The sequence below is a fragment of the Lagopus muta genome, chromosome 2 (genome assembly GCF_023343835.1).
Source record: "Lagopus muta isolate bLagMut1 chromosome 2, bLagMut1 primary, whole genome shotgun sequence".
NCBI lineage: Eukaryota > Metazoa > Chordata > Aves > Galliformes > Phasianidae > Lagopus > Lagopus muta.
Window position 1 is genome coordinate 69,557,046 of NC_064434.1, and position 124,113 is coordinate 69,681,158.

The window sequence follows — 124,113 nt, forward strand, 5'->3', positions numbered from 1 at the left end:
CTTCAGCTTTCTGTCCATTTTATGATGCAAAAAGCTAGGACTATAGGCCACTGAAAAGGAGTCTTGGATGACCTACAGTAAGTATGCATTTCTGTAAGAAATCCTAATTCCATCTGAGTTAATACCAGCATCCCCGATGACTTCAAGAGAGCCAAGAATGCTTCTTTGCCTAAATTCTTGTGCTGAAGAACAGGAGATCATAGCACTCACCATGTTTTCTGAAGTAGATTTAGATGTGTTAGAAAATTAGATTGTTATATAAAAATTAATGATTTAATTATCAGTATGTTTTCCATCACACTATTTTGTTTGCTTCTCTTGATTGCCTCAAGGCACAGAGCAGATGTTTTCACTGAGCTGTTCTCAATGACTTCTAAATTACTTAATCATTGCAAAATGGTAGCAGTGGCAGCCTTTCTTGTAACATTTAATCTCATCATTCCTCATACGCTTAAAAAAGACCACTTTGAGGCTAAATATACACGTCATTGGAAAGACCACCTCCAGTTACCTCATATAAACAGCAAGAGAGAGATGGATAGGTGAGGAAAGAACATGAAGAAAAAAAAAAACAGAAAGACTGAAAAAGCTAAACAGAGAAAGAAAAGAAAGAAAGAAAGCTTATTTATGCACTTGAAAACCATTATAGCTTGGATTTTCTTCAACTACTGATGGCTCGAAACTCAAATATTAATTTAGCTTTATTCTTGAGTCTGGTTTGCCTTAGAAATAATTGGGCAGTCTTTTTAATGAAGAAAGGAAAAAACATTCCTCAAATGACTCTGACTATGAAATGTTACTGAAAACTTCTCATTCTGCTAAACAGAAAACCTATTAAAATTAAAAAAAAAAAAAAAGAAAAAAAAAAAAAGACAAGTCATTAATCAGTAACAGCTGTTCCCAGCACCTGTTATTTATTCCTGTCATTAACACGTCCTTTAGCATTTCTGACAAAAACGGGTATTTTCCTATCTGAACACACTGCGCTCTTTGGAGCATCCTCAGTACTTGATGACTACCTTTGATCTACAAGGTGCATTTGTGAATTACCTCACTATGGTAATGCAGCTTTTCTTTGTCATTTACAGGCTCTTTTTTTATTCTGGCAATGCTAGAGTTCCACCTTCATCTCCTAGCTCTGCCTCTGACTCTCTGATGGACCCTATCTGTGACAAATAGGGCTACTTCCTTGCAAGTATACAGGTGCCAAAAGATTCTCAACCACCACAACTTCCCTATGCCTAATTCTTACTGAGGCAAATGGAAATTCAAAAGGCTTACAAGCTGGAATTTGCATGCTACAGATGTTAAATGTTTTGGTGTTGGTTTTGTCTTTGAGCCTCCAGCTCACAGCAAGCCCTGCTGAGGTCCCCTGTGGAGCAGGCAAGGAGGTTCCTCACAACTCCCCTCTGGCTGTCTCCTGCCCCTTTCCTTCCCAGCACAGGAGGCTCCCAGACCTCTTCTGGGGTAGGAAAGGAAAGCAAAGCAAGGGAGTTCAGAGAACAACAAGCATTCTCCAGCAGCACTGTTCACTTTTGTCCTTTACCTGCAGGCTTCTGGTGCAGAAGCTTGGGGCAGGGGAGCCGCATTTTCAATGACCATACAAAACTCTCCTGTGCACAAGAAGAGCTTTGAAAATCCAGCCAGTATTTATCTTTTGATAAATACTAATATATTTCTGCACACAATTAAGCACATCAGCAGCAGGAAAAAAATGCAAGCACACTTGTAATATCTGTGATGTTTGTTACCTTTTTCCACCTCTCTCTTTTTGCTTAATTAAGATCAGCCAAATCTGTTCCATGCTTGTTTGTAGTTTAAACATTGAGATTTGCAGTGGTTTCCTACCATTAGATAGTATTTTTCTGCTGAAAGCCACTGCTTTCATTTATGACTGTTGAAGTTGCGGCAACATTTCTGTTAGTCTTGGGTTTTACGACGTTGTTCTAGTTAAATGCGTGCATGGGGTTGGAATTAGGAGAACTGTTTCTTTAATATAGATAGATAAAGAAAGCAGTGCATTGTATTTATCAAAAGGAAATGTCAGCAGAACTTTATAGTCTGGTAATTAGATAATGCAGATAAGTCTGCTGAGTTTGTGTGCTCACAACTGCCATTCCAGATAACACTTCCTGAAGAAAATTATAAGAACTTAAACAACATCACACGTTTTTCATGGTTCCTTTCTTGAAGCTGATATGGAAAGTAAAAAAGAAAATTAAAATACAAGCTACAACAAGCATGATGTGTTATCCTTCCACGTTTCTTTGTGTGTGTGTGTTCTGAACAGTCCAGCTTTGAGCAGGAGCACTGATTGTCTGTCTTTCCAAAGACACTCACAACTGCAGCAGTGGCAGCTGTGCCAGGCCGTCACCATTGTGGACAATGGAGAATTCCACAGCCCCTTTGATTCAGAGCAAGGTAAAACCAGGCTGAAGCAAAGGGCTTACAGTTTTCAGACAGGTGGCCTTTGTAAACACCCATGTTTGCATATATGGAAAACCTCATAAAGGAAAAACCCTTAGTATCTTGAAAAGGAAAATACACTAGCAATAGGCAAATTTTTTATGTTGCTCAGATCCAAGTACTGAAGGCCTCATTCTCCTCTGTGTAGTTTTTTATTTCAAATGCAGATTAAGTGTTTTGACTCTATGCCTCTTGAAAACTTTCTGGAGAGGTTATAAATGGTAAAGCACTAGCCTTGAACTCTAGGAACTTATTTCTCATAATGCTTTGTGTCTTAAGCAATCAGTTACTCCTGAGAATGCCTCTGTGTAGGCTACATTAAAAGTACTTTCTGACATATGGCCAAATCTTGCAATTTGCCTGTCTTTGACACAGCCTTCCTTGTGCCACTAGTGTGCTGCCTATGAGGGCCAGGAAATGGGGCAAGGGGCAGAACATAGCTTTAAAAAATTTCACGTACTAAAGCAAAATCAAAAGTAACATACGCAACTTGTTAATGAGGTAGAATTCCCAGATTGATTCTATTTTTGAAAAGAAAAGAAAGAAAGGAAGTTTTCAGCGAACTTTCTGTCTGCTGAGAAGCGCTTGCTTGTCATTTTCTTCCTTGCTTCATGAAGAAAGTGAAACCCAAAGGAGATTTTCAAGCGGATATTCCAGTTTGCCATTACTGGAAAGCAACTTTACCACTGAAAATGTCTTTTTTAGAAAATAATAACTTGAAAACCTTCTCTAGCAGGTGAAAATTCTGGTTCAAAAATGCTCACAAACTCTCCAGTGCTGGCACCCCAGTGATGCTGGGAGCTGGGTGGAAAAGTGGCTCCACAGTGTCTCCTGGCACCAAGAGCAGGCCAGAAGTTTCTCTTACTCTATCCTTTTCCATACAAAGTCCTTTCCCCTCACAAAGTTCGTGTTTCGTATTGTGAAAGAGAACAGGGGATGTCCCCTCCCAACCCTTTCTCCTGCTCAGCCCTCTGTGCTGAGAAATCACCCCAAAGAGGTGCACAGACTAACCAACACATTGCATCAGCCTGTGTAACTTCAGCCTTGTCCAAGCAGATTTAGACCTGCTGCTCTGTAGCAGCATAACTGTGCTTTGGAGAATATGGTGATTTTACCAGTCCAGTTTAGATAAATAAACAAGGGAAAGGAATTTCTTTGCCCTGATATACATGACCTCTATTTTGACATAGCTGCATCCACAGTGGCCATTCTGTTGGTGTAGTTTTATACCAGGAGGAAGACATCACAGTCATATATAGCCCATGCATAGAGCAGGCTTTTGTGCAAACAGTGCTACCCTGAGCAGCTGACATGAGTCTGCACTGTCCCTACAGCTACCCCACAGCTGAGGCACCGCATTCCCCCTCCGTGCACGGAGCAAGGATCCTTCAGCACAGCACTCAGTGACGCTCTGAGTACATCTTTGCTGGGAAATTAAACAGTTCCTGGTCCCTTCAGCACAGTTATCTGTGCTGTTTCATTGCTGCAGTCATTCCTGCCATGTTTGTTTTCCCCTGACTCACACGGCAGGTAACAGAGACTGCCAGGCCTTAGCAGCCAAGTGGAAGAAGAGCTCCATAGGAGGGAAGGGAGCAGAGAGGATCCCCATGAACCGAGGGTGATGGCCGTTTGAGCTCTGCTTTGCTTCCCACCTGAATGCTGCCTCAGGGGGCATCTATCTTAGCACATTGGCAGACCCTGTGCACTCAAAACACTGCAGCTGCATCCCCGGCAGGGCGTCTCTGTGCTGCCGGTATGGGGCTCGTGTCTCCTCCCTCAAATGATGGATGTTTCAGTTGTAATAGGGGTCTTTATTCCGTGCAAGCATCTCAAAGCACTGTACAAAAATAGCTCTCCATCTCACAGACAAGCAATCAGACTTACGGAGGTAGGAAATAGCTTTGCTCACCTCGGAGGGTATTTTGACATTCCCCCCCACCACAGTATCCTCTGAACTTCTTGCCCACACAACCAGAGGCCCCTACTTTCCTAAGGCCCTGCAAAGATTAAGTGACCCTGGTCCAAGGTTGCACAGGAAGTCTGGAGGGAGCACTGGAAATAGAAGGGGGCCCTTCTGAGTCCCTGGGCAGCGCCCTGACCACCAGACCATCCTTCCTCTCCCAAGGTCATGCTTCGTGTCTGCAGCAGAGCCAGGAATAGTACCCAAGTTTCCTGACGCCTAGGCCCTAATGCACAAAGTACAAATATCAGTTTAAAGAGATGCATAAACACATCTTGCAATTAAACCTAAGGCATTCTGAGCCCACCACTTGCTATATTTTGAAAGCTGTGTGTGCCTCACTTCAAAAATCCCCCTCTACAAATCTTGAGTGCCTGACAAATACTGTCCATGTCAATCTTGGTGAAAAACTTGCAGGATGCCACTACTCACCACCAAGATGCAGGTTTGCAGGTAGGACATAACCTGAGGGTGCCTCCTCCGGCTCCCATCCCAGGGATGAGCCTTGGGGTGGGACAGACGTGTGCTTTGCACTGTGTGAGTGTATGCTGCAGCCCTGGGATGTGCTGCGTCAGGAGGGGCACACTGCCACGTGTCCCGGAGCTTGTTGGAGCCTTTCCAATAATTTTAATGGGCGTTGGATCAGGCCCTGAATTCTCAGCTGTCCCAGCTAAACGGCCTCCCCACACCAGCTCTCCTCTCTTTTCAGACCAAGAAGGCAGGAGACTCTGCCAACAGGGGGGTTCCTGCTGCTTTTGGGCAGCCAGCTGGCCTTCTCCTCACACGCAGGGCCAAGCAGAAGTGAAGCCCACAGCCACCTGTATGGCTTCTGCATGCTGCCTAGGTCATCCTTTTTGTCCTCCAAAGGTAATGGGTGCTACGATGCAGAGTGAGGATCCATTGCTCCTCACTGCATGCCTCAGTTTACCAAGATCCTCAGTATACACACGCAGTTTCAGAGAACTTAGTGCAAGAAATAAATCCCGCATGAGGCAAAAGCCCCAGCCATGCTGGACAGGAGCTGGAGAAGCTATTAAGATTATCTGTGAAGCTATGGTTGCAGAAAGAGCTTCAGAAGGACAAAGCCCAATTCTTCCCTTTTCCCACAGTGTCTTTTCCTCACCAAACTCAGCATATCCAGTAACTAGCACATGGAAACAATCTCAGCTTTTTGAAGTTGTCTTATCTTTACACGAAGTTGATTACATGCTGATGCTGTGCCTCCTCACCAGAGCAAGGGGCTGCATGCTTCTCCAGACCTTTGCCTGGCAGTACACTGTATACTACTTGAGTTGGTGCTAGAAGCATAACATTATCACAGAGGCCCTCAGCCGTCAGTGATTTCTACCCATTGCTGCTTTTTATACAGAAGTAGCATTAAGAAGTCCCAGCCAAGACACTGGCGCTAGCTGTGAGAAATGCTGCACATCACAAGAGACAAGCCTGTCCCCAGAAGTCTTAGGAACAGGAAGTAACAAATGAAGTGTTTTTCTCAAGATTTGTCCAGTTTGTGAGTCTGCATTGCTTTGAGCACCCTATTGCCATACACACTGTCATGCCTGGGTCACTATGAGATTTATTGACTGATTATTTGGCAGGTGTTATGTCAGCCTTCTGCTTCTAAATACTGTTCACACCACCACAGAACATATCACAGTAACTTCATGTTGCTTTCCTCATGAAAACCTTACCTAAGAAGACACTTCGGGATAAATGAATAGGATATACTTTATTGGGTCACTGTTGGGGAACTGATCTTGTTTAAGGGTTGGCTCAGTGACAAGACCCTATAAATGGACAAGCCCCTGCAGTCAGTGCGTGTTTTCTACTGACCCCATATAGAAGTTCTAGTTGCTCTCACACTTTTGTACTCTAAAATAAGGTAGGTACATATATAATTTATAGATCACCAGTTGCCATAATTGCTTGATTGTATGTGCTATCGCATGCTTTTGCTTTGGGGATAGAATTCACCTCTGCTGAATAGAATGGAAACAGACTATTTTTGTCATCTCCCAGAAGCCACAGGGTGTAACCCACAGTAACTGGGGTGGAACCCACTTTAATGGATTAAAAAAAAACACTATTTTTCTAGGTTTTCCATTTTTTTTCCTGGGATGGAAGAACACTTTGCATGTTTCTGAATGATCTCTGCTAATTAACAGGCACACCATAAAGGAGAGTTCATTAGGGCAAACTAAATCGGGAAATGGCCTGAGCATTCAGCACCAAACCAGGGGATGGGATCACACGTTATCCCACTATTATGGCAGCAGGCACCACGGGCAGAGTTGAAGCCAAAGATACAACATACTCGAGGCAGATGTTGTAGTCAGGAGAGTTGTGGCCATTAGCCAACTCTGTGTCTTCCTATCCTGAAAAGGGAAGGGCCATCCACAGGCTGGAGTGGCTGGGGAAGCTCATGCCCTATGGGTGGGCACTAGGGATCAGAGCCAGTGGGCCTCAAATGTCCCTGGACTGCAAGCATTTGAAGTTGCAGGAAACACAAAGCTGAGTCAGGACAAGCCCCATGCCTGCATTGCAATGGTGTGGATTTTTATTGCTCCTCCTTGGGAAGTGATGCTGCATGTGTTTATATATATATATAGTCTAACATGACTGAGCAAACATTACTCAAGGTTTTTACAGATGTTTGCCTTTGGGTAAGAGAGAGCACAGCCATGGGTTTAATAGTTGAGAAAGTTAGGAGGGGAGAGGTCTACACACAGCGAGTTGTTCCCCACTCTTTGTGATGGACCTGAGTGCTATCCCATCCCTATCCATGAGTCCCCAGAAATGTGTCAGACCTCTTGTTGTAAGGTTTAGTCTGGTTCATCATCTGCTGTGGAATAAAAGCAGCACTCTGGTTATCATTAATAATATTTATTTTGGAAAAATATTTTAAAAATGAATTTCTTCATTAACAAAACGGTAAAAAAAAACTCAAATAACATTTGCACAATATTCCATAAATACATTTATATACAAAAAATATAGTCACATAGACCCGAAGTGCCTTTGTACATATTTACCAAAAAATTTAAATTATAAAAAAATGAACATCACAAAATACTCAAGCTTTACAATTATCATGAAAATATTTTTACAGATTCAAAAAAATAACACACTTTTTCTCACCTAGTAAAAACACATTTTAGTATCAAAAAAGACAATAAAGGCAGTGTTTCTGTCTCTAATTCAAGAAAAGACTGGCTCATAAGAATCCAAAATATACACTTCAGGCAGTGCATGCTTCTTATGTAGTAATTAAGTCCATTCATTTAAATATATATAGAAAAGCAACTGACCATAGTGCAATGATAAAATTCATAAAAGGCAGTGCAACAGTAATCCTTGAACACAGACCCTTGCCTGGTGTCCATCTTGTTTCTCTATTTTGCAGTCACTTTGCTAACTTCAGTAGAGAACCAGCTCAAGCCTGAATTTAGTTTCTCAGCAGCAGTCAGTGAAGGAATCTAGCTCTCATTCCTCTTTCAGCAGCATTCATTGGGGCACGTCTCCTTTGAAATTGTTCTGAACAAAAGCTTTGCCATATCACGTCTGTTTTACACCTGTTGAGAGAAAACACAAGCAGAGACCAGAAGAGGTTAATAAAAAGAAAGCAGAGGACTATGAGGATACAGAGAGTTGGAACTTCACCTCAGTGCCAAGCCAAAGCAGGCTCTGCAGGAAGCATATGAAAGAATGAGTCTGTAGGGTTAGTAGGCTACAACTGCACAGTAGTTATACCCATGCTGCAAAAAGGGGGTCCCTGTAACCCCCCACTGGAGCTTATCTTAATCTACAAGTTTTTTCAACATCTGCAGTGCCACAGACTGAAGGTGGCCATGTTTCAGTGAGTACAGATGACTGTAGCAGCAGGTAGAATGGTTTGGCTGTCCTGACCTGCTTTGTATGGGGATCACACACCAAGACTTGTCCGACTGCCAGGCGGGATACTAACCTCAGTTGCTATGATGCACTCATCTTTCTCTTCTGATATGACGTACACCGACTGGTACTTTGTGTCCTTTGAAGTGGAATATACTGAATCTGGCCGTTTTCTTTCAGAAGTGTCACTACTGAAGACAAAAACAAACAACACAGATCAGGTGGCTGTTACTTAACACTGCCTTTAAGTGACACACACACCTTTCAGAGTAAAGCCACCCCCTGCGCTCGAGTAAAACACAATACCTTTTTAGCTGTACTGCGCTTTTCTCTTCTGCCTCTGAATCATACGTTTCACACTTGGCTTCACATTTGCCATGCTCCTCTTTCACAGAGTCCTCATTCTTGAGTTCATGCACCAAATTGTAATCCACTGATGGGTATCTAACTTTGTAGCCATTTTTATCGGAGTTGTCGCTGTGAAAGTCCACTTTCTTATTGGTGTTTTTAATCTGAGTGGCACCGATGACGCTTATGGAGATGTCCTTCTCGCGCTGGCAGTTCGCCAGGTTGTTCATGGTCTCCGTTTCACTCCTGCAGGCCTCGGGCTGGTGGTGCCTCTTCTGCACCTTCAGCCTGACGCAGACAACGATGGCGGCGCAGCCCAGCAGCAGCATGAGGACCAGAATAATCCCGGCGCACACTGCGATCCAGGGGAACTGGTTGTTCTGGCCCTCTGTGTACTTCTCGGTGAAGTCGACGATGACCGGTCCCTGAGGCGGCTCGGGGAGCAAGAACTGACAGTTGAGGCCGCCATAGCCCCGAGCGCACTCGCACACGTAGCGGTTGCTTCTCTCATGGCAGGTGGCCCCGTTGTGGCAGGGGTTGTGCTCGCATCTGCTCACCGGCGTGCTGCAGTTCTTCCCGTTGTATCCCGGGGGGCAGGTGCAGGAGTAGTCGTTGACCCCATCCTGACAGGTCCCTCCATTGACACAGGGGAAGGAGGCGCAATCGTCCACGTTGTCGTCACAGTGCCTGCCAGTGAAGCCAGCCTGGCACTGGCATATGTAGGAGTTCCCCAGATCAACGCACTGGGCTCCTGCAAGATGTGAAGGGGACGAAGGTTGGGAGGTGTGTGCTCAGACCCTCCCCGCAATACACCCCAACTGCTGCTTTCAGGGCCGCTGTCACAACCCAGTGCTGAAAAAAGCTACTGTTTTGGGAGGCCAGCTCCATCTTTACCAGATCTGAGCTAAGACAAAAAGTACCTTTTTTTAAAGAAAGGTATTTCTTAATCAAATATATTTTTCATTCAGCATCCCATTCCCTTTTTGACATTTCATCTAGCTGGGACTATGAAGCTCGTTCAGATCAGGTTCGCACCATGATCTCACATTACAGAGTTACAGTGACAATGAATGAGGAGGGTTGCAATAAAGAAAGTTTTAAATACTTTAATCAAAACAGGAAGATTGCAATTGCTGGATTATAATTAATCATACTCAGTGTTTGTATGGCTTCAAAGAGTCGTTATAAATATAATCCTCCACGCCTATATGCATGAAGTTTCAGGCCAAGTTACACAGCTACAGTAATCCCTTAAGAAAACACTATCAGAAGTACTGACCCATACCACATCATTCGTTTTTAAGTACAGTTCCTCCACTGAGTCAACTACTGACATGACATGATCCAAGGTTTATCACTGGGCCTCATTATGAGCCCTAGACAAGAAGCCAAAGTGACTGGATGGTCTCCTTTTAGAATGTCACCATAGTATGTTTGGCCTTACCATTAGCACAAGGGCTGGAACTGCAGTAATCGATTTTCTTTTCACAGTTGAACCCAGAATAACCCAGTGGGCAGCGGCAGCTGTATCCACCATCAGGGTTGTCAGTGCATCGCCCTCCATTGAAGCATGGTCCATCAGCACAAGTCATTGCACTCAGCTCACAGTTTTTACCATAGAAGCCTGGGGGGCAGGTACAGGAATAGCTGTTCTCGAGATCCTGAGGGGGAAACATGATAAATGTCCAAAATATTTACCTGAAGTTGTTTTAAAATACAAAAGAGAACTTCAAAAACAAGCAACTCAAACTTACAGTGCAGCTTCCACCATTCTTGCAAGGGTTGGCATCACATTCGTTGATTTCAATCTCACAGCTGGAGCCTGTGTACCCAGGTCGGCAAGAACAAGTGTAGCTCCCCTGACCAGTGTTGGTGCATGTGGCACCATTCTTGCATGGCTTGTGGTGAGTGCAGTAGTTCAGGTCTGTGAAAGATTTAAAAAAAAAAAAAAAAAATTATAAAAGAGAGAAATCAGTCCAAATGCTTGCTCATTTGTAAGGCTAGCAGAGCATGCATGAGCTGGAAATAACTGCCCATTTTCTGCTTTTGGAGGAAGATGCTCAGGCAAAGCCCTAGAACTTACCCTGGTTGCAGAAAAGGCCGCCCCAGCCTTCCTGACAGTTGCACTGCCATGGCTGCTGACAAGTACCATGTAGGCAGCCGGGGTATCGGATGCATTCATCACAGTATCGCCCCTGCCAACCCACTCTGCACCTGGAAAAAAATAAGAAAAAAAAAAGTCAGCAACAGAGTCTTGTCAGATTTAGACTTCTCACATTTGGAAACCCTACTGCAAACTCTGCAAACGCACTGATGCCAGGTATCAAGTTTCCTAAAAGCCTTCAGTGATCCTTCATCTGAGAAAGTGACCGAATCCAACTGCAGCATCAGCTTTCATCAGCCCCAGCTACCTCTTGCACTTCCTCAGATAGAGCCGTGGTTGCAGGTAGTTAATTTGTTTACTCTAATAACAAACAGCCAAACCTTACGCATAGCGCCGTAAACTCATTAGGTTAATATTAATGGCACTGATGTTTGACTTGTAGATTAATAACTTGATCTGGCATCACCTGGATTGCTTGAATTACTATCTAAGATAAAGAAAGGCGTTTAAGCTGACCCTTGCAGGACCGCTGCTTCCAAGCTAAAGACAAAGAAAGGAGGAAGGAGGGAGCAGAAAACTTACTTGCATTCCCCAGGTTTGTCACAGAAGCCGTGCTGCTCATCACACCCAGGCAAGCAAATCGCTGTGAACAGAGGAAGGAGGGAAGGATTGAGCCTGAAGGCCCACCACCTCCCCCTGCAGAATACCCTCCCGAGAGCACCCTGTGGGTGGGGGGCCAGGCAGTTAATAGCAGCTGAGTTAATCTCTGGAGCCTGCAGGAGTATTGATCTCGCCTGGTAGCCGGGCACTTTACTTATCGCCAGGGATGAGCATTCTTCTTAATACAGTTGCACACAGACAAAAGAAGGCTCACAATTGCTGCCTTCCCCGCAGCCCCTCGCCCCCCTTCCCTTCCCAGCGAGGGTCAGAAGTCCTTTTTTCCAATTCTATGCACATAGCTCCACCTCTTAATATCCCCCGAAAGTGTGTGTGCAGATAAGAGTGGACAGCTGGTGTGCAGGGTGCCAGTGCAAGACAGCTGCTCTATTGTCTATTCTCTCCCAGCAGCTGCCCCGCTGCAACAATACCCCCGGCCCCGGAGCCAATGGGGCCGGTGCCGGCGGCCGGGCAGCCTATCCCTGCCCACGGCTAATCTATGGCACGCGCGTGATTTCGCTGCAAAAACTTTTTTTCTTATTCAAATAAATAAGTCTAAAGTTCTTCCTCCCTCCTCCCCCCCGCTCGGAACAGGGGCGGGCAGCTCCGGGCATGGTGAGGAGGTAAGCGGGCCAGCGGGAGGGAGCAGAGGGGAGGGAGAAAGGGACTTGTGCTCATTACTTTGCCTGGTTATGGAACTCATTAAGCAGGCACTGCAAAGTTTTAATTCAACAAAGCCAGCCGGAGACAATGGCATGCAAGGGGAAGGCGGGGAAGTGGGGAGTGAGTAGGGAGGGTAGGGGGGAGGGGAAAGAAAGAATCGGTGCTGATAATCAGATCGCCTCAAAGTTGGAAAGAATGGAGCCGAGGGCAAGGAGACGGGAAGCAGTCTGCCACTGGGAGCTCGGCTCGCTAACGGGAAGACATTCTTTTCGCATGCACACATAAACACAGCTCGGGAGCCGCGTCCTCCGCACAGAGATGGGCAGCGCCGGGCTGGGCGGCGGGCAGAGCGGTGGTGCGCAGGCATCCCGAGTGCTGACAGCACCGAAAGGGCTCGTTATCAAAGGGCTTCCTCTTCCCTCCCCTTCCCCCCGTCCCCCGGCACAGCCGGGACAAGCACTTTTGATCATGGGAAAGGTTCTAGTTCCTATTTAAAATGCTATCAAAGGAAACGAAAGCTCTTTTGCCTGCTGCTTATTGTGCAACATCGTAAGATGAACTGTTAAATGCATCTTAGCAGCCACGAGTAGTGTGAGCAGTTGGTCTGGGCCGGTGATAGCAGCTCAGCTGGGACCACAGTGCTTTATGGACTGTGACTGTTCTCTCCCTGCCTGCCTGGAGGGCTCACCCGGTGTCATCTGCCAGCACGCCTCAGTGTGTGCACACAGAATGCCACCACACACCACAGTGAGAGCTGAGTGTCCGTCTGTCTGTACTACACAGCTGTGTATCTACAGAGGGCTCCTCTTGTAAAACCAACAGTACCTTGCAATCATGACCGCCTGTCCCTCTGGGATGTGCTGACTGCCCCAGCTTTCCCTGCTGTACCAATACATTGCACTCCTCAACAAGTTCAAGCTTGGGCTCACTCAAAACTCGTGTCCCATGACCTACTCCTGCTGGTAACAGTGATCACAGCAACGCTACAGGAGAGTGATGGGGAAGAAGCTGAGTGTTTTGGTGGCTCCAGATGCACTCCCCCTGGCAGTGGCAGCGTGTGAGCATCCCAAAGAAGAAACATATAGTCTGAAGGCCACAGAGGACATCTTGGATATCCCACTGCTCTTGTCAGTGCAAAATGGGAAGACGTCAGGCCACAGCAATCCTACTTCTAGCCCTGCCATGGGGATGCTCCCAAAGCTGAGGTCTTTAGAATCATTTCAGATGGAATGGACCTTTAAAGGTTATCTAGTCTAACTCCCAGGTCCTCTCCTGGAGCCGCATACCCATGGATGTGATACATCCCCAAGCAACTGCTGAACATGTTACCATCAGCTTGGCAACTGAGTGAACGAGTGACGTTGGCACTGCCATTTTGTTAGCCTGAGATGTGGCTGCTTGAGTCAAGTTTCTGTGCTAATACTGAGCACTGCCTATACCCCACATGGATGAAACCTGCACCTAGCAACGTGCACACCTGCCTAGACCCCTCTCCATGGAACCTGAAGTTAGAGAAACCCCTCCCCCACCCCCCCCGAGAGCTCAGGGGACACAAAGGGGACACTCACGCTCAGTGCAGTACTGGCCCTTCCAGCCGGGGTTGCAGACTTTCTCGCCACGCTCTCCACAGGTGAAGTGACCAAAGGCATCGTCACGCGGCCGGCAGAAGACAGAGCAACCTTCCCCGTAGTAGTGCTCATCACACACAAAGCGATAGGAGTACTTGAGGTCGGTGCGGCCGCTGCTGTGCAGGTCCTGGGACCACTCCTCACCCACCGCCAGGTGCCTCTGCGTGGCCAGGCGGCTGATGAGGCGCTCGGGGTTTTCTGCATGAGAGCGGAGAGATGAAGGATGAGAGAGCCCCAAGAGGGCAGAGCACGGGGAGATGCTCAGCGGGAGGGAAGCACGGGGAGAAGGGAGCGCGAAGAGAAGGGGTCCGCGCTGGGCCCTGTACCTGTGGTGAGGTCGTCGGGTGAGTCGGTGTGCAGAGCCTCGATGATGAGCGAGAAGGTGCCCTGGGGAAAGAAGGAGCACAGACAGCCGTGAGGGCGGGCACGGCCGGAGGGGCAGCGCCGCGCCCGGAGCCCGGGATGGGCCCCCCGCCCCAACACTTACGGGCCAGGTGAAGCCGAAGGGGAAGCGGATGGGGTTGCTGAAGGCGGGGTCGGCGCCGCCCGCGCCGTCGGGGACGCTGAAGGAGTTGGCGCCGAGGACGGGGGTGATGGCGCTGCCGTAGGTGCAGGGAGGCTCGGGGGAGACGCTGGCCTGGTAGTGCTTCAGGCAGACGCGGAAGAAGGTCTTGCAGTCGCACTGCTGCAGCCCGGCGCCTCCGGGGCCGCCGCCCCGGCAGCAGTTGCGGTTGCTGAGCAGCCCCTTCTTGTTGACAAACTCCTGCAGCTTCAGCTCGAACACCCCGGAGCCGTCAACCTGCCGAGCACAGCGGCCGTCAGCCCGCGGAGCGGCCCCTGCGCGTCGGGCAGCAACCGGAGGCCCTCCCCGCTCCCTCCGGCCGGGCCCGTCGGGGGTCGGCGAGCGGCACTTACCTGGCATCGGCACAGCAGCGCCGAGAGGAGGGCGAGCGTCAGCAGGAAGCGGCTTCCCATGGCGGAGGGGCAGCGCTCGCGTTCCTGCCCCTGTGTCTTCGTGGGGGGAAAGGAAGAGTGTCTCTCGGGGAAGGAGAAAGAACGGAGGGGCCACAACCGCCCCGCAGAGCCGGAGGGGGTACTGTCCCGTCTCCTGCTTTCAGGAGGGTCTCTGACTGTTATCCCCCTACCGACACCTCTAGGTGCAGCCCGGCGGCGGCTGACAGCTCTTTCGGATGGCAAAAGGAAAAGAAAGAAAAAAGAGGAAAAAAAAAAAAAGTTTTAAGATTAATCTGCTAAACTCTTTTTCTTGCCCAATCCACGGTGCTCCTCCTTTTCTCCAGGAAGAAAATAATAACAATTTAAAAAAAAATTAAAAAAATTAAACAAAAGCAACTTAATTCCCAACGGAGGCAGAAAAGAGGCTTCCCAAGGAAGGTCACAAATCGGCGCTCTGGCAATCCCTCCGCAGGGGCAGCGCGGGGCGGCAGCGGCAGCGGCGATAATTCCCGGAGCGGTGCGGGGCGGCTCTGCGCGGCTCTGAGCGGCTGCGCTTGCCCTGCTCACGTCGGGGCTGGAAGGTGTCAAGCGGCAGCGGCGGCAGCGGGTCACGTTGGAGCCTTGATTCTTTTTTTTTTTTTTTTTTTTCTTTTTTGTTTTTCTTTTCTTTTTATTGTTTTTATGTTTTTAATTGCAAAAGAAGCTCCCGCTCGTTCGTTGTTGTGGGCTGACTTTTGTTTTGAGAGGAATCCCAGCCAACACAAATAAGCTCGTGTCTCAATAGCGGCGCACGGAGCGTGTCCGGGTGTGCTCCTGCGGGGGGGCAGGGGGTGCCCGCTCTGCGCCGCGGCCCCGCGGCTCTCTCCGAGGGTGAACGCGAAGGATCTGCCTCTCCGTGGGCGCCGGCCTCCCTTATATCCCGCCGGCCGCCCGCATGCCTAATGAGATGCAAATGAGCAGCCCCCCAATCTGGCTGGAGCTGTCACAAAGGAGCCACTTTTCCAAACCCTCCTCTCAATGGATCGCCAAATGGTCAGTGAGCTGTAAAATGTGCAACCCTCCTCCCCCTCCGCTCCGCGCTCACAAAACGTGCTCATTTACATTCCTACAAATTCGGGAACCGCAAGAATCCCCCTTCTGCTACGGGGAGAGGGCGGCACCCCCGCCGCACCGGGCAGCGGCCCCGGCACCTCCGCCGCCACCGCCCCGACAAGCGCCTCGGAGACCGCGGCCGCTGCCGGGGGGCTCCGCGGGGCCGGGGGCGGTGGGCGGCAGCGAGCCGCAGCGGGGGGAAGCCGATCCCTTTCCTTTCGCACCGCATTTCCCCCGACGTCGGCGAGATGGGCGGGAGCGGGGGGCGAACGGCGCGACCCCGAGTCGAGTTTGCCCATCTTCGTGCTCCGCTCGCAGCCCCCGTCCCGGCAGCGGAGAGGAGGCCCGCAGGGTCCCGGCGGTGCCTGCCGCCCCCCCCGGCCCCGGGAGCGCCGCCGGGAGCGGTGAACGGGGGCTGCGGGGGTTACGGCTCCCATCTCCACGAGCACCGCCGCCGGGAAGAGCTCCCCTCTCCGCCCCGGTCCTGCACCCCTCTATGATTATTATCATCATCGCCAGCAACCTCGGCCTCTCTCCCTCTCTCCCTCTCTCTCTCTCTCTCTTTCTCTCTTTTTTTTTTTTTTTTTTTTTTTTTTTTTCCTGCTTCAGCTTAGTAAAAAGTGAGTTTGGTGTGTGTCGTTCGCGTGGCTGTCATTAAGGCCGTTTGTTATTGTGTGAGGGCTGAATCAGTTAGCTCTTTGTGCTCTCAGCTGTATGGTAATGTAGACAGCACCTGCTCCCTGCACAATGCGAGGGAGAGAAAGAGCTCCCCTCGGCGCACGCTGCTGCCTCTACAACAATGTCCGCACATTTTTTAAAGAAATCCCTTCCAGCACTTCCCCGCTCCGTGGAGGAAAAAAAAAAGAAAAAAAAAAAAGACGACTTTACCCCAACCGTCACCTTATTATTTTTTTACATATCCGTCAGACACTGGAACTTTTGTTTTGGTAGTAAAAACATCGCGAGGAGTTCGGTGGCGAGGAGATAGAGGGGTAGGGACGATTTCCCTTCGAGCATCTCCCCAGTGACGGATGCGATCGGGGATAAAAGTTTGCGGGCGGCTCTGGCACGGGGTCTGCCGCTTTGTCGGGCCCTCTGCGAAACACCTTCGGCCTCGGGTTCATTAGGATGCAAGGTGTAACTGTCTCCCTAAATGTCATTTTAATTGTAACAGAGCATTTCAGCGCAGATTAAGCTGGTGTGCGAAAGGAGAGGATTTGGCTACAATAACCTCACTGTAGGTATGCCGTGCTCAAAGCCTTATTATGGCGACTTTATTGGGTGGGAACGTGCATTTGCATGGCGAAATGTGACTTTCATTGAAGCAGATGTCTTGATCACAAATTATGTTACAATGCGCTAGGAAAAAAAGAAAAAATCTTAAAGACTCCTTAAAGTAAAAGCATCGGGTAATACCAATTAAAAGAAAATCGCTAATGAGCCCATTCAGCCCCGTTCACTGCCTGCTCCTGGACCTCCGCTGCCCACGCGGCTGTGCAGCCTCGGGATCCAGGCGGGCACTGCCTTCTCTCCTGTAAACCCAGCTCCGCTCCAGCCAGCCACCTGCACGCAGGTACCCGAGGAGAAGGCTGTTTTCCTCCGTCCCGGTGCTCGCAGGCTGCTCTGTGCCGGAATGTTTGCGTTTCCCCGTGCCTGGCCCGAGGATGCGGCCGGGGGCGAGGCTGGGTTGTGCCCGGCGGCGGAGCGGAGAGGGCGGCTGCTGCGGCCCCAAGCGCACATTGCTTTTGCCACCTAGCGACAGTGCCGCTCCGCCAACTTGGCTGCGGCGTTATCCTCGGAAAGGGGAGGAAGAAAAAAACAACAACAACAACAAACAAAAAACAACAGCACATCCAGCATCCCTCTGTATCGGCTTTACCAACCGAGTGGGGTGGAGGGGTGGCAATGTCTGAGATCCGAGGGCGGATGGATCTGCCGAAGATCGCTAAGGATCTTTTAGCCTAGGAGAGGTATAGAAAGTTGGTCCGTGAGCATCCCCTTGCTTAAGAAAGTGGAAATAAAAAGTTCCACGCGCGAGGGCTTTCACCCAGCAAAGAAAAAAAAAAAATAGCCCCGTAAAACCGTGCCCCCGAATCGCGACCACCCCCCCGTCGGCACCGGGTATTTGTTAAACTGACGTGGCACAGATTTCTCGATTACCGCTGCTGAGCGTGACTGAAAGGCGCCGTGAGAGCCGGCAGGATCCTGCCCACGGCGCTCATTCTTCTCCGGCTTAATTTATGCCACGCGATTCTGTATTGGGGAAATCAAGCAGAAAGCTCCTTTTTCTGCTTTTTTCCCCCCTCTCCCTCTCTCTTTCAGATGCCGGGCTAACGGGGAGACTGTTTAACTTAAGTGTTTCTATAGGAGGCTGTTGTAGTTTAACTCCTGCCCACCAGTAGCTGAGGCGAACAAAGGAGGGACTCGAGGTCTAACTATTCATCCATTCTCTGCACTTTAATTTTCATTGATTTTGAAGACAAGGGGACTCCTTAGGGATTCTCGCTGAAGGGGGATGACACGCCTTTAGACGCGATCAGCCCCCCAGCCAGCCATCTGCTCCCAACCAAATGGCGCTTTTTCGCTCCCAACCGCGTGTCTCCGCACCCCGCTCCCCCGGGCCGCCCCCGCGGAGGTGCGCGCTCGCGGTGAGCAGCGCGGGGGCTGCGCGGTGACCCCCCCCCCCCCCGGCCGGGAACGGCTGGGTTGCCGCGTTCCCTCGTGGACCGTGCTCCTTTCGGCAAACTCGAGGATGGGAAAAGTCACTTCAAATCGGGGAGGGAGAGCTGAGGATGAAGGCCTCCCCCCGACCCTGCCTTCTTCCCGGGGCGGGGGGGCCGTGGGCATATGGCGAACGGTGCCTACGTGTGGAGCTATGTGTAGCCGAGTGTGCATAATATTTTAATTAGCCCCCCGGCCCCTACGGAGGCATGCGTGAGGCCGCAGCCCCGCGTCACCTGTCCCGGGCATCCCGGTCCTCCCCGGTGCCGGGTGCTGGCATCGCGCTGCCCCGGGTGGTGCTCGGCCGCCGCCGGACCCTGCGCACGGTGCCCCGGGGCCGCGCCTGCCGTGTGCGGGAGGGGATTACGGAGTTCTGCATGTAGGTTAGCCCAAAGTTGCAAAGGCATGTGCTGATTAGAATAAGAATGGGCAGTCGCGTGGCTCAGCTGGCACACAGCGAGGCCAGATGATAGATAAGCAGCTCCGGGCCTTCCCTCCCCCCCAACCCCCTTTTTCAAATCGCAAATCATCTGCTCCGGCCCTATCCTCGCCCCTCATTTCCATGACAATGGCCGTGTGTTTACCTGTGATCCCAGGACCGGCGGGGCATTCCTTTGTCTCCCGATGCGATTACCACAGCCAGCTGCTCTCCAACCCATCCCCGGGCAAATCCCGAAGTGGCCCCTATATGTGTTTTACCGATGGCACACGAGGAGAAAGTGAGCCCCCCCTTCTTCCCCCCCCCACCCCGTTCCCCTGCGCTCCGCGTTTGTTTGGGTTTTCTCCCTGGTTCGTCTCCGACGAGATTTCGCTCGTGGGAAACCGCGAGGGATAAAATTGGCCGCTCGTGTGTGTGTGCTTTTCCGAAACGGGACGGATCGGGGTGCACATCCTTTAGGGGTACACGGAGGGAAGCGGGAAGCAGCGCCTGCTGTGAGGCTCCGGGGACCTCATACAGGGCTCCCCGGCTCTTTCCTGTGCCTCAGGCCCTTGGGCTCCCTCCCTAGGAGAGATGCCTTCTCCAGGGTGCCCAGACTGCATGAAAGCCCACTTCCCAGCAACCCACCTATCTGCTGAAATCTCCTGCCTCACTTCTGCAGAAGGGATGTGGGGACAAATCACTGCATCTCCAGGGTCCACTTGGGTGCAGTTCAGTAAGCCTTCCTCCTTTTTAACCCCATGCTTGCTCCCCACCCCAGGATCCGGGAACTGTGTGAGGAGCACCCACGGTGCCTTCCAATTTGAGGAATAGCCAGGACAAACCTGCAGCCCCCATAGGGCTGGATCAGGCCTTCCCTGGTTCTGAGGCCATGGAATGGGAGGTATGAGCAGGATGACATCGTGCAGACAGGGAAACTTATAGTACTTCTCAGAAAAGTGCTCTGCACGTTGGCAATGAGGCTCCTCTCAGCAGCAGTTCTTAATGTATTCTCACCTAAGGAAACCCCCTCTTGTCTTTTCACTGGTTTTACTTATCATCATTATAAGCCAGAACCCCAAAGAGTGTCTGCAAAGTGCTCCCCCAGCCCTGCTCCCTGCCTGCAGCCCTGCTCCCTGCGTGCCACTGTACTGTACCATGTTTCATGCATGAAGGGTTTTTCTGTCCCCTGAGGCCCCCATCCCTCCCCCCCCCCCCCCCCCCGTTCAGTGCGCACATTGTGTGCTGGCTGCAGCGCAGAACCTGCTGCTAATAAACCTTGAGGGGGGTAGAGGTGGGAGGGGGGGGAGCAGAGGGGGCAACAGTTTGGTTGTATGTTTGCAGGGCTCTCTGAGCCACTTCCAATTTGTGTTGTTTTTATTTCTTCCTGCATCTCTGCGCGGGGGAGAGGGCTTTTGCAGAAGGTGATTATGAGGCAGAGGATGGGTACGGATGGGGCGGGCCGTCCTTTTGGAAATGCTCTCAGCTTTTCTCAGAGCATCTGCCCGGAGACGAACAGATGTGGGCACCTGCGGTGACAGGCCACATATGCTCCGTCCTATTCACAGGCATTCAGACACAGCCACAATGGCCAGGCTTTGTGCACGCCGAGCCACCAAATATATTAATCTGCGCTCCCCAGAGCACCGCTCTGGTTAATTTTTCCCTGGCAATAACATCAGATCTCAGCCTTCCTCGCTCCCCTCCTTCGCCTGAGAACATGTGGAGCTATGTCCCACCTGTTGGCTGCGGGCAGAAGTGGGCATGCAGTGGGGACACGGGGCTCCCTGCTCACCCCAAGCACAGCAAACCCACCCCCACCTCACACAGCCCGCTCCCCCATGGGGTCCCAGAGGTCACTTTGTTGGTCAAACTCTGCTATTTGTCCCCGCAAACACCGGTCAACGAGCGGCGCAGATGCAAAATGACATCAATCTCATATGCAAGGCTGGGACTCTTATTTTTTTAACCAAATCACTTCGCTGCCCGCCCTTGTCATCGCCCCCTCTCGGGTTTGTTTTGGGGCACAGTGTTTGGGGGACAGCAGGCCCGCGGACGAGTCCGAGACCCTCCCCATACCCCAGGCCGCCACTGTGATGCGAGCCGACCGCTGCAGCCGTCGGACGGCACCGCAGCCTCCCGACCCTCGGCTCCTCGGGCCCGGCCCGGCCGCTGCGCGCATGCGCGGCTCCGCCCTGGGAGAAGCGGAAGCGCCTGTTCGGGTCAGTGGTGGGGGCGCCGCGCAGTGCTGGTGGGGCGCTCGGGGGTGGAGGCGAGCGGGGTCCCGCTCCTGGCCGGCAGCACGGCCGCCCGCGGAAAGGACTCGCTGCGCGGCGGGCTCGCACCTCGACCGGGTTGCTCACTGTGCCCGGAGAGCGGCGAGGCCGCGGGGGGTGGCGGTGCGTGTGAGCGGGAAGTGGTGGGCTGTGTTCCTGGGACGGAGTGCTGCTGGCTGCCCTTTGAGATGGGACGCGGGGTTTCGTGGCCATAGCATGCGTGTCGTAGGTTGGGGGCTGGCAAAGGCCGTGGTGTAAGGATACTCAGAATCTTTGGGCCTATACAGCGCTTAGAGGGAAACTGGCTATTTTGGGTCATGGAGGACTTTTTTATTCCCCTCTAGTTCATGCACTTGGTAGCTTTGCAGCTAAAGTCAACTGAGACGTCTGTCTCACAAAAGTAACGAGCATCCAGCCTTCGTTGCACGAAATATGTTTTCCTCTGTTAAGAAACGTAAGCATTCCAACATAAAGTGTTTTAGTCCTACTTCTTCGTGGATTGGACTAGATGATCTCCAGAGGTCCCTTCCAATCCCAGTGATTCTATGATTCCTCCAGTTGTGCTAAGGAATCCCTGACAGAAGCACTCTGGGCAGAATGTTTGCCTTCCCTTTTCAGACACTGAATGAATTAAACGTGGCTCCTCCTTAACGTGGACGTTTCTGTTTAGTGGTGGAACAGGGTGGGTGGAAGAATATAAAATCCTCAATTTTTTAGTGACTTTTTCAGTAAACGTGTGTGGTCATGTTGAAATGGCAGTAGCGGCCGATATTCTTGCTTATATGGCTGGCTGTTAACTGCCTCTTAATTAAACTAGGTCATTAATGGTCATGGAGATTTTTCTGATAGTGATGATAATAATATCATAGATTTGCATGAGGTCTTAGGCAAGAATATCTTCAGATACAGGTGTTAGAAGGTGGGGAAAATGTCTCTTTCAGTTGCATATGGCATGGTATAGCTTGTAAGTTGTTTACTGCACTTCTTGCTCTAGCTGCATAGCTGCTGGGGACAGAGTCTGCACTGATTCATAAATTTTGCTTGGACATGATGCGTTACTGCAGAAGTAAGACCTGCTATGGCTTTTTACATCTCTGCAGTGAGTTTGAAAGGTGAAGATCTTCACACCCATTGCTAGGTCTCCATGGAAAGTGATAAAAAGAGATAACCTTCCAGGACTCAAATCATTCGTAATCAGAAGCGTATCTTTCCTGGAAAGCAAATGGCTGGAGTGTTAAGGGCACGCAGGTATCACTGCAAGGAAGTAGCATCTCAGAGAAAGCAGTGCCCTACCTTGCATACTTGTACAGCAATGTGTGTGATTTATGCATGTTCATTTCTGATTCTTATAACAGTGATGTCTGTTGTATATTTTGAGATCTTATTACACGTGCATTTGTGTATTTCATCTTGCATTGAAGACTATGGCATTCAAAAGCTATATCTGAAAGGCATTTAAATATTTAAAAATTCAAGGGAGAAGAACTCAAAAATACCTGTAGAAATTTCCAATTGCAATACTTCTGAATTCAACTTTCTCCCTCCTCCCCCCCCCCCCCCCCCTTTTTTCTTCTGTATATCACAGACACGTTCATTGCAATCATAGAATTGTTAAAATTGGAAAAGATCATCTAGTCCAACCATCCACCTACCACCAATATGCCCACTAAACCATGTCCCTAAGTACTGCATCTACCCTTTCCTTCAACACCTCCTGAGAGTGTGACTCCACCGCTTCCCTGGGCAGCTGTTTCCATGTAGCAATGTAATGCTCTGAAGACAACCTGTAACTGAATTGTCAGAGCGGCGTGAAAAACAAAACAAAAATTGTAGCTGATTAATTAAAACACAGTGAATATCTTCACTAATGGAAGAGGCATTCAACTTTTAAGTAAAATCAGCATAAAAGCAAATAGACCTTTTTGAGAATAGAGAACAAAGCGAAGCTCAATGAGAAAATCAACTTGTTTCTTCCAGTTTTCATTGCAAAGTCCTTTAAAATGTCATTGTGATAAAAAGCACATCTAATGTCAAAGCTGTGCCAAACTAATAATGTGCCATGAGATTTCTGGAAATGAAGTGGAGGTCATCAATGGTTCTAATTTTATCCTGCGACTCTTTTTATGGAAGATATACGTTGGTTCATTTAGCATTCCAAATAAAGTTCTGCCACAGAAGTTGGAGACTGTGCTTCATTCTTTCGGCCGTTTGCAAATAGAAAATAGACTTATTCCAGTTTTAATTATTTAGTTTCTAGCCAGTGCTTGTGTATGTGTCTTTGAAAATAGGTTGACTCAAAATTGCTGTGCATGTTAGAGATCTCATTTAATAAAATAAATTAACTTCACTATCGGTGACAGTGGGATTCGTAGATTTACTGAAGGTAGGTAAGTCTGTAGTTCTTTAATGTGTCTTAAAACTTAATATTACGTCTCCAAATGACAGCATGGTGAAATGAATTGGAAAATAAATCCAAAGCAAACTGGCGATGCTGATAATGTCAAGGTATTGCAACTGGTGCCACATTGATGGAGTACTGCCTGTAAACGCTGATGGCAGGTGACCAATTTGAGCAGTGAAGGTACAGGACCAATTTCTGAAGTTATTCAGTATTTTTTTTCATCTGGCTACAAGATGTTAATGTATTTTTAGTATGAAGATCAAGTCATTGATTCATGTGTTGCACACTGCCAGGTGAGATGCTGTAAGGCTTTTAATTGCATCTATATTTGTTTTTTTCTAGAAGTGTATACTTTTTATATTTAAGAGTGTTCTTCTGAAATTTTTGAAGTCATACTTCTGAGAACATGTTGATAATTACAGTTTTTACTCATACAAAAAAAAAAAACAAAAAAAACAGGGATGGAAAGCAAAACAAATGGGCTATATAGTCAGTTGGTGATGGGAAGAAAACTGGATGTGACACTTTAAAGGCCAGGATAAAAGAGCAAGCTATTAGCAAAAGCAGAAAAATTCTGTTCAATTTCTGAGCTGTTTTTTCAACTGTAGCATTTCTCAAAACTGCATTTTGGAATGGTGTTTTTATTTTTTTTCCTTTCAGACTGCGGTGAGCTTCAGAAATCAACCATGGGCATTAAAGGTTTACAGGGATTTGTGGCGAGAGTTTGCCCTGACGCATGCAGAATGGTAGATCTGAAAGAGATGGCAGAAAAACACCGCATCGATCATCCAGATGTCACGCCTGTTATTGTAGTAGATGCCATGAGTTGTGTTCGACGCTGGTACACACCAGAATCCTGGGTGTGTGGTGGCCAGTGGCGAGAGTACCTTACTGTTTTAGAGGATTTCATCGAAACTTTTAAAGCAGCTGGTATCGAGTTGGTGTTTTACTTTGATGGAGTGGTGGAAGAGAAAAAGAGAGATGAGTGGATCAAACGGAGGCAGCAGAATAATAAGGAAATAGCCAACCTATTTCAGTTTATCAAGACTCACAGGAAACAGCCGGGGAGAGAAATGTTCGTTCTTCCCTCAGCTTTGCCTACTTTTACACGGTTTGCTCTAAAGTCACTTGGTCAGAAAACAGTGTGCACATTGCAAGAGGCAGATTTTGAGGTGGCTGCGTATGGTTTGCAGCATAACTGCATGGGAATTCTTGGGCAAGATAGTGACTACCTCATCTATAATACATCTCCCTATTTTTCCATTGAGAAGCTCTGCTTGGACAGACTAGTCACTGTTATGTACTCCAGAGAAGATCTTTGCCGTGCGCTAGGTCTTAATATGATGCACCTTCCTCTCTTTGCTTGTTTGCTTGGCAATGATGTTGTTCCAGAGAACATGCTGGAAGGCTTCTGGCATAAATGTTTAGTCATCTGTCCCTCCAGGAATAAGAGCTACAACAGAAGAACAAGCATAATTCTAGCTGTAGCAAAATATATCTCCAAAATTCCATGCTTGTACAGCAGCCTGAAACACTTGGAAGATATGCTACCTCTGGGATCAGACAAGACATTACTTCACAGAGGAATGGAGTCCTATCTTTTGCCAGGGCAGCAGTCTCCATGGATTCCTCCTGATGCAAGAAATTTCAAAATGTTCTCAGGTCAAGAAGAAACACCCATGTGTCGAGATAAGGAAATCTTTCAGGTACTTTGGCTTCTAAAGCTTAATGGGCATTTCATTGTCGTGACTACTTAGTGAAAGCTGGTACTGAGTATACTGATCCTATGTATTTAAATTAGAGCCATGATTAGAAGAGTTACACACTCAGGGCAGATGCAGCACATTTTAATTAAGTTGTTTCTCTCTTTTTGAAGTATCAGACAGGTCAAATAATGGGAAGCAGCACATGTATGGACCCACAGCTGGGCAAAGAGATGTGCTTTCCAAGTATTGTACAATGGAGTAACTTGCTGTTTGCTTTGAGAAGCTGCAGGTCAGATACAGCTGGTTAATAGTCTGCTTGGTTGTGCCTGGCACAGGCAAAGTACCAAAGGGAAGCTGTGCTAAGAATGCAGAAGTTGAAATTGCTTTCATGGAGGTGTTGGAAAAGCTTCCAATAAATCTATATTTCATGATTTTAGGACCACGCTCATTACTGTTCAGATACATAATGCATGGAGGAACCAAAAGCAGAGGCCTGTTAATTCTTAAAGGGCAGGTCTGCATGAAGAAGTTTCACATATGGCTTCCCGCATGGGCAGAGATGCACTGGTGTTGGGTCGTGAAGAGGTACCATCTGCAGATTGGATATATTAATTAGGGTTGCCTGCCTGGCTAGTGGAAAACTGCTGCCAACACATGCACTGATCTTTACACCAACTGGGCTACATTGCATCTGAGTCTATACAACAGTAGTAAGTTTAGAGTATAACTGCAAATGCACGGCAATTAAGAGAATGTATTGAAGTTTAATTAAAAAAAAAAAAAAAGTCTAAAGGAGATGATAGAATTACTGTTACTCCCTGTTTTGTTAGATACATAGGGGCTTTAAAGAGAGATTTTTTTTTTGTCTATATGTTACTTAGTTTCCTTTACAGCTGTTTTTCTGTTTCTTCCTTATATTACTCTCATGTAATCCTACAATGTACATTTTCCTTTTCAGAAAGACTCCAAAGCACTTAAAAGTTAAATTAAAACCTATGCAATGCTCATTTCAGCTAAACTGTAGGCATCTGGGTTTGATGTTAACCACACACAAATACAATACATGTAATTTTTCACTGTACTAGTTAAATAGAAGGCACCATTGAAAAAAAAACAAAACATCACTACATCCTAATTAAATTTTGAAAAATACTGTTTCTGTTTGAAGTGCTTGGAAAAATTAGGTAGAATGTAATCATCTATGTTGGATTACAGCCAGGACAATAGTAGTAATATCCTTACTTCTTAAGAGAACATATCATGTGGTATTTATGACAAGAGGTCATTATTTCTTGATCTTTCATTTTAAGGGTAGCAGTTCTCTAGCATTGTGCTGAGCTACTACAGTATGAAAATATTAATGTTTAGAAGCTTCATTGAAGAATGCCTCACTGTTGCTGCATAAATCCTATGTTAAGCCAGTCATTGAGACAAGGAAATTACAGTCAAAATTGAAGACATGTTAACTAGTCTTCTGCTTTTCTACAAGTGTTTAGATATTCATATGTTGTGTGTGTGCTTTGTTTCATATTTTGGAATCTTTAAAAATAATTCCATTTGCCCTGCACATTATATAAAATGCACATAACTGGCATGTTCAGCCCAGTTCCAAGTTCAAGGACATAACCTCTTGTTACCTCTTCCCTCAGGTTTGGTTTTGCTATATGTAAAAGCAGGTTTGGGAGACTGCATTTCTTCCAGGGTAACCATAAGGATATTGTTATAATAAAATGCTCTGTTGATTGTACAGAAGCCTACTGTTCATTCTGTGCTCATGTGTGCAGTTCTTTGGAAAGTATGACATTTCAGTTGAGTTAGTTTTGATCCATAATGAGCAATGTTTGACTGCAGCTTTGAACTCCTGAGTTCCCATTCGTGCAGACACTGGAATTCTGTGGAGACAGTGAGTTTCTCTGATCTGGCAATTTCCAGTGAAAGAGACGGAGAGAGTTGTGTATATGCACAACCCCAGTCACATAGATAACAAGACACGTAGGGAATGCTGAGCAGAGAAACTTCAGTGCCTCTCACCATTCAGTATGGATCCAAGAGAGTCTACTAGTGGTACCCCATGGAAATAATAGGTCTCATTCAACTGTTTGAGCACCCCTACAGTTTGGTTTGAGGTTGTGAAGTACCAAGTATGGCTGGTTCTGCCCTTGCCCAGTCCAGTTAGGTGCCTGAGAGCAAGTCTGTTGCTTTTCCATGTAAGATGTTCCAGACCAGCAGTCCCTGTTGGTGCTCTCTAGGTGCAGACGGGTCTGTACCCAGTGTGTGGTTAACCTGCAGTCTGGGCACTGCTGTGATTCTGCTTCTCAGCAAGTCTGGAGACCTTGTTTTCCTCACTGCAGCAGACTATTTCTTCACCTGGGAGAAAAACTATTGCAAGGTAGTAAGTAAAATTGCAAGGTAAAAAACTGTGGTGAGTTTAAGTGTTCCAGATTCACCACTGTGTAAACTACACAAACTACTCTTGGAAGAGACTGGTGTAGTTCATCTTGAAATAGAATAAAAAGGTTGGGTTTTGTCATGATTTCACTTTTTTTTTTTTTCTTTAAGTGCACATACCCTTTTTTGAGAGGGAAGGATGAGTGACTAATGGAGGGCAGTTCATTTTTCTACATCTGCATTCGGAATTAATTCTAGAAATGATTACACTTTAAAAGATGTCACGGAGAAACAACTACCAATTTTCAGAGTTCAAGAAGAGACTAAAGAGAAGGGCAATGATGAGTTCCCTGATAATCCCTATCCACAAAATGATGCGTGTCTGAAAATATACTGTACTTCTTTTTTAAAAAGTTCTTGTTCCCTCCCAAACATTCTGTCTACTTCTCCTGATAAAGTACTGTGCCTTCCAGTAATGAATGCATTTATTTTTTTCTGTTTTTACTGTTTGATTGTTCTTAATTTGAAGGTAACGCCTTCTTTCTTTGAACAGTTAGCTAAAGAACATCACATCCAATCTGAAAATTATGCAATCTTCAATATCCTGAGTAATGGAGAGCTTGAGTGCAGCAACTCTTTGGAAGATGATTGTGATACAGAGATTCCTGGACAGGCACTCATCTATCGCCCTGCTCGTCAGCATATTTATTCTGTCTTGTTGGAATCAGGAGGTAAGGTTGAGGCTCCTTACGCTACTATTCAAGCCTACTTTAAAATCTGAAATCTTGAATTCATTGTTTCATTGGCTAATTCAGCATGGCATTTAGGATAAAAGCTGGGCAGCTGAAATGTACTTTGGGAGGAACCAACAAAAAAACTTCACAAATTGTTTTTCTGCATGCTGCTAAATTTCAGTGCTTTTAAAGAGATGTTTTTTTAAATATTTTGTTAAATGAGAAGTTAGGAAAGTTGTTAATGATCAAAAGATTGAGCAAAACTGTGACGTTTAGGCCATTTTAAGAGTTTGAGAGGGTATGAAGCCTTATTTTGCTTTAGAAAGTATAGCTCCTAATGAATTAGCTTCAGCTGTAATATTATTCTGCGAAACAGTAATGCACTGTTGCCATTTTACCTTCTGTTGACTTTAAGTTTGCAATTTTAAGAACATTTGATAGGCAAATGTATTTATTGCAGTAATACAAACACAAGTAGTCATGCTGGTGATTATTAGTGCTTTTATCAATGTGGAAGAAAGTGAGATTTATTTATCCAGCGGTGTAAGTAGATTCTGCAGTGGGTGTATCTGTGCTTTTATTCTACTTTAAGACACAGAATTATTTATGCTCTCAGTGGCTCTTAGGCAGTGACTTGAAAATTAACTGCATTGCAGTTTTATTCTTTTTAATATGTTGCTAATCACTTTACATTTTTATTAATGAAAGTGCAAAACTATCTACTTAATATTCTAAATTCAAAGCAAAGCCTTATATATTAAGTACCTGACTTCCTTCACCAACTGGAGTTTGAAGTCACCATAATAGGAAAAAAAAATTGGAAAAACTGAATCAGAGTTTACACAGTCCTTTAGAGAGAATAACAAAAAGCTCAGCAGTAGCCATGCACATCTGTCATCTTTCATTTTTCGGCCTACTGCCTCTAAATTTTGTAGACAATTATAACTTGGTTGGGTTTTGTTTATTCCTCTACGCAGCAGGATGTTCATTGATGTTTTCAGAAACACCCCGACCCAAAACTTCCAATTAACAATTGTTGCTGCAAGATGGCAGGGTAGTGGGCAGATTTGCATCTGTGTTAGTTTTTTGTAGTACTCAGATGAAGTAGATCAGAATTGAAATGCAGAAACATTAATTTGGAATTCTAATGAATATGAAATTTGGACATGAAGGAGATTTAATTTTAAAAGAATTCTATTTTTTAAAATAAAACCACAGATAACACGTATTACCTGCTCTCAGTTCATGTTTCAAATTCCAGAAAAAAAAATTCTGCAGTAGATTAAGCTGAACACCCCCAGTCCTTACCTTTCCAAAAAGATACAAGGAGTGTATCTGCATGGGTCCCATATTAAATCTGCATTTATTAATTTTGTGCATGTATTTACTAACTGCTATAACTATGTTGCTTTCCAGTATTTCATTGGTTGGTATTTTATTCCAGTGTATATTTGCTTCCAGAGCAAAAGTGTAGACCATTGATTAGTCTCTATAGAGATTTATAAGTAAATGTCCATGTTACTTTTTAATGAATTTCCTTCTAAAGCTACAAGGCAGTAGTGTTCTCCACAAAGCAGAATCCTTTACCAGTTTTACTCAGATAAAGTCAATTATTTTTTGTAATTCAGTGAGAGGTAGAAGGGAGAGATGTAAACTACGCTGTATGCAGATTGTCATATGATGTAGAATTACTTTGAATTATCATTAAAATAAGAGCTTACTGGAAGGAATCAACCAATTAAGTTAGTGCACATGGAGTCTGCTGCCATCATGAAAAACTGCCACTGTAGTTCACCCAAAACCAAGTTGGCTGACTACATGATGTTCCAATTTGCAGTTTGGATACTGGCCTCTTTGCCGTTCACAAATCTGCTTATTTACTGTTTAAAATAGAGATAGCCAATATTTTGCAAAAGCAGTGATTGCAGTTTTATTTAAGAACAGGTGAAAATTATTTAAACTGCTTTGTCTACCTTGAAACAAGAAGCTCTTGTAAGTTTTGAATGTTTAGGTTGAGGTTTTTAAGTAGCCTAAGATACCCAAGAATCAACAGGAGCTGCATATCATATCCTTTGAAATCACTTGCATAGAGTATGCCACTTTGCCTGAAGCCATAGTGTAATAAGCAGCGCCAGCTGAATTCTCTTGCACAGCCACTCATTTCAGTCCCTTTGCAACCTGACAGTTGTGCTGGTGCAGCTGTTTGTGATGCTACATGGTGACCTATATTGAGAAACTGAAAATAATCAATTTTTCCCCTCTTACTTTCTTGCAGTTGAGTAACTAACCTGGTTCTGTTTCCCTGTCCAGCTCTGTAGTCACGAACAGTTATGGTGAAGGAATGACAGGGAGTAGGAATGAATGAATCAGCTCTTACCTGAAAATGTGAGCAAGTGTGCTGGAAGAATTGCTCATGGAGCTATGACTTTGACTGTAATTTGGTGTATGGTGAGCACTTTTACTCTCTGAAATGTTACCAGAATCAGAGCCTTATTTTGACTCAGTGAAAATAAGCAGGAGATTGATGGTGATCCTGACAATACACCATTTGTTGCCTATCTTTTTAAAAATATATATAATTAATGCTATTAGAGCTTCTTCTCATCATTGGGTTGGGTATTGTTTATAGTGATACATAAGCTGACAACTTCTAGCGTTGCTCTTAGAACAATTGTACTATTAGAAAAAATTACAGAGGAGGGAAAAACAACAGTAAGTAGTACAGCCAAGCTCTTTTGTGCACAAAGAATTCAGAACAAAGCCGACAGGTTTTGGCACGAGCTCAGTTCATGGAAATACCTGCACCAGTTGCAAGGTTATGTAATGTGGCCTGAACACGTGGCCAGCTCCTGGAAGTCCTGGCGTCACTCCCAGTTCTAAGATTAGCAGCCAAGACTGACCATGCCTTTGACACTGTCAAAAACAGGCCATTAGGAGAATTTTTGCCAGTTACCACCAGGGATAGCTCAGTAGGGCTGTTGTTGCAGGTGTAGAGGAGCACAGAATTTCCAGCAGTCTCTAATTTTGGTGTTTTGCACATAACTAATTTTTTTTTTTACCTGCTAGGCAGACTTTTCATGATTCATTCAGAACCTATTTAGGCAGAGGAGCTGCTGTTGGTGATATTCTGTATATGCATTGTTGGGGGGAAAAATTTGAGAAGTTAAACCTTTTCTTTTTAATTTTCCCCTAGCAATAATTCCATGCCAGGAGGTTTGGCATTTATTAATCAAACCTCCATTTTGTTCTTGCTAGGTTAATGTGCTGTGAATTTGCATGACTTGGGTTTTAGCTGTATTTATTTGGCATCTTATGAGAGCAGTCATATATTTCTGTTACTAAGGATTATAACAATGAAAAGCACTGAGCTGATGTGAAGCTGCATAGATTAAAAAGATGATACTGTAAGTTTCCCACTATTTTCTGTTTTCACTGTACTTGAGCTCAATGGGTGATGTACAAATAGTATTTCACTAGCATTTGGAATCAAGTGACATTTTGATAAGCTGTTTTGTGAGTTGTGGAGCTTTGTGGCTCCCCCAGCTTCCCTCAGCAAAGTTTTGTATTTCCATGTCCTCTTAACTTCCCTTAACTTCTCACATCCACAGCATTCCATCATGCAATATATTGTGTTCTCAAGTATGTCCCTTATTGTCTGTTGCTCTCCACAGATCCTGTCTGTCTTTTTATTCAGCTCTATTTCTTCCATAGCTATTTGCCATCTTGATTTGAGGTGGAAAAGGTAACTTCGCTTCCCTGCCTTTCTTTCAGTTGGTGCCCTGATAGGATCCTCTTGTCTGCCAAGTCACTGTCTTCGTGAAATGTTCTGCAATTTCATACGGTTGAAATCTTTTGTACTCTTCCATCTTGCGGTGGAAAAGACCTGTGGGTCCATCGATTAATTAAAAGACAGGCATCTTAATTGTATAAGCCTTGCTTCCTTAAGAAGCCAGGCTGAAACCTGGGAGTTTGAACAAGCTGAATGGATTGAATAAATCAGAGTAATTTACTTAATAACCCTTAAAAGAGATTGCTTTGTGAAAGTGACTTTGGGATATTAAATTTGAAGGTTTTCTTAATGAAATAATATTGTCATAGGTAGTAATTTGTAATCAAGATGTGAAACTATTCATGTACTGGAATACTCAGTTTAATGTGTTTGTTTTCCCTACTGAAGGAATTTTTCATTGTATTCTTTGTATCAGCAATTTTCAAACAATGAAGCATCCTAAGCACAGATGTAGGCCTGTCCTTTGCAATTCAGCTGCCAACTCTTCAGTTTATTGGGAGCTTGTACTGTAGGTCCACGGTTAAGGAAGAAAGAAGAAGCAGGGCAGTAAAATGTTTTGTCATGTTCTTTTCTTCTTCCATATCCCTGAAACTAGCACCATATCTGAGGGATTTTATGCCAGCAGTCATTTTCTGCATGGAACTATGGACAAGGTCAGGAAACAGCTTCCCTTGGATTTTAAATGTGAGCTCAACTTTACAAGTCGGTATGGGGTGGAGAGTGTGTTGCTCAAAAGTAGAGAAACTTTTTAAGTAAAGAAACACCTTTGTCTTTACATGGGATGGTGAGGTACGGTTGGGGTTTGAGGGCTAACAAGCCACTTGAGCTATTAGACATAAATCATCTTTTTATACCAGATAAAAGATTGGGAACAATGGCATCTAAAAGCTCTGCATCTTGCTGTGGTGTGACTCCACTGCTGTGAGCTTTCAAATAGATAGTTAAAGCCTCCTATAAAATTTTATCTTTACAGGCATGGGAAACATCAGGTCAAGTTGAGAAGAGAGCCGTGTTGAGGACTGGCTGCATATGTGGCCCTGTGAGGTTGAGGTAGCTCATGCAGGTCCCTAAGCTACACCAAATGCCTCCACAGCTGCCTGAACTGCCTTAGAATAGGAGGGCCTAAAATTGGATGAAAGATGTTGTAGAATGTTTTTCACTGACTTTTTCATTTGTATTTCTGACTGTAATTCCCAAGTCAAAACACCGCATTTATTGTGCATAATAAAAACTCTCTTCACTTGTCCTGATGGTTTGTCATAAAGATAGTAAAATTAATTTTTCTTGCTTAGTTTGTTTTTAAAGAAGCTGAACAAACGTCATTATGAAATACTTTCTATTACATAGAATCCTTACCACCACTCTTTATTTTACACAATTGTCAGTACTTGCACTTCTCTTACTCACCCAATTCTGTCTATTTTTAGATGGAGCCTGTCCTATGGTAAAAGAGTGGTTTGTCTATTGTGGAAATCCTCTACAGGAGCCAGACCTGATACAACCTGTGCAGCCCTCTATTCCAGGTAGGATGAAATAGTGTTTAAATCTGAAATAGTGACATCACTGAAATCAGGTTAGAAGACATCAGACATCCAAAGACATCATCAGACATGATATCCAAAGTAGTTGTGGAAATCTGGGAGCTAAACTAAAAATGCTGTATGCCTATAATTGCTTCCATTTGCCCTGTGTAATTATAAGAGGATTCAGCTTTGAGCTATATCTTATTATTGTGTCTTGTGGAACCCATTCTAAAATGCAAGCAATTCCTTAAATGTTTTAAATACTGCTCTGAGGCCACGATAAGTAGTGTGTGGGGCTGTAATTAAAATTCTCCTGTGGAGCTGAGAGAATGAGTTAATGAGACTGGTGGAGAATTTGGCAATTTTAGACCTCTTGAACTCAGAAAAGAGAACCCAGTTTTCAGCAGAAGTGTAGTGGGGCTACCTGTTTTTGTGTGGTGTCTTTCACTGTCTTAAGTACTAAGTGTTTTGTATGCTCATACCATCTTTCCTTTGGTAAAATATCTATTCTTGAGCACTCTTCATGAAATCATTATTATGAGAGATGTGTTCATGGGGAAAGATACTTACACTATATGTAAGTCTAGCATAGGAAGTAAACAGTACTATATCATTTTTGGTTCTTTTTGTTTGCTTGTTTTTGAGAGGGAAAATTGTTCTAATTTGACCATGCTACTGTGCTTGCAACCACTCTATCTTTATTCTCACAGCTATAGCTCTCTCTTCAATTAATAGTACGTGGATCCAGGAGCTCAGAGGATTTGTGGTCTTTATAGGAAAAACATTATTTCCATTTATATACCTTTGATATCTTGTTAAGAAAAATGATCAGCTAATATATTTTTTAGAGTAATTTCTAACGCTTCTTTCAGTACTCAGAGCTTTGCATAGCAGTCCTCTTTCTGATCTGGTTTAAATCCTTTCATTGCTTTTTTGTGAATATACACATCAAGTTGGAGCACGCTGCCTTTTTTTGTTGTTTTTAGGGATTGCTTTAGATGTTACAGTAAAATGTCTCTTAAAATATCCTAGGATTGTATGTTTATCTTCATTATTAAAGCTGGTAATACCTTTGAACAGTCTTCAAATTCAAGATTGATGGAACGACAGCTGATCTTTAGATAGCAGCCTGTTCAAAATCCTTTTGAAAGGACATGTTTGGAAAGAATTGAGTTATATAAACAAAGTGCAAACAAGCCCTTCATTTGATATACAATAATTTCACTGTGCAGTAGCTCCAATATGTTATTAGCAGAGCGATTATCTAATTGACTTGATGATGGCATAAAATCATCGTGAAATTTTCCAGATGGGTATGAATAGGCAGGGTAAAAGCTGATTTGCCTGTCCTGTAGAACTGTTTTATTTCAGTGTATAATGGTGTGAGAACATGCAATTGTATAACAAACAAACTCAAAGAAGTATAAATGACTTCTATGTAGTTACTCTCTGATTGCATGGTAAATATTATGGTATTTATTGTTGTGAAATGTTCCTTCCTAGGTAATATAGTACCTTCTTCCTTTCCTGGGAGGAATGTACTCTGATTCTACTGCTCTGCAAACATACCACGCACAGAACCCACCTTCATGTTGACAGTAAATAAAATTTCAAATTACTTTGAGTTTGTTTGTGTACAGCAGCTGCATATCAGGAGTTTGTAAAAACATTATCTTTGGAGACATAATCTTCACTAACTCAGTAATGAAAGGCTGTTCTAGCAGACTATTAAAAAGGGGGTGGAGGACTTCTAGTGTTTATTTTTAGTGCTCTGTTGTCATTCCTTCAGCGAACAAATATTTTTCTAAAATTTTTGCAGTCCATATTTGTATGCCTTACATTCGCTCATGCATCTTTTATTTTCCACAGCACGTCTTTCTAATTCACCAAATAAGGTTCTCTACAGCGCATCACATTTTTCAGACAGGGATCACATTTAGAGCTACATTTAAAGAAGTTTTTAAGGGAAGTTAAGAGTTCAAAGCTGTCAATCAAGATCAGGTTACTCAAAAAAAGACAAGAAACCTTAGGAGGAACTATTTGAGAAATCACAGGTGCAATCAGTCTGAGGAAGTTCTTTGTTTAATTTTTGGGGAGGGGAAAATAGCATCATAGTAACTACTTTAGAAGTGTACTGAGAATATATGGGAAATCTTGGCTCTTGTATTTGATTTGGATTAAAAAAGAATATTTAGTATGAATTTTGAATTGTGCTTCATTAAAAATTATAGATTTCACATTGATCTTAAAAAAAAAAAAAAAAAAAAAAAGTGTTTCTACCAGTGCATGGATTTTTGTGTGTAAAACAGCAGAACTGCCTTGAATATGAAAAGCTCGCTGGTGATATATTGCTTTTTTTTTTTTTTTTTTATGAAACATTGAATCCTAATGGCTGTAAAATGATAGTTTAAAATGTGTTTAAACTAAAGTGTTTATTATTTATATGCATTTTTCTTGGGAGAATCTTCTGAATTAGCATTTCTGCTTGTTCTCTTTCTATTTCTCTTTCTCCCTTCTGGAATGTTTCCTTTCAGCTGAATGAGTGTGATTGCAATGTTTCCCACACACCAACAGAGCATTATTTAAAGTGATTTTAAAACATGTGTCTGAGAAATGAATTTCCTTAGAAGATCTATGATCTAAGAAATTACTGTTTAACATACATAATGTGTGAACATCCATTTGATGTCTATACGATTTGTTATGGAACAAAGTTTTAAAATCTTTACTGGACATGTACAGATTTCACATTTCATTTTATTCCTGGAAACCTAGGGGATATTGTAGCTTGTTGTGTATGTAGACTACTTTATCCTGAAGGAGTCTGGATATACTTTCAATCTTCTAATCATTGTATCTTGCAGGAATATGCCGTGAGTATGCTCATATTCCAAGTACTTTTTTTCTGATACTGTTTCCTGAATGCTTCTTTAATTGTCAGTTTTAAGTGGCATTTGGGTTTCTAGCATCTTTAGAGTTGGCCAAGGTTGATCATATGTTAAGATTGAGCACTCCTGTACACTGAGCATTGTCCAGTATATTTTTATAATCTTATTTGTGTTGCTTAGTTTTTACGTGAGCGTGTAAAACAATAAAATGTTGCTGTTTTGTTGCTGGTGTTCTAAAGTGAAATGTCAACAGTCACTACTTCAAACTGATGTAAACAGTTTCATATCATACATTTGTGTCCATATACAGAATGATGATATAATTTAAGTTGGTAAGAAGGTGAGAGTCACTGTTGTGTAAGGCCAGTGTTCAGTGATCCCATAATGTTAATGCATTTTGCAGGCAATGTGTCTTCATAAATCAGTTACTGAAGTTCAAACAAATGAAATATTTTTCATGATGACAGCATGTTTAAATTTATGAAGGGAAAAGGGGGAAAAAAATAGCAAATTATTTTTCTCTCACCTATTTTTTGACCGTGTTTGTATTCATGCAAGTACTACCATTTCACCCCCATGGAGTTTTTTGTGATCTTCCCTTTCTGGGAGTGCCCAAGGACTACAGTTTATGTGCTACTGAATACTGTTTTCACACAGTTTTGTGTATATTGAGAATAACCGTAAGCATATGCAGATCAAGTCTCGTTCTGTAGTTCATGGGACCTTATGATTTCTATGACCCAAATAGGATAAATGCCTTTCTCATGACTAATCTTTACAGTAAAGATGTATCAGTTGTATTTTTGAGCACGTTTTGCTCTATTTCTCTCCCTTTTGTTGCTCACTTGTGGTCGTTGTTTTTTCAAAGTTAGTTTAGTAAATATTTAGATGTGTTAAAAAAGCAAAATACTTCTCATTCTTGTCCAAGTAGCTTTCTCTTTCAGGAGTGTTTTCCAGTTGCTGCAAAGTACACTGTAAGATCTAAACTAGAGCAGAAATCTGTTTTGGGGATCTACTTTATATGAATCCTAGGTCTGTTGACGGTACACGTGGTCCTGAGGAAATCATTAAACTCCAGTGTATTTGTTTGCTTTACTTATCTTTCATTTAAGGGTTAATAAATGGCTCTCTCTTGATTATGACATGGAATTTAATTATTTGTAGAATGCATTGAGACTCTTTCAAAAAAATAGTGCCTTTGGCGGTATGTGCCAAAAGGAGATAGTGTCAAGTTTTCTTTCCCAGAGTAAATAACTCATAATTCATCGGTACCTCTTTTTCCCAGGCGCAAGTCAATTTCACTTCTTAAAGTATAAGGGACTGTTTATGGAAGAAATGTCTCAAATTTTTTGTTGAGCTCTCTCAGTATAGATATGTAGCCTTGATTATTGATGTAGTTCATGGTTTTGCTCTGAAGAAAGAAAAATTTCTATTATTAGGTATGCCCTTGGATGCAATTCGTTTTTAAAAAGTACAGTCAGAAAGGGAACTGATTCTTGGAGTTTCTCCTCATGCAGCTGAACGTGAACCTTTGGGAAAGCAGAAGCCATCAAAACTTTTTGGGCTTACCTGAGTAAAAATAGTCTCGCAGCTTACATTAATTTAGCCTTGGTAGGAAAAGTTGGCTTTGTTTTGTTCTTACGCATGTAATCTTTGCATTTCTTCTTGGAATTCACTCTGCTATCTTTTATTTCCTTAAAGCAACAGTTACCACTATCTAAACCAGCTGTATCGTGCTGTCCATACGGGTCCTCTCACCACCAATGCTTGTGATATCTCTAATCTACCTTTCTAACCCTAATCAAGTTATTGTTATTGTGTTTTATTGTTTGTTTTTTGTTTTATGTACATTTTGTCCTACAGAGATTAGAAACTTACGGTTTGTACAGTGGTAGTTCTTTACATAGTTAAAAATTTGGATGAGAATTTTGGTCTTAAATAGTAAAACAGACGTACACTGGGGAGATGAAGAAAGCAAATACTAAGAACTTTCTACTTTCACCTTCTCTGTAGAATTAGTACCATTTGGTTAATGAGCTTTCTTGGCTAAATAAACATCATCTGTATAGATTCGGCACCTTGTCACTTTAATAATTTATTATCACCAAGTGTTCCTAACTGGACGACAGCAGCTGCACATCTCAAAAAAAAAAAAAAAAAAAAAAAAGGTGTTACCAAATGCAGCTTAATTGGCCCACATTTAAAATTTACACCTCTTTTATTTATCTACAGAAGCAGCAGTGCTTTATGGTAGGAGTCAGTCAATAATTGGGCTTCTTAGGCATAGCCACTTAGCTGTTCTGTTATTTCATGTGCATTAGTGTTTATTTAGATAATGGCTTAAATGTAATTTAAATAGGGAACAAATATTACATTGGACAATGCGTCACAAGTTGGGAGATGGTAACAGGGAGTAAATATGAAAGATTTAGACATTATGGTGAAAGGCACTATAGGAAAGCCTGGAGAGATATATTATACATCACCAATGACTGTTCTTTTCTATGTGTTTGCAGTAATGTTTTGTGTGTCTGCCTAGGGACTACAGAGTGCCAGATAGCCTTGATTTTTTTTATTATTATTATTTTTTTAATTTTTCCCCAAACTTGCTAGTGAACTTACTGCAGAGTAATTATGCCAGCACAGCGTTCTGTTGAGTGCAATGTCTAGCTTTGCCAGCAAAATGGCATAAGTAGCCAGTTTGTTCCTTAAGGTGGTCAGGAGAAAGGAGATTCTGGCATACCTCGAGGGAGTCCAATGCACTGTCACTAGGAGAGAAAAGAAAGAGACACTGTCATATCCCACTGAATCACTGTTTTATGATGAAACTGATTTTACCTAATGCTCTTGGGGAGTAGGGGAAAGGACAAACTTTAAGCCATCCTTTATTCTTGCAAAGGATAAATGTCTCAAAGTTGTCTGTGTTCTGTAACAGTTGAATTCAGTCCACTCTTCTTAAATGTTACTATATTGATAGAATCATAGAACCCATAGAGTTGGAAGGGCCATCTGTTCTAACTCGCCTGCAGTGAGCAGGGACATTCACAGCTGCATCAGGTTGTCCAGGGCCGGATCCAACCTTACCTTGAAAGTCTCCAAAGACAGGGCATCCATCACATCTCTGGGCAACCTGATCCAGTGCCTCACCACCCTCACTGTAAAATACTTTGTCCTTAAATCTAACCTAAATCTGCCCTCTTTTAAGCCTAAAACCATTTCCCCCTGTTTTATCACAACAGACCCTGCTGAAGAGTCTGTCCCCTTCTTTCTTGTAGCTAACCTTTCAATACAATTTGTTTGAATTAAAAGCCTTAAGTATTTGGTGTTTTTTTTTTTCAAAAAAAAACGGGTTTTGTCAAATTACTGTTACTGTCACTCTATGGTCCTTGCAAGTGCCAAAAGCAGATTAGTTGTTTCCTTTCAAATTGTAATTTGGAATGCATATTTTATCTTGTTGATGTTAAGATAAAATAATGGATTTCTTTTGTAGGTGGAACACCTAATTTGAAAACACTGTGGTTTGCCAAAGGACCTGACGTGGAAAAGCAACGATACAGTACATTTCTGGCATGCTTTCACCTTCAGGATGCAATGGAAGAGCTCCAGGCTCTAGAAGCACCTGTTGCAGCATTCTGCTGCTTGCTGACCTACCTTATGCTGCAGGTAGCTGGGACAGTTACTGTTTCTTCGGCTGTCAGCTCTTATAGGTGTGATGACTAGTAAACTTGCTTGCTGGCCTGTGGGCAATTTTTCTTATAATCATTACTGGAAGCACAGTTGATCAAATACAATAATAATGCATTGCAGCATTTTAATTACCCCATTTGACATGCATCACCCTGTTTAAAAAACATGTTTTTTTTTAGTGGTTCATCATAACTCTCACATGTCCATGATAAAGTCTCTTGGGCAGTTTAGCAGAGAGAGTGTAAATAGAGGAGTTTTTCACCCTTTTGAGGACTTGTTTGAAAATTAAAGCTTTTCTTAGTGTTTACATAGTGTCATCAAAAGAAGAAATCTCAAGTGACTATGCAGGCTATGCCAGCAGACACTCTAAGTATTTAGTTGACTCTCACTACTTTTCATACCAGCTTGTATTCTACTCCATTTCAAGTCAGAATTAAGGATATGGCCCTTCTGATTAAATTGTTCAGGTGATCACTAGTTAGTAGTTAGAATTCTAAATGCCTGGCAGCCTGCAGACTAGCTTATTTGTAATAAAAAGGAATGGAAGTTTAAATGCAATATTACTTCATTAATTATATTTCTTCTATGTATAATGTGTTGTTTATGCTTGCCACCTTTCAAATGTGTTTTCACAACTATATTTTTCTCTCTGAGAATTAGAAAATTATAATGCTTTTATCTAATCTAGAGAACTCTAGCATTTTTACTAACACTGAATTACATTTCATCCCTTGTTTTGATTTTTAGACTTGTTTTGTCTTAGTAACAGAATTACACTGGTTTGTGATAAGTGAAAACAGATTCTCTCTAGGTTTCCTATTGTTTTTTTTTTTTCTTTATATGTGTTTGCTCAGTCTTAGATGATGCATTGAGGCAGTATGTATGGGAATTAAACAAATGATCCATATAGCTCCTTTTTTTCTTTAATCTTTGTATAGCAGGATATTAATGGAAATATTTTTTTAAGATCAAAGTCCTGAAGCCACATTTCATGCCTTACCATTTCAATGCAGCAAGATAAGTATTGTGTACTTTGCTTTAAAGACACAGTTTAATTTTTTTCGTGTTTGGATTTGATATGTTTTCACATTTATTTGTCATGCTATTCTGTATACTCTTCCATAGTATGATTATTTGAGAATGTTTTCTTCAATGTGATTAAGAAGTTAAGTAATAGGATAGATCACCTACAGAAAAGTGTATTTACTGAGCCTTGAACACAGAATATTAATAAAATGAAATAGATCCCGTTTAGGAATATGCTCTTCAGAACTTATCATCCAAAAACTGCTGTTAAGAATAGAGGAAAATAGTTTTGTGATTCTCATTTTCAAGAACAGCAAAGACATCATGCCAGATGATGGAATGATTTTCATGGCAGTGCTGGTTTCTCAACATCTGTTCCATTTTCAGCGCTCTGAGTTGCACAGGTACATTCTACCCTGTGAACCAGACTAGCAATCTGATTTGGATTAAAATGTCTTTCATTGCTTAGTTGTTTAGTGCTCTGATGTTGCCATTTGTTTTCTTGGGGTGTTTGATAGGAAGAACAAGAGTGTCGGCAACTGCACTTTGAATTGAGAGTAGTACTTCCATTTGTTTTTATAGCTGAGAAAGCAATGTTTGTCTAACTGTGGTCTAATTCTTGTCTTTACACTTCAGCCTTGCATTTGTATTAAAGAGCTAAGGTGGATTGTTAACCGTATGGTGATTTAAGCTACATAGTTTTAGGTTGCCTTGGGCAGGCTAACATCATTTCCCTCAGCTCATGTGAGGGAGAATTGAACTTCATAACAGTTTCATTTGTTGTCTTTTAATCTAACCTGAAACTGTTGTGTTTTTTTTTTGTTGTAGGAATCAGGATAAGTGAGTACCTAAGCTTCCACAAAATTTGTGTCACAACAGCATAAAGAAAGTGTTGATTTAAAGAGCACTCTTTTCAGTGAGGATGCTTTTCAAATATCCTCCAAACTGAGAACAAAAACAGTGAAAAAAAAACCCAGCAGGTCGATCACTAAAAATGGGAAGGGGAGTGAATGACTCCAGAGATCAAACAGTAGAGCCTCCAGAGAAAGGGGAGATAGAAACATTTACATTTTAAGTTTTTGTACTTTTATAGGAAATTTAACAGTGCAAGTGTGATAACTCGCCAAGCTGGGATATTTAATGAAGTATTTCACTGAAGAAGTGTTTTGATATTAATACAATTTTTGTTGATGATGCTCTCTTCAGGGTTTTTTGTTGGTTTTTTTTTTTTTCCTGTTGAATTTGCAAGAAATCTTTGATTTCTTTTTCTTAGGACAGAATTGTTCAAGACTTGCTCTGTAGATGAAATTTCTAATACCAGGATCTATAAAATTCACAGGTTTGCTGCAACCTACACAAAGGTGATACCTGAGCTGAAACACAGGGCAACTTAGGGCCATTATCAGATCTTAGCAGCCTTCTTAGTGGAGCTAATGAATACTAAGGAACATTTGGAAGCTTAAAGCTTCTCTGATATCCCTTACATTCTGGTGCTTTATGCAAGGTTTAATAACTTCTTACAGAGGAAAGTATTTTACAATGAGATAAGTAGTAAGATCTGATAAGAAAAAAGCACAACACAACAAAACAAAACAATTCGCAGTAGTGGTTGAATAATTTATATCTTGAGGGTTGCTCTTCTTAAGCAAATAAATGAATGAAGTAATCATAGTCGGCTTCTTAGTGTTTCTTTTTCCTATTGATTTACATCAGTATTTTTTGTTATTTTTCTCATTCATTTTTTCCTCTTAGTTTGTAATTCATATTAGTCTTAATAGAAACTCATAAGAGAATTGAAATGGGATTTGCATGACTTTCCCTGAAAATCAAGGCATTAAAAGATGGGCAGTGCTGTGTTGTAGGCCTTACAGCCTTTTAACTGTACTCTAATCCCACATTGCATATTTCCTCATTTTTGCAAGAGAAACTTTCCTTCAGTTTCCAGTTGATAATGATTTTCAGTGCTTTGTGAATCTCATTTAGAGTCCTCTTCGTAGTTTCAACAGTTGTAATTGGTATGTTGTCTTGTTGCACATGTATAATTTATGTTGTTCACACAGAGGAAATAGATTATCAGACAGTACTGTCAGGGAGTTAGTCTGACTGGTACAGAGGCTTTGTCTTCATCTTGAGGTGATCATGTGCATCTAGAGAATCCCCAAATGCTTTTTCACAACTGTAAATATCCCTTGTACTCCCTTTTTTGGTAGAAATGTTTGAGTAAGCTATTGCATGAATTGAGAATTTTCCTTCATATTTTCTTGAGTATTTTAGATTTAGTTTTCTTACAGCCTTGAGTTGTTCCCACATCTATATGTAACAATCAACAGGTAATCATGTAAGCATTTGAATAAATCCTAATGGTTGTGACATCTGTGGCTCACTTGATGTCAGAGAGCTGTTGGAGAGGGTCGAGAGGAGAGCCACAAAGATGATCAGGGAACTAGAGCAGCTCCCCTACGAAGACAGGCTGAAGGAGCTGGGCTTGTTCAGCCTTGAGAAAAGAAGGCAGCAGGGAGACCTAATTGCAGCCTTTTAGTACCTAAAGGGAGCCTACAAACAGGAAGGGAGTCAGCTCTTTGAAAGGGTAGATAACTGTAGGACAAGGGGAAATGGTTTTAGGTTGAGGGAGGGAAGATTGAGGTTGGATGTCAGGGGGAAATTCTTTACAGAGAGAGTGGTGAGGTGCTGGAACAGGCTGCCCAGAGAGGTTGTGGATGCCCCGTCCCTGGAGGTGTTCAAGGCCAGGTTGCATGGGGCCCTGGGCAGCCTGGTCTGGTATTAAATGGGGAGGTTGGTGGCCCTGCATGTGGCAGGGGGGTTGGAGCTTGATGATTCATGAGGTCCTTTCCAACCCTGGCCATTCTGTGATTCCGTGAAATTTCCTGTTGTTAAGAAGTGCCAAAGAAATAGAAGAAGGCAATATGTAAAGAATGGGCGTTTTGTTTGGTGTGTGGAAATTGTGTATATATGCTATACACTGGTATAATGAGCTATGCACTTCATTCAGATATTGAAACTTAAGCATTTTGTTCCATTTAAATGTCTTTTCCTTGTCAGTGAATTCATGGTTGTCATAACTCCTTGAGATCATTAATTTAAGTTTGGTATAATTGAGAAAAAGTGGAGCCAGTTATCAAAAAATTTCTTTTCAGAGCTTACAAATAATGTGTTACTTTTTCATCTGTTTTAGGTCAGTAGTCTCTCTCTGGAAGACTTAAATGCATTTGTGGCACTCATTCTCTGCCTCAGAGGAAAGTCAGCTGCTGAACTGGCAAGTTTGCAGGTACTGATTGGAATAACTGAGTAACACAAAATGTTCACAGAAACTCAGAGATAAATATTTTGAGGGGCTAGGGGGATTCAGCTTTAATTTTTTGTTCAGATATGGGAACTGAATGTGGTGGTAAACACGTAGGCTTTTAGTGCTACAGTTCATGTAAATATTTATATTTGTTAATCATGTGGGAAAAAAAATAGAAAGGATATTCTCTAGTGGTTGGGTTCCTAGGGTGAAGGAATGAGTCTCAGGTTTCTGCCTAACTTGGCTTCTGGATATTTCAATGATGGAAAATTTTAATGGCGAATCTTGTCCTGCAACATTGCTTTTCTTTTCTTACGTAGAAGAACAGTGTTTCAGAATATCAGCTGTTTGAAAATCACTACACTAAGTAGAATCTGGTATTACTGTTTGTGGCAGAATGTATAACCAGCCAGAAAAAAAGTGTTACCTAATGTGGCCCCATTGTAGTGAAGACCTATTGGATCATTCTAGACTATAATATTAGGTTATGGAGAACTATTTTTTCTTTTCTGTGTTGATGTGGTCTAGTCTAATCTCCTAGAGCTTATGATCTGTGCATGAATCTTTTCTAATATAGTGCTGGATATTTTATTATTTATTAGTAAATGGTTAGCAGGGAATGAAAATACAGCAGAAACTGTATGGATTACACAGTCGTGGCTGTTGTGGAAACAGACGTGGAGACTGCGCGTTTGAGCAGTCAAGTAAAGATCATTTTGTGATGTATTAGTAATAGCAGTCTGTTGATAAACGCAGAAATTTAATATTATCTAATGTTTACAAGGGCTTCTACAGTCTGCTTTTATACCTGGAACCAAACTATAGTATGTTTTGAAAATATTTTTGAAATTACTGACAGTGGTTAAGGAAATCTATATTGCACCTTTTTTTTTTCTGTACGGTGATTGCAGGGTCAGCATGCTCTCCTTCATATGCTGTGTAGTCAAGAGACTGAGGGGTGGAGATAGGAATTCTTGCTTAAGATTCAAGTCTCATGACTGTCCATTATTCAGGAGATTTAAAATTTTATATACATTCTGTGCAAATCTGTGTTTTTCCCCTTTCCTATCTTCTTGAACTCACATTTTGAAAAACAGGTTCTCAGTTATTGCAGTAGAATCATCTCATTAGTTCTTTTTGAATATCTGTGCAAGAGTATTTTCAGTCACAATTTGAGGTTGCATTCAAGTTATTAGTTGTGTAAAGCACAGACTGCTTGTGTCAATGGCTAATTGAGTTGTGGGCTTGCCTAAAAGTAAGGATGGGTTAGTAATGGTAGGAACTTCAATTCACCTTCACTCAGAAGGTCTTGTTTATATTTCCAGGGAACTCTATGCTACTCTAACCAGACCACGTTAGACTTTAGTAAGTCCTTTATGTTGATAGCAAGGTAATTCAACTACTGCTGTTATCATCTGTTAGTTTCTAATGCATAGAAACCAAAATAACAAAAAACAGCATGATTCCAGATAGATTATTGGACACATTTTGACAGATGAAATCCAGTCTTCATTTTTTTTACAAATTCATCACAGATTTGTTCTGCAGGTAGTCAAATGTTAGAACTGTATGCCAGAAACAAAGCAATGAAATGATAGCAATGTGGAAAACAGCAAAAACGTAGGATTTATTTCTGTCTTGAGGACATTATTACACACAATGTACTTAACATTGAGCGTATAATTATTTTACGAAGTCTGATGTGGCAGCCATTCAGTAAAAGCACAAAGGCAGCCAAGCATAAGCAGGAAGTATTGAAATAGTTTGTTATAGATGCCCCTACAGATGTTGTTATGTAAATTTCTAAAGAGCTTGGAAGTTTGCTCTCTTGAATTCAATGTCTTTGTTCATTCATTAATGTTGTGGTTTAGAACACTTATTTTGCATCCAAACATGTAATATTAATTGATACACAGTACTTTTCAGTAGTTATTCTCCTAATTCAAAGTTGCTCACAAATTTTGCAATCTGTCCACAAAACTTATGGGACATAAGATGGCATGAAAGTAAATGACATGTGAAGCTGCTATTGTGCTGTATGGTGCACTCTACTGAAGCACATTATTGAAGTAGACAGTATCGTGTTGGGACTGGGTTACTGTTGCTGTTTGCAGGTACTTTCAGAAGTGAAATCACTCTGCAATAGATATTTATTAAGTTGATTTTCTGGGTATTTATGTTTAAAATCAGTAGAGGATTCAAGTACACAGCTAATAAGTATGGGTTTTATGGGAGGAAAATGGAAGAGTACAGTTTAATCTAGTTACCATACTTTTTCTTCTCCTCTGAAAAGTTAAATGTGATCTTTGGGAAGAACTTATTACAAAGCTTTCTAAGAAGTTGTGTTTAACTTGGGCAGCATCTGCAATTTTTAATGAAAATGCTTGCTTATTTGCAATCTTGGAATTGTCTTTATATTTTAACCGATAGTACAGTGTTAATGTTGACTCCTTCTAAATGATTCTGTGAAGAACATTAATTTGATCAAAATAGTTTTGCTGTATTCTTGCACAAGAGTCCATTAGTGAATTTATTTGAAAAATTCTACTAATAACATGAGAGAAAATGTAAATAGAGCCCAATTTTCTCTTATGGTGAAGAGATCATTTCAGCCTTCACTTCCAAATCTGCTTTCTGATATGCTATCCATATTTCATAGTTAATGAGACCCATAAGCCTACAAATTCATGAAATAGAAAGGGACCTGGTTTGAATAAAATGGGTTAAAGCCATAAAAAAAATACAGTTTACTTCACACTGAAAGAAACTGTCCTGTGGACATATCAGTCAAATGCACATTATTCTATTCACTGAGAGTAACTACTCAGTTCTTAGATTTGTTTTTTAAGATCAGTGGTTTCAAAATACTGAAATGTGAATGTGATAGACAAGAACTTTTGTAAATTCATTTTTTTTAATCTGGTTTCCTTGTTGCACCCCTTATATGGTATACTTACATTCTCCTTTGCCCAAGCCTCCTGTAGAGCTTATACATAAGGTCAGAATTAACTTTTGGGCCCCAGGTTGCCTATTTCCCTTCTTTCTATTTTAATCTGGTGTGCTGTTCTGGCAGGAAGCCCAGAGAGCCATCAGTCTAACTTTGCAGCCATTGTAGAAAAAAAAAAGGCACCAAGTAACTATTGATATAAGCTTTCTGCAGTGTTGTTTCTTATATTGTGCCAGCCCTGGTTCTTCACAAGTGCAATGATAAATCATCTTTCACCTGTAACATGTCTAGAATACTGTTCAAATAGGAGAGGCCACAGTGAGTTATAAACAGAAACAATACATTTCTTCTAGGATTTCTTCAAGTATGGGAAGATATAAAACATTTGTTTCAGTGGTGGAAAGTTTTGAATCAATCTTTACAGAAGTTGCAACCAAAGATAGATTGGGGAAACTTGGTTAAAAAGCAAATATGTCTGGAAATTGATAGATGAAATTTGAGTTGACTCAAAAGATAGTGATGCGCTGGAACAGGTTGCCCAAGGAGGCTGTGGATGCCCCATCCCTGGAGGCATTCAAGGCCAGGCTGGATGTGGCTCTGGGCAGCCTGGTCTGCTGGTTGGTGACCCTGCACATAGCAGGGGGGTTGAAACTAAATGATCTTTGAGGTGCTTTTCAGCCCAGGCCATTCTATGATTCTATGAGTTCTGAAAATGCTTTTAAAAGTTATATGTATGTCATAGCACTAACAGAATGTTAGTGGGAGATACATAGGTGGACATAGGTATCACATACTGCTTGAATTCATGGCATCTGTAAGCTCCTTACAGCTTTGCCATAACGCATCCAATTATGCCATAGTATCTACTTTGGAGCAGTTACATCTTTGGTCCCGCTGGTATAAGAGTCTGTTTGGCTCTTTTGAATGTCAGACTTGAAATGTATGCCTTCAGCAGTTCAAGTGTTTTCAGTTATTTAGAAAGTATTATAGATCCGAGGTAAGCACAGACATTTTAGATCTTACATGATAAGTTCCAGAGTCTTTGCAATTTGGTTGCAAATGAACTTCCACAAAAATCACTAACAAGCTTTGTGTCATTAGATTTCAGAATTAAAAATAAAAATAAGAAAATAAAGACTAACCTCAGCAAACTGGCTTAACAGGCAAAAATAGTTTAAGCAAGAATTTTGGTTGTGTAGAAGGTTCTGATATCTTCTGTTTTACAGTGGCACAGAAGCAAAATTAGCTTAGTAATGGTATGATATCAAAATTACACAAGATAATTTTCTCTTAGTATTTTCCTGAAAAACACTTGGCCACATTCATGCAAATAAATTAGTGTGTTGTAGAATATTTATAATAATTTAGATTATTTTGTATTTTTAACCTTGCTATTTTTTTTTTTCCTTGCCATCCAAACAGAAAAGCATAAATAATAACCCGATTCTGAACATTCCAGAATTTGGCAAGCCAAGCTACATTTGTCAGAGCCATTAGATGCCATGACTTTCAGACAGACTCTGAACAACCTTTATAGGCTATCTATATTTTTCAAAATACAATTATTTTTAAAAAAGAAAATGTTTCTCATCAGGAGAGAGACCCTGACTGTTCCCAATGAAAATACTTGCCATCTGGTTGGATTAAGGAAAACATAAAATATAAGAAAGAATATTGTAGAGATCTCCCAGATAAATCTGTTCTATTCAGTATCTGCTTTCATCTGTGTATTTTGATATTAATGCATTTCCAAGTGCTTTACTGAATCAGGGCTTTATATTCCCACAAAAATTTGCATCTGACCATGTTTTAAGTTTAAGATGATAGGGAACATTGTAATTAGTCAGAGAGGGGCAGCCAGGCTGAGGTTGCTTCCCAGCTCATTCTTTCATCTTCTGTAGCCTTCAGGCTTCTCAGTGTTCTGAGCTAATCTGGAATAAAAGTGCAGTAATGCAGCATGTGATTTCAAGCTGAGGTTGGTTCAGTCCTTGTTCAGCTTTAGAAATACAGCTTCCTTCTCATTGCCTCAAGGTCATTTTAAGCGAATCAGTCCAAATAAAACAGTTCAAATCTTCAAATAGTTAGACCTGTTTTGCATTTAAACATAAATTAATAAATTAATAAATTACATTGTTAATCAATAAGAACTTGCATCAAGTGAAGACTGCGAGAGAACAGTATGTTTTGAAAATCCCCTATCTAGTTCTATTGCTATTTCAAGATGTTTAAGGTAAAAGACAGTCTGGCACTTCAGCTAAAATTATGGTTGCATAGTATGGTTGCATGGATTCTCAAATTTCAGGGTTTTTTTTTTTGTTTTTATCTAAACTGTATCATAGGGTTGATATTTTTGTACCAAAAATTATCACTTTTCAAGTCCTGTATGGCAGTTTTTCCATTCCAAGAGAAATTGATGTTCTGGAAGTGGATGCTTTCTTGCAACTTAATTACAAACTGATTCCTAATATCTTGAACATAGTTGATTACAAGCTGAAGGTTGGCAGATCCTTTCACAGGTCATCTGAGATGCTGCTGCTTTGAACTGTGGTTTGATATGTCTTGGACTTGAAGCTTGTCCTGAAATAGAATCAGATAGTTCTTTTCTTCCTCAGCATATGGACTTAGTACTTGAAAGTTCTTTAGCCGGAACTATTTACCTTGGAATATATAACTTCAGAGGTGAACCTTAGTATCAATAATCTAATTGTGCACCTGCTCTGCAATACAAAGAAACTGGGAGTTAGCAGCAGGGAGAAACAAGAAAAAACGCTTTATTGCACTGGCAAACAGTGATTGTTCTCCTGAAGTTCCCTGTATTAACCATCTCAGTTCACTGGTGCTTTCATTTAAAGGGCTTATATAGTAGGCATGACTTTAGTAACTATTGATATAAGCTTTCTGAAAGGTGTAGAGCTTCAGTGTGCCAAGCAGTGCCTGATCTAAATTCTTCTAAAGGTTGGCTTCAGTCACAAATAGATCACTTAAAAAGCATGTACTCAAAACAGATTTGAGGGAATGGTTATACATTGAGACAGTGAAGTAGATCTTGAACACCTACTTGGACTGCAGGGATAAAGTAAATTCTAAGCTGGGCTAATTAACTCTTACCTATCAAAATTTCATTGTAGTTTCAATGAAGTCTTGATCCACAGCAACTGTTTCACAGTACGCTGTGAAAAACATCCATGAGAAAAGACAGTAGTGAGTGGCACACTCCAGTGAGAACAGTTGCACACCAAACCTGTTATCTTTTACCAGTATAGTCTGCTGCTCTGGGAAGGAAGCTAAGTATGTTCTGCTGAGCAGCTGATGTTTTACTTCTGTAACTTTCTTATGGACCATTCTTAGAATTAAACAAAGGGAAAAGGCTAAGTTAAGGTGTGAATAAGGTTTTCAGATTGGGCTTGTAGTTAAGATGGTAGTGGGAAGTCAAGCCCTTGATTTACGATGGAAAATCACTGGAACTGAGAGAGGAAGGTGAACTTCTGTACAGTTCTTTAAACTGTTTTGGTTTTTTTCTACTAACGGTTTCTGAATATGTTGGCTTTTTTCAGGAATGTTTGACAGTGCTGTAGGAGTAAGAAAGGAAAGAAATAAGTTACTGCAGATGTTCTAAATATGGGAAAAGAGAAAGGAGGGCATTCTACATATCTCAAGAGAGGAGGAAGCTTTAATGTAGTGTCAAGTTATTGAGGCATCCAAGTCAGAGAGAGACACTGCTACATGCATGGGAGAGAAACGGTGAAGATAGTAAGAGTTAAGATTCCAGTGAGCCCGTTTCTGTAGAAAGGATGTGACTGCTTGCTGGGTCACAGCCTGAAGACTGTAAACTCAGAGTTTATCTGAATGTTCTGAGAATGTCACATGCGTTATGAACTGTTATTAGCCCTGCAATCGTTTATATCAGAATTGAGCACAATTGTGGTTACAATAAGAAAAGTGATGCTATTTTAACCTTTCTGCAAAAGTGCTAGTGTGCTGTCCATGACATAACTGTGGGAATAACTTGGAAGGGCTGAACTTTTTTTACTGGTGTAATATTCATTATCACAGAAATTTCCTTTGTGCTTGATTTTGTTTGTTGTCACTGCTAAAAGTCCTGAAAAGTATTTGTATGTTTGAAAATGAAACAAGCAACTGAAAAGCAGTCTTTCTGCAACTGAAGGAGATCGCTAGGTTGGTTAGCAGTAGTATTTTTTGTTGTTACTACCTCTGGTGCTTAAATGTAAAAGCAGTTTTAAAGCTTTGTTTAGATTGACTTCATAGGAGTTTTTGACCTCATGTAAATAACAGTGGGTCATTTTACATCAACCTCCTGACAAAACACAGTAAACAAACCTTTTTCAAGGTATAAACACTGAACAATTGGGTTGTTTACTCCTAAATATTTACTATGAAGGCTTTGGAAGCGTTTAAGAACTGGTTTTTCTCGTTTCCATTGCTGGTAGATACCCTCATAGGATCTCCTCTCAGTCCCCATTTTTCTTTGCACCCACCTTGTTTAAGCAGGAAGAGCTTAAACTAAGCCATAATCTTTTATCAGAATAAACCTTAGTAATGTTTTCAAAACACAGGCACTTAACTCTGCTCTCACTGTGACAGGTGAAGGGAGCAGGTGAAGTACCTACTACACTTCCAGCACCCTGTTGCACAAGCCTGACAGCTGCCAAGTAAACATACAGTTTCATCAGTGTTATTATCTCTGATAACGCTCCTTATTTTTACTGCTGTTGCACTGGTTGAGATTATTTTTGCAAGAGCAAAGTATATGTTTCCAGTACATATGGATCTGTTGACAGCTTGCACTTGAAATTCATACAAAGGGCTGAAGGCAGAAACACCTGCAATTCTGCAAATGACTCTTGTCTTGAGGTTGAAAAAGTCTGTTCACTGATTCTTTCCACTGCAGCAAATTTTAACTTCAGTGAAGCTGTCATCAGTTAACAGTTCATCTGTTTATATCTGAATCACAGTGTGCTTTACCTCTCCCAGGCAAAACTAAACCTTGCTGCGTTTCAATGACAAGAACTTAAGATACGATCTACTCGCTACCTTTATTGCTCAAGTATAAATTGCCTGTGGTAAATATTTGATGTTTTAAGTTGTGTTTGAGGGCAGTAATATACCGAGTAATATACTGATAATACACTGACTGAGTTCAAGTGGGTCTAAAAAGAAATTTCAAGCGGGTCTAAAAAGAAATGGTGAAACTGGAAAAATACTTAAATTTTTATCACCATCACATAAATTCCAGCAGCTTATTGCTGCAATCAAATTTTACTGATTTTTAATTACTGTTCTTCACTTGATTACTTTTAACCAGCAATAAGCAAGTACTAACCTGTCCTTGAGATTTGCACTTTCCTTTTTATAATAGAAACTTAAATATTCCTTTGAGAGAAAGTAGACAAAAACTGTGCCATTTTAAAGCCATTTATTTTTAAATCAACATTTTAAATATTGACCATGTTCATATATTTTATATTCAACCCAGCTTCAGGAAGAAGGCAAGAAGTGAGGAAAAAATGTATAAGAACAACTTTAATCTAAAATCCAATGTAATAAAAACGTATACTAATGATTAATAAAGTATGTCCCCAGAATGTTATTAAAATTCCTACTTAAAGGAACAAGTTCTTATGTAAAATGTAGTATCTAGTGCATTGAAGTGCAGGTGAGGAGTGAAGCAGCGTAAATAAAGAAATGTGAGATGATTACCATGTATTTATTGGCCTTAATTTCTAGAAACGAAGACCGATTCATGACTCAGTATGCTTCTAGCCATCACTTGTTTCTTCTGACATTAGGCACATTCAGATACTTACAGTCACAATTTAAGCATGGTTGAGCCTATTCATCTTTTTACCAGAATTGAAGCTCTCAAAACTTGGTACAGTTTCACCATTCTAGGTGAAAGATTTGTGGATTTTTGTTTTGCCATATTCATACCACACAAAAGTGCTGCTTTTGAAGCACATCAGATAAAGTTTACACATCTGTTAAGAAAACATTTGTGAATCCACAAAGAAGACCCAAAGGTCTTAAAGCATCAAGGTATTTTTACCTTTATCATGAAAATTTTTTCTATTTTTTTTTAATGATTTAATTACTTTTATTTGATCTGAAAATTTACTCACCATATAAGGTTCCATGTATATATTTTTCCTGTGGGTAAAAAACCTTCAGCTGGATATACATTACAGTCTTTTAGTCTATATTTGCTGACTGCATCTGTGAGTAAACACATTCCTTCTTGCAAAGACCCTTTCAATGGTCAGTGAGGATGCACACAAGCACAGTTACCAGCCTGAACTTACAAGGTCCATCAGCTGAAACATTGTGTTTGTAGAGCAGAAGAAAGCATAGTATAAAATTGTTCTCTGATGATATCTATTCTAGCAAAGATATTACTGAAATTGTTACAAAAAGCACTAGGCCTTTGTCATATGGATATTGCTGCATTTCTCTCTTTTCAAGTTGGGTTATCCAATTCAGCTCAGGCCTTCTAAGCACAGTATCAATAACCTCTGCTACACTGACTTTAGAGGACTGTGACCTTTGAGTTCTCTTCTCAGTCTTCCATCAGTGTTGGCAAACTGGAAATGTAATCTTTTTTCCCCAAACCCTGAGAGGATGGGGAGCTGGTGCTGGTGGGAGCAGTCGCAGGAGCACAACACAGGCAGCTGGCATAAGAAAAGCTGTTCTCACGCACTCCTTGTCTCTCTCGCACAGATGTCATCAGCTGACGGTAGGAGTAGCAGCAGCAGGATCACAGGGATGTATCTTACATGATTCACTAGGGTCCTGAGTTCATAAAAATAGCAAAAAGCACAGACAGTTTCCAATAAGAAGTAATCTCTAGGGTGTAATGCCCTGGAAGGCAAGTAGTCTTTTCTTTTGGAATTTTCCACTTATCCTCATCATGACATCTTTGCATTGCAAACACCAAGCTGTTGTGAGCATTCCCATGGCAAAGCAACTCTGTGGTTTGCCATGTGCATGGGCTAATTGTTATAGACTCACTTCACTTTCATTTTCTTTGTATTTTCATTACCAGACATGGAAAATAGAAAAACTACCCTTTAGCAAATCTATTTCCTGTCTTATTAAAATAAAGAAATCACCATTGACAGCTCTTCTCTCAGTCTCAGTAATATTGATTTACACTAAAAATCAAGTCTTCCCATCACTTCCCACCTATTACATTAGTTCTTGGGGAAAATTCTGGATTGTTATCCCTAGACAATGAAAAGACTTGTAAAGGCTGCCACCAGTGACTTTCTTATCTCAGTTGAAGCTGAAGAGCACAGCTGGGGTTATAGTGCTAGCTCAGACTTCATACTCGCTAAGGAGCAACTAGTATCTATGACAGTACTACACCAATTTCCAGCTTGAGAAGTCATTCAAACTGAAACCTCAAAGTCCTTCTCTATGTTTTATTACTTTGTATGTCACCATCAAAAGGAAAATTTTTCAAATTCTCATTTAGACGCTTGTTCTGCAAATATGTATGCATTTGCATTAACGTGAATAATGACATCGAAGAAGGTCAGATTAATCACATAGTTGTGTTGTATGTATGCTTAGAAATTTCAGAACAAAATTAAATAAAGATTTGAAATCTCTGCCTTAGAGATTTGTGGCCCAGATAGCATCCATCATCTATATATATAGTATCAGTCTTCTGTCCTAACAGCTGTTTTACATCCTTTGTACCAGTGGGATTCAAATGGACAGTTAAGGGCATATCTGTCAATAAATGACAAAAAGGTATGAATGGTCATTTAGAACACAGCCATCAAGTTAGAAGATGGGAAATAGCTTGTTTAAGACAGCATTTACTATTTTCTTTTCAGCACCTTAAATACCTGCTTTCATTAGTATTTGAAAGTTTATTTTCAACAATTAAATCTTCTGATGTTATCAATACTTACTGAGACTTCAGTAATAGAAGATACTGATCTGTATGCCAAGAAATAAAAAAATAGATATCTATAATAAAGAGAATATTGGTTGAGTAAGTCATATTGATAAAAATTTGTCCAACAAGTTTGATTCAACAGATTAATGTGCTACTGTCATTCTTGGCCTCTGCTGCTAATTTTAGCTTGATATCATCCATTTTCCGTACAAGCTTAAATATCAAAACCTTACCTTTACTCAGTACTTGTCAAAGTATTCTGTTGAGGAAATTACAAAAAAGGAAAGTTGTGTAAGAACTACCAACAGTCTTCACATTAGATTCCACTCAAAAAGTCTCACTTCAGTCTCAAAGCAGAATCTATTTTAAAGCCTGAATTGAGGTGAACTGGTTTCCTTAGCCAGTCTTGAGATTTGGCCAGGTGATCAGAAGCAATTATGTTAGTGTGATGTAAGAATCTCTCAGCTGCAACCTAATAACTGGCTGTGTGCACTGTGCACTCTTACAGTCTACTTTAGTACAAATAATACTGGTTCATTTAATCCACATTCCTATTTTAAGTACCTGTCAGCATTTTAAAGTGCTTTGCAAAAGCCTGCTTTACTTGCCAGAGCAACAGAGATGTAAGAGTGCATGTAGTTACTGGTATAGGCTGGGTATATGATTACTTGCAGCTGGAGGCAATAATTTCCTGAAACTTGCAGCCTGATCCAATCCTGAAAATACTTTTATTTTAAAGTGAGGAGGTGGAGGAGGTCTTCCTTACTCAAATATGAAGCATCACATTAGATACATGATGAGCCTTTCATTTTCTGAATGACTGCTCAAGTTAGCTTGTGTTGTCTGCATTTGTCTGGATGTCTGTGGTTGTCTTTGGTTGTCTCACTGAGTGGATTTCAGGAACCAAGTGTTGTGTTGGGTCAGTGCCCTGAAGGTCAGCTTGATGCCTCTCTGGGGATCACTGGAGGCTACAGTTCTTCTCTGAGGGCTCTGGATGGCCCTGCCTGGTAACTTTACCAGCATCATCAGCTATAGGTCCTCCTTTGCTTCTGCCCTGTAGAAAAACAGCCACTGGAGGTAACCTCATTTCTTCCAGTTTGTTTAAACAAAGCTCTCCTGCCCATTGTCTATGCTTAGTGGGATCCCTATCATAGAAATCATGTTCATGTTGTTAAGTTGTACAATGTTTGCTCATGGAATAATACAGCACGATTAAGTCTTTGGCCAACTTCTAGCTATATTCATCCAAATGATTTACTGCGTTTGGCTCTTTTGAAAGATTTTTTTGTGGCTATGTGTTGCTAGCAAAGCTTTTCTGGTTTTGGTACATGGACCATAATGGGAAAAAAGTTCTGATCCAGTAATATGATATTCCAGGTTGTCTACTATTACCTGTATTTTTTCTTAAATAGAATAGAGATGGACTATGTGCATACCTATGAATCTTTTGGGAATCTTTCAAGATATACGATGATATTATCATTAGTAATAGTGAATCATAGAATATCCTGAGTTGGATTGGATCCATAAGAATCACTGAATCCAACCCCTGGCTCTGCACAGGACCACCCACCCAAAAAAAAAAAAAAAAAAAAAAAAAAAAATCAAACCCTATGTCTGAGGGTGTTGTCCAAACACATCTCCAACTCTGGCAGCCCGTTCCATGCCCACAGCCCTCTGGTGCAGAACCTGTCCCTAAGCCCCCCTGACCCTCCCCTGACACAGCTCCATGCCATTCCCTCAGGCCCTGTCGCTGAGCTGTAGGCTGCCATGAGGCCTCCCCTCAGCATCTCTGCACTGGGCTGAACACACACAGGGACCTCAGCCGCTCCTCATACATCTTGGCCTCTAGACTCTCCATCATCTTTTAGCCCTCCTTTAGTTGTTCTCAGATAGTTTTATGTCCTCCTTATCATGCGACAACCAAAGCTGACTTTCCAATGCCCTTCAGACAAACAAAGCTCTCAGGGAAGTACAGTTAAAATGAATTTGAGCTATTTCTTTGTACTTTCTATTCTGGACTGTTTTGGATGCTGTTCCATTCCTAGTATAACTTACACTGTAAAGAAAACTGAGGAAAACTGCAGGGTATAACAGCTGTTATGGATTACAGTATTGATGTCCACATCATTATGAACCCCTCCTAGTTCTGACAGACTGCTGCAATACAGAGTGTAGAAGCAGCATTCCCTACTGAGGAGCTTTGTACCATCTACAAAATACTTAAAATCCAAGTTTGCCACTTACTGGAGTCAAGGCTTTTACAGTTTGCTACATTCTGCCACAGAGGAGTGTTAAATTCACCCGCTGAGTTAATTTTGGCCAGAAGTTCTACTAGTCAGAAGTCTACTAGTTGAGTTTCTCTTTTTGCATTTTCTGGATGCTGTCATACCATTCCTGTATTTCTTCTGGGAACATCCATGTTTAAGAGAAATAATTTGGCTTTCAGTCTGCAGAGGAAAATTTTGAGTATTTGAAGTATTTCTGAAGCCTGGGCACAATAAACTTTGTTCTATCAAATCTTGTAATTTAAATGATCTCATCTTAAGTGCTGTAACATTTCCTGGTTGATCAAGCTGTGGAAGGGCAATGGATCGTTGTACACATTTTTTTATACACCCAGTTCATATTTTACATTCCACTAACATAATTCTTTCTGGGGAACTGCTAACATCTTGAGAAATGCTGTAGAGAATAGCCATTTGTTTCAGTTTTCACTGTAGATGTATCTTTCTTAAGAAACTTGAGTGTGATGCTGTATTTATTAAAACAAACTTCTCTTTGTTCATTTTCTTGAATAAAACTGAATATAGAATCCCTTAATTTTGCTGTGCAATAGAAAAACCATGATTGTCACAGCTTTGGGGCTATTTTTCATTTGCTCTGCAGTTTGCAGGATCGTGTCATAATAAGATTGCCTGTATTTTTTTTCTTTTTAATTTTTTTTTATATTATCAGCTTGTGCAAGTGGACTCCAGAGCTGTACATCTCGGTGCTGTTTTGGTTCGTGGCCTTACAACATTGCTCATGGCCAATAGTGCCTGTGGCTTTCCATTCAGAATGGATGATTTGATGCCCTGGAAAGTGTTTGATGGAAAACTTTTTCAAGAAAAATACCAAAAGTCACACCAGAGTTGCTCTTTGGAAGAGCTTCTGGAAGGCAATGTGAGTAATTACTTCTTCTCAAAGAGTTTTGTATTCCTTGAAAAATGTACCTGTCCATAATTATTGTTGCACTGGCCTCCTTTCTTCATATTTTTCTTCTTTTCATTATTTTTATTTCATCCTTCGTGCCAAATGAACCATAGTAGGATAGAAATACTGAGACTATGTGGAAAACTAAACATCTGCCTTTCTTTTTGTTTCCAATACTCAGAAAACAATACAAGGAAATATAAAAAGGCTTGCCAATTTCAAAAAATGAAAATTACCATAGCAGTTTTCTAGTACTTGTAAATACAGTGAGATCTTCCTGCTGCAAGACTTGAGGCAAAATTATAAGGGTATACATAGATCATCTTATTAGGTATAACTTACTGTATAATCAAAGAATATTAAGATATTATGATTACAAAATAAGAGAGTTAGGCAAAGCAAATTATAATAACAAAAGGAGAATAGATAGAAAGCTTACCCATATCCTGGGCTCACTTACAAAACTCCAGCAGAGTAGATCTCCAGAAGAGACACTTCCCAACTCATAGCCAGCTCTTAAATAGGTCTAGTAGAGGTGAAGCCAGGCTCCACCCCTTCCAGCAGCACAGGTGAATTGCCTTCACCTGTGCTCCTGTGGCTGACTCATTGCTTGCCTCAGGTGATCAATCAGAGGTTCAGGCCACAACTCAGCAGTTCCCATACACTTACAAAGCACATAAGAGGGATATTTTAAAGGTATTAAGGAACTTAAAATTTGAGATGGAGGTTTAGTGAATTCCAGAAAGAATAGGAAGCCAGAGGAGGGTATCATCTAGGCATTTTTTTTGCAGAATCTCACCATGTACGTTGTGTTTTCTTGTACCTTTAAGTGCTTAACACTTGATCTCATTTTTCAGAAGCTGGGGGCTCTTACAATTTTCTTGCCACGTTACCTAAAAATTGTATAATTTAAAACATATCTGTATTGACTTGAGCAGACAGATATCAGTAGTCTTGCTTGGTATGGGCCATGGTGATGCATTAAGGTGATACCTTAGAGGTACGGTCTGCTTGACAAAGTGCAAGGCTGTATTAACCTCAGGTGAGAACTGCCTTATGCCCCACCAACACAGAATATGTGGAGAGGAGATTAGGTACATCTATACTCACCTGTGTAGATAGCTCTTGAGACCTTAAATTCATACCTCTATTTTCAATGTTGAACACATACGATTTAATTATTTCTGAAAGCTTTAGTTATGAAATAGCTTTTTTGTGTTATTGCATCTGTCATGTGTGGTTAAAACAAATGTTATCATAGAGAAATGAGTTTTATTTTTTGATAATTTCAATCTTGTGCATTTTGTATCAGTTTTACTGTAGTTTTCTTGTCCATTTCTGTGTTTAATTAGTTTGCATCCTAATCTGCAGTGATAGTGGAATGCATGTAGGTGGTGGATTGTAGCTGATAATCCTTTCCATGTGGAGTCAGTTGTATGATTAGGACTATCACCTCCATCCAAACCCTGTGGCTCCTACGGATCATAGAATCACAGAATCATAGAATTGCTCAGGTTGGAAAAAAAAACCTTTGTAGAATCATAGAATGGCCTGGGTTGAAAAGGACCTCAAAGATCATCTGACATGGGCAAGGTCGTCAACCACTAAACTAAGCTGCCTAGAGCCACATCTAGCCTGGCCTTGAGTGCATCCATTCTCCTTCAAGATCATCAAGTCCAACCACAACCAACCCATACTACTCTAACTCTGACAGCCCACCACTAAATCACGTCCCTGAGCACCACATCCAAATGGATTTTAAACACATTCTGGGATGGTGACTCAACCGCTTCCCTGGGGGAAGTCTATTCCAGTGATTAACCACCCTTTCTGTAAAGAAGTTTTTCCTAATATCCAACCTAAACCTCCCCTGGCTCAACTCGAGGCCATCAATCTGTTGATTTCAGCAGATTTTGGATTGGGCCAGCAATTCATTCAGTATTTCCTGTAGAACTTTTGCAGAACAATAGAGGACTAAAGAATAAATTAAAAAATAAAAATAAAAACAACACAAATTTACATACACCTTTGTGAAACTATTTCTTTTTCATTTGGGTAGAATTCAGATTAGTTAACAGCTTTTAGCATATGTGTACATCAATCTGAAAAACAAAAAAAAGATATTGACTGAGAGTAATTCTAAACTATATTAGCTGGTATGCTTTAGTTAACATTTGAAAATCTCATTATAACCAGATTGAAGTTCTATTTTAGCATGTCTCAGGAGGTGAGGACAGATACTTAGATCCCTAGAACACAGCTGGAGTTTTATTTGACCAACTAAAATATCTAGGATAGGATTTTAGAAAGCATGATACTCAAGTTTAAACAAATCCCAGATAAACTGTTCCGTCGGGAGAAAAAAATAGCCCAGTCCTGTTAATTTTAAATAACTTTTTTATTTTTTAGGTATGATATATGGCAGAGAGAGCTTCCAAACTAATAAAATAGCTTTCTAGTTTATCAGTTTGAAAAGCAAGAAGTTTTTGGGAGAATTGCTGAGAGATGCCAGTTCAGTTTAGCTGGGGACACTGGCAAGGCAACAAGTGTATGTGATTGGTTGCTCTATTACTATAAATTGAACTTAATAAATAAAACTGGTACTTAGTTCCTGGCAGAGCTTAATGTATCATTGGAAGCCAAAGTCTTTCAGCACTTGTTTGTTAGCAATCTACCCTTCAGCATCATAAATCTGACCTGTGGATAGCTACAGCACTGTATTTAGGGAAAAAAAAAAAAGTTATTCTACATTGGTTTTGTTATTGTAAAGATAAATAAAAGGAAAAAGTTACTGCTTTGGTGTTCCCTGCTTGTTTCCTAACTCCTAGGATCTCTCTATGTATCTGGACAGTTATATTACTTCAGGGAGTTCAGAAGATCTCGGAATCAGAGTTGTTTTGATTATGATGGTTTAAATGCATTTAATAACTTTATGGAAACTATGGTGGAAGCACCATTTTGGTTAAATATTTACATGTGCACAAGCACTTGTCAGTGTTTTAAGGTTCGCTTACTTACATTTTCTTTTGCTGAAGGAATAAAATGTGTAAATTAAATGCAGTTAATATATTTGTGAGCAAGATGGTTTTGTGTGTTTGTTTCTTTTGTAATTCAGCTCTACACAGCCTTAGAAAATTTTAAAGATAAAGAAAAAAAGCTGATAAGAATTGAAAATACATCCATCCTGTTTTTTAAAATATATATACTTAGTCCTTATTGCACTAGTTCTCTGTTTTTCATAGTAGTAATTATATTGGTTTATTTATCCACACAGAAAATTGGATATAATAGTCCCATAAAGCAGTGAGGCAATGATATTATCACTTCATTAGTCTTTTTATTGCACTTCTCAGAGTATGTTCATTATCTTTTTTCTTTTTTTAAATTAAAAACAAATTACCTACTGGGTCAGCATAAGTGATATGTTTTGGCCTTTTTTGATCATGCCTTTCATCCAGCCTTCATAAACACATCCTGAATTTGTTCTCTCAGTAATATATTGAGAGGATTTTCCAATTAGTGGTTATTAATACAGAGTTATTAATAAAAAAAAAAAAAAAAAAGCTAGGAAAGAAGTTCATGAGGGAGTTCAGAGATTCAGACTCTTAAGAAACCTCTTCAGTTCCTCCAGTCCTGACACACGTTGGCTTTTTACCTTTTCCTGTAATCCTCTCTCATTCTTGCTGCTCCCTTTCCACCACATAGGTTACAAAAATGGAATTGTCATCCTGCTAAAAATCAGTTCAGTTTTATGAAAATCACTAATTATGATGACGTTTTCATTCTTTTCAATGTGTGCAACTTCCCACGTAAATCAATAAGCAAAGAAAAAGATTATAGGATGTGACGCTTCTACAAAGCTCACTGAAAACTGTAAAGTTAGGTATGTAGGTTGCTGCAAAAGTAATGCCTCCTGTTTATTTCCATGGAAACTACAACAGATAGAGCACAATAGCTCTGTTTGGTGGAGAAGCTACACAACATTTTTTTTTTCAAAGTTACTACCATTAGCTGTGCTTTTTTGCCAGCAATGAACAAAAGCCTGCATGTTGCACTTGTAACAGACTGTGGAAGTGACCCACTGTGGAGGTGATCTGCTGTCACCACTGCTGAAACACACCAACCACCTCCTCACTGTGCTCACATCCACTGTTTGGTTTCCGTAAACATTCAGCAAGCAAGCAACAGTGAATTTCAGTGGGTGCCATTTTTATCTTGTGGAGAAATTCAGTCACACAGCTCCACTTCATATGCACTTCCATGTCAGACACCATTTGGTGAGACTGCTCCTCTGCTGCCATCTGTCACACAGCAACAACATATAATGGAATATTGGTGTGAAGGTTCAACCTCTGCTGCCGCACCACCAATATCTGCCTCTGATATCAGGTGCCATCATAATAAAATAGGAGGCATTGCTTTCAGAGCAGCCCTCATGTACCACATCTTGTAGTATTGGGTCTTCAAATAGTTTTCGCTTGTCCTTTTGACAGCAGAACTTTTCAGCCCACAGGGTAAACACTGATATTCAGTTCCTCCATGTCTCTAGATGAGGTTCCATTTTATCAGACAACAAATATCTGGAGTTAAGGCTGATGTATTACTACTGTGTTTGTAATGTATGAGAGTAAGATACTTTGATTTTTCACTCATTCATTCCACTTTGCCATGAGACTTTACCTGTCCCTCCCTGAGGTACTGCTGATAGACTTAAGCCTAGGTAGCAATTCAAAACAATAGAACATGGAAGTAAGTAATAAACAGATGTGAGCAGAGGAGAAAGACAAACATAACCAAAAGAGGAAAACACATTCCTTCTGCACCCCTAATAACCCCTCGAAGAATCCATTTTTAATATTAAACATTTCGTTTCCTAAAAAATGTGAACCAGAAAATCTTCACGTATGTATGAGTGTGGACTAATAAAATAATTTTGATTGCTATATTTGTAATTGATTTGTGCTACACCTGAAGATAGAAAGATAGAACAGCCATTAATGTGAATGCTGTTGTCTCCAGGAGTCTTTGTATACACCCTTCCAGAATCTGAAGTCGCTCATTTGCAAGGTTTGTGCGGTGAAGAAAAGAACAATACAGAGCAAACCAAGAGGGAGTGGATTTATCACAGGTTGGCATTATGTTAATTTTCTCAACCAAATCAACGTGTTGATAAGTTCAGTTATCTTTCAGCTGCAACAGCATTTACCTAGGGAGCATGTCAAGCTAAATAAACCATAAGATTTTTCTCCAAGAAACCAAAGGAGAGATTTAAGAAAATGCCTCCTGCTTTTAGGAATTCATGTGGATTGGATTACCCAAGTTTGGATAAAATATTTCCATCTAGTTACGTAGCTAGTGAGATACACACAGTAAATAAAATATTATTCACTGACAGAAACCACTGCTATTTGCTCAGTGACTAAAGTTATTTTTATAGGAAGAACTGAATGACAGGTTTTTTCTGCCTTTCCCTAAAGGGAGCTATTTTAGCCATGATAGTCTAAGGTCTGAATAAGGCATTGAAGATACACTGATGCAGTTCAAAACCAAGGCAAGCTTTGAGGCAGTGTCGAGAAGGGCTTTCAGCCTAAGACTTTGGCTTTCTTTTTTCCAACTGCGTGGCTTGCTTTACTAAAGACATTCCTTTTCCCACCTGATCTGCCTGACCTTCAAAAAAAAAAAAAATCTAAAATATTTTCAGCCTGATTCACACACATCCTTGATTGTTGAGGTTTTTGAGGCATTGAAATAATTCACTCTGAAATGATTAGATTTTAAAATGCCATCATTACTGTTCAAAATGCTGTTATTAAGTAGTGTCTCTATATTGTTGAAATATGGATAAGACACTGTCTTATAATAAGGCATTGTCTGCTAGCTATTTCTATTAAGAAAATGTTTATGCCTTCAGCTTTTGGTGATCTTTACACAGAACACTAAGAACCTCTAGCTTCCCTTTGTATGTCAGCTTCTCTCTATGAATTTGAGTGCTTTTTCATTTTATGTGAGAGAAAGGAAAGGTTTTTTGATAGCTTTTGAATGTTTGAACTGGTAGATGGTCTAGGTAACCTGTCTGTGGACCTTTTTATTCATATAAGCTGTTCGGTAGTTTCAGTGTCTACCAGTAGAGATGTGGTTGTGCTTTCATTAGTTATTGATTTATACATGACAGATTCACCTAGCACTGTAAATTTGATCTGGTTCAGGTATGATTGGATTGTGGTTGAATTACCTGAACATCATGTAATAGAGCATTTATGCTGATATTATCTTTATTACCTGCTTAATACCCAATCAAGTATGATGTCTGTGAGGATAAAATTTACCTGTTATAAATTTCTTGAGTAAATTGCAACAGGCAGAATGATCTTCTGTCAGTTCAGGACTTAGCATCATGTAACAGCACTTCTGTCCTCTTCTGGATATGATACTATACCATACTGCTGGGTAGCATTCAAAACTAACGGTATCTGTTGGTGATTTGTGATACCAAATCTTGTTAGTGTCTGCTATTGCTTCAGAGCAGTACTTAAGCATTTTAATTATGATTTGTGATTCTAATTTGGACAGAGATTTCTGTTTCATTGTAATGACTTCAGTTTCCAAATCTGTGTCAGGAGGTTATCTGGTTTTACTTGTTAACAGCTTGTTATCATGATGTCTATAGATGGAAATGAGGACAAGAACCATACTTATTAGGCTGAGTAGTTTGAAAGAATCGTAATTGTACATAACTGTTTTGACATAAATCTAATAAATGTGTTCTTTCCCTCCCCCCCCCCCCCAAAAAAAAAAGAAAAAAAAAGAATATGTTCTCTCTGTTCTTCTTCATTTTATCTTCTATACCATCAGAGTTGGCTAGTAACTTCTGTTTTTCAGGAACACACCAAAGAGAACTTAACCCTAGGTTCCAGCAAACACACAGAAGCTCCTTTGTTTCTCCATATCATAATCAAATGAGGGGCAACCTCTGGAGAAATCCTCAACCACAAGGTAAAAAATGTTTGCATTTGAAATTCTTTTTGTGAACAATATAACAGGTCTGTGTCTGTGTACAGTTTATATGTATATAAATTTATGTATTGTATGTTTGCTGTTACCCTGTACCCACAGCACTCAGCAACAAAACTTTTAAAATTTATTAGCAGAAACTAACTCCACCAAGTGCAGTAGGTCTTCTTTTCCTCACAACATTCTGAAAAAAAAATATTTCATGTGGTATTTAAACCTTACATGCTCAGTCTCAGATGAGTGGTTTTTAAAACTGTAACAGATCTAAAATGAGTTGGCACAGCTGCACCGAAATGTAAGTGTAAAGTCTTTAGTTGCAAATCTTAGTTCATACTTCAGTAAAACACTTAAGCATGAAAATAAACACATTTTACATGATTTTCTAGATCAGATCTCAGTTTCCAAACCATTACCTGAATAATAGAAATGGATGTCCTGTTTTGTCTTGACAAAAATTAGTCTTGAATCATTTGCCAATCCCCCTTCTTGAACACAACAGACATTTAATGCATCACTGTGGATAGCTCCACTGAGCTGATACTACTTCAGTCTTACTTTCTTGTTATTATAAATGAAGACGTATAAACATAGATTAAAGAAAATATGCAAAAGGAAGAGAAGTGTCCAAGAAAGATCAGTTATTTTGTTAAGTCTGCAGAGCCTACATTTCTTCCGTGTTTGCAGATGATGTTTTCAAAGAAGACTGATGTGATTAGGGAGGAGTGTTAATAAATAAATACAGTAAAGTCTTTAATGTGCGTCAGATGCTTTTGTTGTATTCTTCAAAATGAGTTATGATCATTTAATTCACAAATAAAATTGTTTGATGGTATATGTAGCAAATACAACAATAGTGTTCATGCTGACTAAGCAAAAACCAAAACTTATCATTGTGGCTGTCTCAAAAAGCCTGTTATTCAGGAATCATTTTTGCAGGCACTCTGTTCACCTCCACTAGATGTATTCCATAAAGCATATTCCACAGCAGCTGCACTGAATTGTGTTATAATCATAATTCAGTAACATCAATAAAATATTATGTCTTCCTCTACACAGGCAAAATTAAACCTTATTTACTACCCCCGGGGCAGTTTTAAAATATGATGCCATAATTGCAGTTAAATCTCTGTTATAAATAAAAATGATTTAATAGGAAAACATGCTTCTCCTTATAAAAGAGTCTTGAAGTGTTTCAGAGTTCATTTTAAGCTGACCTGCCAAGATATTTGATGTTTTGACAAAGTTTCTCTTTCATAAGTTTGCTGATGTTAAGACAGGTATTTGATTTGCTTCATTATGTAGCTGTTGTCTTTGTTCTGTGTGTCTTTCATCAGAGAAACTGAATAAAAATGAAGAAAGTGTGATAGCTTGTGGTAAAACTTCCTGTGATATTGCTGATATCTAGCTGCATACATATCAGGAACTTGTTTGGCCTAGTGGCTAGAGCACTTAACCCAGTGACTTGTCTCACTGGACCCAAGGATGCAGGTTCAGGCTCTGATTTTGTCGTCTGGATTTCTGCAAGGCTATTGTTACATGTTAAATTTCCTGCTGTTGCATATTATAGATAAATCATTAAATAAAATGCATTTTAAAGAACACTTTAAAAGTTAATGGTACAGTAACCATGGGACCCATATCTTCTGTCAGAAAAGTACCCAGTGATTAGGTGTTCTTTGCTCGTGCTTATCAGTTAATGTTTAAGAATTCCATGACAATGGCTTGACTTCAGCACTGGAGGAAACAGTGCCTCCACCAGAAAGCATAAACCTAAGACTCACTAGTATTTCAATGAGATGTTGATTTGAATACCCTCGGGCAGAGTAAGAATTGAACTATGGTATCCCTCATTTTGTGATGAATACTAACCACTGGTCTGTTGTAATTACTATCTAATCTTCCATCTGGGGTTTGAAAGAAGGGAATCTGGGGAGCAGGGTATTTTCTTTATTTATTTACTTATGTTCTCTTGATAAATGTGTTGGCTGTGTGTTACAAATCAAGAGAGTGCATCCGTGTAACACAGTGGGACACCAAAGCCTTGCAGAGAGGGAGAAGTTTTTTATCCTCAGTGTTTCTTATTTGTTACTTTAGAAGACTTGCCATTTAGTGTTCTGAGTTTTCCACATTGCGTTCTGAATGCCTGACCATTATATGCCTAATAAATAGATCCTAGGTATCTGATTTAAAGCTAAGATTAGGCTTCTGTTATTGAAAAGTAAAACAGCTAAAAACTTGGCTTTGCAGCTTTTGGTAATCTTTGTGCTTTGTGTTTAAAAGTTTTCCTTGAGGTACAACAAATGTTTGCAATAAAGCATGAGTTTCTGAATTCTAGGTGAAAATATTTTTTAGTATAACTTCTATCTGGTTCTAAATAGTGTAATTTCTTTTACTGAATTCACACAGTCTGATCTACCAACCATTGTGTATATATGACCTCTATAGTTCACTATCTGAGCCTTTACTTGGCCATAGATTTCGGACTTACAGTAGCCTAGGAGCTTCAGGAAGAGCTCCTTTATGGACTTTAGCTTTTAACATCTCAAAATACTATCTGTAATTACATGCCAACTGAAGAGGAACATGCTCTTTTCTCAAAATATATGTGAATATAATTTTTCTTGGAAGCAATCTAAACAAGCGTTTCCTATTTTGATTTCCTTCAGGTAGAAGATACAGATCAGGGCATTCAGACCAGAGGAGAAGATTCCATGTTCCACCTTGGTAAAGAATAAATGTGATGACCTAGCAGACTGCGATGGTGGGATAGTTGCTGTTGGGATTGTTTTTTGTCTGTGAGAGCCTCTTACAAACTTTACAGAATAACTGAACCATATGACTGCAGAAGAAATGGATCAAAGCTGAGAGTATTTAGTATGTGAATGCCTTGCTATGTCTAAACTTGCTATGAGACCAGAATCACAGAACTAAGGTTAATGGTACCAGCTGAGGTGTAGCTACATTATTTTGTACCACTGACAATGGAAATTCTAAAGCATTTGTACCACATCATAAGATATTCCTGGCTATTCTAGTTTTGTATACTCCAAGAGTTTGCCCGTCATGAATGACATGGAATACTCATGCTGAATTGTGGTTTGTGTCTTGGGTAGATTATATCTTAAGGATTATGCCACTGGTACTGAAACCTGTTGAAAACTTTGAAAAATGTCATCACTGTTGCCATTTAAACATCACCTGCCAGCAAAACAAAATGACCTTCCTGTAAAATGCAGTGCTTTCTGGAAACAGCCAAAAACTGCTGTTGCTTTTGGTACTTAAGCAATTCTCTCATCTGAATGTGCGGAATGAACCACAACATTGCAGAGGAGAGAAAGAATCTGAGTCTTGTCCTGCCCTACTTTGGCAATAAATAATACTTTTAAGAACCAGACTTTTCCCTGTCCAAAATCTCAACGATATAATTGAAAATTGTCTTCATCAATGTAATCCTCAACAGTTTCATTTTCTTAGGTTTCTACTGATCTTTTAATAGGCTTGACTCAAGTGGATGTTTATGGAACTGATTTCCTCTGTTTATGTGCTTTGGAATCATCATATCTTTAGTTTTGTACTTCAGCATTTTCAGTATATTAAGTCATATCATAATCTCTGTATGGGAAGTATATAATGAAAGGAAAATGAAAGCTTGATAAGACTGAGCAGCAGAAATGAATAAAGGATATGCAAGGATGGAGGCAAAATGTTAAAAGGAAGTTTTATAATCTGGTACAGTGTGCAGATTCTCACAGGACTATCTTTAGTTATTGAGGATGTTGACTATTCCAAACTGCTTTTAGAATTTTTTCACTTTTCTGTTCTTCAATCTGTAACAATCAGCAAGCTGTTTACTGTGCTGAGTGAGTAAGATGTTGTGACCCAATTCTTGCTTAAGTTATGTAACTTTATGTTACATTCTACAGAATATACAATATTTCAAGCTAGTTATTGTAAAAAAAAAAAAACACAAAAACATTCAGTGCCTTCTATCTGGCTTGAATTTGTACACCTTTGGCATCCACCTATTATTTTCTGTCTAAATTCCTTTGATTTCCTTTTATTTGAGGATTATTTTTTTTTTTAAGGAAATTCAAAATAATACTTTTCAGGCACATGTGGCTTTCATGAGCAGTTTGCTTTTGAAACTTTTTATAGGACTTTCTGTTAGTAGAATTGTTTCAGTGTTGATGCTTGTGTGTCTTATTTGGCTCATCACAACTGTTGATTTTTTAGGTCGTCCAGATGAAGTTACTCAATACTGGAAGTGGATGAAAATATTGTAATTTTCTTGTATGTCTTTTTCTGATTGTGACACAATAAATACATTCTTTTGTACTCTGTGTATAGCAACAACTAAACAAATAAATTGACAGCAACACAGGATTTCTAATTCTGAGCAGACACAGTTTTTACACAATATAGTATCTGAGTTATGTTGCAGGACTCCTGTTTTGAAAGGGATACTCCTACTTCCTTTTTTGCTTGATTTGTCAATGACTGTAATTGTACTACCTCTTTTTTTCTTCTACTTTTTCTTTTTTCTTTTTTCCTTTTTTTCTTTTCCTTTTTTCCTTTTCCTTTTTCTTTTTCCTTTTCCTTTTTCTTTTTCCTTTTTTCTTCTTTTTCTTCTCCCTCTCACTCCCAAAGCTTTTGGAATAATGTGGTCTCAGTTTTATGGAAAGTTGTTTAGTTTAAGGAATCTTGTGTTTAACAGTGTATATGAAAAGAATGCCACTATGAGCCAGAATTTCTTAGTAATTCCTCTTTCAATTCAGATACAAGGGAAGATTTCTGTTGGCCTTAAGAAACAAAATTACATACAGTTAGAGTGAGATTTTTTCTGTGCTAGCTGTGATATGATATGAATTGTTGGTAATAATTGCCCTGACTACTGAAGAACTATTAGACTCTGAGAATTTGTGTTGGTTTTTTTCTCCCTAATACTAGACTATAAACAGAAACTGCTGTTATTATTTCCAAGCTAAGATTTTTTCCCACTTGGAATAATAGAGCCAATGTAGGAGGAAGCTGAAAGATAAAGGGATTATTTTCCAGTGTCATTGAAATTTAAATTGATCAGAGTACCACAAGGCTTATGGACTGCAGAAGGAATTAATGTACAGGAAAACAGCCTTAAAGCTTCCAACCTAATGATGTTGCATTAGTAACTGCCTATGGGTTACTTTGAATTGGTAAAACAGGTGTGGATTTGAAGTGAGGGAATCTGTGTGAATTAAAAAAAAAATAACGCCAGAGAAGCATTCTTATTTCATTTGATTAGATTGTTTACCATTTTCTTTAGCCTTTATGAAGTGCAGCTGTCTTTCACCAAAGAAATTGAAATCGAACATTTATTTATCAACTCCTCTTGAAGAAAGGTTTGGAGAACATTCATTATCGTCAGTAATTTGTTCTACTTTGACTCAATAGAAATAGTGACCAACAAGAGACATTTTGCTTCCTGGTTTCACCATGGATGTGCCTCATTACCATGGACTTGTCTTGGTAATGACTTTGACTTCACATGAACCTGGTTACCATCACCAAACTTGCTCTGCTCTTGCTTGGGTACTGTGGGCCTGCACCCCCACTGCATCTGCCCTTCCCTCTTCCAGCTGCCCACACTTGCTGCTCTGTGGTGGTTGGGCTCAAGGCTCAAATAGCACAGGGCATCAGAAAGCCTGACTGCAGGTACCATAGGAACTGGACAAGGTAAAACTAATAAATATGTTCTATGGAATAGCTTGCCGCTGAAAGCAGCTTGAAAAACTGAGAACAGTTGCAACAGCAATGTCACTGTAAAGCTCTCTCTGGTTAGGAACTTGCATTTGTTCTTTCGTAGACCTTAGAACTGATATTCAGACCTTTCTCACCCATTAACTAGTATACAGTGTTTCAAATTGTGAAGCCTGTTCAAAACAATCATAGAATCATAGAATCCTTGGACTTGGAAAGGACCTCTGAGGGCCATCTAGTCCACAGAGGTCCCTTCCAACTTTAAGGATGAGTGCAGACAGGAGTTTAGCTCTAGCAGTTTCAAGTTCTGTCATCCATATCTCTACATACTACAGATAGGATGTAGACCGGGGCCAAAGAACTGCACTGACTGCAGAATTTCAGTCACAGTGTTGCATTCTACCTTAGGTGTTCATATTTAATATCAAAATTGTGTTTCATCAATAAGCATCATCAGAAGACAAAATGCATTATCTGGGAAAACAAGATACACAGGATATGAAGGATGCATACAACTTTTAGGCTTTTTTATTGTTGTTAGTACTTTTTATTCTCTGGTAGTTGCTATTTAAATCACTTATTGAATGGCCTATTATTGTAAGTGGTCACGTAGATAAAAAGCTACACATTCAAAGTCAATATACTTAAGGCATGAATTTTAGTTTGAAATACACTGATATTTCAAATGTATTCATGTCCTCTTCACCATGCCAGAGAACACACAAAATACTAGACAGAGAAACCAGTCCTAGGTATGATACCTCTAACAATGCCCTGGAGACTTGTAAGTAAAGAATAGTGCCCTCGGTCTTAAATATTCAGTAGCCAGCTATGCAGCTGGTCTTTAGACTCTTAAAGAGCAAAAATGTACTGTAAGAACTGCTCTGACCTCAGATGGGATTTTTGAATGTCCTGTAGTTTGCTCTAAATGTCATTGGTCAGAGCAATGTAGTTTTTAGAACTGTGATGAGAAACTTGTACATCATTTATGACATCTGGAACGCTTAATTCATGGTAACCATTCTGGAATTACCTTTATTGGATCCAGCTTTATTCTAATCAAAAGACTGTTAATAGCAGAGGCCTGCTATTTACTTTCTGAGAACAATTTTCATTTGTGATGAAGATGCAGCTCATCTAAGAGGCTGCAAATGTGTAATGCTATGCTTTTTGATAATCATCTTCAGCCTCTGGCATACTTACCCATCAGATCCTTAAGTGCCAGCCTACATTCTGCTGGAGGGCCTTCAATTTGTGCAAAGTTCATTCAGGTTTGAAGCATGCTGGTGATGAAGATCTCTTGTGAGGTAATATGCATATGAAAGATCACCAGGTTTAAATGTGTTGCTTACTAAATACAGTGATAATCCTAATCTAAAACGTCTTTGAGCTAATGGCAATACTTACACTGTTGAGAATGCTTTTGTTCTGTAGGTGTTAGATAATTTCTCCACTACCTTCCCTGTGCAGAAAACAGACTCTGCATATCTAGGCTTGTTTGGCAACTTTGACATCCCTCTGCAAGTCTTGACAGTGACCCTGATTTGTGCTTTTCATAAAGGTTACATTTTGAATGATTTCCTGAAGTAATTGTTCAAAAGTAGTCAATAACCTGCAAATTCAGCTGTCCCTTACTTTGAGAACATTCCTTTGCGTTAGTGGTTACTGGGTTAATTCTTGTTAATAAATAGTTCTGCAAGGAATTCTTGCTCCAAGTAATAAAAATAATAGCATTAAAAATAAAAAAAAAGTGCTAGTAGAAGCCAGTTTGTGTGTCCTAGCACTTGCCTGTTGGAACTAAGAAAGAAATCCCAAATTTCTGATTATGCATTTGTTTACACTAACATGTTATTGCTTGATCAGTCCTCCACGTTATTCCTCCCTCTTCCTGATCAACACTCCCATCTGTCTACAGAGAAAACCCAAACTGGCGAGGCTGATAATTTGTTGTTTTAGAAATTAGGATTTGAAAGACAAAATAATAATAATAATAATAATAATAATAATAATAATAATAATGCTTCTGTTGCTTGTGCTCCCAGAGTGCAGTGTTTCAAGAGGTTGTTTACTGTGCATGTAATGCTAACTAGGAGCTCCAGCTGCTACAGCCTGCTGGAGCTTTTGGAATTTTGAGTGGATGAGTGTCCAGCCTGCTGGAGGATGAGATGCATTCTCCTTTCCATGCGCTAGACATGATACAGCCTTCAAAAAGGAATAGTGTTAATCCACCAATGGTTATAATTCTAGGTATGTGAGGGTATATAGCATGTGAAGTTCCTGTCAGACACACTGAAGCATCTTCCTCCTGTGCAAGATTCCTGTACAAGCAAGGAATCTTGCTCCATATGACTTCAAATCTCTGAGAGGCCACAGGGAGGGAGGTTTTCTTTCCTGCATTAAGTTGGTTTTAGATTGGGCCCACCAAAAAAGATGATAAATCAGTGTGAATGTAATTTTACAGAACAGGATTGAAAGAAGAATGAGAATATGAGAGTATTGCTTGAAAAATAGAAATTAAGGGTTATGTTTGATTTTAGATGCCTTGTGCAAATGTCTTCAGATTAACCACATCCTTTTAGATGCGTTAGGCTGACAGTGCTGGGAAATTAGCCCAGACCTGACTTCTGGTAGGTGTCCTGACTGCTGGGCTACAACTCGCGTGACAGATTGCATCCAGCACAGTAGGCTGCAGAAAGGAGTTAATGGAAAATAGAATGCTTTGATGTTCACTTCTGGTGGGCTGGTCCTCCTGTCTAAAGGCTAAACACCTATTGTCCTCAGTAGGAGTTTTCTTTATGAAAAGCTCTCACAAAATCTGCCAATTCCAATTTTGTTTTCAGAGGCTGTGGTTTGCTCTATTCCTACATTGCCAGCAATGCTTGCAAGAGTGATTTTTAATTTTTGAGCCTCTAACTTCAGATGCCACAGACAGAACCATATTTCTCAGAAATTGCTGAGCATCTGTCCTCTTCTGCTAGAGCAGATGTCTCAAAAGTATTTCCATTAGAGCATCATAAACGAAGGCACCTAAACACTCTGCCTTCTTTCCTGAGAAATGGGGCTAAACACTGCCGAGATGCACCTTAGAAAACAGGCTCAGCTAGAATTAAAATAGGGGGGAGGGTGAGGAGAGTGAGAGCTAATACAGTAACAGCCTATGATTAGAAATCTCAACAATGACAGTGAGTTCTGTTTAATTTCTAACTGCTTAAAAGCAGGCCTGGGGAAATGCTCTGCTTAGAAATGTCATGGAAAGCGCAGCTGGTCCATGGGCTTTATCTTGAAAAGCAAAGGATCTTTCCCATTTTGCAGTAACACTGCCATTTACTGGGCCATACCACTAGCAATTTGCAACAATGGGAGGGAAAAAAGCTGCCATTTGACCTAGAATGCAATTTTCAACTAATTAATAAAGTGACCATTAGTGCCCGAGGGGATAATAACAGGAATAAGAACAAATTACTGTGGGGTGCAAAGGAGGCTTGAGCATTGTATTGCAAATTTCTTATGGCACTATTCTTTTTTTTTTTCCTCACTAATACTTTTAAAGTGCCCCCACTCAACACTTGCTCCTTGTAGGACCCTTGCAAACCACATAAGAATTAGCCCTTCAAAGATCAATCAGGATCTAATTGTTGTTAACAAAGTGCCACCTGGAGAGAAATGTTACAATATACCTTCATTACAAAGCATTCAATCTCTCTCACACTCACAAGTCCTGGCTACAGTACAGACAAAAAGGAGCGGTTGCTAGCATTAAGATCAGGCACCTGCAATTGGTTGTAAAACACTGCCAGTCCCTGCACAAATATGCTCCTAATATTGCATGAACTTCGTTGGAATTGCTCTGCTTATGCTTCCTCCAAGCAAATTTTGCTGAGGTCCCTCTATTTCTGATGCTTTAACATATCACTGCAGCCCTCATATCAATGGGAACACAAGGCAAAGCACACCATTTGCTGTGATCTCTCATAGGCCTCAGGCACTGTGCTCAGTAAGGATTCTTCTGTATTTTATGACCCCTGCCCTCCACGTCCCAAAGGCAATTGCTCAGGAAGCCTTCCATGAACTGATTCTGGGTGTCCTGTATTCATTTATGATGACTTTAGTTTTGTCTGTCCTGTCAGAGATGGTAGCTGTAGGTGTAGGGCATATGGTATAGGCTGTCTGTGTTAGTACTCTGCAGTGATTCCCAGCTGTTTGCCACTGCACATCCCTTTCTGCATGCTTGATTCCTGGGGGATATTTCCTGCTCTGTTTGTGTACAGCAAAGCTATCAGGATAAAGCAGAATGGGAGTCTGGAACCTTTACTGGTCTGTGAGCTCCTGAAAATTCCCAGCAGGCAGTAGCAAACTGAAAACTGCTGTCAGCAGACTTAGTTTGCTTGTACCTTGTTTACGGTCAGGGAGACAGATTGACTGAAAACTCTGCATGGAGGTAAACCAGCCTCTCTTTTCAAAACCCAAACATTGGTCATTGCTCAGGGCCCCCAGACCACACTTTCTTCAGCAGTGTAGATAGCAGTTTCTGTTTGGATGTTTCCCCTTTAGTTCCAGGTTTTCACTTAGTTCCAGGTCTCAGTTCCAAGGCATTGCAGTTGTGATATCTGCTGTTGCTAGAGCTGTGGAAGCAGGGCACTGATTCCAGGGAGAACAGGGCTTCCTTTCCCATTCACCCCAAAGGGCAGGTGCTTCATCATGTGGACGGTGTTCCCGCTGTGTGTTTCTACTCCCTGCACTGTCAGCCCCTTCAAGAATACCACTCATCTCCCAGAAGCAGGAAATCAGTCAGGTACTGGGTTTTGGGCCATGTTTGTGTCTGTGCTGAAGAAGATGAAGGTGTGCTTGGTGAGAGATTCACTGTTATGTAGTGTTTCATTTAACAGAATTCAGAGCAAAAAGATCCAATATTTTATCTGAGTCACACGGAAGGAAATTTGCTCAGTAAGGATAATACATGCTGGCAAACAGGCCAAAGTTCTGAGACATTAATGCAGTCTTACAGATGAGCTCACTGACCTGAGTTCTGCATCCAAAAGCTCACTGTTGGGCTCACTCCAAGAAAGTGTTTGTTAGAAGGTGTTGACTAAATGCCTGCTGCAGCAATGAGCTGACACAACCCACCACTCATGGGAATACATGGGTTGTATCATAGAATCATGGAATAGTTTGGGTTGGAAGAGATCTTTAAGATCACCTAGTTCCATCCTCTTGCTTTAGACAGGGACACCTGCCACTAGACCAGGTTGCTCAAAGCCCCATCCATCCTGGCTTTTAACACTTCCAGGGAGAGGGTATTCATAACTTCTCCGGGCAACCTGTTCCAGTGTCTCACCGCCCTCACAGTAAAGAATTTCTTCCTAATATCTAAACTAAATACATCTTCTTCCAGTTTAATGCCATTAAACAGGCTTGTAATTGCCCTTTAGAATCTATACGGCTGCTCTACAGTTGCAGTGTGAGTGGAGTTAGTATCTAACATACATCTTTTTGTACATAAAGCCATTAATAACCTAATTAATCACTTATTCGATCATTTATATAACCACATGTGACTGTTTGGAAGCACTAGATTTGTTCTGGAAAACATTTAAAATATTAGCCATCTGGAATTTAAAGCACTTCTGTATCCACACCAGTGTTAGTATGAGTTCCATGAATAGCATGGTGTTACGCCAGTCATGGCTGACTAAAGTAATTCTGTGTGGGGAACAGTGTCAATCAAGTGCTTTCTAGGGACAGTCTCAGTTGACTATGTGCTGCTTACCTCTTTTTTTGGTTCAAATAGTGCAAATAAAAATGTGAGTGATATTTTTTCTCTGATGCACATTACGCAAAACAAGATCAATCCTCCTAGATCCTAAAAGTCTTAATTTGTTAAATGTCATTCCAAATGTTCTTAGTGGGCAGATACTGGCTGTTTGTATTCACCCTGCAGGTGTTTTGTAAGCAATCTCTGTTACTGCCGCAGCTAAAATACGTGCTTTGAATTTTTCATTTTGACTTTGTGTGTCTGCCCAGCCTAAACTGCCATATAAGCAGAATATTGATCATGAAGGAGCTATTCTGCTTTAACTTAGGTGAGGATTTGCCGAAGAACCAAACAGTGAAGTTTAAAATACAAAGTAACGTTCAGTGAGACTGCACCAAACTAAGATGTATGTGCAAGCTTCATACATGTGAAGTGGAGAAAAGGAAGAAAAATGACCTATAACAGGAAGAGAACCATCCCAGACTTGTGGATTGTCTTTTTCATAGGCTATTAGTATGAAACATCTGGCAACCTTATTCCTGAAACTGATGAAAGGCAGTTCAGCTACTCAGTGGTTTTGGATTAACAATGTCTTTAAATGGCTTAACTAGAACTTCAGTGCTTGTCTGTGGAAGTCAGCAATAAGAGGGCATGGGACACACTGTTACTCTGCAGAAATCTACAATTTATGTCTGATCACTGTCCACTCATTTGCATACATCTTTTGTTCAAGAGTGCTCATTGTACGCATGCTTTCAGACTTGAGTCTTTCAGACTTGATGAATTTGGCCTGCTGTAAGAAGATTCCGTCTAACCAACAGATATGGGACAGAGTTAGGAAACAGATTAACTCCCCTGCATCTTCCCAGATCTGTCATTTACTTACTTAAAAACCTTGGTTAAGATGTACCAATTTCTTGTGCCACCCATTTGTGATCTGATGGAGCACAGCCTGCTTTTCTCTAGAAGACTTTATGGAGTTTGGATCTACTGACACTGTTATGTCTGTAGCAAGTGGGTACTAAATGCCAGTGAAATATTACCCTTAATAGTTTTGCAATGTTGAGGCCAGATACTGAGGTGTGCAAAGTTAGAAGCCACTTGAAATGTGAGCAATTGGCTGTCTGTGCTACCCTTTGCTAAAAGAGAAGTAGGAGATCCTTATGAGAAGGGGCTGTAGGATTGTGTAGTATCTGAGTAAGGCTTCAGAGACAAATATGAATTGGTGGGGTGGGCTCCAGACTGCAAGTCTCTGAGCAAATTCGTGCACACCAAAGAAAGATACAATGAACAGAGATGCAAGTGTTTGCCATCCCCAAAACTGCTTCATAAACCCCCAGGACTGAAGACTGGTTTCACAGCGAGTTCCTCTGCTTGCCCAAGAGATGGATGTACATCCCAGTCCCAATAGCGTTGAAGAGAGGTGCCTACTAAATTTTCCCATGTGTAAATGGAAGAAAAATCTTCCAAAGGTATCTTACAAAGTAAGATAGTCTTTACTAAGTCTTTACTATTAAGTCTTTACTATTTGCCTGTGATACAGCGGTCTGCCAGCATCATTTGGGTAGATCTGCTTGAAATCCTGCTGTCTGTCACAAAGAGGCGTTTTGGAGCCATCCAGCATGCTTTCCCATTATCCTCAGTGCAAGACTATAAATATACAACATGCATGCAATCTGTTTGCATACTGATTCCCTGTTTCCCAGATCAATCTCTCATTGCTTTCCAAGCAGCATAGTCCCCTTTGATTCCTGGTTTTTACTGAACTCTCATCAGCAAGGATATAGGCTTGAGGTTTTTCTTTTTTTTCTTCAGTGGCACTTAGTTTTTCTGTCTTTTGTAGCAACCATTAAAGTTTATTTTTAGGCAGAGGAAAGTCATACACTTTCTGACAATGCATCGTAGGGGCTTATTTAATCCTGTGGGGCATTTGGGTGCATGTTGCTGGGGGAGGGGTGGAAAGAGTAAAAGAAAAAGCCGCAGAAATCAGTGGAACTGGAGATCCAGAGTCTTAGAAGGTGGCAATCTGTTAATTAGTGTTCTTGGGAAAACCTGCCTGTGATGAAAATAAAGCCTGTCGTTAAAACCCACTGCATTTTCATTTTCTGCCCCTGAATGTTGTTAACAATGTTGCACTCTGGTTAAGTAAAAATCTAAAACTGCACTGAAGTGTTAGTAATCGGTTCCTGAGCAGATTCCCTAATGCTATTCACTTTTCCCTGCTAATCTTCCTGTGTGAGTTATAACAATGCAGCACCAAATGAGAAGGAAATGTCAGGTTATGTTTCAGGGCCAGCCTCCTGCCCACCCTCCATCTGTGCTGATGTCAGTGCTTATTGGAACATATGCTGCCTGTTGCTCACTGACCATCTGTTAGCTGAGCTGATGAAGTGTTCCCGTTGCTGGGACAACCCAGCCCTTGATTGCCAGTGGCACCACAAACATTTTCTGCTTGGGTTTCACTTTTATCTGTGCTCTGGAATGGCAGCCCCGGGTGGGCACGGGTTACCATGTCCCTGCCATGTCCTTACACTGGCTGCTTTCCACAGGATTCAAGTTGCACGTTTTGGGGTGAATGTGGAAGGTTGGAGCGGAACCTATGTGCACGTGGTGGCTGTGATCAACTGTTGCCATCGCAAGCTCAGATCTAAGGGCAGGAGCGGGTTTGCTGGCGGGAAGGTGTGTGTGGGAAGGGCCAGTGGGCCGTGGCTGGCACAGCACAGAAGTGCTGTAAGTCTGATGCTGTGCAGGGCTGCAGACCTGTTTTTGGGGCTGAGCAAAAGCAACTTTTCCCTTCATCCAGAGTCACTTGCTCTGTAATTACTGTGTTCTGTATTTGTGTCTGACAGCCACAAGTCTTACAGGCATAACCGGATCCAAATGTAATCATCTCTTTACAACCTTAGCTTTGGTTTGCAGGGCCAGAGCGATGATAAGCCATAGCAGCAATGATAAAACTGCCCGCATGCAGCCTTTTTGCAGCTCTGTCTGGAGAGCTTTCCTCCCTCTTAAAAATGTCTGCAAGCGTTAATCAATCCTCATGACAAGCCTATGGGGCTGGCAGGTGGTATTCCCATGTTAGAGAGAGAGAAGCAAAATGTGAGAGCTGGCATGAGAATCGAGGCATGCCCACCTCCCAGCCTTCGCCTGCTGAGATCACTAGACCATATTGCCCTTCACTGCACACCAAGGGTCCCCGCTCAGCCACGGTGCCAACAGGAGCTGCATACCAGAAACGAGGGCCAGGCAGGCTGTCCCCTTTAGTTCTCTCCATGTTTAATGTGAGGAAAAAAGAGCAGTGTCCGATAAATGAACTTTGTTGGGAAGGCTGCTGTGATGGTTAGACTCGGCATGGTGGTAGCAGAGTAAGAAGTAAATGGCCGGTAGATGTTAAACACTGTGAGGTGGTAAAATGCCTCAGCCTCTCATTTTCTGTCATTACTAATCGGCGTTTCTTCCTGTTGACCCTGCAGTTTTGGTCCCTGGAGCATATTGGGCACTTCCATGATCTCTTAGCCCCAGTGCCAAAGATTCTCCCATCCATTCCTCTCCCTCCACCCAGCCTTGCCCCTTTTCTGGTTTACTGAAACCTTTTTTCCTATGTGTAGTCCTTACACAGAAAAAGTAAAGTTTTTAGCCTGTCCTTTCTGTTTTCTCCCAGTGTGCCTGTTAGTTGCTCTCCTGGTTAGCCATTCCACTCCTTCCCCTCGCTTCTTCTGGTTCCGAAATCCTCTTCTCTTCCTAGCATCCTCCTTCTCTTCCCATTTTTGGTAACTCATTCTGTCAGATCCTTTTCATAAGAGTGAGCTGTAGGCTCTTGTAAGAGTTGTAAGAAAAGGGGCTATTTCTTTTTTACCCTACACATCAATTATTGCTCTAATTGAATGACTGAACAGTATAATAATGTTGTGCGCTCAGAGAATACGTGGCACGTGTGGTAGAGCTGGATGTGATACTTACTGACATAATCCTAGGTGTTAACAGTAATAGTGTACAACTTCAGCATATGTTGCTATTTCTGGATGTTCTGGCACAATGGGTTGGTTTTATTCACCCTGGGGCCAAGCAATGAACAAATTGCCACAAGGCCAGCAAGGGTGGGGATTCGCATTGCCTCATTGTGGTAAGTGCCTGTGCTGGTTTGTATTCTGTGGTGAATGTGAGGTGCTGTGCTTTTGTCAAGAAGCAAGCTGAGTCTTTTGCCTTGTGTTTACTGTGGTTATGGTAAAGGCATTTATCTTCAGTTCATCACAATTACCACAGTGGAGCCCAGGCACTCTAGATTTATACCTTCTCTTGTAGTGACTCGTTTGGTGCCAGTCTGCTTTTAAATCTGCTTTGGTGTCCCTTTCCATTGCCAGAATGGTATAATTGTGCCAGAAAACAGATGAAAATGGGGCCAACTTTTGATCTCTTCCAAGAATTTCATTAAGCTCGGGGGTTTGCTGATTTTACAGGCCTGGGCTGCTATACATCTTGAATCAAAACAACACAGAATTTAACACTTTGCTCTAAGAATTGACAACACGGATTTCCCTTGATCAAGGAACATGAGGGAAAACTGATAGTATGAGCCACCATCTGCCCAGCCTCCAGCAGCATTTCTACACAGGACAGGATTGCACGTTTTCTGCAATTTTTTGACTGAGATTAAGCAGTTATATTAATTTCTACATGTGGCTACGTAGTTAGATTGCCGTGTGGATTTATGGAGTGATTTTTGAACAGCAAGTGTTCAACTAAATAATTTCAAAGCTTTGAGGTGGTACAAAACAAGGAGACAGAGGCGTATCATTTACCAGCAATTCGTAATGTCTGAGCATTTCTAGGAAAGGGCAGTGGCTAAGGGTCATGCTGGAGTTGCAGATAAGGATAGGATACTCTTGCTGTTTTACATTTATAGGATTGTAACAGCTATTGACTGCATCATAAATGGTAGCCGAGGTCTTTGGTGCTGTGGCCTGTCCCCAGTTCTGGAAGGTAAACTTTAGTCGGTGTTGTACTGTGATTAATAAACAGTACATCCTTGATTGCACTGCTGTGATCTCGGTGCAAAGTGAGGCTGTTGTGTGCACTTTTGTGAAAAGATCCCATTGTACCTGTGGTGGAGGCAGCCTACCCTTAATGTTGGTTGTGGGAGGATTTGCTCTGTGCTGCCCAAGCCCTGCAGATCGCTCTCCACACAAATTAATTAAAAGATGCCGTAGGTAGGTGTCCAGCAGGCACAGAAGGAACCCAGCTCTGTTACTAGTCCACAGTCCCCAATTTTCCAGCTGTCGCTATGTAATACGGTCTCCCCCTCACGTAATTCCTTCCTATAGTCCAATAGAAGTCCTTCAAAGACAAAAAAAAAAAAAAAAAAAAAGAAAGAAAGAAAGAGGAACAACAAGCAAGTAATCCTGTCATACGATCTGCCCCAGTAGTTTGGGGCCTGTTTCTCTTTCAGGGGCTGTGAGCATGCTTTGAGGTGCACAATAGAGATGCCTTCTCCATTGACTGAGGGGCTCAATGAGCCAAGCTCGGCAGCAGCCCCGGTAACAGCAGCAGCAGCAGCAGTGGTGCAGCACAGTAATGGGCCCAACTGTTAACTGATTTAACACTCTGCCAGCTGCAGTCCCTGAGCACAGAGAGGAGCAGCGGGCCTTTGAATATTACCTTTCAGCCAATTAGACATATGTCACTTTCAGAGAACGTTTCAGAGAATGTGCCTGCCCCTGTTGAGGGGAGGCTGTGCTGGAGAGGAGAGGGAAATGGCATTACCTGCTTTTATCCTAAATGTGAGGTCTCTTCTTTGGGTAGGAATTGGTTGTTGTTTCTGGCATTATCAGCACTAGGTATGCTACTGCCTGCAGAGAGCTGTGAGGGAAAAGAATGATTCTCAGAACTCCAGAAGTTTTTCAGAGTCTTGTAGGCTGCCTATGGAAAGGGTAGGAGCTTTTATACAAAGGTGGGTTTGAATCATTAGATTGAAGTGAGACATCTCTGCACCTGAACAGTGTGGAAGTTAAAATCAGCGTCTGAATTGGCTTGAGTTTATTTTGCATGTAAAACCTCCTTATCTCAAAGAGACTTTGGCTTCAGCCAAAGCAGGTATCAGAGAACCGACAGCAGCTCAGAATGTTCAATTTTGCCCCAACAATCAATTAAAAAAAAACCCATACAAGTCAGAATGTAACCTGTGAGTGAGTGGCAGATCTGGGAGAGTGCTGCAGGATGCTTCATTTCTCCAAAAGTTGTCACCAGCTGTACCACTACAGCAGCAAACAGGGCTCCAGGGTAACACCAAAACTACTCCAATGCCTTTAGGAGAGCAAGTAGGCATCCACAAAAAATGAAAATTAGGGGTATTTATTCTCAGAATCGATGAAAAAAGCAGAAATATGTATATTTGTTATAGAACAGATGTACCACTTTTATTCACAGATTATTTGTATTTCTATGAGGTTGAAATTCTCAATTTTAGTTATGTCGGTTTTTGTGCTGAAGTACAAAAGAATGCAATATTAGCATGTGTATTAAATTGTGCTGAAATAAAGCAAATTATGGAGAAAAAAAATACTTCGTGGCATGTGTTTAAAATATTTTATTAGCAAAAGACAATGCAAGTGAATTGAAACTAAGAAGTTCATCTTAAACGAACCATATGCAAAGGGTAAAATAAATGTTTGAGGTTTTTTCTCATAGACTTGTCAAAATTGAAACTTTCTGAGGAAAGAGGCTGATTTATTTTACAATCTTGGCTCAAAGTTTTCAAGATGGCACTTGTTGCTGTGATGCTGTTAGTGAGCAGAAATAAGTAATCTAGAGCTGTGCGGAGACAGCTTGCTTTTCCCACTGGAGGCAGAGATCTGCACAGGTTTTAGACACTGTCAGACCTGCACAACAAACTGTGTGTGTTGTGCAGGTAAAGAAGCAAATGGGGAGCACCTCTTCTGTAACTTATTAGAGGAATGAAGTTAGGTTAATGCAGGTGAAAAGCTCACTGAATACGTGTGATCTTGTTTTACTCAGTTTGGGCTTTCCTAAATTGAGTCTGAGCTTTTTCCTCAGTTCCTTTAAACACTCTCCCAGTAGGACGTTGTCTGGTTCAGACTTTTGGTGTTTGGTAATCATGAATTACTGCTTGTCAAAGGCAAGGCGTATTTTGGGGTGAGGGATCACATTGTGTCTCAATGTGCAGGGGAAGGCTTTGGGTACTGAGTCCTTTTCATATCTACCCACACCTGAAGAAATTCTTGAGTTTAGTTTTTGAAAGAGAATTTTCTCCTTTCCAAAAAAAAACCAAAAAAACAAAAAAACAACCCTCTTCTCCTGCATTGTTCAGACCAGCTTCAGGCAGTGACAACGGGGTTATGGAATGGTAATTCATAAACTGAAATGAGTTGCTATTTGGAATATCCCAGAGTTGTAGTCAGATAAACTTTTTAAGCCCACATAAGTTGTCAGTGTTGATAAAAGAAGTCATTCCATACTTCCTCTGCTTCTGGCTGCTTGTTCTCACTCTTGTACTATTTCACTGTACTTTCCCTTCTGCAACCTAATGCTGAACTGGAAGAAATTCAGCTGGAAATAAACTTTGCAGATTATTTCAGAGGTTGTGAGGGGGAGGGGTGCACTGGCAGGGTGTATCTGCACCCGCTTTCTTCAGACTAGTTCACTACATGACTACATGAACCCCTGTGTCAGTAGACAGCATATGGTACCACAGAACTTTTTTTCAGTGCTAGCACTAGCTTGTCATCGCCAGTGAAACCTGTTTTCCCATTTAGGGAAAGCTGGTGAAAAAGGACAATTTACCCATCTGTAATAGTTGGTTCATCTACCAAAAAAAACTCATTGAGGAAATCTTATGAAGTACAAATGGGTGTCCAGCTAGCAGCCACTGAGCCATAGTCAGATAGATGTTCTGTTGCTAGAGCTCCTTGCAGGTATTAGTACCTGTAGACTTTGCTTGGATGTGACAGTTTTCTCAGTGAGGTACTACAGTGATGCTAAGCATGCTTCTGTGTATAATCCTACTTTATTTGATTACACAGAGAGCTTACACGAATGGAGAACTGCTAAGTTTAAATATACCACCAATAAACAACACAGTATTTTCCCCCTGTGGAAATACGTTGGATATTTACTTCACAGGTCAAGACCTGTGTATAGCACTACGCTGCTTGTAGATGGCATTTTAGATAATGATTATTTTCTTTTTCATATTTCTCTGCCATATCTTCAGTGTAGAGATCCTGCAAACTCTGTTGCCAGTCACTTAATTGGTATGGCTTTGTGCATTTGAATCCATTACTAATGCATAAGCATTCATCAGTTTGGCAGGAATGGACATTACACATCTGTAATTCATAAGCTTCAAGACCGTTTTGGGTGATGATGACTCCAATGAATGTCCAAATTCCCCTTGGCATCCGTTGTCTAGCCATAACTTGTTGGATCCAGCAGAGTGAGTTCACATTGCAGGAATCATCTCCAAATTCTGGCTTAATAGTTTGCATGCAGTTCATGCTGGAATAAGCAATCTTTGCATGGGGGAAGCTGGCTGGAGTCAATTTCATCCCCTTTAGCCGAGAAAAGTTGATAATGGCATCAGTTGTTGCACTTTTAGGGACAAACAGATGGCATGTGAGTTCTTGTAATTTCTGAAAGAAGCCTGATGAAATCTCCCAGTGTCATCCAAACATTGAAAAGTTATACTGATAATGCCATTTTCTTTGCATGAGTTCTAGGGCTCCCAATTTTCCTTTGTCTGAAAAAAGACTAACAGCATTGCATCCCAAAAAGACATGTGGGCCAATCAGTACCCTGCATGCAGCAGTCTCAGGAGGGCATGTTATTATATTACTGTCAGTGAATAATGTTTTGTGTCTGGTTTCCAACTTTCTCGTGCATTAGCCAAGATCTGTATTACTGCTGGATTTCACCCATCATTTCACCGTACAACACATCTTCCTTCTCTTATACTTTGTATATTCTTGTACTTCGAATTCTGTTTTCTTGTGGTGATGGGTGGTTAGATAACAAGCAAAGATCACAGTTCAACAGAGAACTCCATAATATATTTTTGTGATTTACACACTTGCACACCTCTTTTTTTTTCATGTTATAAGGTATAAGGTATAATGCTATAAGGATAAGGTTTAATTTGCTGGTGGGACGAGAGAAAAAAAATTCTGTTACTTTTTTGTGTTCTATAACACAAAAAAATATAAATAAATAAATTCTGTTACTATTTTGTGGCCTGCATTTGTGCCCTTGAAATGAATTCTGAGAGCGGATCCTCTTGGATTTCTCACCACCTTCTGTTGTTTTTGTCTGGTGAATGCTTTAACTTTATGGCTTTCTACACCTTCGTATAGTTCAAATGAGCAGAGATGCCTTGTTAACACCACTCAGCCTTTGGACGAGTCTTTGTTAATAACACAGACAGATGGGATAGTGGTGGTTTCAGGGGGGCTTTGGTGTACCATTTTTTCCCCCATCTGACTAAATAAACTAAGTCTTAGTCAAAGAGGTTTATCCGTTGCTCTGTTCTTGCTGATGGGCTTAAGTCTTCCTTCTATCCTGTTAGCATTGTATGAAGAAACCATGTGCATTTGACTTAATTCAGTTCTGAGAGCTGAAAAGGCCACAGCTCGCTCTCCCTGCATACTTTGATGTCTGCTGTCCTCTGTAAAACTGCTCTGCACAGCACCACTTGGATACCTATTGATTTTTACTTGGTTGCTTTCAGCTCAGTGTTCAGCACTAAATTATGTTTGGCAAGCATATCCATCAACAAGTTGTCTGGATATGTGAGCCACTCTCCTTTGTCTTCCTGGCTGATAAATACCTACTACCTCCTTCAAACATGGTCTTTCAGGTTCCAAACAATTTTTTTCTCCTTTGAAACATTATTTATTGTTTTACATTTTTCCCCTTCATATAGAAAAAAAATCACAGATAAAAATTGCCATTGGGCCCAGATTAACAAAAATATACTTTATGATAAAAGCAAAGATCTCTTGTCATACAGAAGGTTTTTCTCCACTACTAATTTATTTTTCTTGTTTTCCTCTGATGCAAGACACCTCCGACTCCTTGGACCCTGTTTCTTTGTTTTCCCAGAGCTTTCTCCCTTCTCAGTCATTGTTGCCTTATTCCTTTGACCCAGTGATGTCCCCAAAGACCTTTTTTTTTGCCACAGTTATTCATACTTCTCACAGTACTAAATCTGTGAAGCTACATTTTTGTTTGGCAGCATCCTGAAACAGAATCTAGTTGCATGTCTAAGCAGCATTCAGAAGTGCATTTGTAAGCACATGCTCAGATATGGCTTCAGGTTAGATCTTGGTCTTCTGAAGTTGTTTAAAGTGTGTGTTCACTGACACTGATATTTCAAACTGGCAGTAAAAGATGCATGTATTGGAAGCATCAGCAAAGCTCATTATCATGTAAACAGAAGGGGTGCATGTAGAGAAAACCAATACTTCAGATTTCATTTGGTGACCTTTCTGGAAAAGCTGATCAGTTTGACATTTGTAATTTGCCTTCAGACTGCTAAACCATACAGACACGTTCTCTTATAACAGCCAAGCACGGAGGTAATGCAAACTTTGCTAATTCATATAAATGAATACAACTCAACATTTTCCCTTTAAAATTATATGACTCACTACCCTGAGTCTTTGATTAAGAGAGAAAGTGTTGTACCTCCACTTTATGAGCAACCCATTAGCAAAAGGAGGGTGACAGATGTGCTACCTCAGCTTATTCTCAACCAAGTAGAGGGTGTGAAATTTCAGTGAAAGGGCAGAATTCAGCAACTCTAAGATACAACAGCAAAAATAATGCAAAAGTGGGTTCTTTTCAGAACAGATTTCTTTCATGCAATTCTTTGTTACTTGACTCCCATAAATTCCTGATATTGCCAATTTTTCCCTGGCTTTCCTTCAGTACCAGATGAATAAATCTCTTTTTACTGGATTTTCATATATATGGCCTTGCAAACTCAAACCTTTCAGTTCATTCTCCAGTCTCTCTGTAATAAGAAATGACTAGAGGGGTCTGGACCAGAAAATTGTTGAAATGGATATGTAGCTGAGAAGTATTTCATCCTTAGCAAAACAACGTACTTGGCTAAATTTCATGTTGTTGCAAATACCCGTATCAGTCCTGGCCAGCAGTGTTTGGTTGTGCAATAAATTAAATAAAAGATTATCTTCAGAAAATAATTTCTCAGGCAGAACAGTGTTAGCACAGATCTCCCAGTTATGTTTCTTTGATTACTTGCATATAGACAATCAGTGGAAAGGAGCAGACAAACTTACAAGTAGTAACAGACTGATGAACAAGGCAAATGGACTGTCTGTGTAATACTTTGTACTGCTTTGATTTAAACGTTTTAAAATAGCCCATGATAACTAAGACAGGTGAACCTGAGAATTGGCCACATAAGGAAATTTGTTAAAAAGTTAACAAAATATACTCCATGGCAGGAGTGAAGGAACTGAAGGAGCATGATCACTGCAGAACTTCTGCTTTGTGCTTGTATTCTCTGATGTTTAATAAAAAACTGCCTTTAGCTGAGAGTTCTTCCATGACTGAGACGTTCATTATGTCTCCCATATGATTCCTTGCACCTAGTAAGGTTTGGCTTCTGCCAATGCCTTTTCTTCAATAACAGCACAAACAGAACCATCTTCCTCAACCCAGCTGCTTTCATGAGACTTACAGGAATGTAACCCCAGAGTGTAATTTTGACATCCTAGTGACTGCTGCTCTGAATCCTTGATACCTCAGGCACTTTCTTAAATCCTTCTTTGCGCATTTAGGAATCTAATGTTAATGTCACTTTTTCTCCTTGTCTCCTTTGAAAACATAGTGAGACACATCGAGTTCCTGCATCCATTCCCAGTAAGTAAAACCTTCTGTGAAGGATGCCAAGCTGTTACAAAAATGGACGTAGCTCTTCAGTGGTGAGTTCTGGTCCTATTTAAAACACACACTGTGTGCCTGAAACCACTGGTTATTCTTGCCTTTTTTTCTTTTTTCCTACCTTGGAAAACTCGAGAGTCAAACACAGACACCATGTCTGTCTTTGAGAAGAGCAATAACAGTAATTAGCCAAGGAAACTACTCAATCTATGCTAAGTTGAGCTGGGAAAAATAGGAGGAATTTCTTCCTGTAATAGAGATACTTGAAGTTACCTCCAGATTCTTTGGAACTGCTGTTGAGAATGTATTTAGTAGCAAACCAAAGCCCAAGCAGGAGGAATAGAGAAAACAAGACACTTAGGAATATCCCAGAGGAGATTAGGTGAAGAAGATTCCTCTACAGGAACTCTTGACACAGCAAACACAAACATAAGAGCATCCTGAATTAGACTTGTCAGAAAGCAGAGCTAACAATGGCTGCTGGGCCAATCAGCCTCAGCCGTGCTCCCATCACTGTCTATCAGAAGTTAGTCATCAGGGACAGCAAAAGTGATAGAAAGGGATAGTCACAAACAGCCACTGCCCTGCAAACTCAAAGAGTGATGTGAACAGCAGGTATTGCTTTTGGAGAGCTGTGATAGCCCCCATCCAGAACATGCAGTAAGCACTATTTAAGATCTTATCTGCCATGGGAAAATAGAGGTGTAGCACCTGAAAATATTTTTCTGCAGTGCTTACAAACGAGGAAATAAATGTACCAATTACTTGTCTGTGGAGAAGTCCTATGGCAGTAAGGAACTGCTTGTAAAACTGTTTCAAGCTGAGCTTGTAAGAAGATGCAGGAAAGTCATTTGGAGATGTATCTTTAGGAAAAACTTTTAATCTCAGCTCATGAGCATGCTCTGTGTTGGTGCCTGAGCTGTGTGTTCAGCTGGGAGGATCTGTACAGGAAGGCTAAGGCAGAGTTCCTTCAGGAAATTAATGCCATTGCATTCAACTTCATCTATTCCATAAGTGCTGTGTGTCACTTCTCCTGGATACACCATGATTTACCATTCAGGAACACCCACATCTTGTCATAAATTCAATCAGCTACTGGTTTTCTACCCTTCCCTTCATCTGAGTGTGAGAATTTTCACTTGCAGACATCTCCAGAATAAGCCTTCTCATCCAGGGGAAGTAGAAGAAAATTGCCTCCCTTAATGAGCATGAACATAAAAAAGAAGAAAACTTCCCACTTTCCTGCCCTCCAAAACTCCATTTGGGTCCATCTTGGGTGCTGTTTGATGTATCTGAACTCCTCCTTCACATAAACTGCAAAGCCAGGGTTTCTTGTCCTGAAGCATCTCCTGGAAATTGTTTCACAGTTCAGGTACCAACTCGTGCACTGCAGCTGAGTTGTACCTCAAAGTAACTGGACACTGCTTCTCTGTCTTCCTCATTTTGATTTAATTTCTCCTCTTCGTGCATTGTCCTAAACTGCTGGGGAGTGCTGTTGGGCTCACTGGTTTCCTTTTGCCACTCCAGCCAAGGGCAGCCTTATTCCAGTAGCCTGTTTGTTCCTCACAGTGTTACCTAAGTGTTGAAGGGCCGAGTCCTGCAGTCCTTACTCCTGCTGATGCTTCCCTTAATTTCAGTGCAGGTGTTGTGTGGAGAAGGTTTAAGTAAAGACTTTAGAATGGCTCCAATCCTATTTCTAAATTTAAGCAGACATTGGTGCCAGTGTGGAATTTCATTCCCTCTCTGCAGCCCCGTGAAGCAAGAAAGGCTTCTCTGGAAAGAGCCAGGTGCAGGAGGGGGGCTGTATCTGTATGGCCCCTGATCAAGCAGCGCTGTGGAATTCACAGATTTCAAGTAGTCTGTATGTTGGTATCACCATTGCCAAAAGTCCTGTTTATTTTAATGACCACTAAGTTGGATTGGAAAAAAAAAAACAAAAACAACCAACAAACTTTCAGAAGTTTCAATAGGAGAGGAAAAAAGGTCCTGGAAACGGGAACTTCTGAGAGAACTCCACGTGTCAAGCTGTAAAGTCTTCATATGCTATAAAAAGGCTCTTTAACACTTGAGCCTTCATCCTTTATTCAGCTATCTGCTAAGTGCTGCTGCAAACGCAGCACGTGCTGGAAGCAGGAGCCTCTTAACGGGGGCTTTTTGGGGGCTGTTTAATAAACATACACTGGGTACAAATTTAGCCAATAAAAGGTTCATGTAGTATGTATGTATGTATAATACACACACAAAAGGGCTATTCAAAATGCATAGCAACCACTCGGCAGGGTTTAATTTTCCTTAACAGTTTTCCATTTTCCTTTAAATTTGGGATGGGAGTGGGGGGTAGCAATCAGAACCCTTGGCATAAATGGGATAATAATAAGGAAGTTCCCGGTATTGTTGGTGGTACAGTACTTGACAAAGCATGCAGCTGAATGCAGATAAAAGAAAGTTTCTGATTAAAACAGACCATACAAATGAAAAATTTTTTAAGTTATTGGAAATTTCTTTTTGTTGCTAATCGCTGTCGTATGTTAATAGCACGAGAAATGGAAAAAGAGCCAAGGTTTCTGTAGCATGTTTTAGTAATTTGGCTAACAACTTTTTAAAAATGTATTTTATAAACAATTAGCATTCTGTAGGATTGCACACATAAATTATGTCAGCCAAACAGTGCAGCAGGTTACATCACTGCCTTCTGTGACATTTATGAAGCCAGCATCTGCTGTGCATGATGAGCTGGCTTGTTCTAAAGCCTATCTAAGAGCGTTACAGCTGGCTTTCCAAATATATGCCCTTCCATCCCCTTAAAGTGAAACACACACGCACTGAAATTGCGGGCAGGTTTAGATGTTCACCCCTGGCTTTCTCACTTAGCAGCATCCATCTGAATGGCAGCTTTGTTGTGTGCTGGCAGCACAGCACTGAGTGTTAAGCAGATGTTTGTACAATGGCAGCACCTAGATGGCCAGGCTGAGCCTGCCATCCCATTTCCACACACGTGAAGAAGCAGATATAGCTAATAGTGCAATAGCTGGGAATGCTGAGTGCTGTAAGAGCTAGTCACACTTACTGCCTTGAAAAGCACAGAGGAAATTGTGCAGTCATAGTACAGATAACACTTCTGATTGTTTGTTTCAAAGGAAGTAGTCTTTCTAACTCTCACTGAAATCTGGAGGTTTCATGTATTTTATAGGCTGGGCCCCTCTGCCTTTTTATGCACTGAAATTATTAATCTCACCTTTAAACTGAGCAGGGGGAAAGGCCAGAGATGTGCCTCTGGGGTTCTGTGGCACAGGGAAAACTTAGGATTTAGGCACAAGGGAAAGCAGGAGAGCTGATAAAATAGCACCAGTCCTGAGGGCTGCAGTTGGTCTGCCAGGTTTTGTTTTGCTCTCTGCACTGAACAGCACAATCACCTGTGATGTTTTAGTGAAATAGGAGGGAGATCCTCACAGTCTTCCATTCATTCCTTTATCTGCCTGTGCTACAGAAATCTCCAGCTGCTTCTTCCTCTTTCCTATCAAGACTGACAGAACAATCTTGTGATATAGGGATATATGGTGATGCATATGTATACATCATATATACACATAAAGTGTTCCATCCCTACGTCCTTAAATCAAAGCCCTGCAGCGCTCTAAACAATCTCGCAGTTCTGATAGACATACAGTGCAGGCAACCAGTGCTCCTTCCCCACAGAGCTTTCTGTGCCTCTCCCTTTATCTGTTTTTCAGAAGCAAGCAGAGGTGAAATCTGTTTTACAAAGTGCCATTAAAGTTCTCCCAGCTGACTGAAGGGATCAGCTTCAGATTCCCCTGCAAAACCCACCAGCAAAACACAAAGCTGTTACTGAGCCCTTTTTTTTCTCAGATACCTTTCCATGGGGCTGCAGATCTGCTTGCAGAAAGCTGATCATTTCATCAAAGCCCCAGACTCTGCAGAACACGGGCTATGCCATCACAGGGCTGCTTTTCAAGGAGGCATCTGTGCTTAGCATATGGCAACTATTTATTATAGCTGTTGCATTGAGAAACAACAATTCCCATGATAATTGTTTCTCGTATATCAAGATGCTTCAATCTCTGTTTCCCACAACATTCTGCTTGTCTGGTATGTGTGTGCCAATGTCACCACAGTCCTCGCAGACAGTTGTCTACGTTTTGTCATTACTGAGGGTAAACAGACATGACTTGAGTGGGAAGGAGAGCGGGGGAAGTGGACTGACAATTTAGTCTGGCTTCAGTACTGCTCTGTGAAAGAAGCACTGAATGATTTGTGGGCAATATTTACAAACCTCCCCTCCCTTGGTCCATCCATCCCTTTTCTTCAAGCCCACATTGTTTAAGAGCATTAATGCTTATGTTTTTTGCTAGAATGCAGTACAGACGAGGCTTGAATTTGCAAAGGGATGGGGGAGCTTTTCAGTCCCATGATCAAGCAGTGCTCTGCTCATTATTCCAAAAGAAACAGTCACACGCTCCCGTGAAAATATGTGACACATATTGTACATTTAATCACACATGCAGGAATACACTAGAAGTGTGCAAAATATACACTTTCTCCCACTGTGTATGGAATTGGATGCATATCTTTCACTTGCTGGATGACAAAATCCCTAGACACATAAGTTAATAGAAATAAAAGAAAAACCCACTGTCTTCTAACCAACAAGAGATCATTTTTGCTGCTGATCTGGCTGCAGCGTCCCCTTTTGGTTTTTTTCTGAGTTTTGGAAAATGTCACAGGGACCAGTTTTACTAATGGGCTATTGCAGCAATTTAGCATCTAGGCTATTTAGCTAGATTTATCTATAAACTATTTAATCTAACCTCTAATAGTGTCAATTAGATCATAAATGCAAAATGGTTCCAGTGAAGAAAATAAAGAATAACTTAGCACAGTTTTCAAACATTTTAGGTTAGAAATTTGCTAACTGCTCTTTTAGTGGCAAAAGAGATCCTCTCATATAAGCAATAAGGTGTTTTATTCAACTGAAATTTGCAAAGAAAAAAGCCAAAGTGAGAGAAATACAAATCACCAATTCATGTTGCATGCAGAAGGGAGCATCTTCCTCTTCTGTGATGAAGCTCAGCCACTCTGCTGCTCAGCAGGCCCAGGGAAGACCTTATTGCTCTCCTCAACTCCCTGAAAGGGCGTTGTGGTGAGGTGGGGATAGGCCTCTTCTCCTGTGTAACTAGCAGTAGGACTAGAGGGAATGGCCTCAAGTTACACCAGGGGAGGTTCAGCTTGGATGTTAGGAAACATTTCTTCTCTAAAGAGTGATCCCATCCTGGAACAGGCTGCCCAGGGAGCTGGCGGAGCCAGTTTCACTGGAGGTGTTCAAGAAATGTTTAGATATTGAATATGTGTTTAGTGGGGAAATATTGGCATTAGGTTGGTGGTTGGACTGCATGATCTTGGAGGTCTTTTCCAACCTTGGTGGTTCTGTGACTCTATAATTCTACTTGTTTGCATAAAGCAGTGCAACTCCGTAGATATTCAGCATCAGTGTTTTGTACCATGCAAAGTGGGATTTGGAACCATAGCATTTATTATGCTTTCTTTTTCAACTTTTTTCCGAATCTTTTTTTTTATTATTATTATTTTTATTTTTATAAGGGGAGAGAAGGGGTATGATTCATGTTAATGGAAGCAAATTTTGACCTGGAAATGGCTGAGCAAATCCAACTTATGGAGTTCTGTGCATTGAATAAACATTGCACTCATCTCCTCAGCTATCCAGAGCCACTCCTGAAAGTCATAAGCATTAAAAATCAGCAGGATCTAAGCTTGATGAAGCAGTCAAACACAAGGGAGGAAGAGTGTTGGGTCTTACCATATTTCAGTCTGGGTCATGCGCCTGCAGAACTTGGACATAACCATTATTTGATCTCAGCTCACTAAGATTATTTGAACACATGCAGAAGAGGCTATTAATTTCTGATAAATTAGGCTCTGCTCAAAACGCAGCACTGCTCCTGACAATTATCGAGCCAAGCTCTTAATGCAGTGATGAGAGCTTTGCTAGCATTCAGCACTTGTGAAGCTGACTCTTGTTCTTTTGTGCAGCACTGCTGTATTCACACTCACAGGAAGATGTTCTCATGTACCACATTATCCCTAAATTCATCTGATTTTAACCAGCCTATCTGCTTTCATGTTAAAACCTGAGCTGTAGCAAATGCAGCTGTGAGGAGGTGGCACAGCCCTTAATGCAGTTCTGTGACTGCTGCTTGATACCATCACTGACTGGCTCCTGTATTTGCATGTAAAAGTCCAACTTTGTAATGCTGCTTTATTTTTGGCTTTGTGCAAGCTGTTTCGAGTTGAATCAATAGTATAACTGCTCCTTAAGGCAGTTAAATATGTAATTAGTAGAAATAATGGAGCAATAGTCAGCTGCAAAACTGATGCTTCATGTAAATGCGTGTAAGGCATTTTATTTAGTTGGCATGTTGCTAACATCTATTAAGTTAAATTATGAGAAGTGTTTTTGGGCCTTTCATGCAGAACGTCAAGCTTTTCATTCCTTATTTACATGTGTGAATGTATATGCATGGAGATTTCAACCCATGAATTAACTCCAGAGGAAAACAAATCACGAGATAAACACAAGCCCGGGTTTGTGTTTGGGTTTATTGTTTTTTCCCTTCAGAAAGCAGAGAAGCATCCTTACAGAATTTTCTGATTTATTTATTCAAAGAACTTAATTGATGTATCACAACACAGCGGTATAATTTACATGGCATTAAAAAATGGAATTGCTTCGTTCTTCACGTTGACAGCAGCCAGCTGAATGAGCAACCAGAAGTCAATCTCTGATAGTCATTTCTGTGACTTTGGAACATGTGCTTTTATTTAAGTCTCACCTCACGCTGTTGGGTTTTCTAAATAGCAGTAAATGAGCATGAAGCTCTGCTTGAAATATTACACAGTGTTTTATTAACATCAGTTGACACTGACAGCTCTGGTAGATAGCTTCAGATCCATTTGGAAGTCACATTACATCCCTAAGCTTTCGTGCAAATGTATAACCTGTGCAAAACAACTTCTGCATTGGACAGTTAAATGTTAGCAATCAGAAACCTGTTTGGTAAGGAGCTTCGAGGAGGCAGCTGTGGAAAGAAACAATTGATCAGTGCCAGAGAAATGCAACAAGACATATACATGTATGAACTGAGTGTCCCCAGTGGAAGAGATGGTTTTTAATTCCTAGGGATGCTTGCCTAGTTGCCTTTATATAAAGAGCACGTAGTCACATTCAACCAGAGGTGACTTTTTTTTAAATTAAGGAAATTGAGGAATAAAAAGGAGATGAAATCACTGGAGCATGGAATAAATCACTGGTAGGGACCTCTGGATCTCATTTAATCCCACACTCTGCTTAAACTCATTCAGTTAAATCAGGTTTCTCAGGATCTTTTCTTGTCAAGTGATCACCATCAGAAAAAGTCCCTCTCTCTTCATTGCCCTCCTATCAAAGTCCACAGTGTTGTAGCATTGGACACAACTCCTGGGAGGCTGTAACCCAGGGCTTCACCCTCAGTATAATCCTGTCCCAAGCTCTATAATATCTCTGTGTTTGCTGCTAGAGAACCTTGTTGAGGTTGAAGTATAGAAATAGAGAATATTGCCAGCAGTCAAGAATTTACCAGGGAGTGAAGACAGAGATTTTTACAGTGAGCCAGATGGCACAGTACATGCCCTGTGTCCTGCAAAGCTGTGCATCCTCCTGGTAGCATCAGGCTGTGGCCACTTCTGCCTGTGCCTGCCCAGCTCTTCACCATAGGCTGATGGCTGTTTGTTCCTGGGAACAAGGAATGCAGGGCACACAGCCCAGCCACGGCTCTTCAAGAAGGCCACATGGTGCAGTGTAGAGCATAGCTGAGATGCCCACACCCTGGGAAGTGCCATCTCTCACATAGTGGGTGTCTCTTCTCTGCAACTCAAGGTTGTGCTCTGCTAGCTTTGTTTTGCTAGTAGCATAAGGAAAGATAGAAGAAATTACAAATCTTTGGTTTTCCATCTCTACACAGACGCAAAGTACTTTGTCACACTGCCTCATAAAGATTTTAAATATGATCTTAATCCTTGAAACTTCCTTCATCTTCAAAGAACAACAAGACTTTGAAACAGATATGTGGGAATTCACTTAGCCAAGTCCTGCAATTGTAGTTCTTCTGCAGTGATCTGCAAACCACAGACTCTGAAATGAGCAAGGGGTTATGTGAATGTTCCATGTAAGTATTTATTTTTATTTTCTTTAGCAGAAGCTGTCAAATAAAGTGTCTCCTGCCCTTCAGAGTTTTTGCAGTCTGTGCAGAGCTTCTGTGAGCCAGAGCTTTGCTTAGTACATTTAATTAGAGTTTACTTATTATAACAGCACAAAATACAAGCTCATTTTAGTCTGGGAATTGAATTTTGCTGCATTTTATTCTTGGTTAGCATCAGTTGCTTCATAGTATTGGCAAGGATGCTTGCAAGATATTGGCATCCCTGGTGCAGGAGAGGTTAGCACGTTTAACAAGGAGACATTAAAAATGTATTTAATGGAATAGCAGCCTGAACTTCAGTATGTAGCTTAATTTTAGCATTGCCCCAGGGTAAGTACTCAATTTTGACTTTTAATTTTTTTCGTTCTAGACTAAATGAAACAGATGCCTCCCGGTAGACTTCTTTGGTAAATACACAGAGAATCCTCCACCCAATTGTAAGTGATTATATGGCTAAAAATGCAGCCTGTAATAGAGAACACAGATGCGATAATTATCCCAGTGCCTTGCATATCAAGTATAACTATTGATGCTGGAAAAAAAAGAGGCCAAAATAACAACCAAGAGGGATTTGCTGCACCAGATCAGATTATCAGTTTGGGTTATCTGGCTCTATCTTCAGATACAGGCTTAACTTGATGATTTACTAAGAAATCAGGAATACTTCTTGGTGAGAAAGATGAAAATCTGTGGTTCAGTTTTCCTGTAAGTTCTTTCCATATGACTCTTGCCACTCAGACATGGAATTCAGGGGTTCATTGGGGCTTCTAATTGTAATTATTGGAGTTTTTTAAACCTACGACCTGTTTTTTCAGTGCAATTTCACTGCCATCAAAAGCAGTAGCCAGCTGTGCTCTGTCTTCGGTAATGTGAGAATTAAAATGCCCTGCTAGGAAGTTTGAGGTTCATTCAGGGAATTAAGTTTTTTCCTGTGGCTGCTTTGAAAAATTCCATGTGGGTGTGCAAGCTTATCATCTGATCTTCCAAGACATTGGTGAGTACAGCACTAGCCACAGTGGCCAGCATGTCTGTGAGATCTTAGCTCAGGCTGGAAGTTTCAGTCCTTCCACCAAAATCACCACAGCTGTTTCTGGTTGCTCTTATTTTGCCCTCACACAGTTGAAGACTTAAAATTCTAAGTGTCCAAGTAAATGTGTGCTCATCTGTTCTGCAGTCCTTCTCTGATCAGTTTTGGAAGGGGTGCAATACTGAAAATATGAAGCTTCTTTCAGGAAGCTGACAAAGATGTTTGGCCCAGGTGCTCTCGACTAATTGGAGACACCTGACCTACCAAGGAGCTTTCTCACCCAGCATTAGCTGTCTGAAACATGCTCTGCTGCAGATCTAAATCAATATTGTCTTCTTTCCTTTGCCAGTAGAGAGACAACAGGAACTTCCAAAGGGCAGTTCAGCCCATCCTAAAACATGTGGGAAAACAGTCTCCTGCATGTGCTGGTTGTGTCTCTGAATGCAAAGGAAGACTGAAGTGCTATGTCCAAATAGAAACCTGATTTTTGTTGGCTTGTTGGCCTGAGATGAATGTTATCCCCTGTAAGCCACATCACTCCCAGAGGAGGAAAGATAACCTGTTTCCCCCTGTGCTCTGCCAGTTCTTAAAATCTCTTTCTTGAACCTATTGTTCTTCTGAATATGGCAATCTATAAATGATACCATCTGAGCCTTACAAAAAGATTATGACTTACCAACATTTTTTAAATTTTTGATGGCAAGATGTACATTGTAAAAATTGGAAAACAGTCTGCAGAGACTACCAAGCATGGACACTCATTCATATGGACTTAATGTAGTGGGCTGCTCTTATTTTGGAAACTAAATGAATTGTAACGAATTGTCACTTCCCATAAAAGTGCTCCATAGAAGAAGTCTTGCCCACATTGGTCCAAGGCATGCTGGCATGATCATGCCACCATCTTCTGATGCACAGATGGATGTATCAGTTTCATTCAGTTGTCCTGAAAGATTGGGCAATGAGAACTACTGTGCTGAGACACCTGTTTACTTTAGTTCCTCCGCAACAGGTCTGGCTTCAGTCAGAAGATTGCTTATGGAAAGGACTTGTTGGTCTAGAGTAGAGAAGTGTCACCCTGTAATGCTTTTCTAGGGTAGCCAGTGACTGGTGCTTAAAACAGGATACTCAATGTAAACTGCTTATCATTGACAGATAGGTAAACTTTAGAAACTGGGTGAACTCACCTGTGTGAAATGTATGAGCAATAGGTCAAGGCCATGCTGTTTGTTTACCTGCTTTTGATCTCCACCAGGGCACAGCAATTTATCATCTTTCTGAAGTGAAAGCCTTGCTTAGCGCACACGAATGGGCTGCAGTCCCATGGGCTAGGGGACACAGGTGTTCGGATCAGAAAAACTGAGTGGGCTTTCTGGGTTTGAGATAAGCCTCTCTAAACATAGGTAGTTCCAATTACATTTTGCTGTGATTCCATGAGGGCCAAGTATACTAATGGGATGATCTTCTGAGAGGTGTTATGCAGGCAGGAGAGGCTTGCCTCTTTCAAAACAAAATGTTTAGAAATACCCAATCTGTGTACTGCATTCTTCTGCACTGTGCATTGAGCAGCAGCAGCAGCCCAGTCTCTGGTTTGTCTCAGCAATAATCACTGGGCCAACCTTTCATTAGTGTCTAACACTAATTAATATGCCATGTGCTCTTTCAAGAACACCAGATAAGTACTCACAGCTTTTGCTAGGCAGATGGCAACTTTCATTACTTGACCAGATTTGCTAATAGCTGTTAGGTATCTCACCCCCTCCACAGCCCTGTGGCCATACTATATCGTGCCTTGAGCGTTCCCAGCCAGAGAAAAGAAGGGTAATGTTTGATTTTGAAAGCCTGGGTAAAATCCCATTTCTCTTTTCTGATACTCTTCCTGCTAACATCAAATTTTTCCTGAATCTTACCTGAATACAATCAGAAGAACAAGCTGCAGGTTTAAGATCACCATGAGCAGCAACACCCTTTTTTTTTCTTTTTTTTTTTTCCACAACTGTAGCATCTTTTGGGTCTCAGAAAGGGAACTGAAAGTCATAAATTTCTTTGTGTGTCCTCCTTTCACACTCCTAGGAGTAAAAAATAAAATGTTCCACAGCTAGGCCATCCCTCAGCTCTGAATAAACATTTTTTCGAGGGCTCCCATGCTTGCCAAGGTGTCAGGATAACATTCTCATGCTGATTCCTCTGCCTTCTTTCAGCATCCCGGTGCTGGGTGTCCATTTCCGAGGCTTTGAAGTGGCCAAACTCTCACCTCATCTCATACACATGGAAATCAGATCACCAGAAGGAGCAAGCTTGCAAATCCCACAAAGAAGCCAACAGGGCAGGTTAGGAAATGATGACCTTCAGTGTATTAACAGTCAAGTGAAGAACTCTGTGCTGCCAAAGAGGCTGCAGTAAAAATAGAGAAGAGGTTTGTAGGTGAGTGAGAGCACTGCTAAAGGGCTTGGGTTTTCTTCTTTCCAACTCCACTGACCACTTCGCCATTGCGTGGGGGAAAGCCAGAGCTGAACATTTAAAGCTTTTAACTGCTTGCTTGTTTTTATACACTGAGAACAAGGGACATCTTATCATTAGCAACTGTTTGTCTAAGAGTTTAGAAACCACAACTGATAGGGGTGTTGTGTTGTGCTGGGCACCATGCACTCCCAGAAAATCCTTGCCACAGGTCTACAAACTAGAGAGACAGAGGGCTACAGCATATAAGTAGATTGGGTATTGCAGCAATGCATTTCCTGCAAAGCAGGCCAGTCCCAGCAACCACAAAGGCCTACTCATCTCCTGAGCAGTTGTGTAAGACACTGAGGGGGCTGTCTGGGTGTGCAAACATCTCCTGCTCATGCTGCTTCTAATTAAGAAGAGGAACTGATGCCACATGGTGTCTGGGAGGCAAACAGCTCCTGCAGCTGCACAGTGAGAAGGGCCAAGGCTTCGTCTGCCCTTCAGGGAATGTTGATGTAGTCATTCTCTGAACCAACAGCTAGCCTTCACATTTTCTCTTCAGTGTCAGTTCGCTGAGCAGAATTAGCAATGAACCCTTTTGCTGGCTTAGTTCTACCTAAGAAAGTGCTTTTTCTGGCAAAATTATGGTAACAGAAGGAGTATTTTCCAACTCTGGGCTGCTGTAGGTGGTCTGGGAAGAGTCTCCAGTGCAGATCTGATGGGAGGCTGCCAAACAGGCACTACAGGAGGACAGTTATGTCAGTCCTCAAGTGGGATACAGAAACATTTTTTTCTCCTCATTACATAATCACTTAAGTTGCTGAATTTGTGGAGGTATTCTTCCATATTTGTTTCTTTTGAATTTCCTTCACCTGTATATTCCTGCCAGAGAATCATAGAATTGCTTGAGTTGGATGGGACTCTTAAAAGTCTTCCAGTCCAACTCCCTTGCAATAAGCAGGGACATCCATAGCTAGACCAGGCTGCTCAGAGCCCTGTCCAGTCTGACCTTAAGTGTCTCCAAGGACAGGGCATCCACCACCTCTCTGGGCAACCTGTTCCAGTGCCTCACCATCTTTCTTGTAAAAAACTTCTTCCTTATATCCAATTTAAATCTTCCTTCTTTTAGTTCAAAATAATTTCTCCTTGTTCTGTCACAAGACACCCTGGTAAAGAGTGTCCCCTTCTTTCTTTTAGTGCCCTTTTAGTCACGTCCAGGGAAACTCCTTGGCTTTGCTTTGGTTGCGCTGTCAGTGCCACTGCTGTATTCTCCATAGATGCAAAGCACTTACTTCTGAAGGACCGTATGTGTGAATAGATAAGAATATCACTAAATCCACACCTCTGAAAGCTTAATTGAACACTTTCTACTCACTCCTGACCTGTAAGACAGAGTGAGTAACTCTTAGGTTTGAAGTGTCTCTGCAATAACAGTAGATAAGGCCAATGCTGCTTGTTTAGAGTAAGGCAAATTAAGTATAGGGAAAAGCCTGAAGGGAAGGAGGGAAGAGTACTGTGAAAGTCCACATTGAGGATTGTTCTCTCCCTGTAAAAGAGAAAGGGGCAGAGATCAAAGATCTGTTCTAGATTAGATCTAGAGGTCTTGTTGGGACTGCAGTAAGATCACCTTCAAAGCTTCAGAGCTGATTTAAATATTTGGTTTCTGACCTTGAGTAGAAGCTGGTTTGAGGATATTTTGCTTCAGGCATATCTCAAAGACAAACTATCAAGAAATTCATACTTATCAATGATCAAAGAGACAGATTGAAATAAATCATTTGAGAGATGACAAGCTTAAGCAACACTGAATAAAACGATACAGAAATCCCAAGATTAATCAAGTAGTGAATCTTAACACACTTTAACTCAGTAAAATGCTTAATTGTGGGCCTTCAGAGCAAGTGTTTTTTGATACACTAGAAAGAATCAGACAGCCAAAAACCATGGCTCTTTGAAAGGCTTCTGGTTTTTAAAACCAAACTAAGAACTGGCATTCTACCTGAAATCCTGTCTTACAAACTGTTTCCCAGGTGAAATCCTATGTTCACAGATAAGCAGATGTAGCTTTGCTATATCCAAGTCCTTTGTTTTTACGGCTTATTTGTTTCAGAGGTCCCCAAGGACTTCTAAGTAATTTTCTTATCGTCAGGGAGACACGCTGAAGCGTGTACAACCACTCTTTAAATGGGAATGTTCCTCATTCTGTGGTAGCTAGCACACTCCTTCTCAGAGGCATCTGGTTTGGGTTGTAGGGTTTTTCTCATTCGTTTTTGTAGATCTGTCTTACATCAAAAGAGAACCAAGAGAAAAGGGAACAAAATCTTGAAGCCGTTCCCTTTCCTCTGCTTCTACAATGAAATATGCATCCCAAGAATAAGAGCAGGTCACATTATTCAGTGCTGGTGTGTAAGTGCTTAGAGAAGGGTTACTAGGGCATTTCCATTACTTGCTGCGGTTGTTCGGTGGTAGTGACATTTAGAGGGTACTTTGAAGAAAACAGCCCGGCTGGTAAATGGCAGCAGAGAAAAGGGAAGGAAAGCAAATGGAGAGGAGGGAAGTTCACAGAGATTTCCTGACAAGATGAAAGAGTGAAGAAAATCCTGTGAGTTCTAATTCAAAATTTTGGTGGCCTCAGTAAGAATGAGAGAACAGTTTCTTAGCACGCTTAACAACTATTTGGTCCTGTCCAGGAGTACACTTCACCAAATGTCTGCTGTGTTTAACACCACAGTCAACTTTGAAATGTGTGATGAGAATTATTTTTACAGCTGAGCTTCTTAAGAGAGGCCCACATGTGGTGTGTAAATCCTGGTGGGTTTTAAAGTACCTCAGTTGCACTAAAGAGGAAAATGCTGATCTTCAACAGGATTAATAATATACACAGAGGTATTAGTATCCAATGTTTAAATCAAATTAAAAGGATCCTGGAAACCTGGTGTCCTCCACAGGGGACCCAATTGTGCATGTGGTGGGATGAGGACTTTCATTGCTGATCTTCAGCACAGTTTTGGGCTCGTTGCCTGTCCACCGTGTCTTTCAGTGTCACAGCCTACAGGAGAGATAAAATAGTGGCCACTACTCCAGATGAACCCTGTAAGACGTTAATGCTTGTACGCAGCTTTAATGAAAAGTTGAACAAGTCTCAGTGCTCTGGTATCAGGTAGTGGAATAAATATTGCCATTTTCTTAACTAAAAATGTTGGGTTTTGGGATAAAACTGGCATGAGAAAGAATCTTGTTAGAGAGCACACTGATATTTTGAGTATTACCTTAGCAAAATTGCTTAACCTGTTTTCTGTATCTTTATTTCCTAACTCTAAACCCAGCTTGATCTATTACTGCCTCATTTGCAGGTTTGCATGAGCAAATTAATCAACCTCTGAGTGGCACTCAGATACTACAATGATATAAATAGAGCTGGGCAGGAAACTCTTTGCAGATCCTTCAACTTTATTGCACATCAAGATAAAACAATCTTTCAGCAGTTGTTTGGTAGATTTGTAATTGAAACAAACATGTACACGGAACAAACACCATTTTGCTGGTGTGTTCATATGGGATGTGGATTCACACTTTGAATGTGAGTTTCATAGAGGGACTTGAACTTGGGGCTTTCCTTTCCTGGTAAATTCTTCATATTTGGGATGTTTGATTAAAAAAAAAAAAAAAGTGTTAAAATAAAATAAGAAAATAAATCTGGCTCTAAACTTAGGTATTAAGAACAAGAGGAATGTGATACATAAGAGCAAAATGTAAATACAGAGCAATCCTTACAAGAGGGGGGAATATAAAAAGAAGAAAAGAAAGAAACATAAAAAGCCACGCATATCTATCGCCAAATGTGTCTCTTCTAAAGTATACGGAAAAAAGCATCATGAAGAGCACTGCACAGCAGGCTAGGTGTCAAGTGGACATGTAAACCTTTCTACAAAACACTGAAGAGTGCAATGGTATGGAACAGTGAAGTGTGAAACAGGGCAAATTTAGAGAAAGGAGAGCTGTGTCAGCAGCAGCAGCAACAAAATGTAGATACTAACACAGCCTTGTTGAAGAGAAATTAGAGGCTGGGGGAGAGATGAGGGAGAAAGTGTCAGTGTGCTATAAGATTATCACACATTTCTAAAGAGGTCTGAAAGAGCTGACTTCCTGCTGTGGGGTCCCTCTCACACTGATGTGAACAAGCAGCACTATCACCTTAAGTCCTTAAGCGCAAGTGGCAACACTTTAGTATGCGCGGCCTGCCTTAGAAAATCCAGGGGATGCAAAAGAAACATGAAAACCATGCAAGTCAAAAGGTGCTGCTCCCATTGTTCTTCCTGCTGCTTGGATGACTGAGGGTCTCTCTTAGAAGAGAAGATCACATCTTCCCACATGCACTCTGCCAGCATCCTAGGGCAGTGCTGCCTGTGTAGAAGCAGCTCCCACAAACAACTTTCATGCCTTTGGCATTAGCAGTACAATCAAGTCACCCTGGCAGGTGGGAAACAAGCTCTCATCAGAGTGTGTATAGCACAGTATATACTTGGTAGCTCAGTGGTGATGCAGCAGCACAGCCCTTTTTACAGAATAGACACGAGTGAAACTGCTTGAAAATGTCTTGAACTAAATCAGGAATTCTGGGGCACTTGAAACTGGGACTGAGTTACCAAGGAGGAGAATGAGTACAAGCATCTGCTATCTCCAGCATGAAGTAGTGGAGTGCGGGTACGATCTTGGTGCTGTACGGCATTACAAGTGTATAATGACATCCTGGAAAAAGCAGGGCTGATCGAGATCTAGACAGTGCAATAGGAACAAAAAAGCCTGATGTATTTGCCAGAATGGAGCGTGTGGATGGATTTCTACTGGGGTTAGGAAGACCATACCCACAGTTAAGGCTATAGAGCGTAACAAGGTATAAAAATACCTTTGTATACAAAAGAAATTCTGAGTGACTATTTTTTAGGAGTTACTTCACACCCCAAATTATGCTCTTGTCTAGTCATGTAGGCTTGTCTAGTTTTAATACTTATTTCCGCTTTGGATAACAGCAGTCCTTTGGTATCAAATCCTACAAAAAAGGACACAAGATGAAAACTAACTTTGTGACCTGCAGCTCTGTAAGTATCCCACATCCCTCATCAGCCATGGAGAAACTGTTTGTGTTCTTGATTCCTTGAGGAAGATAAGACTTTGGTGTTTCTTCTATAACCACCACCAAAAAAATAAAGCAGGGCTGGTTGACACATGCCAGAGAGCCCTTTGAGCTTGCCTTCCTCATGTTTCAAGAAAAGGTGAGAAAAAAATCTTTTTCCTTTTAATGAAAATTCACCTTTTTTTTTTTTTTTTTTTTTTTTTTTTGGGTATGCTCCTTTATTCATTTATTTTGAGGCCTTCCACCCCTGTTAACTGTGGGAAAAGGCTTCCCTTTGCTAGGGTACAGCTTGCATTGTAAAAGTAATTCAATTTTACACCATAGCGATGACACGATCAAGGGAACCTTGAGCAAGCTTTGTGACCAAGAGCATTTAACAACTACGTGAAAAGCTCCCAAAGAGCTCTCATGAAAGAAAGAAAGGTTGTAACAATAGGAGAGGTCGTTCGATTGTGGTAAATTAAGAGTCATAGGAGTGACTCTAATCAGGTTAGACTTTAAAGAAAGAGAAGAACCTTTATATCTCTTGAGCATAGGCCTGACTGCATTAAAAACTCTTCAGTGTGTGTTGGGAAGTGCACAACCCTCTCTGATGCTCAGCACTTGCTCCTCCTTGGGTTGAAGCATTCAGCCCTGCAAGAACAAAGACATCCTAGGCAAAAAAAGTCAAACTGCAAATTTGGACTAGAAGGACCTTGGAAAAATGATACTGAATCTTTTTCTCCACACTACAGTGTTTTAGTCAATAGCTAGATCTACTTAGATGTGGTTTCCTTTCATTTTGGTCCCCTGACAATCTTCATGCAAGCATGGAAACAGTCCTGGGTATAAAAGCAATGACAAACAATTCACTTGTGACAAGAGTTTATCAGGTCTGTGATGTCTAAGATAGAACCTGTCCTGAACTGAAGTGCACCATCTATCTCAAGTAAGAAAGGCCGTGCCAATGATGTACTGTGTGTATTGATATGTACATTAGGGAAACTGGCTCTGCGCATGTAATTCAAACTAGGGTCACTAGTAACATGTACTGTGATGTGGATTTAAAGGAGAATCCAGCAGTCTAAAAAAAGAATCTACATACTACTAATGGCCTATCAAGCAGGGCTAGCATGTGGCTTAGTCATTGCTTCTTAGCTATGTGCTATTGTGAAAAAGTTTGTTTTGCACAAGAACAAGGTTGCAACTTGTCTTCCTCTTTGTTAGCAAAACAAAATAAGGGAAAAGTTGGGCCTGACTCATTTTTGCAACCGACAGGGACACCTACAGGAAGACGAAATTAACACAGTGGCATATTGGGTGTTTTCTGCTTTATTTGTTCACAGCTTGAGCCTATTACCTAATAGAGACGCAAGAAAATGGCCCATCTGTTTGCAGTGGGCAAATGTGTGAGTACTGCTCTCTGGGGCTGCATGGGAGAAGGGTTGCTTTTCAAACACGTATTTACTTTACTCTCTGTTTTCTCAACGGTGTGTATAACTCAATTCTAAAAGGCTAATTTGTTTAAGAAAACCGAACCTGACTTCTTCAGTTAATTGCTCACAGAAAAGCTGTAGGTATTGCAGCAGTTGTGTGTGCTTTGCCGAGCGACCTCAGCTGGGCTGCTGGCGTGGAAGCTGCATGGCAGCGAGCTGCTCCCTGCCCCCTGCCCCCCTCCCCAGGCCTTCTGGCTCTGCCTGGGCTGCAGCTCTCAGAGGAGATCGGGGGTGTGTAAGGAGTGGGAGAGAGATGAAAGTACGTCTGTCAAGGAATGGGGATGAGGCATGTGGGAGGGAAGGCCTGCTCAGGGGCACATGAGGTTTGAGATATGATTAATGTGTTGGCAACATGTTAATGAGAACAGGATCTGGCAACCTGGAGGAAATGCCTCTGTGTTCTATTGCAAACAGCCTCAAGCAGGGCTATGAGCCTATGCTCGCGTGAAAGCGAATCCAAGATTTTTCATGTATGTGAATGGCAACAGGCTATAATTGAATGAAGTGGAATTTGGGGATGAGCAGGATGGCATGGATCCTGTGGGGCCCTTTCCTCCAGCTGGGGCTGGGGCTGCTCCATAGCTCCCTTTATCAGCAGAGGATGGGGCTCTTTCTAGTAAACAGCAGCATGCCAGCATCACCACATCACTGCTTTCTCCCCAGCTCCTTTGCCACTTGGACTTTTAAAACAATTTTTACAAACTTCCAGAGTCAAAGCCAGTGACGACCTTTACTTCTCTGCGGTCTGAGGGGATAGAACTGCTTGAAGGTATTAGCTATGCTAAGCCTCTTAAATAACTATTAAACACATAAAACTCTTAAATGCACGCAAATCCTGTGTAACAAATGGCAAACAATAAGGAAAAGCTGATCAACCATTATACAGCAATTTAATCTATGCAATTTGCATAATTTTGTCTAACAGAAGGCAGCTATAGTAGAAGTGCTTTGTGAAAAAAGGCAGAAATGCTGTACAAAACAGGTAAACAATCAGGGGTGAGGATTTTGCAAGTTCTTGGCAAATTCTTGGCTCGCAGACAAAGGGAGTGTAATGTAATTGCAAGGGATGTGATGTAGATGGACTCAAAGAGATAAAGGAAAAGTTGGGAGCATGAAAAAAAGCCAGTTTTGCAATCAAATTGGGCAATTTGGGACAAAGGTTTAATATTTACCTCTATCTCTGTCCCTCTGTCATTTCAGTAGGCTTGCGTGCCTGCATCCTACATGAAGTGCAGTGCTCTGTGCTGTGATAGGCACGCTGCTGCCTTCAGCATTTGTGCATGCATAGCACCTTTACAATGGTAATCAACAAGTAGCCCCTTCTGAGCAGCTGTTCTACAGATGGCCACAGGACAAATGGGCCGTGGGTAGCAGGGTTCGGGGCCAGCTCCACGGGATAGCCTGTGCTTCCACAGTCTGTAAAGTGGGGCCACACTTCTGGAAATACACCTCATTGCTGTGGGATCTGCAGCATTGCCATACATGCACACAGCGACCATGCAGAGGAAGTGTACAACTTACTCCTAGGTAGATAACCTGGGGCTCCTTGTCACTGTAGAGCCACCTGCTTAGGTACAGCCCCTGCACCCGATGCATTTACACCAGGAGCTCATTAGCAACTTAGTGCTGAACTGCAAAAGCAGCTCTTTTTTTTACAGGATTGTCCTCTATTATGCTCCCAGCAATCTAGTGGCCATCAACACCTTGCTGATAAACTGGAAATCCTCACCTTCTTCCATCTTCACCTCCGAAACGACCCATGAAAGAGCCCTGGAGATCAAAGAAATCCTCTTCCATCCTTATCCTTCTGACTGAGGGGCTGGTGGGATTTAGCACCCATGTGGGAATGTGAGCATCCGTAACTGGGGAGTGGCAGAGGTGGAAAATGAGATGGGGAGGGGATGTAGAGAGGCTCAGAAGATGAATTACCTGGGGAGGGGGTGCATGCTGAATTGTGCTCCTCATAGCAAGCGTGAGAAAATAGAAGTTACTTCCTCTGCCCCAAATAAAGATCAAGAATCATTTGCATTCAAAGAGATCAGTTTTGCACATATCCCATCCCTTCAGTCACTCTCTTTTAACTCAGAATCCTCATTAATTAATTGTTCTTCAAATTCTGCTCCTGTGAATCATGTATCTGAAGAACTTCTTTCCTCAGTGCCGAGTGCATTTTTTTTTTCTGTCAAAAGCTGACTTTAAAACTAAAGGATTTAGCTGAGAGTTGTGGGGATTTAAAGATCCCCAAACTTCTGAAATATAGGCTCACTTGTTAGAGATAACTGAACAAACTGTCAAATAAGAGTTACCCATTATTTATCTTTTTCTTCTTTTTCAACAGTTTTAGGCTTCATCTAGAATTTGCATTCATAAACGCAGCAACCTGGGGGCTTTTCACAGCACCTTAGGCAGACTGAACAGGAGCTGATGCATAATCAGCGATGGAACAGCTGTTATCCAGAGATAACAGAGGCTGCAGATGTGCATGAGGTCAAGGGAGACAATGCTGTGAGTGAAAAAGTCATACAATGGAGTTCTGTGTATTTTCTTCAGATGTGGAGAACAAAAAAGCAGTGACCTTTTGTCTGTTGCTGTCACTCCCTGCCTCACCATTAAGGTAGTTTTCTCTTCTTTTTTTAAGGGGAGGTGTCTTGAAATAGATCCCTGTCAATCATGCCCTAAAAATGATGAGTGCAGCCATCAGCAGAATTCTTTTTAGAACTGTAAATATTCTGCATATTGAAGTATGTGGCTGTTAGATTAATGTAGAGCTTTGGATAAATGTAATTTTAATGCATTTATTTCAAAGACAAGTTGATTTTGATCACTTGATGTGCAGAGGGCTGGTGAAAAATACAGGGAAACAAGACCATACCCATGGGCTCAGGGAAGATCTTTCCCACCTGGTGTCCATCTTCCAACAGCGATCAATAGCAGAGTGCAAGAATTGGGCAAGCAAAAAATGAAAGTCCTCCAGGTTTTGGATAGTCTGTGATTTAAAGATTGCTGAGGTGAAGTTGTCTCCACGTATTGGTGTTGAATTGTGTTTATAGACATACCTACTCATGTCCAAACCAGAATGAACACTGCACCTGATTCCTGAGCAGCATTTGGAAAAGTAGAGGTCTATGAAAGGTAATTTGGAAAAGACAGTGACCAGCCGGCTTAAGACGGCTTAAGTACCAACCACGTGTACCATCATGGCAAGTGTTGGCATCTGCCTGCTCAGAAGGATTGAAGCCAACAACCAGCAGTGAGAGAAGTACATTCACCAGGGAACTGAAGGCAGCAGCTCAGGTTCTCCTGCTGTGCACCAGCACACAGCATTTCACCTGCTCTCCGGGTTGGTGTATCAGTGAGCAGCGTGTGCTGCACTCACCCTGGCCACAGACACATCCTCAGTCAGTTACTGTGGTACCTGAAGAAGGCAGGGAAAAGTCAGCGTGCCTTGCCTGAGGCTGAGATAGGCCTCTATTCCCGCTGTCAGAAGTGCAGCTTTAGGAGCACAAAAAGGAAGGTGAGCGCTCACAGGTCAGCTAGTCAGAGCTGCATTCATTCTCTCTGGAGCATCTTTTGTGATCAGTAGAGAGTTGTGTTGGGTTTAGCTGAGAACTGCGAGTGAGAGCACACAGCAGTTACGTTCCCAGCCCAGCGTGTTGTTTTTTATGGCCCCCATCCCCAACAGAGGACAATGGCTTCTGCAGCTCTTAGGATCCACGGGAATCTGGTGTTTGACAATACACTCCCAACACATCTGTTTTGTTTTTCTGTTTTGGTTTTATTTTACTGTTGAAATTAGGAGTTTCCATTTTAGCCCCCCTTCCCCCCTCCCCTTTTCTCCCCTTTTTAATTGCTTTTTCCCCTCCTCCACACTTTATTCTTTCGGCACAGGGCTGCCACTTACCAGCTGTTCACAATTCCTTCACCCCTTCTGCTTTTCAGTACTAGATTACCACGACATACACTCAAAGGATATTTTCTTCCTTGCAGGAGGTCCCTGCTTCCCATACCCACTGAATACATTTAACAAAAATACTTTTCTTTCTCTTTCGTACCTTGGAGGAAAGTCATCATTATCTGCACTCATTCCATGATTCAGATTGGCCAATCTCTAATTGCTTGAATTTGATTTCTTGTCTGTTTTTAGATCCCAAGACTGCTGATTTTTCCTTCTCCTTTGTAGACCAAGCTCACCCACAAAGTGAGTACTCAGTAATTATTTCTCAACAAAAAAGCTCATTCATCAGTTCATAAATCTGCTCTCGTCTCCCCTGCTCTTTCCATTTTGTTGTGTGTAATTGGATTATTTTTCTAAGCTGAAATTTGACCAACCAAAATAAGTGCATTGCCACATCTCAACAAATGGTACCCAAAAGAAACAAGCTGGCATGTCATTGTGAAGCAGTCGGTCGCACTCCCTGGTAGGTGTCATCTGCTGATGGGGAGCAAGGAGCTATGGCTCAGGGTCGAGGGCTGAGAGATGCAGAGCCTGGGAACTTCCACTGTTGCTACTGAGAGAAGAGGCTGCTGAGCTCTGCTCAGGAATGTACTGCTTTCATTTCTAATTGAGTTATTTGTTCACTTGTTGAAGAATTCTTCTCTTAGGGCAGTGACTCCCACAGACAATAACAGTGGCCACATGCAGCCACCAGGGAATTCATTGCAGCCACAAGACAAAAACTCTCCCTGATTGTTCGGTTCTGTTTTGACTTAGTCTGTCAAAACTGAAGCCACCATGAACTTACTGTGATGGCACGCGTCACAGCTGTTTGTCTGAGAGCCACCAGTTCATCCTTTTCCTCTCCTAGGCACTCAGAGCAGGAGGTCCTTTGAGACTGCAGTCTCAAAGACCAAGGTTAGTAGTCTGTAAAGTCAAAGTAACATTCCACGTTGCTGTTGTCTTTGTAATGTGTCTTTACCATGTCAGTTAAAAGCCCTTTAATAAGGGAAGAGACAGACTGCAGGAGAGGCGTGGGTGCTCTGTGACTCCAGAAAAACCAGGAACCATTATGCCCACAAGTCAGGTCTGGTCTCCGAGCGCATCTCTGCCTGTCTTGACTCCCAGGCCACCCAGAGCCTTCTGCTGAGCAGGTTCCTGACTCATGTCTTCCAGAACAGTCTTTTTCTGTGGAGCAACCTCACAGGAACTGGAAAAAACGCCAGAACCATGGATGCTGCAAAGCCAGATCCATTTACCCCATAAGGCTCCCTACTGTTGCTGGAGCAGATGTTTCAGGCAGCAACAGCCATAGCTGGCACGCAACACCACAGGTCTGTGCATGGAGAGCATATCCAATCCTCTGCATGTGTCCTACACAGATCACATACATACCTGGACTCTGTTTCTGGATACTGACAGGGCTCACAGAAGGTCAGAAATATTGAACTCTCCTGCTAAAACAAAGTAATTCATAAGCTAGCCTTGGACATCATATCCAAGCTTTGCCAGTCCTGCACTTTCTACTGCTCTCAGGAATTGCCAGCTTCTGCTGGGCTATGATCTGCCTGACACAGCCTCGCCCTGGCGAAAAGGCTCTGGACCACAGCCTGTTTCCTTGCTGCACTCCTGCCCTGCCTGGGTTGCTGCTGACTGTCCTTGGTCCGCAGTTACATACCTGCAGCTTTCCCAGGATGCTGCTGCTCTGCCCAGGCTGCAGTTTTTTATAAGAGATATATTTAGTTGGTCATGTCTCAGGAATTTCAGAAGTCCCCTATTTAACTTCTGAAAGCAGTTCTCATATAGGTCATCAGTAACAAGTCAATACCTTATTACGGTTAGGATATTGCTAACATTTGTCCATAGTTGATATTTTTCCTTAAAGCCAAAGCAATCACATTTGCTTTGGTTATTCTCTGCAATTCCTGAGGTATGTGAAGGTAGCATCCTAAGCCATAAAAGCTCACACTTCTATAACTCTGGCTTGAGGGGATGGTGCAGATAAAGAGTTTTGGCTGATATGTTTATAAATAATAATATTTAAAAACAAAAACAAAAAACTATAAAGTTTATCATTCAAAGCAGAGAAAACTTTCATATGAGAAACAGTATCCTCTTAGAAACTTTTATGGCAAGGGACCAGTATAGCGTGTTATGCAACGAAAAAGGGAAGACGGTATCTTTCACCTCCTGCTACAGCAATCTCCTCCCAATTCTTGCTGCACAGTGTTCCTCCAGAAGTTTGATAAGGACCAAAGGAATGGACGAGAAAGGGAGGCAGTAAAAGTAATGGACACATGGCATGCTGTGGGCTGCTATTTACAGGTGAGTGCTCCTAGTGCCAAGCACAAGGGAGAGGCACAGGCACTGCCTCTGCGCCCTCTGCCCCTCAGAGCCGAGCAACAGCATTCAGTGCCTTGTGGCACAGCTGATGTGCTCAGCAGTATTTTCAAGGACCATCACCATCTTCTGTCACCTTCTCTTGAGCACATGACCACCCTGTCCTTTTCCCCTCCCTCTCCTTGCTCCCTCACCGGTGCCCCTTCTGCTGCCCTCCTGCACAATATGACCCAACCACACATTCCGCATTTTCCATATCTACTTTTTTTTCTTCTCCTTTCCCCCCTCTTTTGTTTTCTGGTAACAGCGTTTGGCATTTCCCGGACAGCCCGTACCCCATAAGGCCTTAGAGTCTGAATGCAAGAACGGCTTGAGCGTTGCCTGCTGCGACTGAAGAAGAACTTGAGTGAAAATAATCCTCTCTTTTGTTCCGCTTGGGTTGCTTTTTGTTTGCCTGACAGATGTTCGGCCCCTGTGCGTGCACGCGAAGCAGATCCTGCGCAGCGCAGCCGGGCCCTCTGATCTGCCAGCCCATTGAGTCCTGCACCTCGGCCCGGCTGGGCTCCAGCCCTTACAGATGCGAAAGCTGAGGGCTGCTGCCCTGTTCCACTGCACATGGCTGAGTGGCCCTCTGTGGTGACAGGGAACAAGGAGGGCAAGCCTCTCACTTGCAGCACCCATGGTGACACATATGGGCAAGCGCAGTGTTGCATTTTGAGGTGCCACAACATGGTGTCATGCAGTGGCTTGCTATACCTGGTCCCCCTCAGCTTGTTGTGCCATGCTGTGCGTCTGAAGGGTGCTTTTGGGCAGCCCCAGGTGCCTGTCTCCTTGACAGCCCCTGCGTGACTGCACCTACAGCTGCCGTACCGCCCTGTCTTATGGCCTCTCATAGAATCACAGAATTATTGAGGTTGGAAAAGACTCCAAGACCACCTAGCCCAAACACCAGCCCATCCCCACCATGCCCACTAACCATGTTCCTCAGTGCCACAGCCACATACTTCCTGAACACCTCTAAGGATGATCACTCCATCACCTCCTTGAGTGGCTCCTTGCAGTGCCTCACTGCTCTTCCAGAGAAGAAATGTTTCCTAATACCCAATTTGAACCTCCTCTGGTGCAACTTGAGGCCAATCCCTATTGTCCTATCACTAGTTAAAACTGTTAGGCACTGAACTATCATTTAATACTGCAGTAGCTGAGCATGAGCTTATTAAAAACTTACCTACTGTGCTACTGACCTGTTGCTTGGCAGAGTATTTTGCTCTGCAGAAACAAATACAGTTCATGATGCTACAGAGTACACCTGTGCTTCTCCTGACATCCAAGCAGCTCAAGCAGGATGTGTGCATGGGTTTTTAATTTAGGGAAAATAACATTGACCTGCCACTGCGCTGTTAGTAGCCAGCAATTTACATTCCCTTCTTTATTAATTTTGGACTCTCCTTGACACATATGTGAACACGAGCAAAAGGGGCTCATTCAGAAAGGAGAAGAGCTTTGTAATATGAATTTTTGGGTAAGAAATGCTTTGTGGGTGTGAGAGAATTAGTGAATACAGCCCTGTGCATCTGTGAGTATCTGTGGGACAATGTAACACCTGTCCTGGCATGAGCTATTTTGTACATGCACATTTTTACAAAGGCTGTGTTGTAACTCTTCGTATGCAGCATTAGATTAATACTGAGGGACTTATCTAAAGCTGTTATGTCCCATAGATACTACCTAAAACCCATACTGTGCCCACACAGAGTATCAGCCAGGGAAATCAGTGTTTCAGCTAACTCCTATGACTTGTCTTGTTTCTGTCCTGATGATCACAGCCCCTCTCCTTACTCTGCACAGCCCTCTGGGTGATGTTGTTTGCAGGGCTATGCGCGAGCTATTCTGTGACTTTTCTTTTAAAGTAGTTCTTTGAAATTCTCCTTCTCCTGCCAGGGGGTTTGAGCTCTGTTGCATCACTGTTGTGATGGTCTGTCAAGCTATCTAATTGGGCTGTCTCATTAAGATTTGCAGTCAGAGCTTACAAGGCAGCAATCCCATAGTCCAACACTGTGGCTAGCGCCATGGCCTGCATATGGACTGGGAAGTGAATGCAGAGGCTGACAGGACCCTGCTTCTGTGAGCTCACCCCCCACTTCTTGGGTGAAGCTCAATCAGCCAGACCATCTTTATCATCACACTCTGCAGTGAGACTAACTGTTGGTGTAAACTGTGTTACACCAACGCAGCTTAATTTGCCAGAAATGTCAACAAAACATTTGTGGAGGAGTTTGATGGATTAAATTAGGGATGATATTGCCTGCATGGTAGGTGCTGTTTTGGTCACTGCAACTTCTCAGCTGCCAAAAAAAGAGCATCTTGGTTTTCTTGTGCTTCACCAAGTCTGGTGAAGACTGCCCCTGTGACAATGTCACACCTTAACTGAGCTGAAGGCTACCAGAGCCCCTAGTATTGAAGTCTGCATAGCCAGATGAAGCACATTTGGCAGTCTAGATTTAGAACTCCATTCCCCCACCTTGCACAGGGCTGGGGCCATGCAAGAAAAGCCTAAGTGTCACCATGGAAATCTTGTTTGGTCATGCTTTGTTATGGAGCAGTTTGGTGCAAAAGCCCCACTAAGTACCAGCTGAAAACACTTTGCATCATCCTTTAGGATGTTTCTACTTCAAATTTTGTGGGTTAGCTCAGGACGAGCGCTTCTCTTGGCTTTTGTGAGACCACAAAAAAAAAAAAAACAGGCTTTGTGGCTTATTTTAAATCAGAGAATGAAAACACTCTGCACAGCTCTTCCAAAGAAAAACTTTCATTTTTAAAAATCCCATCTAATTGTCATTAATCAAGCCATCTCCTGTGCTAATAAGATGGAGGCGGGGAATGAAATGCCATTCCGGCTCCAGCAGCTGTTGAGCATGTCAACCGGTTTCAAAATGCTTGGCAGAAGTTGTAAATGCAGTTCTAATGAGATCGACTTGTCTGCAAGTAGCAAACAAATACCAGCCGCACCAAAATGTTTGTTTGCCACAGGACTTAATGGAGATTGTGTTAACCATTCTGCTGTCAGGGGTAGATGTCAAGAAAAGTTCAGATCAAGCATAAGGCAGTGACACTGGAATGTGGCTTTCTCCAGAGTGGATTCTTATATAAAACCTAAGAAAAAGCTTTCCCTGATCTTTTTTTTTCTTCTTCTTTCTTTTCCTCCTCATCCGGCCTTCAAACTTCCTGCAATCTTGGTACATGAAGTTCTCTAACAAGGTCACATAAGCAAGCTGCAAACACAAGAGCGCTACGGTTGGACTAGATGATCTTGTAGGTCGTTTCCAACCTTGTAATTCTATGATTCTGTGCAATGAGAACCCAGTAAGCAGCTTGATCACTCATCAGCTCCAGCCGCCAAGCTGATTACAGACCTTTCGCACAAAGCCACAAAGCTATGGTTAAACATAGCATCAGTGCAGAGAAGCCGTAATCCTGCCAGGCTAACCCACATTAGCAGGACTGTCACTGCACATGTCAAGAACACTCTGAGGGGCTCCCTGGTAAATCAGCACATCAGTGACTTCTTGTACTAGAACCAAAGAGATCACCATACCTCTGCGGCTGCAGAAAGCTAAGCAGCAGAAATATCTAAATTTCAGAGTCTTAAGGGCACAGGTAAACAAAATACACCAACAGTGAATTTCTATAGCACTGCACTACTACTTCCAGTCTTCTACATCTCGTTTCTCTACCAAGAATAAGAATCCTGGTTTTTAACCCTTCTCTCGTGGTTCTTTGGCTGAAGTTCGAAGCACTGGTTATATTTTGGATCAATGGGCCAAGGTTAACTGTATGGTTTTCAATAGGGCCAAGTGTTGGGTCCTGCATTTTGGTCACAACAGTCCCAGACAACCCTACAGACTTGGAGAGGAGTGGCTGGAAAGCTGCCTGGTGGAAAAGGACCTTGGTGTACTGATGGACAGTCAGCTGAATATGAGCCAGCAGTGTGCCCAGGTGGCCAAGGCCAATGGCATCCTGGCTTGTAATAGGAATGGAGTAGCAAGTAGGACTAGGGAAGTAACCCTGCCTCTGTACCCAGCCTTGGTGAGACCTCACTGCATTTGGGCACCTCAGTACAGAAAGGACATGGAGGTGCTGGAGCAGGTCCAAAGAAGGGCAACAAGGCTTGTGAAGGGCTTGGAGAATATGCATTAAGAGGAGAGACTGAAGGATCTGGGGCTGTTTAGTCTGGGGAAAAGGAGGCTGAGGGGAGACCTTATTGCTCTCTTCCAATATCTGAAAGGTGCTTACAGCAAGAGCAGGGTTGGTCTCTTCTCACTGGTGACAGGACGATGGGAAATGGCCTTAAGTTGCACCAGGGTAAGTTTAGGTTGGACATCGGGAAAAACTTCTTTACAGAAAGGGATGTTAAACACTGGAATAGGCTCCCCAGGCACCCCTGGATGCATTTAAAAATGGTTTAGATGTGGTGCTCAGGAACATGATTTAGCAGATGGCTGTTAGAGTGAGGGTAGTATGGTTAGGTTGAGGTTGGACTTAATGATCTTTAAGGCCTTTTCCAACCTGAGCAATTCTATGATTCTTGCTAGTATCCCTTTAATTTATCTTGTGCCAAAGAATATTAATTATTGCAGGCTACACTGAACTTGAGCTGCTTGACAGAGTCCATTTCTACCCTCACTTGAGCCTCTGAGATGAACACTGAAGTTGAACTTTGCCAGCAACTGTTAGGAAAAGGTCCAAGAACAGCCGAACAGGAAAGATACTGAGGATTTGTTGTTTGTTTTTCTGTTAAACCATGTTTTTGTAATTATGAACACTTTGTTGAGATTGCTTAGAAAAGGAAGTGCACATAAAATGGTCCACACAATTAAACTAACTACATATTAGAGTTGAAAGAATATAAAGCTGGTCTCAGTGTGCTGCACTCACACAGACAAAACCCCTTCTCAAAAGGAATTTGGCTTGAGAATGCAGTTCTGGAAAAAACTCCTAGTTAACTCTGGGCCCATGCACCATATTGTCTGGTTTATGACTGCCCCAAATGGCCCAAAAGCAAAGGGCATTCATGCTAAACAAAGGCTGACTGAAAGAAAGAATGTGAAAGCTGTCATCTCCAAATCACTCAAAAGTTGGTTCCTGACTCCAGATCAGGAACCCTGGAGGAGGCAGAAATTACTCTATGCTCCTAAAAGTGTCTTCTACTTGTCTGGGGAAAAACAACACTGTTACTTTGCTCAGATCCATACCAGTGCTTTTTTAATCATCCCTGCTTGCTCTTGCCACTTCTCCCAAGCTTGGGTTTGTAAAATGTAGCATCAAAACCTGGTTGATGGTTGGACAAGATGACCTTAGTGGTCTTTTCCGACCTTAGTGATTCTATCATCATTAAACAGTGCCCATACAAAGCCTGCTTTCTCTTGGTTTCCAGTATAGATAATTCTGGAGTAAATAAGCAGTGTAAAGGAGCAAATTACAGTAGAATCACTTCAAACTGCTATGCTCCAGATTACATTTTGTAATTCCCACCTCGTTGGTTTTCCCTAGGAAATGGCAGTAAAACAGACATAGCCCACTCCTGCCTCCCACCTCACTGAAGCACGTAGCGCTGCAGGCATTGTAAACAGGAGAAATGCCTTCCTGGGGTGAGAAAGCCCAGTAATTGGTTTATAAAACAACATTTTATGAGTCAACCTTAAGATCATCTTAGTTTTAGCTAAAGGAAAATTAAACTTATCCTTGACACAGGAATGACACCGTGAACCAGAGTCCTAGAAGCATATATGCAGTATATATGCCCTGTCAAGCACTTCCACTTTCCATAATAACAAGCCCCCTCCCCTGTACACAAAATGGATTTGACACATAAACAATATTGCTGAAAACATATGTCTAAAATAAAGCAAGGCCTACTTTCTTACAAACCTACTCTTCGGGGCCGATTCTGACCTTGTGCAGTCCCTTATATAAGCAACAATGTGCTGCCATTTGGCAGAGATCAAAATAAAGCCTCCCGTCTCCTCAGTAAACACTACGGCAAAGCACATTACAGTGGGAAACCAGTAAAGTATGTATGACTATTTTTACCCACACCCTGTGTAACTGTGTTGAAATCTGCAACAGTAACTAACCATTGCCATCTTAAGGTATCGCTTAGCACTGCTGGCAGAGGAAGCTGAGCTGGCTACTGCAGCCCCCTCCAGTTATGCCCCCTCCACCACGTGCAAGTACTTGACCAAGGTGGTTAGAAATGCTCACACCAAGATTAACCAAACAATTCTGAAACAGCTTGTTTTTGAAATACGTATTACTTCTTTAGCATTAAGAAAAGGTATTGCGAGATAAAGATCTTCCCTCTCCCTTATCTTCCACAGGAAGGCAAGAGAGACTTCTAATCCTTAGCCAAATAGACCTGCCAGGCCCTCTGCTTCTAGAAACGGTAAGTGGTATTCTTACATTTGTTTTGCCCAGCTGTACCTGTACAGCATATCTGCCCAGAGAGTTCTGTAACTAAATAGCGCTCAAAGTGCTTAATAAAAAAATTAATATACATTGTAGACAGTGCAAGATTGCTACTGGTTTGATTTATATACAACAGACACAACACTAGTGAGGGCTGTAAAAAGTCAGGGTATTCCCACCTTCCTGCCCTAACAAGATGATGTTTGCAAGCAAAGCTAAATAGCTCAGTGGATTTTTAAAAAGCTGCTTATTGTCTGCGTGAGACATCCATAATGTTTTAATGTATCTTAATACTAACAACCAAGCAGTAACTAGCTGAGCAGCCTCTGAGTATTTTCCCTCTTATGCGTTTTCTGTCACTCTGAGTGTGAATAGTGAGGACATGAAGGCAGGGTACAACCATGGAAGTTAAAACATTGGGAAACAAACATTTGTAGATCACTAGTTTCACACCACTGCATGTAGGAAATGAATACAACAATTAATATCTTCTTCTGAGAACTGAGTTTGCTTTTTGCAGTCCAAAAGGCCTGTGTAAAAGCTTTCATTCCCTGCCAATTCTTCAGATGTATTCTTAAGTCAGATGTATTCTGCAGGAAAAAATGAAGATAACAAAACGGCCATCTCACCTACTCCAGTGCTCTGACCAGATAGTAATGGCACACAGCACCAAGGGAACTCGCAACCCCAGTGCCTGCTACTGTACCTCTGTGACTGCAAACAACCTGAACACTCAAATCGTTTTGTGTTTCTCCTACTCATTTGGCATCTATTAACAGCATTACATTCATTCAAGTCTAAGTTACATAGCTCCTCTTGTTTGTTGCCCTTCCTTGATAACTGCTTAAATCTTGTATATTGGCTGGAGCTGTCCAGAAGGCAGGCATGCCAACTCGTTACCATCTGATGCTTCTCACTGCAATTTAAATACTACTCACTTTCATTAGAGTTCAGCAACTCTGTACTAAACTATTTTGAGATACTTGTGCAATTCCAAGGTAGCTGAGCTTGACTGCACTTTGATTAAATTTTATAGGGTGTATTTAATCTGGCATTGCTGATATGCAATTTTAAGTATATATATTCTTTCCTTTCTTGGAACTACCACACTGTTGGATGCTCAATAAGAAACAGCCTATAGATACAGCTGTGTACATTTAATGTGACTTTAGCATGTGATCCTAAACATCCCTGTGAGATACTTGAGTGTGCCTAGAAGTTCTGACTTGAATAATCAAGTGACTTCAGTCTGTGTTCTTCAGACTCGGGACGCTGAGCTCCATTCTTGCTCATCTGCCTTGAGATTAGATGTTCCCTAATTACACAGCCCAACAGCGGCACCACGCGGCCATGGGGATATTAGGAAACAGCTGTTCAAGTTCCCCTACTAGAATTCCTAACCACTCCCAGAGTCATATTAAACACAGTACCTGTTTTACTGCTGAGGTTGAAGCAGTTACCTACTACTGGTACTGCCTAGAAAGCCTGAAACTATCATCTCGCATGAAGGTTTGCCAGAGCTAGGAAAAATGTATGACATGTGAAATGCTGTATTACTACTGCAGTTTGGCCATCTCCAAACAGGTCACAAACTTGCTACAGGCTCATACTTCTGCAAAATTACTTTTTATAAAGACCAAGCACGTAACCTCAAGCAAAAAGATACCCTGCATGTCCCTCTCAGCGTGGCTACATATCTGAAAAGATTCCCGTAAGAAAGAAGATAGTTTTACTCTCGATTACACATCCCTGCTTTTCTGAAGGTCCAAGCACTAAAGCCAATTTCCCAGAATCCAGCTAGCAGTCTGTGCTTGATGCAATTTCCCAAGAATCAAAAGCAGTAGTAGGAAACAGCCCACCCTCCCCCTCCAAACTTTCAACATTAACAGGCTTCCAAGAATCTCCATACAAACTTATTTTCAATTGGCAGCCAGAAGAAGATGCTTCCTAGTTTGGACATCAACTGAACATGAACCTGTGGAGGTGAGCCAAGAAGCAGCATTCAGAACTCAACTCTGAAAGGTTCCACTTAATGCCCTTCCTCCTTCTTCAAAGAAAGTGGTTTCAGGCAGCGGCAGCACAGCTAATGCTTTTCTCAGTAAACCAAAGCTGAACTGTTAGTGTTATCACAAAAGTTTGTTGATACAATACTAATAACAGCATTAAATTAATTAAATTGTAATTAGATTAATAGATTAAGATGAGATGAACCAAAATGACTTCAACAAAACTTTAGCATCACTCTTAGCATTGTATCATAGAACCTTAGAGTGGCTTAGGTTGGAGGGAGCCTTAAAAATCATCTTGTTCCAACTCTCTGCCATTGGTAGGGTTGCCACTTACTAGCTCAGGATGCCCAGTGTCCCATCCAGCCTGGTCTTGAATGCCTCCAGAGATGGGACATCCACAGGTTCTCTGGGCAGCCTGTGCTAGCACCTCACCAACCCTCTGAGTAAAAAGTTTCCTCCTAATATCCAACTGAGATCTCCCCTCTTTTACTTTAAAGCCATTCCCCATGGTCCTATCACTATCAAACCGTGTAATAAGTTTGTCCTCCTGTTAGAAGCTCCCTTAAAGCAGCGAACAGCTGCAATGAGGTCTCCCCGCAGCCTCCTCTTCTCCAGCCTGAATAGTCTCAGCCTTTCTTCATAGGTGTTCCAGCCATCTGATCATTTTCATAGCCCTCCTCTGGACCTCCTCCAACAGCTCCACATCCCATCCTTCCTGTGCTGGGATCCCCAGGCTTGGACACATACTCTAGATGGGGCTTCACAAGGGTAAAGAGGGACAATCACCTCTGTCTCCCTCCTTGCCACCCCTCTTTTGATGCAGCCTAGGATACTGTTGGCCTTCCAGGCTGCAAGAGCACACAGATGGCTCACGTCCAGCTTTTTGTCCATTTCAGCAGGGCTGCTCTCAATGAGTTCTCTCTGGGGATTGCCTCAAACCAAATGCAACACCTTGCACTCTGCCTTGTTAAACCTCATTAGATTCTCCTGAGCCCACTTTTTGAGTGTGTCCAGACCCCTCTGGCTGCTGTACCTCCCTTCTATTGCATCAACTGCACCACTCAGCTTAGTGTCAGCAGCAAACTTGCTGAGGGTACACTCAATTCCACTGTCTGCAACATTGACAAAAGGGTCCCAAGATGGACCCCTAGAGGACACCACTTGTGAACAGCCTGCTGAACACATAAGTTGACACTAATCCTCTGGCTACAATCCAACCAATTCTTTATCCACTTAATAGCCCAATCTTCAAATCTGTCTCTCTCCAATTTAGACATAACGTGGTGAAGGAACGCATCAAAGGCCTTGCAGAAATCCAGGTAGATGACATCAGATGTCCATCGGTTGTCCACCCTTTTAGAAGGCCATCAGACTGCTGAGGCACAGTCTGTTCTCAGTGAAGCTGAGCTGGCTGTCTTGGATTACCTCCACATCTCACCTGTGCCTTAACATCTCTTCCAGGAGAATCTGTTCCGCAATCTTCCCAGGCACAGAGGTGAGGCTCACTGGCTTGCAGTTCCCTGGGTCTTCCTTTCTCCTTTCCTTGAATATGGGAGTTACATGAATCATCTCACCACGCTTCAATGATAGTAATAAATCATAGATTTCCAAACATACCAGTTTCCAATTCTCACACTGCATGCATAGGTATAGTGGCACTTAAGCTGGCCTTTCAGCTGCATTACCTTCTTAGAGAAGCCCTCCCAAAAGACTGCGAAAAAATATGAGGTTTTCCCTCACTGCTTCCCTCTTAGCTATACTATCCTGGAGCTTGTCATGAGCAGGCTCACTATCACCTGCTTCCTCCTTCAAACCTAGTTTAAAGGAAGTTCCTTTTCCCCCATGACTTAGGGAGAGACACCATCAGGCCATTCACCCCATGTTGAAAAAATAAAATTCCTGCAGTGA

The 124,113-nt window shown here is 41.6% G+C and overlaps 2 protein-coding genes and 1 long non-coding RNA gene across 6 annotated transcripts; 1 reads left to right on the top strand and 2 right to left on the bottom strand.

The window, feature by feature from the left end:
- Positions 1-7,363: 7,363 nt before the first annotated feature.
- DLL1 (delta like canonical Notch ligand 1) lies at positions 7,364-15,697 on the bottom strand. The gene is made up of 11 exons (XM_048938166.1): positions 14,633-15,697; positions 14,205-14,516; positions 14,044-14,104; positions 13,658-13,915; positions 11,352-11,412; positions 10,749-10,879; positions 10,420-10,589; positions 10,110-10,326; positions 8,624-9,416; positions 8,391-8,508; positions 7,364-7,998 (listed from the first exon to the last, which is right to left on the bottom strand). Exons 1-11 carry the CDS (start codon positions 14,690-14,692, stop codon positions 7,993-7,995), a joined length of 2,187 nt encoding a protein of 728 aa, XP_048794123.1. The 5' UTR covers positions 14,693-15,697; the 3' UTR covers positions 7,364-7,992.
- Positions 11,432-70,804, top strand: FAM120B (family with sequence similarity 120B). Of its 4 annotated transcripts, XM_048938168.1 has the most exons (11): positions 21,105-21,124; positions 21,523-21,632; positions 24,240-25,285; positions 28,227-28,404; positions 33,625-33,720; positions 40,099-40,271; positions 44,515-44,607; positions 58,452-58,658; positions 63,708-63,816; positions 65,568-65,681; positions 68,366-70,804. In XM_048938168.1, the coding sequence occupies exons 2-11, from the start codon at positions 21,611-21,613 to the stop codon at positions 68,425-68,427; spliced, it is 2,100 nt and encodes a 699-aa protein (XP_048794125.1). In that variant the 5' UTR covers positions 21,105-21,124; positions 21,523-21,610; the 3' UTR covers positions 68,428-70,804. The 4 variants fall into 4 exon arrangements, with proteins under 4 accessions (XP_048794127.1, XP_048794126.1, XP_048794125.1 ...); XM_048938170.1 differs by lacking the exons at positions 21,105-21,124; positions 21,523-21,632 and adding an exon at positions 11,432-12,049; XM_048938169.1 differs by lacking the exon at positions 21,523-21,632 and having other exon boundaries at positions 21,084-21,124.
- LOC125690136 (uncharacterized) lies at positions 56,265-59,164 on the bottom strand. Its single transcript, XR_007375530.1, has 3 exons — positions 59,128-59,164; positions 57,741-57,943; positions 56,265-56,547 (listed from the first exon to the last, which is right to left on the bottom strand). It is a non-coding gene; the product is annotated as an uncharacterized LOC125690136 (long non-coding RNA).
- Positions 70,805-124,113: the final 53,309 nt, after the last annotated feature.

Bases quoted from the DNA above. Each gene is read 5' to 3' on its own strand.
- FAM120B (XM_048938168.1), top strand. From the start codon at position 21,611: ATGTTTTCCTCTGTTAAGAAAC. The intron at 28,405-33,624 runs GTAAGGTTGAGG...GTCTATTTTTAG, and splicing joins TGTCTTGTTGGAATCAGGAG to ATGGAGCCTGTCCTATGGTA. The intron at 65,682-68,365 runs GTAAAAAATGTT...GATTTCCTTCAG, and splicing joins GAGAAATCCTCAACCACAAG to GTAGAAGATACAGATCAGGG.
- DLL1 (XM_048938166.1), bottom strand. From the start codon at position 14,692: ATGGGAAGCCGCTTCCTGCTGACGCTCGCCCTCCTCTCGGCGCTGCTG. The intron at 13,916-14,043 runs GTACAGGGCCCA...GCTCTCATGCAG, and splicing joins ACCCGACGACCTCACCACAG to AAAACCCCGAGCGCCTCATC. The intron at 9,417-10,109 runs GTAAGGCCAAAC...CACATCTTGCAG, and splicing joins TTCCAGCCCTTGTGCTAATG to GAGCCCAGTGCGTTGATCTG.